Source organism: Sorex araneus, chromosome 2, assembly GCF_027595985.1.
Source record: "Sorex araneus isolate mSorAra2 chromosome 2, mSorAra2.pri, whole genome shotgun sequence".
In the NCBI taxonomy this organism is placed as follows: domain Eukaryota; kingdom Metazoa; phylum Chordata; class Mammalia; order Eulipotyphla; family Soricidae; genus Sorex; species Sorex araneus.
The window spans coordinates 49,420,214-49,564,392 of record NC_073303.1 but is presented as its reverse complement, the minus strand read 5'-3'; the positions used below and the strand labels follow the sequence as shown (position 1 = coordinate 49,564,392).

At 44.5% G+C, this 144,179-nt stretch overlaps 2 protein-coding genes and 2 pseudogenes across 3 annotated transcripts; 1 reads left to right on the top strand and 3 right to left on the bottom strand.

The window, feature by feature from the left end:
* The first annotated feature begins 30,174 nt into the window (after window positions 1-30,174).
* On the top strand, window positions 30,175-36,635 carry LOC101553843 (procathepsin L-like). 2 transcript variants are annotated; one of them, XM_055128346.1, is made up of 8 exons: window positions 30,175-30,301; window positions 31,033-31,168; window positions 31,394-31,516; window positions 31,601-31,750; window positions 32,195-32,419; window positions 32,818-32,983; window positions 34,873-34,990; window positions 36,249-36,635. In XM_055128346.1, the coding sequence occupies exons 2-8, from the start codon at window positions 31,043-31,045 to the stop codon at window positions 36,346-36,348; spliced, it is 1,008 nt and encodes a 335-aa protein (XP_054984321.1). In that variant the 5' UTR covers window positions 30,175-30,301; window positions 31,033-31,042; the 3' UTR covers window positions 36,349-36,635. The 2 variants fall into 2 exon arrangements, with proteins under 2 accessions (XP_054984321.1, XP_054984322.1); XM_055128347.1 differs by lacking the exon at window positions 31,033-31,168 and having other exon boundaries at window positions 30,195-30,301.
* A 709-nt stretch (window positions 36,636-37,344) lies between these two features.
* Window positions 37,345-120,894, bottom strand: LOC101553579 (fructose-1,6-bisphosphatase isozyme 2). Its single transcript, XM_055124410.1, is given in 12 exon segments — window positions 37,345-37,494; window positions 65,390-65,544; window positions 65,547-65,578; window positions 65,580-65,614; window positions 71,074-71,114; window positions 71,117-71,168; window positions 78,155-78,193; window positions 86,091-86,137; window positions 86,140-86,230; window positions 105,285-105,377; window positions 115,254-115,368; window positions 120,809-120,894. Coding segments are annotated over 12 exon segments (936 nt in total).
* On the bottom strand, window positions 85,381-85,479 carry LOC129402864 (U6 spliceosomal RNA; annotated as a pseudogene).
* LOC101558209 (zinc finger and BTB domain-containing protein 14-like) lies at window positions 102,323-103,644 on the bottom strand (annotated as a pseudogene).
* Window positions 120,895-144,179: the final 23,285 nt, after the last annotated feature.

Sequence of the window (144,179 nt, the reverse complement as noted above, 5' to 3'; positions counted from 1 at the left end):
TCTGATATTGGGTTAATATCAAGGATATACAAGGCACTGGTTGAACTCTACAAAAAGAAAACATCCAATCCCATCAGAAAAATGGGGCAATGAAATGAACAGAAGCTTTCTCTAAGAAGAAATTCGAATATCCAAAAGGCACATGAAAAAATGCTGGAAGTTCTATTTTATAGAATATTTACAGAATATTCTATAGATCTATAGAATTTCTATATATAAATATATATCTATATCTATCTACAGATAGATATAGATGTAGAATATTTATAGATATATAGAATATCTATAGAATACTAGGGAAGGGGGGCATTTGCAGATAGCATAAATTCTCAAGATGTGGGGGTACTCTATCAGAGAGTCCCACAGAAAGAGAAAGGAGCAGTGTCCCTTAAGCTACTAAGAAGAGGATGACAATGAGGATGCTGTGGTCTCTGCTGTGCTCCTCAGTCTTCAACCTTGTATTTACTCACCCACTTCCAGTATGTGGTCAGAGCAAGGTTGCTGGGTGAGGTGACCTCCAAGGCACCTTTGAGTCTCTCTCTTGACTGTCAGTCTTGACAGTCAGTCAGGTTGACTCTTGACAGTCAACCCCAGGGGGTTGACTGAGTCAGAATTGGATTTTCACTCTCTTCAGTTGCCAGGCAAATGGATTGGTTTCACACAGAAAAGATGAATTCAAATGGAAATACTTGGAGGAAACTTGCAGCCGTTTCCCTGACTGGGTTTCATCTCAGTGTGGTCCATTTCCAATTCTTCAAAGGTCTTTTGCTGCAAGCTGAGTCTGAATGGCAGGGGAGATTCACCTTTACCAAGTCAAAGATTGAACATATATTAAGCATGCCTCCTACTCTCCCTCATAAACTAGGCTGCTGCCATCAGTAAACCAAGTTTCATTTGAATTACCCCCAGTAGGTATCTTTAAATCAAGCCTACTAGAATTCACTTATTCAGCCACCTATCAAGATCTTGGATCTAACTTCTAGAGAAAGGCAAGTTGCTGAAACATAGTTTTCTCATTTAAAAACAATTTTCACATGTATTGGTAATCTACTAAAAAATTACAGTAACAGGTTAAATTCACTTCTGATAAACATTATCAGTCACTTTGCATATTCAAAATAAGAAATATAAAAAGAAGAAATATCAGATACTTTTTATCTGTAACTAGATTGAGCTTAAATGGCCTCTCTGAGCTCAGGAATAAAACATTTAGAGCATGATAACTTTTCTTGGGGACACCCTGTCATATTCTCCAAACTACAGACCTCAAACCCTTTTGCTTTGGCTTTTCACCACCCCACAGGGTCCTTGTCAGTTGCTTGGTTTTCCCTGAGTCAGAACCTCTCCTGCAGCAGCGTTCTTGACCAGCTTCAGCTGTGTTACTTGGTTTACTTTCGGAGTTGAGGCCAGGATGTACGACATCTGCCCTGGTCCATCCGCATCTTGGCAGAATCAACAATCTGGGGTGTTAGGGATTAAGGCCAATCTCAGGTCCACTGAAGCTTAAGCTTGAATTAATTTGATAAATGCCCAGGGCTTTTATTTACCATTAGGACCCACCTGCAATACTAGCATTTTAGAGTTAATTAGTTCCAATTTATTTATTTACAAAGGCAAAATATTGTCTTCCTGTATCTATGCAGACAGACATTGCCGTGAAGCAGAAAAACACAAAATGCCTAAAGAAAAGAGAAAAGCAAGAATTTTACTTACAATAAGATGCAATCTATCATTGCATAAACTGTTGAATCCTAAAGTATAAATGACGGTTATGGTCCCAAATCAAGTTATTTAAAATTATACATATCTCTAATTGCTTATTCTCATGCAGGAATTCTAATTTTTTGTCAATAAAGCATGAGTCCAGCTTTTCATAAAGTTTACAAATCTTCACAAAATTTCATGTTATTATAAAACAATACTTAATTACCCATTTAATTAAAGTTATTCTAAAAACAATCAGCTTGATACAATCAGCTTCTCCATATAAAGCTCTTTTTTTTTTCAAGATCACAAATCTCTTCACAAATCTCTTCACAAATCTCCTTTCACTGAGACATTTCCTGCTTACAACTTCATTCATTATTCTTCCTTATTCAAAAAAACATATTCCATACATAGACATTTTCCTTTATTCTTCACCCACCCTCTCATTCCCAATTGTTGGCTTTTTGTTTTTTATTTTTTGTTGTTTTGCTTTTGGGGTCACACTTGGCGATGCACAGGGGTTACTCCTGGCTCTGCACTCAGGAATCACTCCTGGTGTTGCTCAGGGAACCATATGGGATGCTGGGAATCGAACCCGGGTCGATTCTTTCTTAACTTAGAGTCAAAGAAATTGACTTAGAGTCAAAGAAGGAAATTCTTCCTTGACTTAGAGTCAAAGAATTCTTTCTTGACTTAGAGTCAAGAAAGAATTGAGAATGAGGGGCTGGAGCAATAGCACAGAGGGTAAGGTGTTTGCCTTGCACACGGCCAACCCGGGTTCTATTTCCAGCATCCCATATCCCTGAGCACTGCCAGGGGTAATTCCTGAGTACAGAGCCAGGAGTAACCCCTGTGCATCACCAGGTGCTACCCAAAAAGAAAAAAAAATTATTCAGTTTGTATTCTTTAAAATGACTTTAACGTCAATTTCTTTCATCTCCAGTACAAAGCTAAGATTGTCAAACAATCTTTATTAATAGTTTAAGTTTGTATATTTAAAGCAACCTTTGAAAATACATAATCCAGAGAAATAGGATGAAATCTTAAGTCCCATTTCACTAGAGAAATGACCAATATTCCTTGAGACAAAACTTATTTACCAAAATTTTTCTTTTTTTAAATCCCTTTTGTCCACAAATACATATTTTGTTTTCTTGATACTCCTTTTATTTTTATTCATAAGGACTTTTTATTCTTAGGACTTTTAACCTTTAAATATCAACTTTCAATCTTCAAAACTGTAACCACTGAAGACAGTGGTGTAGCACCATCCCCAGCTCTCACTGGCTCTGAGGAGAGCAGCAGTTCTGTCTCCAGCTGTGGGTCACTGTTGCAGGCAGTGAGAGAGGGTGGTAGAGGGAGTACTGGTTGATGGCTGCTGAGGTATCACAGAAAAGGTACAAAGACATATGCAGAAGAGAGTAATGCCTTCAAAATTCCCGTAGAACTTCTGTCCTTTATCCTATTTCTTCAGGTTTTACTGCCGGGGACAAGAGTAGTACCATTCCTCCCCTTTTATGCATTAAGTGAAAGTCCTTCTGTTAAGAGTTTGTACTTTTCAATAACATAAAAGTCTGAGCATATATATGGCCTCTCATCTCACTTCCCAGATCTTTGATGAAACAGTTCTGATTGGCTGTTTCACTGGGGCACTCCAGAGGGGGAGGCGGGTGAGAGCCCGCCCCGCCCCAACGGACCCAGCCCAGCAGCCGAAAACCTCTAGAACCCAACCACCACCATGCTCAAGGCCGTTCCCCACAGGCTACAGCCGAGCCTCACCTACCGTATTCCTGGACCACGCAACCGCATTCACGGCCGCATGACGCATCAGAAGACACTCCCTACCCATTTGATGGGGTTCAAATAGTAGGCAACCAATCATAGAGGGAAATACATATATATATATACACATATATATAATTATATGCATATGTACATAGTTTTAGATATATAGGAAAACTCATGTCACTCAACCTTTAACAACACATTAGTGATATTCTAAAGAATGTCTTAATGGCCCCTGCCAAAATAGAACAATCTTCACACTGTTTCCTCTATGGATACTTTTGTAGCATTTAGTGGTTTTTCATAACAGACAATACAAAATATATTATTTCAGTTGTGCCTTGGGACAGGGATTGGGGCTTGGGATGGAAACATCTTAAATTTGGTGGTGGTGGGAGTGGTGTTTGAATATTAACTGTAATCAAATATTGTGAACCACCTTATAAAATTTTTTTAAAGTTCTGATTGTGACATATCTCATCTTAAATTGTGATTGTGAGACATCTCATCTTAAATTCTAAAGCATGCACAGACCAAGCAATGTTGGTGAATCAGAAAAAGCAAAACCGAATTCCAAGCATAACAAAAGCCAAATCTCAAACACAGTTACAAAGTGATCAGAGCAAGTCAGAACCACGTTCTGATACAAACTCAAACAGAGCAGAACTGGTTTCCAAGCAGAAGCACAAACACAAGCTCCAACAAGTGATTAGCTTGGCTTTTTTTTTTTTCTTAGAAATTTCCCATTGTTTATTTCTAAGTAACTCTAGAACTTTAGGTTACCAACAATCTCAGAGTACAGATATTTTAACAGTGTGGTTTACTACTTTGCCTCTCAACCAAGTTAACCTGACTTGAAAATTTTTAGAATGAATAATTTAGGATGCATAGCCGAATCAAAAACCTCCAGAGACCAAGTCAAATTCCCTAACAGATAATATAGGATAGTTCTGATAATTAAACACAGCTAGGAAAAAAAAAAAACTGTGCATACTATTTTATGACTCTGGAGGCCTACATGTTTTAAACTAAATTGTTATTCTTTGAACCACTTTTTACTGCAATTACAAGGCACAAGTTTTTCTAAGCCAGATTTATAATAATCTTATATAGAGGCAGAACAAATGTAAACATTTATACGTAATTATAGAAGGAATCATTTGGGGTTTTTTTTTTTTTTTTTTTGCTTTTTGGGTCACACCCAGCGATGCTCAGGGGTTACTCCTGGCTTTGCACTCAGGAATTACTCCTGGCGGTGCTTGGGGGACCATATGGGATGCCAGGGATCGAACCCGGGTCGGCCGCGTGCAAGGCGAATGCCCTACTCGCTGTGCTATCGCTCCGGCCCCAATCATTTGGGTTTTTACTAAACTTTTAGCACCAGTATTAAATATGAATTGCTAATGTTTATGAGTAACTCTGTTATTTATAAAGCAATCTAATTTCTTATTTAAATTAGTTTAGGCCTGTAAAATAAAATTCTGCTACTGTTTCAAAGTAATCTCCTATCTAACTTTTTAGTATTCAACCAGATTAGCCCATTTAACCTTTTTACTTTGGTCTGTAGTCATTTCTAAACAGCACAGGCCTTAAGGGTGGGGCTTGCACGATACCCTACAGCAAGTAGGGTATTTGTATGTCTAGCATATATCCAATCTGGGTTCAATTCCCAGTATCCCATATGGTCGCCCAGAACCGCCAGAAGTAATCCCTGAGTGCAGAGCCAGGAGCACCAAATGTGACCCCAAAACAGAAACAAATAAAAACAGACTTAAGAGAATCCCAGTTGCTAGAGCACTTTAATAGCTTAGGCATTTTTTTGTGCCTAAATGCTTAGCATTTCTCAGCCTTTTTATTAATTTAGTTAGTTGTTTTGTTTTGTAACCACACCCAGCAATGCTCACAGCTTACTCCTGGCTCTGCACTTAGGAAGTACTCCCGACAATAATCAGGACACCAAAGGGGACCTTCGATCAAACTGTACTATCACTCCGACCCCTGCATGGCTCCTTCACTCTTTCCCAATATGAAATTTAGATTGAAAACTTCTCAATGACTTGTTTAGAAAAATGTTAGCTAAACTGTGGTTCAACAAGTTTAAGGGAAGTAAGTAAAGCAACATGGGCTTTACAGTCAGTAGATTATGTATGAGTCTGTTATTTGGAAAGATACGGCTTACACAGCTGTTGAGTGGCTAGACTAGGTCTATACTTGAAGGTCTGACTTGACAAGGTCTGACCCTAGCCTGTCTTTCATGTCTCAGAGTTCCACACACAGATGAATTGACTATAAACACCAAAACAGCCACAAACACACATGCAAAGTTGCCCACGCAAAGTCAATCAAGCGTTGTTTTGTGGAAAGTGGCAAGAGGGAGCTGGCGGAGATGAAAGAGTAATGTCCCCTGGGCACAGATATCTCTGTTGGCTGATGGGAACTGATTCACTGTTTCTCAACTTTAATATCAAAGAGCCAGCAGCTTCTTTTACGAAAGCAGGTCAGGAAAGCACTCTGTTGGGGCTGGAGTGATAGCACAGCAGCTAGGGCCTTGCACACGGCAGACCCGGCATCTCATATGGTCCCCTGAGCACCACCAGGAGTAATTCCTGAGCGCAGAGCCAGGAGTAAGCCCTGTGCATCGCTAGGTGTGACCCCCCCCCAAAAAAAGCTCTCTGTTGTCTTTAAAAGACAGGATAAATTTCCCATCAAACACTGTGTATAGCTCTCAATAACCCATGCACCTGGTTGCCCTTAGGAAAGTTATGCTTGCTCCTAGTTTGCCAAGGTACTTTGCACATTTTCAATGATGAATTAACATCTCATTTACATTGATTATTCTATGTCTGATCAGTTATATTTTTACTTTCAGAGATTTTTATTGCAATATTTTACTTATTATTTCAGACATTTAATATTTTCTGTTTTAAAACCATTATTCCCTTATTTAGGGTAAAATACTCTGTACTTTCATAGGCCTATTTATATTTCTTCATTAAAGTTTTCTTACTTCTCTGGGGCAGAGCCAGGAGTGGCCCCTGTGCATTGCCAGGTGAGACCCAAAAAAAGCCAAAAAAAAAGTTTTCTTAATTCTCTTCATTATTAGTAAATTTTACATTTGTAGATTTTGTCTATTTCATGGAAACTCTTCATTATTAGTAAATTTTACATTTGTAGATTTTGTCTATTTCATGGAAACTCTAAGATATGTTAGTTCAGAATATTTTAAGAGCTTTGACAGGGAGACATAATTATTGCAATAAAATCCAACCACAGGGGGGCTGGAGCGATAGCACAGCGGGTAGGGCGTTTGCCTTGCACGCGGCGACCCAGGTTCTAATCCCAGCATCCCATATGGTCCCCTGAGCACCGCCAGGGGTAATTCCTGAGTGAAGAGCCAGGAGTAACCCCTGTGCATCTCCGGGTGTGACCCAAAAACCAAAAAAAAAAAAAAAAAATCCAACCACAAATAAAATTTAATGCGTTATATTTTAGACACGACAGTTTAAAACTTTGTTATGTAAATAAGAATAGGAAGTGTACTATATTGTATTAAATATTTTGAGTTTCTTTATTTACATAGATTAAATCATGCAACAATCATCTTGTTGTAGAACTTTTACTGATTTTCAGGTAATTTCAAATTGACTTTTACTGATTTTCAGATAATTTCATTTGCCATTCCTTTCACTTCTGATGAAGCGAGTGATATGAAATAACTTTGTTACATACCTGCAAAGGGGGCAGTCTGAGGGGTGTAAGAAATGTGGGGACACTGGTGGAGGGAAGGGAACAATGGTGGTAGGATTACTGTCCAGACACTATATTCCTGAAACAATTCTGTTATGAAAAACTTTGCAAATCACAGTATCTTAGTAAAAATGAAGGAAAGAAAAGAAGGAAGAAAAAGAGAAAGAAAGAGAGAAAGGAAGGAAGGAGAGAAGGAAGGAGGAAAGGAGGGAAGGAAGGAGAAAAGGAAGGAAGGAGGGAAGGAAGGAGGGAAGAAAGGAGGGAAGGAAGGAAGGAAGGAAGGAAGGAAGGAAGGAAGGAAGGAAGGAAGGAAGGAAGGAAGGAAGGAAGGAAGGAAGGAAGGAAGGAAGGAAGGAAGGAAGGAAGAAGCTATAGTTTTATTTTCTGGCCATTTACTGGAGCATCCATAGAGTTGATCTGATTGAAGAAAAGTGTAATATTTTATGGTCCCCTCTATTAAAAGACAGCTATGAGTACAACTATAACACCCACCCACTCACCATGCTATGCTCTATTGGCTATTGCTCTCCAGTCAGTGTTTGGACCTTGCTCCATTGCAAATGATGAATCTGTCCTTTCCCAGGATCTTGGGTCCAAAGGTTAGCCAAGTTTTATGGAAACACCACAGAGAAGTGTTTCCTAAGGGAGTTTCATTCCTCTTCTATTGAAAGGGGAAATCTCTACATTTTCCCCACAGTGAAAGAAGAAAGCACCTCCTATTTCACTTCTTACCAAATCCTTAGCTTGTGGCATGGGTTTAGAAAAGACCTTGGGGTCTTAGATAAAACCAGGTGACAGAAACCCCAGACTAAGAGATAATATTAGAAATGTAGTAAATTGTCTGAGGGAGAGAAGTGCTGCTCAGAGAGTCACCAAATAGGCCTTGCATCAGTGAATTTGCCAGCAACAAAGGTCCTTACTGGCCAAGGAAAGAGCTGGCCCAGATCCAGTAGGTTCCTTCCGGGGGAAGCTGCTGACTTTTGACTTCCTGGGATGATAGAGAGTATTTTTGATGTGAAGGAGTTGAGTTCCTCCCCTTCCAGGTTTCTCTCCATTTCCAGGCACAAGACCAAGAAGGGAGAGTCTTGTCCTTCTCTCCTAGGGGCCTCTTAGTCATGGTAGGTCCATTAGCCCAGTGCTCTTGGGTTTGCCTGTCCTATGTGAGAATCCCAGGGAACTGCAGATAGAGGCTCATGCAGATTCCATCAAGAAGCCATAGAATCAAACCAAATTGCAAGCAAATCAGGCTACCACTCACTCCTGCACTCAGAAGTTATGCATTCCCATCTCTTCCTCAGTCCAGACTAGCTCTTCCCAGGGCAGGCCAGCTGCAGTGGCACAATGGTCAGAGCAACTGCAATTTCACTGGGTTCTCCAAAGTCAAGACTAGAACCATCTCCATGACACCCAATTGAATTCCATGGCTACATTGTGTTCCCAATCTCAGCTGCCCATCAGCAGCCTCTGCTGCTATCCCATTTAAAATATGGGCAGGCCTTTTGGAAAACAATATGGACGATTCAACAGAACTGAAAACATGAGATCTGAGTGGCAACTACTTAAACTTTCTAATGTGTCTGTCAAGTTGACAGATGCAAGTGGAGTAGGGGTTGGTGTAGGGAGGGAGGAGAGAATCCGGGAACAATAGTGAAGGGTCTGGTTTTGCCTAAAACTCAACTATCAGTAGCTATGTAAATTAAGACTCTATAATAAAATTTTAAAACAAGAAAGAAGAAGAAGAAGAAGAAGAAGAAGAAGAAGAAGAAGAAGAAGAAGAAGAAGAAGAAGAAGAAGAAGAAGAAGAAGAAGAAGAAGAAGAAGAAGAAGAAGAAGGAGGAGGAGGAGGAGGAGGAGGAGGAGGAGGAGGAGGAGAAGAGGAGGAGGAGGAGAAGAGGAGGGAGGAGGAGGAAGAAGAAAGAGGAGGAGGAAGAAGGAGGAGGAGGAAGAAGAAGGAGGAGGAGGAAGAGGAGAAGAAGAAGAAGAAGAAGAAGAAGAAGAAGAAGAAGAAGAAGAAGAAGAAGAAGAAGAAGAAGAAGAAGAAGAAGAAGAAGGAGGAGGAGGAGGAGGAGGAGGAGGAGGAGGAGGAGGAGGAGAAGAAGGAGGAGAAGAAAGAGGAGGAGATGGGGAAGAAGAAGGAGAAGCAGCAGCAGCAAGAACTTAAGTCCTAAGTCCTACTGGCTGTTCAGCCAGGACTGCTTCAGTGTCCCATCAATTGAGCATGTGTCTCTCTTTGTCCTTTGCATCCCATAGCACATTTGGGCAGAGTGCACTGAAGTGTTCTGTAGAGGGAAATGGAACATTTAATCAGAAGTTTTTTCTTTAAATTCATGGAATCTATATCCATAATATATCCATTTTTTTTTTGAGAACAAGGCTACAACACATTCATTGACCCTCTCATCCCACCAGTCTGCACATGCTCTGTCTGGAACTTCTCTGTTCTCTTCCAATACAGGAATGAGATCAGCCATCCCACAGGTCTTTTAAGGCCCGAAAAATCTTGTGACCTGGACCTGGTCCAGGCCATGACAGACACAAACACTTCTCATTGATTGTCTGTTCTCCTTACTGTATGGTCTGCAAGTGATGCTATAAGTAGCTAAATGATCCTTGGCAGAAAAAGATTTTCCTGCCCATGGGAGCTGCCTTTTGTGACAGTGCGGATAAGCTGACTTTCTGGGGCCAGTGGGCATCTTTCAGACTGCTATCTTATGTAGTACAGGCTCTGTGTGTCTCTCTCTCTATTACAATTGACTGACCCCTCCAAATAGCAGTGGAATTTTACCTTGAGGCTATTGAAATAGCTACTTTATTTGCTGTTCATTTTCTTAACTATGGAAGTGGGTCTTTATGAATAAAAACAAGTAATCCTTCAATCTTACTGAAACTTCTTCCAGAGGTAAGAGCCATTGCTCTTACCTGATAGCAGGTAGGGAGGTTGCCTTGCATGCGGCCAACCGAGGTTCAATTCCCAGTATCCCTTATGGTCCTCTGAGCCAGTCAGGAGTGATTCAGCAGAACCAGAAGTAACCCCTGAGCACCACCAGGTGTGGCCCAAAAACAAGATTAAAAACTTCTCCCAACCAAGGCCACAATATTCTCACTTGTTTTAATTTCAAAGGAACACATGGCAAAAATTAATTTCTTGGAATGATAGCAAAATGAATAAAAGGAACATCCCCAATACCCTTTTCTTTAGTAGACAGTTACTACACATTCTTAAAGCAAAGAATTTCTCAGCCTCAGTACAATTGACATTTTAATCATCAATCTTTGGTTGGGTTGCTTGTTGCTTGCTTGCTTGGGTAGTGATTGGTTGGATGGCCAGCTGGTTGCTTGGTTGCTTGGTTGGCTGGCTGGCTGGGGACTGTCCTGTGGAGTTTCTTTTTTTTTATTGAATCACTGTGAATTACAAAGTTAAACTTATTAATGATTTGTTTTCATGTGTATAATGTTCCAACAACCAGGTTTCCAACCACATTCTCTTCTCTCCCCAATGTCTCCAGGTCCCCACTGGGGCCAGTCGGCCTCTACACCACTGTAGTTTTTCCTTTTGCTCTGAAGTTTCTTTTTATAGTTATATTTTTTATGCTTTCTGTCACACTCACATAGAATTCTTTTTTCAGCCATAGTATGTAACTATAACTAAAAATTTCCCTAGTCAGAAACATTTATGCTGTTTCCAACTTCTTTGCTGGGGGTGTTGGAGGAGGGGGCACAAAAAACTGTACTACAAATTACCACAGTAAAAATCTTTTAGAAAGTGAACAAACCATCTTCATTTTCTTAAATTTTTATTTTATTGAAACACCGTGAAAAAAGTTACAAAGCTTTCAGGTTTAAGTTTCAGTCATATAATGATCAAACCCCCATCCCTTCACCAGTGCACATGTTCTCCCACCAAGAACCCCAAAATACCCCCCTCCCACACCCACTCCCCCCCACCTGAGTGGCTAATGATCTTCACTTTATTCTCTATATACTTTGAATACTTTCAATATTTCAACAGAGAACTGATTATTATTATTTGGAATTTCCCCCTGACAATCAAACCTACTGAAAAGGCATCATTTAATAATTTGTTTCCCATTGCTTGAAAATGAAGATTATATGAGCTTGCACGGCTGTAACAGTGGCTGCACAGTTTTGGATTTCTGATATTTTAGCTCAGTTCACAGTCTAGATGCATTTCTATAAGAAGCCGCTGGGTGCCAAAATGGGTTAGTAGACCTCCTGGATCATAGTCTTTAAGGAGCAGAGGGGCTGTTTTCGTGCGCAGCTGCTCCGGATCTCATCTGGGCGGAGAGCATGCTGGTAACACCCCCATCCCATGATATCCTGCGTCATCTTCGTTTTTATATTACTACTTTTGCAGGATGAAATGGATTTTCCTAGGCACTTAAAACTATATGTATTTCCAATTTTCTAGGCAAAAAAAAAATTTACCAATAAATTTTTATTCACAACACTATGGATAACTCTAAATATCTTACATTTTTTCAAAGCTGTTAAATTAAAAACAGGTGTGCTGATTTCATCTCCATAATAGTAAGAAGGCATTACTTCTTCTTCTCATACTGAGAACAAACCAGACCAGAAGAAGGAAACTGTGGGAGTGGCACGTCCCCTCACAACTTCTTGGCTCAATGTTTCTCATCACGCCTTGGGAGATACAGAAGAGATGAAACAACAGAATTCTCCAGGAGAGAGGTGGCAAACTGGAGATTGCTCCAGAGCCCTTCTTACCCCCTGAGCAGGAAAATGCAAATACCTGATGAAATGGACTGATTTGCTGAGGACTTTGGAAACTAGAGGGTGTTGAGATTCTGTAAAGGAAATTAGCACTGTAGCACTGTATCACTGTCCTCCCGTTGCTCATCAATTTGCTTGAGCAGGCACCAGTAACATCTCCATTGTGAGATTTGTTGTTACTGTGTTTGCTATATTGGATATGCCAGGGGTAGCTTGCCAGGCTCTGCCGTGCAGGCGGGATACTCTCCGTAGCTTGCCAGGCTCTCAGAGAGGGACGGAAGAATCAAAGCCTGGTCGGCCACATGCAAGGCAAACGCCCTACCCGCTGTGCTATAAAACTTAAAAACCTTTAAAAATTGTGAAACACAAATTATTGTCTGTCTGTGAATCAGAATGGATTTGCCACTCCTAATCTAAAATGGTAAATAATAAAGATTGCTGATTAATTATCCAAAGTTATTAGGTACTGGCTTTAGCCTTTCATAGAAAAAAACTCCTTATGTTCAAAGCAGTTCTGAATTAAGTCAATTTTTGTATTGAATTGTAAAATGAGCTTTATCTTAACTTTTCTAAAAAATAAAACTGAATTTCTAGGATAAAAACTTCTTTTTAGTAATAACAGCATATATTATCTTATTATTGAGACAGAAATCAGTGCACCTATTTTTAATTTAATAGCTTTACAAAACTGTAAAATACTTAGAGTTAGGGATTGTGTTAAAAGTGAAAAATCAATGGTAAATTAATATAATTTATTTGCCCAGAAAATTGGAAATGCTTATAATTTTAAGGTATGTGTATAAAAATAAAAAGAAAAGGCGCGGGCGAGGGAAGGGACGCCTCACTGCACCGAGCCAGGCACAGGGCCTAGGGCAGCAGCTGTCTCTCCCGCCAACCGAGTTCGGTAGCCTCCGGCCGCTTCCCCCACCCCGGGGAGGTTGATGGCAAAGATGTGGCAGGCGAAGGAAGGAACGGAGCCATGATGGTTGGTCTCACTTGCAGTTTATTCCAGTCTTCCCTCTATACACTCTCCATCCTCTCTATCCTTTCCGCGCCCCCTACCTTCTCTCTGAACCCCCTTTTATTGATCATGGCCCTTCCAAAGGGCGCAATACATTGACGTCACCAAAGCACCAAAAGATCTTACAGGAAGGACATTGAGGCAACATAATTCTCTTGTATCTGCAGGCCGGCTAATCTAGGCCCCCCCCCCCCCCCCCCCCCCCCCCCGGAAAGAAGATACAAAAACAAAACGGAAGCCTTCTTTGTGCTGAAAGCACTGGGATTTACATCCCAAAGACCAGGCTGGGCTGCAGCCTGGAATCTACAATGTCAAATCAAACCTGGCTAGCACCTTAGATCTGCGGGGTCAAAGATCAGCTAGGGTTCTGTGACAAAAGGTTTCTGTGACAAAACTCCAGAAGGCAGCTGGAAAAGGGGAAATATTCCAACAGGTATGTATACTTTACCTGTGCAAATCGATTTTCATCTTGAAAAAATAATAATACAAATGTAAAGATAAGAACAACAATAGCTTTGCCAGTGATTAGAAATTTATTTCTATACTTCAGTATTTATCTATGTTTTATATATATATTATGAAATAAAAGTTTAATGATTTACTAAGTGAAACCACTTAAAATTACTTTTTTTTAAGGTCAAAAATAGTTGAATCTAAGTAATCTCATGGGAATATCAAGATTTTATTTTTTCCCTTTTTCTTTCTAAAAATGTCTATTTCTTTAGTTTATTTTTAAAGATTCTAACCTACAGGAGGGTGTGAACAACAGCACTGAGATGGTAATATTTATATAAATTAGTTTCTATGCTTTTATTGCCTGATTAAAACTTCTTGTTTCATTCTTTTTTTGTTTTGTTTCATTTTGACTGCCAACACATTAGAAAGCCAAGTTTTGGCAGTAGCCTAAGCCAAAGAAAACAAAAAAAACCAGCTTCGAAGGTCTCTTTTGGAGTCTGCCTGTAGGGTCAACGTTTCCCAAAAATTCTAGTCTCTTCAACAAAGCCTTTTTGGCTCTGCCTGAAAATAATGACTAAGCACTGAATGGCAAAGTGTTCTGTGTTGCTCTGAGGTATGAAACATTACCTGTTTGGAGTAGCTACATTACATAACTGCTGTATGTGACCTCTTCCGCCAACTGACTCATTAGTTTCACGGGGCGATTTGTCAACATCATTATCCTGGTCCCCATTAATTAGCACTTGTAGAGCACCTACACAGAGATGACACTGTACCTGGTGCTAGATGGGACACAAGGAAGACAATGAGTACAGTTTATAAAGTAAACTGTTGGAGCTGTGAGCTTAACTATGAAGCATAGAACAAACATACCTGGGAGGCTGAGACTGCCTGGGTCACTCACGCCAGAATGAGCACATTGAAACTCGTCATTGAGCTCTACAATGGGCATTTGTGTTGCAACAGGGAATGCAGCAGATCACCTCCTCCACCAAAGTCTCTGAGAAAGGTCCCAGTTGCCTAAATATTTTTGACCCGTGAAATTAACTTCCCCCAAACAAGTGAGAAATCAGAAAGTGTCTTGAGATATAGAAAATTTAAAGATTCTAAGAAAGATTCTACGGGTGAAAAGAGGGGAGTTTTGGAGCATTTCTTAGAAAAATTCTGAAACTAAGGCACATTTGAAATTATGATTGGAAAATGGTTATATTTTTCAAATTTGTAGTTTTAATCAAAACTGTTATGGGCCTGAGAGACAGTACAGTGGGTAGGGTATTTGCCTTGCACGTGGACAACCCAGGTTTAACCCTCAGCATTCCATATGGTCCCCGGAGCACCAGGAGTAATTCCTGAGCATGAAACCAGGAGTAACCCCTGAATACTTCCGGATGTGGCCAAAAAAACAAACAAACAAAAATTTAATGTTAGGGGTACTGAAATTAAACCATTGTCAGTATTTTTCATTGTTGATATTCTACTTTTACATTCTAAATTACTCCTTGCTTTTCAATTTCTTCTTGTACCACAGAGAAACAAAATAGAAGGAAATAAGTAGAAAATCCATTTATTTCTATCTGAGACTATTCAAGCTTTATATGAAATTTAAACAGTTTGTAAGCAACTAAAATCATTACTTAGCATTGACTATTTGAAAAACAAGGACTATTTTCCCCTAGGAAATGTGTAATTGTTGATAGTAAATTTAGAACAGTTCACTTACATACGGAGAAAAAGGGCTCACATGAAGATATACCTGAAGTGATACGACTAGACTATAACCTCTGTGGCCTACAGATCTTTTTCTAAAGCCAGAAATACTCCAGTCAGGGTGCAATAGAACAAACTTGCTCATTTCTCAGCTGAACAATTTTGGGCAGATGGTGGACTCAGACCTAAGTGTTACCTGAGTGCCACCTGTGAAAGAAAATAAATGGGGATGTCATTTAGGTCATCTCTGGAGCTATACAGGACTGAAGCGATATATCTGTCCCAGTAGACTCCCCTCATCCTCTGTCCTTGCACCCAACAAACTTGCCAGTGCTTTCTTTTCACCTATTTGGAAGTGAACATTGTGGAGAATGCTTTGCCCTGTGAAGATTTTCTGAGTGTTCATGGTCAGTAATGAGATGCAAACATATCAAGTCTTTTGTTATGAAGGTTGCTGGTCTCAGGTCATCAAAGCAGGGATGTACGTTTATGGTTGGGAAACTACCTGCCATAAGCAAGGAGTAGGGATGAAAGTAGGGACTCTGTCTCTGTCTGTCTCTTCTTCCCCTTCCTAAGTCCCTTCGGACACACCTGGCACTGTTTGAATAAACCTAGTATGCTCTCCTGCATATGCTGGGAGCATGTCCGCAGATGACAGAACAGACAATGGATGGGACTTCACAGCCGTCTATTGTTCCAAGTGGAACATTGTGTATAAAGATACTCAAGAAATTTTAGAAAATAAAATAAAATACATAGTGTCTCCAGATGCCACACTCGGCTGAACCTCACTTCTGGGGCAACCCAGAGTGGGGGCGGGCAAGCCCAGCACCAGCCCCAATTGAGCCCTGGCAACCAAAAACCTCCAGAACTCAGTCACTGCCAAGCTTGTGGCTGATCTCCACAGGCTCAGGACAAGCCTCATCCATGAGAATGAATCCACTGAAAACCGCAGTATGCGGCTTTTTGTGACCAGGATCTCCAGCCTCTCACAGAGTCCGGAATGGTGACCTCCCCCGTTTTTCTGTCTTTCCAGGAACCTGGTGGCCACGCCCACAAACTATCTCCATTGTCATTTAAGCTCATTAATGGCCATGATCAGAGACTCACAAGTAAATCTCGGAAGAGAGCAACAAATTGCAAAGATGCCTCCAGACCCAAAGTCATCTCCAGTTGTTGTATCATCCTATTCAAAATTTTTGAATTCCTGGAGCACACAGAAGCATTTGTGGTCATACGAGATTTCATACTCAACTGCACTGATGTACCAAGAGTAGTACATCACAGTTGATGGGGTGTAAGGTAGAAGGTAGCAATCTCAATCAAAAATAAATAAATAGGGTGCTGAGATGTGATCCCAGGGGCCGCATGTGTGTGGCCTCACAGCAGCTGCACGAGCATGATTCCAGAGGCCAGCTAAATTACTTTTGATACCAGCAGCTCCTTGCAGAATGTCTCCAGACTGAGAACTAAGCTGCGGCCCCATGCCTACCCAGGAGGGGAAAGGTTTTTCTCTCTCTTGCCTTTTCTTTGGCGGGGGGATGGGCGTGGCGACCGCTATATTATGAGGACCACTAATGAGAGATACAAGCTTGCAATGATCCAATTTCTGGAAGAAACTTCCCTGGACTTAGTTGCTAAAATACAGAAATCCAAAACCGCACAGCCACAATATCTCTTCACCGCAGGTCTGACTCTAATGGGGAACTTCTAACAATAATAGTGAGTTTTTTGTTGAAATGTTGAATGTAACCAAAGCAAAGAGAAAGTAAAGTGAAATTTATCAGTTACCCAGGTGAGGTAGGGAAGGGATGGGAGGTATACTGGGTTTGTTTTTGTTTTTGTTTTTGTGGTGGAATATGGGCACTGGTGAAGGGATGGTTGTTTCAGCATTGTATAACTGAGACTTAAGCTTGAAAGCATTGTAATTTTCCACATGGTGATTCAATTAAATAAATAAATAAATAAATAAATATCAGCAGCCACACAGACATACACCCCAAAAAAAAGAAAACAAGACAAAACAAACTTCATATATTTCACTTATTTTTTTAATTTTTAATTTTTTTATTAAACACTGGGAGATACAGTTACAAAGCTTTCATGTTTCAGTTTCAGTCATACAATGATCTAACACTCATCCCTCCATCAGTGTACATCTTCCACCACCGATGTCCTCAGTATACCCCCAATCCCACCTCTCCTCCTGCCTCTATGGCAGACAATATCTGTCACTGTCACTGTCATCCCGTTGCTCATCAATTTGTTCGAGTGGGCATCAGTAACGTCTCTCATTGTGAGACTTATTGTTACTGTTTTTGTCATATCCAATACGCCACGGCAGACAATATATTTCACTTTAAATAAGCTTCTTTATAGTTATAATGAAAAGATCCAATGTACCAAAAGGAAGTGTGCAAAATGTTTGGGTTTGGGGGTATTTTTTCTTGTTTTAGGATTTGGGGGTGTTGTTATTTTTTTATTTTTTCCATTATTTTTAAATCACCAGGAGGCATACAATTACAAAGTTTCTCATGATTGAGTTTTCGTCATGCAATGTTCCACAACCATCCCTTCAGCAGTATACATTTCCCACTACCACTGTCCCCAGTTTTTCTCCCACCCACACCCTACCCTTCCCCCAAACTTGACTGTATGGCAGACACTTTTCTTCTTTATCCCTCTCTCTCTGTTTTCTTTTTCAGCACTGCAGTTTGCAATACTGTTATTGAAAGGGTATCATACATATCACTTTACCTCCTTTCGGCACTCAGTTTTGTCTAGAGCTATCATTTCCAACCCTCATGTCACAGAGGTCCCTTCTCTGTCCTAACTGCACTCTACCTCCCCCTTGGTGATAAGCTTCCTACCCTGAACCAGTTCTACTGGCCCCTGTTTCTATCTTCTTTGGGTATTATTCACATACTGTGTGTGTGTGTCATGCAAATGGGTGCAATCATGCTTTGTCTTCCCCTGACTCATATCACCCAGCATGATACTTTTCATGTCCATCCATGTATAAGAAAATTTCATGACTTCATTTTTCCGATGAGTTTTGTTGTTATTGCTGCTGTTTTTCTTGATTTGGGGTCCACAAGGCAGCTGTGTACAAAGCTTAGTCTTGGGTCTGTGTTAGGGATTACTCCTGGTGAGGGTAGGGGGACCATATGTGACCCAGGCCTAAGCCGTATTCAGCCCAGTGCAGGCAAGCACATGACCCACTGTGCTACCTCTCTGGCCCTGATCTGTTGTTGTCGCTGCTGCTTTGATTTGGGGGCAGTACCTGTTGGTGCACCTAGAGCCACACCTCTGCAAGGACTCAGATCGGTGTCATCGCTGCAGCGGCATGCTGGGCAAGCATCTTAACCTAGCTTGATCTTGCCAGGAGTGACCCCTGAGCATGGAACCAGGAGAAATCCCTGAGTAGAGTTGGGTGTGTCCCCAGCCCCTACCCAGAAAGGAAAGACTAAGAGGCAGACAGAGGTCATAGTAAAGTGACCCCCAGGGACTCACTAGGTGAGTCAATAAAGCAGTAAGATGAATACTTGAAGCTTGAGACTGATATGCTGTCACAGTCTAGTGAGTTACAGTAGAGCCAGGGACAGATGACAGGCTCTGTGATGCGGACAGAAGTGCTTGAGTCAGCCAGGTACATGTGGCCCATGAGTGCAGGCATAAGGCAGCATCTTGTCTTTTTCATTTTGTTTTTGTTTTTTGGCTTTTGGGAGATGCACAGGGGTTACTCCTGGCTCTGCACTCAGGAAATATTCCTGGCGGTGCTCGGGGGACCATGTGAGATGCTGGGAATCGAACCCGGGTCAGCCGCGTGCAAAGCAAACGCCCTACCCACTGTGCTATTGCTCCAGCCCCATCAGCAACTTGTCTTAAATGTTCTTTAGAACCAATCATTTCCTAACAAAATCTGAAGAAAAGACTTCTGTACTTTCTGATATTTTGTCTATCATTGAGCTAAAATGAAAATTTTACCACCTGGGGACCCATAAAATGAGATGCTGTTTAGGTCATTTGGTCAATTGGGAAGAAAAAAGCACAATTCTATATATTATTCAAGGAAATATTGAACTCATATCTACTATTTTATTAGATGTCAACTCATGCAACATGGGAAATATCATTTATTCATCACTGATTTCTCAGCAAAGGGCCTAATATAAAATGGACTTATCAAAGAGTTCTAGAATAAATAAAAGACAATGAATCCAGAATTCCAATTCTAGAAGACTCCTCTGTAAAGTCTTTGTTCTAAGTCACTGCCCTTCTCACTTCTCATCCAGTGTCTGCAGGAAACAGAGTGAAGATTATTTTCAAAGAAAGAAATAGTGACAATATTCCCTCTTACAGGCCTCACATCACTTTGTACTCAGGCCTAGCACTGCAGACCAGTGCTGGATGACTTAGGCCTAATTCAAAATTCTTTGTCTCATATTTATAACTTTTCCTCAAGTGAAAAATAAAGCATATTTGACACTACTTTTTTTTAAGTTACATTTTTTCCCAGTTACAAAGTTGTTTTTCATTGGGTTTCAGTCATATAATGTTCCAACAACTATCCCTTCACCCATATACATTTCCCACCACCAATGTTGCAGGGTTCCCTCCCCACCCCCAAACCCCATGCCTACCACTTTTCTTCTCTCCCTCTCCCTCTCCCTCTCCCTCTCCCTCCCCCTCTCTCTCCCTCTGCCCCCCTCTCTTCTTTTGGGCATTATGGTTTGCAATAAAAGTACTGAAAGGGGTTATCATGTATATCCCTTTATCTCCTTTCAGCACTTAGTTCTTGTCCAGAGAGATCATTTTCAATATTTGATATTATTGTAAGTCTATTACCCTTAGAAAACTTTAAAATCCATTCATAGATATGTCCAAGTGAACCAAAGGGGTGACCATCCCAGCACATTCAGGTAAAAATAAGGATGATCTGGGCTGGAGCAATAGCACAGTTGGTAGGGCACTTGCCTTGCATGCAGGCAACCTGGGTTTGATTCTTAGCTCACATATGGCCTCCTGAGCTCCTCAGGAGTGGCACTTCTATGAGGAGACTCTAGATGTTTGTTCTCAAGTTTCTCATGTCCACCTTAGGCCCACTAAACTCTGGGCAAGTAGCAGTATCTCTAGTGAGTTGGAGTGAAATCAGCCATTCTTCCACTCTTAACCCAATAATCCTCATTCTGCAATATTCACTGCACATTATAGTGCACACGCTGGACTAAATACTAAAACAAAGCATTCTCTTCTCAAAACACTTTTGCTTGGAGAGATGAGAAATACAACTTATACTTGTCTTCCTGGTATAACTAAAATACTTTTCTCATATTGTTCAAGTTATTATTTAGTTCCATTTTAGACCAGAGAGATACCACATCGCTTGCCTTGCATGTACCTGGCCCAGATTCAATCCCATCCATCCCATGTTGGTCCCTGAAGCCGCACCAGAAGTGACCCTTAAGCACAGAATCAGGAGTAAGTCCTGAGTGCAATGAAAAAAGAAGTTAAATAAAAACTACAACAAAACTTCAACATGGCTCAACTTTTCCCAAATTCTATTCACTTTCCAGTCATACAAACAATACTAGACACTATTACTGAGCATATGTGTTTTCTATGCAGAGTTCACAAAAAAATTTAAAACGATAAAAGGGTTGAGGTGTAGGATGTTGTGCTGGGTAAATTAGAAGACATAAAAGTTCTATCCACAGTGTAGGTATTAACTTGCCTCAGGACACTTGCTCCATGGTCAGCAAATCTGGGGTGCTGGGCAGAAGTCCTTGGTCAGGACAATCAGACTCTAAGCTTTGTTAATCTAATATTTAGACAAGGCAGATTTGGCAGGGTGGGGAGTTTTGAGTATTTCTTTTTTTCTGAAAAAGAAATTAGGCTAAATTGTTGCAGAATTTCAGCCAGATCAGACTGGGAAAAACCAAACCACTGTGTGCAGTCACCAAGCTTTGAAAGCAGGATTTATTTGCTCTGGTGGACCCAACAGACCTCTTGTTCTTTCAGATTGGGCCCAGAACAAAGCGAAGCAGGGAATACAAAGTTAAGGGCAGAAATGGGGGTGGGGGCAAGAGGGCAAGAGATATGGGATTTGGTGAGAAAGACCAGAGAAGGGAAACAAAAGGCTTGAGGAATGCAGGCAGAGAGTTCTGTCTGCCGAAAAGCACCCAACAGAGACTTTTAGCAATGTCTCAGCCAGGATGCTCTGGTCCATGAGCATCCCTGACCCTGCCACAAAACATGTTTAGGAATCTCTTTTCTGAGCACAGAATGCTGTGACTTATAAGTTAAAGTTGCATCCTTGAACAAGATCGGCATGCTTTATATTGAACTCTTGCATGCAATTTCAGTGGACCACAGCAGCAATGCTGAAGGAAAAATCGGATTCTGTATTTAAAGCATAAGTTGTTTCTCACAAAAACAAAGCTGGGTTCCTCTTAGGGTACTACAGATTTGATGAAAGAGTTTTAATGTCCTTGAGACCATACCTACATGTCTCCTTTGAGGACAGAAACCGAAAGAGGACAGGAACAACCTGAAGTTTTGGAGAACACATAGAATACAAGTAAAAATAAACAAACACCATTGCCAGAGTGGAGCCAGTGACTCAGAATAACAACCCAAAGTTTATATTGAAAAGATATCCTTGGTTTGGGGACAGAGGATTATATAGATAATTATAAGTGCTTGATAATACAGTTCTATTTATTTTCTGTGGTCTCAAGATTTTTAAAGATTGTTTAATGTGTGTTTTTTAAAATGGTAAATGAATGAATCTTACCATTTTAATATCTGAGTGTCTCAAAATCATTGAAGCATTGGCAATAGAGGTAGGTTTAAAAATCTGGCAATTAAAAAAAAAAAGGTCTGGTAATGACTTGATCAAAGGTAAGAAGTAAAGTTTTTATTTCTGAGAAATAATCTGGCAAGAAAACACCCAAGAGGTGCCAGAGTGATAGCACAGCAGGTAGGGTGTTTGCCTTGCACATGGCCAACCTGGGTTCAATCTCTGGCATCCCATACGGTCCCCTGAGCACCTCCAGGAGTAATTCCTGAGTGCAGAGCCAGGAGTACCCATGAGCATTGTTGGGTGTGATACAAAAGGCTTAAAAAAAAAACCACCCAAGAGGCAGAAGGTAAAATGCTCTCCTGGAAGCTGAAGGGGGGGCTGTACAGGAGTCCAGCAACACATCTTCTGTGTGACTCATCCTTTCCTCCTCCCAGCAGGTCATCAGGGAAGCCAGCATCAACATGAAGTCAAGAGTCTGGCCCCAGGCTGCTCGGATGCTTTATCTGACAATGACCTCAGTACTCATGTTTCACTTCTGCTGCCTTCCAACATCCTGAGTCCAGTTTGCCAAGTAAGTGGTGGGGAGAGGGTGAGGGAGGAGCTGCAAAGTCCCCAAAGCACATATTCCTGGTCTATGCCCTTTCTCGCCTGAACACATCTGAGTTATTTCTTCACAGTAGGTAGGAATCAGGCGAACTCCATCACTCCCACACCTTGGTTCTCTGCACTCCTCTGCTGTGTCCTCATTCATACAGTGGAGAATCTAACAGCACTCAGTCCAGAGGAGACAGTTCTCAGAGAGCGTGTCCCTTCAGTGGGAGCATGGGCCTCTCTTGGGAACTTGTTAGAAAATCCAATTTTGGAATCCCATCCCAGGTCAACCGAATCAAAACCTTGAGGAGTGGCAGGCAATAATTTGTTTTTACAGGTCTTCCATGGGACTCTGGTGCACACTCAAGTTTGACGACTACTGTCATGGTTTTTTTTTTTTTTGAAGAGTTATTGAATGGACAGCATTTATTTACCTATTGGTATCATCACTATCATCATGGATTCTTTTTAATAATGCTTTAATTTCTAGGAGTACCCAGTACTCAGAGATGAAGATGTAATTTTGCAAGTGTCTCTCTTAAACTACATAAAAGGTTTCTCTGTTTGATCACTACAACGATGGCATGGGATAGCAAAGCAGGGAAAATGTGAGAACTGTACATTAGTAAGATTATACTTTATTAATGGAAATCATTGCATTAGGATGTCACTCAAAGTCAAACCAGAAATATCTCAGGAAAAGAGGTAGGATAGGAATAATTTTATAAGCAGAGTATGGGATAGGTAGTGATGGAAAAAGCAGGCTCTCATATGTGGGATATGAAGAGACAGGATAAGGGAATAACAAGAAATGAAAAAGAAACTGATTCGCGGTCTTCAGTGAGAAGCTTGTCAAAGAGGGGAGTGGGGAACCCAGGCGGGAGGGGGCACACGGGAACAGCAGGAAGGGAAGATGATGAACCCCTGAGTTCAGAACCAGGAGGAAGCCTTGAGCACAGGCAGGTATGGACCATCACTCAGCCCCCCCCCCCACACACACACACCTGCACTACAAACAATCAGGCCTTGGTGTGGGAGGTAATAAGTGCTGATTGAGAGTCTCAAAAGCTGGACTGGGGGAGAAACTGGTCAAACATTGCACTAATAAGCGAGTCAATGCAGGAAGTGTCTGTGGTCATGCGTGTGAGCAAAGAAGCCACATGTGGGATTTCAGTGCTTAAGATTTATTCAGCAGTCACAGTCATTTCAACCTTTAGAGTAAGCATAAAGTTTTGTCGGTCTAGCCAAGAAACTGATTGTTGCTCGTGTTATGTGTCATAGGCTATATCAAGGCCCTGAGAGATATGAGAGATATCTGGCTTTAATTACTAAAATATGGAAATATTGATTCAGAGAACAAAGACTTTTGCAAATGTAATTAAGTAAAAGATTTTAAGATGAAAAAGAGATTAACTTGATTTCTATGGGTGAGACTTAAATCAAACACAAGTGTCCTTAAGAAGTGTGGAAGAAGGAGCTTAGGCACAGCAGGAGAAAAGACAAGGTGAATAATGAGGTGCAAGATAATGGTGGTCCCAGACTACAGGGAACAAGGGCCTCGGAAGGAGCATAGCCCTGACAACACTTGGCTTTCAGCCCAGCTGATGCTGATTCTGGACTTTTCCATAATTACAAGAGAATAGATTTCTATTGTTTTAAGCCACAATTGTGGGAATTTGTTACAGTAGCTGTAAGAAACGAAAGATTTTTTATCAGATTTGAGGAAGAGATTCTTTAGCATCCAAAGGAGAATTTGAAGAGTACAGTTTAATGGGGGAAAATCCCACAAAATTAACTTCTTTGTTATCTAGTGCACCGTGATGTCTTTTTCAATATCCACTTAAATATACCAGTTATTATCTGTAGTTATAGGCAGTAAAAGCAAGATCACTGTAGTTAATGTCTAAGTTTAATAAATGAAAAAAACTGTTAGTAAAAATTGCATGAATAACATGTCTAAGTAAATGCTTAAACAAGATAGAGGACAACAAACAGAAAGTAGGGTCTGGGGCCAGACAATAGGACAGCAGGGAGGGCATTTGCCTTGCATGCAGCCTACCCAGGTTCAATTACCAGCATCCCAGATGTTCCCCCAGCACTGCCTGGAGTAATTTCTGCAGAGCACAGTTACTCCTGCAGAGCCAGGAGTAACACCTGAGCATCACTGGGTAGGATCCAAAAAGAAAAAAAAAAGAGTCGGAGCTTAATTAACTGTGCATTTTATTTGGGGGGGGGGTCATTTAGTTTGTTTGAGGGGTCCATGGAGGTGCTTAGGGCGTGCTCTTGTCTCTGCACTTAGTGGTCATTTCTGTTTGAGCCCAGGGAACCATATGGGCTGTCAAGGACTGCACCTGGGTCAGACCTGAACAAGACTAGCACCCTACCTGTTGTTCTACTGCTGATTCCCCGAGCTTGTAACCAGTTATCTATTTATTCAGTCAAAATGACAAACTACTTGACCAACCAAGAAAAGCAGAGTTGCAGGAAGTCAAAGAAGTTATTTCATAAGCGACTCGTGAGAGTTTTTACTGGCCCATTTAATTGATACAAATGAAAGAGTGTTACACTGGTGAGAGGTTGTAAGTGGCCTCTGGATCTGGAAAACCATCACACAAAGTTTATTCATTCCTCTTCGGTTTAATACTTGAAGAGATGGAGTAAAGAATTATTTAGATCTTCCTCCACTTACAATTGCGTTATTCCCATTAATGCATCATATAAAGAAAACACTCTTCATACACCTATTAAGCATCACAATTTTATCTTGTGACTGTGAGCCACAGCTAGCTGTCCCTGGCCTACATCAAAGAAGAGCTTCATACCACATATGTCTAGCTTGGAAAAAAAATAGAAATTCTACTGAATGTCTATTGGTTTTGCTCCATCCTAAAATAGAAAATCATAAATCAAACCATTAGAAATTGCAATTTTTTTCTTTTTTTTTGCTTTTTGGGTCACACCTGGCAAGGCAAACACCCTACCCACTATGCTATTGCTCCAGTCCCTAGAAATTGCAATCATTTTTATTCCTAGAAAGCAAAGGAAATTTACAAAGGCATTTTCACAGATACTGCATTTCATTTTATTTTATTTTTTTGCTTTTTGGGTCGCACCCGGCAATGCACAGGGAGTTGCCTCCTAGCTTTGCACTCAGGAATTACTCCTGGCGGTGCTCAGGGGACCATATGGGATGCTGGGAATTGAACCGGGGTTGGTTGCCTGCAAGGCAAAACGCCCTACTCGCTGTGCTATTGCTCCAGCCCCAGATATTGCATTTTAAATAGAAATTGGAAAATTATTCTAACTCCATTTACCAAAGGTAGAGCTAAGGTTTGATAACTTACAAAAATGTGAACATTTTAATAATCATCAGTTATTTTGCAAAGAACTGGAAATAGAATGATCATTAATTTTTCTTCATAATTAATGATCATTAACAATACATCTACAACGTACTCAACCAATTATAAGTAGATGACTGGATTCTTCTGCTTCCCAGGGCCTAGAGGTCAGACACCTGATAGCGACGGATAAGACCATCTCAGGTGCATGTGTAGATCTGCTTCTCCCACATGGCCACCTTGTACACGGGGTCACAGTCAGCCCCAGTGAGCTCAGTGACATAGTCCAGGTCCTGCTGGACAATGAAACAGCTTCCATCACCACACAGCCACACCCTTACCCTGAATGTGGCCCTTGTTAGCTTTCCTTTATAGGTCTTAGTTTTGTCCTCCAAAAACAGAGTGAAAATTTTACTCCGTTTCTAGATGTTAATAACGAAGCAGATGGCAGAGAGTCTCTTGCCCGCATGCCTGGCTGTCTTCCCCGGGGCCCCTCGGAGGGGATGGGCTCCAGCTTCCCTTCCCGCCCCAAGCAGAGATCTTGGCAGCCGAAGACCACCAGAACCTAGCTATAGCCATGCTCAAGGCCCCTCTCCACATGTTCGGACAAGTCTCACTCATGAAGGTACCGGCAGAGGAACCCTGGTGTGTGTAATCCCATCAAAGGCCAACATCCAGAGACTTAAAAGTAAGATCCCAGAAGCGCGCAGCCGCTTTGCAGCTGCATGATATCTTATAACCTACTTCTCCCTCTGGGAGAAACTAGCAAGCTACTGAGAGTTTTCTACCCACATGGGACAGCCTTGCAAGCTTCCCATGCTGTATTCATATGCTAAAGCCAGTAACAAGCTGGATCTCATTCCCCTGACCCTGAAAGAGCCTCCAATGCAACATCCTTGGGAAGGCCCAGTGGAGAGAAGCTCCTAAAATCTCAGGGATAGGACGAATGGAGAGGTTACTGAGCCCGCTCGAGAAATCAACAATCAATGGGATTTCGTGATCGTGATTGTGATAAGTAGATAACATGAATAAAAGCAATTATCTCCTGCTCTCTTGCTTAAATGGCTTTCATCTATAGTTTTACCAAATTTACACACTGCTTGGTTTATTTTTTTATTTTGAGCATATTTGCTATAAAAGAAACTATTTTCCTCCATTGCATTTGTATTGCAATCCAAGAAACACAGTCCATGGCACTGTTTGAAGTAACACCTGTCAGCCAGCCTCTGTTAGACTATTGCTCAAGGCAGAGACATTAGCAGCAGCAGGTTTTTCCACCCTGTGCATGCAATATTGTAGAGCTGTGGCCCAAGGGCAGCTGTAAAACCCACGTGTTAGAATAACTTGGATTTCTTGTGATCACTGAGTAAACAAATTGATTAATGGTCACACATATATGACAATGTGCCTCTGACCCACAAAGGAAAGAGAGAGAAAGAAAGAAAGAAGGAAAGAAAGAAAGAAAGAAAGAAAGAAAGAAAGAAAGAAAGAAAGAAAGAAAGGAAGGAAGGAAGGAAGGAAGGAAGGAAGGAAGGAAGGAAGGAAGGAAGGAAGAAAGAAAGAAAGGAAGAAAGAAGGAAAGAAGGAAAGAAAGAAAGAAGTTTGCAGCAACTAGGCTAGGACCTGGCTGAATAGCTAACTTTCTACTTTGGCCTACAATTTCAACCCCCAAAAAACCCAGTAAATCCAATTAGTAACCCCAAACCAATCATATGTGCCATTTCTTATTTTTCCCACAACAGACTTGGGGATTACTCTTGGCGGTGTGGATTAGCAGAAGCTCCCTCCATTCCCTTCCCTCCTATTTTCCTATTGGACTTTGCCTCACTCCATTTTTGAGTTATCTCCTTTTAGCAAATTGTTCTCAGATAGATTGTGTTCATTTATTTCTATATGTGAGTGATGCCTATGTTGGACACTATGAGTATTTTTATGAGTTTAGTTTTTTGGGGGTTTTTTTGGGGGGAGGGCACCCTGCGGAGCTCAGGATTTATTCCTGGCTCTGGATTCAGGGATCACTTCTGGCTGTGATCCGGGACCACGGGGGATGCCAAAGGTTGAACCTGGGTCAGCGTATGCAAGGTACAAACCCTACCGGCTGTATTCTCCCATACCCAAGAGTAACTTTTCTTTTTTGGGGGGCTTTTTGGGTCATTCCTGGGGATGCTCAGGGCTGACTCCTGGCTCTGCACTCAGGAATCACTCCTGGCGGTGCTCGGGGGACCATATGGGATGCTGGGAATCGAACCCAGGTCAGCTGCGTGCAAGGCAAATGCCCTACCCGCTATACTATCTCTCCAGCCCCCAAGAGTAACTTTTTTGTTGTTGTTTTGATTCGGTTTCTGGGTCACACCAGAGATGCCAGGAATTAACTCCTGGCTCTGCTTTTAGGAAACTCCCAATGGTGCTTGGGGGACCATATAGAATGCAGAGGATCGAACCCAGGTTGGCATCATGCAAGGCAAACGCCCTACCCACTGTACTAGAGCTTCAGGCCCCTATGAGTAATTTTTAAAAATTTATTAATGTATTTTTAATTTGGGATCACACCTGGCTCTGCACTCAGGAATCACTCCTAGGGGTGCTCTGGGGAACAATACGGGATGCCAGAGATTGAACCTCCTTCGGCTCTATGTAAAGCAAGAGCCCTACCCACTGTACTATCCCTCCGGGCCAACCCTCCCTCTCATGAGTAATTTTTAAAGGGAAAAGGGGAAAAGAAAAAAACACAAGGAGCTAGAACGATAGTACAGCGGGTGGAGCCGTGTGCCTTGCACGCATCCTGCCCGGGTTCAATCCCGGGGTCCCGTATGACACCACAGCACCGCCAAGAGTAATCCCTAAGTACCGCCGGGTGTGACGAAGAAAAGGAAAAAAGGAAAAAAACTCCCACAAGGGTTCAGGCACGTGACAATAAGCTTTTGTAACTGCCTGAAAACTTCCTGCTCTGGACATTAAAAATAATAATAATAATAATAATAATAATACATTTATTTGAAGATATGCATTTGTCTGATTATGCTTCTTTCCAAATTATCGATTTAATCTTTGCAAACTGGCATGCACTGGGCCGCCATTTTGTGATCTATTAATTTCTATCGGTTTTCACATAGGCTCTAAAAAGCCGGAAGAATTCCTGCGCCTAGGAGGAGCGGAACTTCCAAACTGCCTGTCTTCAGGAGACCACCGGGCTTTCCTTCCCAGCACTGACCGGAAGCGTGGGAAACGCTTCCCGGCGCTTCTTTGCAGCCCGCAGCCTCCCCGCGGCTCTCCGCAGCATTCCCGCGTCTCTCCGCACCCCGCAGCCTCCCCGCGTCTCTCCGCACCCCGCAGCCTCCCCGCGGCTCTCCGCGCCCCGCAGCCTCCCCGCGGCTCTCCGCGCCCCGCAGCCTCCCCGCGGCTCTCCGCGCCCCGCAGCCTCCCCGCGGCTCTCCGCGCCCCGCAGCCTCCCCGCGGCTCTCCGCGCCCCGCAGCCTCCCCGTGGTTCTCCGTAGCCTACCCACGGCTCTCCGCGCCCCGCAGCCTCCCCGCGGCTCTCCGCACCCCGCAGCCTCCCCGCGGCTCTCCGCAGCCTCCCCGCGGCTCTCCGCGCCCCGCAGCCTCCCCGCGGCTCTCCGCGCCCCGCAGCCTCCCCGCGGCTCTCCGCAGCCTCCCCGCGGCTCTCCGCAGCCTCCCCGCGGCTCTCCGCGCCCCGCAGCCTCCCCGCGGCTCTCCGCGCCCCGCAGCCTCCCCGCGGCTCTCCGCGCCCCGCAGCCTCCCCGCGGCTCTCCGCACCCTGCAGCATCCCCGCGGCTCTCCGCAGCATCCCCGCGGCCCTCCTCCGGTCCATCCTGAGCTAGAGATAACGTGTCAAACTTTGGAAAAATCCGTCTGGACACTGCAGCCAGTAGAGTCACTGTCGAGGCTGCAGAGTGGGCAAGGAGACCGGCGCCCGAGTTCACCTCCGGTGGACAGGAGCCTCCACCAGACCCAAACCGTGCTCCCCCCAGACGTTTCCTGCCCAGCACGAGAACTGTGGGAGAGGATCACACACTCGAGGACAGGCAAAGGCGAGTTTCTTTGAGCCTCCCTCCGGGCGCTGGAGAGCGGGGGTCCCAGGAAGGGCCGGACCTCGTCTCGGCGCCGCCCCCCCAGGTCCCGCCTCTCCCCCCACCGCCGCGGGCACTCGCGGCCCCAGCTCGGGGGCCAGCCCGAATCGGCCGGGGCGGGGCGGGGCAGGAGCGTTGGGCCCCGCCCACGGGCAGCCGCAGCCAATGCGAGCGCGAGCAGCTGCGGGGGCGGGGCCCGACTCGGGCCGCTCGGGCCTTAAGGCCGCGCCGGGCATCTGTGGGCTGCGGGGACCCGTGAGCGAGTGTGATCTGCGCCTGCGCCGCGGGGCTGCGGGCTAACGTGAGTCTGGGGTCTCGTCTCCGGGGTCTCGTCTCCGGTCACCCCGGCAGCGCGACAATCCTGCGGGCGCTGGGGAGAACGGGCTCGCCTGTGCTGCTCTGCGGACCGCGGCGGAGGAGGGTTTGGGGCGCGGGCAGCGGGAGGACGCCCCGGAGTGCGGCTCGAGACCCCAGGGCGCCGGCCGCGCCGGAGCCCCGAGCCCAGTGGGCCGCCGGCTCAGGCTCAGCCGTGGACCCGGCCGCTCGGCCCCGCGAGCCGCCTGGGCCCGGCCCCTGGGCGTCCTGGCCGGTGCAGCAGCTGGGTGCGGGGCCGCGCTGGGCCGGGCCCGGGACGCTGCCCAGCGCGCACGTGACCCCCCCCCCCCCGGACCCGAGCAGACAGGCCCGCGGGTAGTGGGCGCAGCCGTGGACTCGGACAGGCGGGGGGCCCTGGGGAGTGGGGTTTCTGGGTGCTTCTAACGCGCATCCGCGGGTCCGAATTGCTCCGACGGTCCGACTCGGGCAACCCCGGAGACGTGTCTGGGCCGCGATTTTGCAACAGAGCGTCTCGTGCCTCAAGGCCAGTTGTCAGCTGTTTTCCCCCGCTGCCGGCCTTGTTTACCGGCACTGGCCTGTTTTCCTTCCCCCACGGCCCCCGCCTGCGCCTCCGCCCGCGCCAGCGACTCGTGCTGCTGCGTGAACTCGGCGGCCCAGTGGGCTTCCTGACGGATGCGTCCTTTACCCCCTCCCCAGGTTTCCGAGCATGAGTCCCTCCCTCCTTCTGGCTGCCCTTTGCGTGGCAGTAGCCTCAGCCACCCCGAAGCTGGACCAGAGCCTCGATGCGCAGTGGCACCAGTGGAAGGCCACACACAGGCGGCTGTACGCCACGGTGGGTGGCGCCGGGCCCCCTCGGAGCGGCCCTGCGGGGGGTGCGGGTCGGTACAGCCCTGGGGGACAGGCAGCCCGAGTGCCCCTGCCCAGCCCTGCCCCGGGAGCCGGACAGGCGCGCGCACGCGTGCGGCCACCCGTGGTTCTCTTCCTTGTCGCCGACTGGTCGCCCCGACTGCGGGCTGGCGGAGTGGACAGAGATGAGGGCCCGCGTGTTTGTCCCTAGAATGAAGAAGGATGGAGGAGAGCGGTGTGGGAGAAGAACATGAAGGCCATCCAGCTCCACAACCATGAGTACAGCCGAGGGCAGCACAGCTTCAATATGTCCATGAACGCCTTCGGGGACATGGTGAGCTGCAGGGGCCGCATCCCCAATGCCTTCGCCAGGTTTCTTTCTTGCTCTAAAACATATTTCACTTCCTTTTCTTTAAAGACCAATGAGGAATTCAGACAGGTGATGAATGGATTCCAAAGGCACAAGCACAACAAGTCTACGAAAACGTTCCGTGCGCCTATCTTGCATCGCCCCCCCAAGTCCGTGGACTGGCGCGAGAAAGGCTACGTGACTCCTGTGAAGAACCAGGTACTACAGTTTCCAGGCTCAGACGTCCTGTCGGAAAGTACAACTCCAAAAGGAGTTGGCTTCTTGCTGGGGTAGAAAGCAGGGACGTATGTCTTGCTATTGTATTTTATAGTCGTGTCTGTACTTACTGCAGTGCCAGAGATGGAGCAAGTGCTTTTCACCTGCCAGTCCCTGGTCCCCCGTTTTGGACGTAGCCCCTGTCTTCCCATTTTCCTGCCCACCCCCAACACTTTTGAGTTTGCTTCTGGCCTTTACAGTTTTAAAAATGGCTTGTCATTTTCCTCAAGGAAGACATTAGTTTCTTGTTTAATCCTGCTTCTGGAGCACGTCCTGTGTTCAGGAACTGCTCTGGGAAGTACACCATTCCCTGCTGGGTCAAACGCCTGGCTCTGCGGGCGTGCCATTGCAGTTTGCCTTGTAAACTGACAGCCTTTGTATTTTTAGGGTCAGTGTGGTTCTTGCTGGGCCTTCAGTGCAACGGGTTCCCTCGAAGGACAGATGTTCCGGAAGACTGGCAAGCTTGTTTCATTGAGTGAACAGAACCTGGTGGACTGTTCTCGTGCTCAGGGCAATCTTGGCTGCAATGGCGGCCTCATGGACAATGCTTTCCAGTATGTGAAGGACAACGGAGGCCTGGACTCCGAGGAGTCCTATCCATACCTCGGGACGGTAAGTGGAACTTATCTTATTCCAGCTGCTTTTTGAAAGGGGAACACTTTCAGAGATAACAGCAGTCATATTTTACACACAAACAGAACTGACTTGAATTGCCAGCTTTTACCCAGTTCTCTGAGTAGCTGGTCAACATAAGCTGTTATTTTATGGAATGTGGAATATATACATGCCACTCCGCACATAAGGCAAATTTCTCAGTAAGGGGAGAAATTTCTTAACGGATAGACAGAACTTAGGGGGTTCCATTTGAAGTTACTTGCTAATACTTCGATGGGTAACTTAAAAAAATTAAATTTTAGATCATTAAGTTGCACACTCCTGAGTCTCATTCTGGAATCATGTTCGATTCAGTATGTGGATGGTAATAAATCTCTTTCTGGTACTTCTCAAAGGACACAGGTTCATGCAATTACAAGCCTGAGTTTTCTGTTGCCAATGACACTGGCTTCGTGGATGTCCCGAGCAAGGAGAAGGAGCTCATGCTCGCAGTGGCGACTGTAGGGCCCATCTCTGTCGCCATTGATGCCGGCCATTCGTCCTTCCAGTTCTACCACTCAGGTAGGAGTTTGTCTGGCTGCTTCCAGGAATTCCTGGGGACACCGTTGGGGACACCACCCTGGTTCCCTGGGCATATCTGCTTCCTAGGACCTAGAAGGCCTCATGCAGAGTCAGCACAGGTGTTTGCCTTTCATGAATATTGAAATATGGTGGGTTTTAAATTTAATTCTAACTTACATAACTGTACTCCTGTACTGCACCTTTTCTCCAAAAATGTTTTGCTGTAGTGACTGTAGTGTTAGAGAACCTGATGCTCAAGTCATTTATTTATTTTTTTTTAATGTATATGCTGGGTTTTTTTAAGAATTCAATGCTACGGGGCTGGAGCGATAGCACAGTGGATAGGGCGTTTGCCTTGCACACAGCTGACCCAGGTTAAATTCCCAGCATCCCATATGGTCCCCTGAGCACTGCCAGGGGTAATTCCTGAGTGTAGAGCCAGGAGTGACCCCTGTGCATTGCCGGGTGTGACCCAAAAAGCAAAAAAAAGTAAATAAATAAAAGAATTTAATGCTAGGCCAATGATTATTGACTAGTAGATGAACACTTTAGCTTGATACCAATAGATCTTATTTAATCTTTTTTAATTAAAAAAAAACAAATTCTGTTTTGTTTGGGGGCCACACCCCGTGGTACTCAGAGCTTACTCCTGGCACTGCGCCCAGAGACCACTCCTGGCAGAGCTCAGGGAACCATATGGGGTGTCAGGGATTGGAACCTGGGTCTGCCATATGCCAGGTAAGCTTCCAGCCTGATTTACTGTCTCTCTAGCCCAAAACAAAAAATTGAGGAGGTATGTGGGTGTTGGATCACACCCAGCGATGTTCAGGAGTTACTCCTGGCTCTATTCAGTAATCACTCCTGGTGGTACTCGAGGGACCAAATGGGAAGCTAGAGACCAAACCTGGGTCAGATGTGTGCAAGGCTATTGCCCTACCCACCATACTAGCCCTCAGACAAAAAAAAATATTTTTAATTGAATCACTGAGATATAAAGTTACAAAGTAGTACATGATTGACTCTCAGTCACTCAATGTTCCAGCACCTGTGCCTTCACCAATGTACATTTTCTACCACCAATGTCCCAGTTTCTGTCCTGCCCTCTCCCCATTTAAATGAGCATTATGACTTTAAACTCTCCCTCATTCTCCCACTGCGCCCCTCCCCCATTCTTTCTGATTATTTATATTTAAGTCAGTGGTTTCTTTTTGCTTATTCATCAATTTTATTTACTTATTATACACATAAGTGAAATCATCAAGTACTTCTTTTTCTTTCTATTTTGTATTTTCTATTCCCTCATTCTTGACATTTTCTACCAATGGCAAAATTTTGCCTTTTTAACTTTTTTATTGAATCGCTTGAGAATTTTGCCTTTTTTTATTAGCAAAAGGGGGAAAATTAATAGAAAATACCTTGGATTTAGTTGCTTTTCATTGATTTCTGATGAGTTGTTTCACTTTTCCTCTTTTTTCTCTGACATATGTAAAGCAAGTGCACTCCCATTGAGCTGACCTGACTTCCCCTCTTTTACTCAGTTGTTCTTAAATCTTCTGTGAAGTTTATCACATTTCTCTGAATCATGAGGGATGCCTCATTGTTGCTGTGGTGCTGGTGGGCCTGGGGAAGGGGTCACATATAGCCAGCCCCAGGGAGAGTGGCGGGTGGGGGTTGTCTGAATGGCAGCTGGTGCCAGGGCACCATTCAACATGGGGCTGAACCAACCCCGTAGATGGCAGGGATATTCTTTACCACTTGAGTCATATTTCTGGGCCCAAGAGTATTCTTTACCTCTTGAAACCAAGATGCTTCTTTGAATTGGTTTGAGTGTGTTTTTGTCACTTATCTCCTTGAAGCTTCTCACTCCAATGCTGCGTTTATTCCCTCAGGTATCTATCATGACCCAGAGTGCAGCAGTAAAGACCTGGATCACGGCGTGCTGGTTGTCGGCTATGGCTATGAAGGAACAGATGCAAACTCAAATAAATATTGGCTTGTCAAGAACAGGTATAGAGCTCTGTATACTATATTTGAAAATAAGTATTAACTTTCCAGCTTAGAAAAATCTTTCTCCCACTTAGAGTGTGTAGAGATACTGACTTTTTTTTTATGAAGTAAAATAATTTTAAGTAAATTTACATAGAGAGATTGAGGAGAGAGAAAGAGATACATATTCAAGAGAGAGGGGCTGGAGCAATGGCACAGCAGGTAGGGCGTTTATCTTTCACGCAACGGCCGACCCAGATTTGATTCCCAGCATCCAGTAGTAATTCCTGAGTGCAGAGCCAGGAGTAACCCAGTAACCCTTGTGCATCACAGGACGTGACCCAAAAAGGAAAAAAAAAAAACCATGTTCAAGAGAAAACAAGGACTTTCCCAGAGTGGAAAAAGTCAGTAAGAAATACATCTGGGGGCCTTTTTTTACATGTTATCAGCATAAAAAAGGACTCAGACTGGTGTGGGGGGCGGGGGGGGGGTGAGCTCTGGCACCTGCATGGCCAAGGGGCTATCCCTCCTTGATATGCATATTGTCTGCACTCCAAGTGGGCACTTCTGACGCCTCCGCAGTCTCCTATCTGGGGCTGGGAACACTCTAATGGGAAGATCTTAAGTGAAAAATGATGAACCTCTTAGAAAGACATGCATCAGACCCTGGGTTTTCCATCAAGACTTTTGCACTTGTAGATTTCAGGGTGATTGCTTTTTCCTGTCCCCATTATTTCAAAATGGTACAGGCAAGTCTGAACAATTATGCAGGAGTCTGGCCTCTCTGCTTTCTTCCTGTGAACACTCAGTACCCTGCTGTTGTTACTCTATTTTCATCTCTCCCCAGTCTTCAGCATTTTTTTGTTTGTTTTTGTTTTTGTTTTGGGGTCATGTCCGGTGATGCACAGGGGTTACTCCTGGCTCAGGGGACCATATGGGATGCTGGGAATTGAACCCGGGTCAGCCACGTGCAAGGCAAAGGCCCTTCCCGCTGTGCTATCACTCCAACCCCAGTCTTGAGCATTTTTGCAATCAGTTTTCACAGTCTTTGGTTGAGATATAGTATATGTTGACTTGTAGCAGACAGATCACTACATCGAAACCCCAGTCCTACAGTTTCCTGTCAAAAAAAGTTGAGGACGCAGGGGAATAAATATAAATGTATGTAATTGCACATAGAATCATGTCTAATACATGTTAGTCAACTTGAACTCAACTGTATTATAAATGAAATTGTGTATTTGATTCTTTGTTAAAAATGAAAAACTTGCTCTTTCAGCTGGGGGCCAGAATGGGGCTGGAATGGTTATGTGAAAATGGCCAAAGATCAAGACAACCACTGTGGAATCGCGACAGCAGCCAGCTATCCTGAGGTGTGAGGTGGTGGCCAGCCACCACAGAAGACAGGACAGCATGTCTGAGGGGAATTGATTTTAAAACTGACCAAACTCTTAAATGTATAAGATAAAATACTTGAATCATTGAAGATCCAAGTTGTGATTTGAATTCTGTGACATTTTTCTAAGGGTAAAATGTTACCACTATAATTAGATATAAATAGCTAATGTTGAGGACTCATTACTTACTCTAAGACTTTTGAATTATCCTTTTTTAAAAGAATGTATAAGCTTTATCTTTTAAAATAAATTTTAATTCAATATGTAGAGATGTACTTTCTTTCTGACTTTAATACATCAGTTTTCTTGGATAGTTGGGAAACACAGATGGGGAATATGGCTCGGCCACAGAGTATGCATAAGAAAGGAGGATTTCTAGGTCTTCATGTTACAAATGCGCAACTTTGTGTCCAGTGCCTATTGGATGTGTAGAGCTAGTGTGTCTTGAATCTCACAGAATTTGACAGTCTATTGGGCAGAAATAAAAAACAGTCCACTTTTTAGAGAAGTAAATAGACTTTAAGACTAGAAAACTGTGATGCAAGGTGGTAGGTAGCCTTGTAAACGACTATGGCGTGCAGGCCTTGGAACCAGGTCCTCCAGCACATGCTTAAGCTGTTTGCAAGTGGGTTGCTCTGGTCTTTGTCGTTGTTCTGCCAGTTCTCTGACATCATATGACTTGTCTCTTCCAGGAAGTCTCATTTGTAATAGAAAACAATATACCCACATTTAGCAGGCTAAAATAAATGTCTATATTTAGAAATCTCAGATCCCAGAGTCAGGGATGTAGATAGCACAGCAGTAGAGTATTTGCCTGAACACGTGGGGCTCTGGCATAAATCCCCCGGCTCTGCAGACAAAATAGAAAAAACCTGAAACTTATGATGTCAGTCAAATAGGCTAAAGAATAAACTGCTAAAATATTTGATCTAGCTAGCATCCATTGTGAAGAGAATGAGAGATGAAAGCCAAATGGGATCATGCTTCATAAAACCTGTAAAGGGATCTTGAAAGCTTCCGTCTGCCACAATGAAACCAGGTAGCTGCAGCAGCAGCAGCATACTGGCAAGTGCTCTTCATACAGTCCCGGGTCCGCTCCAGACCCTGGAGAAACATGTAGGTGCAGAACTAGAAGTTGAGTTTCAATCATAAAGTTTCAAGTCTGTCAAAGTATAGTTTGACCTAAGACATCAAAATATAATCACTTAAAGTTTGCGTAACTGGGGCTGGAGTGATAGCATAGCGGGTGGGGCATTTGCCTTGCACGCGGCCGACCCGGGTTCAAATCCCAGCATCCCATATGGTCCCCAGAGCACCGCCAGCAGTAATTCCTGAGTGCAGAGCCAGGAGTAACCCCTGTGCATCACCAGGTGTGACCCAAAAACCGGAAAGAAAAAAAAAGTTTGTGTAACTTTCACAAACCTTCAGCTTCAAACTTATGAAAAGTTACAAACCTCATTTATTATCTAAAAGTAGTTTTCAAAAAAATAAAAGAGAAAACAAATTTGATCAATATAAAACTAATGTGAAGCATAAGTATAACCATCCCCACTTCCTGTAAGCCAGATGTTATTTCTTGTTTTTAGATTGCAGAAATAGTTTTGGGGGGGATTTTGGTTTTTTTTTTTATAAAAAAAGAAAATAGAAATAACTCATTGTGACAAAGAGCCTTTCTTGTGTGGTGTGTAGCTCTATCTAACCACTGGGCAGTTTCCTGGCATCTGCAGAATTTGGAAAGCATCCACCTGATTCACTGAGGCCACCTTTGGAGGAACAGTTACATGGGAAACGTGCAGTTTTGCCTATTCACAGCAATCAACATGCATCTCCAGAAATGTCATTAACCTTCTAGTCATGTTCCTTCAAGACCTTGGTCAACCTGTCTCCCAAGGCTGCTGTACCTGCCTGCTTCACATGCAGAAACATCGTAAACCAGAGTCAAGTTTCCCTTAGCTGCCGGATTAGGGGAGGGAAGGCAGGAACGGGAAGCAGGGCCCCTCCACCTGAAGTGCTGCTGTGCAGTGCACATTCACCCGGCAATAATGGACAGTGTAAGCCAGGTGGCCTGTGTTTGGGCACTGGTTTCTACATTGTGATCAACCCACAGGGGGCTGCAGAGCCCCCAAATAGCACTTTTGTCTGCCACTGACACTGTTATTTTGGGGCCATTCGTTCCTGTGCTTGCTTGTCCTGGGACTGCACAAGGAGCATGCAACACCAGCAGCTGCCTGCAAGACACACGTGCTCAGCCCTTTGTACTCTCTCCAGCCCTGCCACTGACACTTATTTTATTTTTTGCTTTTTTGGGTCACACCCAGAGATGCACAAGGGTTACTCCTGGCTCTGCACTCAGGAATTACTCCTGGCAATGCTTGGGGACCATATGGGATGCCAGGGATTGAACCTGGTCAGCGTGTGCAAGGCAAACACCCTACCTGTACTATTACTCTGGCCCCAAGGATGTTATTCAGTAAGTTCAAATGTTACTTAGAATAGCATTGCAAAATGATGAATTCAATTTCTCCCAAAATTCAAATAGACATTGTGACACTTTGATTTTAAAAGGGATCAAATGCAATGACATCTGCATCATCGCACTGTTGCACTGTTGTCCCATTGTTCATCAATTAGGCTTGAGCAGGCACCAGTAATGCCTCAATTGTGAGACTTGTTGTTGTTACTGTTTTTGGCATATTGAATATGCCACAGGTAGCTTGCCAGGCTCTGCCATGTGGGCGGGATACTCTTGGTAGCTTGCCAGGCTCTCCGAAAGGGACAGGGATGGAGGAATCGAACCCGGGTCAGCTGAGTACAAGGCAAACACCTTACCTGCTGTGTTATTGCTCCAGTCATAGAGGATGCAAATATTTTTCTTTCATTCAACATGTCCCACAATACTGAGCATCCTAGAAACTATACTGAGTTGGAAAACTCATAAGTTTTTTTGTGGTTTTGAATAAGATTTTTCTGCCTTCTGACATGCAAATACCTTCTGAAAAAGTCTAGAGTAGTTGTTGATTCTTTTTTTCCCGTTTTTATTGATTCACCATGAGGTACAGTAACAAAGCTTTCATGTTTGAACTTCAATCATACAATCATCAAACACCCATCGCTTCACCAGTGCATGTTTTCCACCACCAAACCCCCCAGTATTCCCCAGTATTCCCCACCTCCCCATTCCACACCTCCTCCTGCCTATGTGGCAGACAATTTGCACAATACTCTCTCTCTACTTTGGTTACATTCATTATTCTGACACCAATCCCACCGTGCTTGTTATGGATAAAATATAATGTTATGCAGCCGCAAGAATTCTAAAATTTTAATAATTAGGATCTGGAGAGATCTCTGTAGCAAGTTGCTCAGTTCTGAGATTCATGTGTGTGTCTCTGGATCATGGCTATGTGGGAGCTTAAGTAGAAGGTGGCTGTGTGTGGGCGTCATCTCAGAGTCCCACTGGGCAAGGGGCGGGAGGGGACGGGGGACAAGAGCCAACTCCCCAGTCCCGTGAGGCCTGGCATTTCCTGCCAATGCCACAACATACCTGGAGCTTTCACTGAGTTCTAGAAGATGTAGGCCGCCGGGAGTCCTAGGGGGCAGGCGAAGGGATGGCACCTACTCCCGTCTGGAGTGACTCGGCGAAAGTGGCCTATTGCAAAGTCCAGAGCCATCTCCGCAGTATGTTGCTCAGGTCCGAGATTTGTGTGTGTGTCCAGTTGTTGATTCTTAACTCACTTGGTTCAGTTAGCATTCTGTCGATGATAATGGACCCGTGTACCTACCATCTTGTGGAAAGAAAAGACAATCATAACACATGAAGACTAAATACACAGTGCTGGAAAGTTGATCTGTCGCTGAGAGTTACTGTTATGGAGGAGTGGGAAAGCACTTGCCAGATCAATACCTATAGCATAGGAGCTAGGGGATGTGTGATTCGATCAAACTAGAACTTCTAGAGCAGCAACTACAGTTGGAGTCACTAAGTGACTAGTTCTAAGATAATTGATATTTCCCTAGAATTATCTTTCATTCACAGACCAAAAAGGTGAACTGAATGGTGGTGTAAGAATCACTGCCCCTGGGCTGATAGAACAGCAGGTAGGGCATTTGCCTTGTACACAGCTGGCCCAGATCAATCCCCAGCATCCATATGTCCCCTTGGTACCACCAAGAGTAATTCCTGAGTTCAAAGCCAGGAGTAACCCACTGAGCATAGTCAGGCAGGACCCAAAAGGCAAGAGAGAGAGAGAGAGAGAGAGAGAGAGAGAGAGAGAGAGAGAGAGAGAGAGAGAGAGAGAGAGATGCCAGGAACTTGTCTCTAAAAACCCCTCCAAGGAATTCAGCATTGCTTTTGACAATTTGGGTTACAATTCCGTTAGGTAGAGGCAGTTCTAATGACTTCTATTTAACCTTTCTATGATAGTTCTCCCACAATCAAGGAATCAATATGGGAATATTGTTGGTGGCTGAATATTTCTATCCTGATTATCATTTCTGTAATTATGGAGATAATTATACTGGCCTCACTATGTGATATACCTGAGCAAAAGCACCTCACCTGACCTTCATAGGTCCCAATTGACCTGGGTATGACAGTGATATCTTGGACTTCTTGGAATTAGTGTCAGTTCAGAACCAATGCCACCTCCTGATTATCTCCTTCTTGACTTCCTTGCTCTGTGCACAGTCACATGGTAAAGGACTATCATTTCCTTTGAAGAAGGCTGGGTGAAAAATTAGTATGCATTTTTAGCAGTGTTGTGGGGACTCCATTTGCCTTTCACTTAAAACTTTTAGATCTTGGGGGCCGGCCGGGTTTTCGGCCCAGGTGCCCATGCCTCTGCAGAGCCGGTGGATGTGGAACGAGCGGTAACCAGAGACAGCTTTAGGAATTGGGGTTCCAGCAAGTGCTTGCACCCATGTATGGAGACTGTGAACTAAGCTTTTGCCCCACGCCGGCTAACGGAGGAAATAACCTTCCTTCTTGGTCTCTCTCCCCTCCGGGAGAAGGCGTGGTGTCCGACATTCCGTGGGTCCGTTGAGAAGGTATGAACTTTTGGCTCGGAAAAAAAAAAAAAAAATGTGTGCTTTGAACTTGAAACAGCCGCGGGATACAGGGCCAGCCCCAGCCGGGGCCGGTGCTCAGCTCCGGCCAGCCAGGTTTTCGGCCCGGGTGCCCATGCCTCTGCAGAGCCGGTGGATGTGGAACGAGCGGGAACCAGAGACAGCTTTAGGAATTGGGGTTCCAGCAAGTGCTTGCACCCATGTATGGAGACTGTGAACTAACTTTGGCTACATGCTGTTCCAGGAAGGGAAATGATTCATTTTCAAACTTAAATCTTCGCGGACTTAATTACTATAATACAGAAATTGTAAACCGCGCGGCCACTACCCCGGCCGCGCAACATTTTATCTCTTCATTCTCATCAGTGGAAAACTTATTATCAAATATTTCCCTGTTAATAGAGCTGTATTCTTAGGGGATAAATTCCAACAAACATAGTGAGTCTGTTTTGAAACTCTAACAACAATAGTGAGTTATGTGTTGAAATCTGAAATGTAATCAAGGTAAAGAGAAAAGGAAGTGAAATTATCACTCACGTACGGGGTGGGTTGGGGGGTGAGGGGTGGGATGTATACTGTTTTTTTTGTTTGTTTGTTTGTTTTGTTTTTGCTTTTGTTTTTGTTTTTATTGGTGGTGGAATATGGGCACTGGTGAAGGGATGGATGTTTGAGCATTGTGTAACTGAGATATAAGCCTGAGAACTTTGTAACTTTCCACTTGGTGATTCAATAAAATAAATTAAAAAAAAAAAACTTTTAGATCTTGGGCTGGAGCAATGGCACAGGGGGTAGAGCATTTGCTTTGCACTCGGTCGACCCAGGTTCGATTCCCAGCATCCCATAGGGTCCCCCAAGCACCACCAGGAGTAATTCCTGAGTGCATGATCCAGAGTAACCTCTGACCATCGCCGGGTGTAACCCAAAAGGCAAAAAAAAAAAAAAAAAAAAAAAAAAAAAAAAACCTTTAGATCTATAAACCGTCTCAGGTCTGGGAATTGACAGAGGTTGTGACTGTTTTGTTTCATTTAAGTTAAACATATTCATTTGACCTAGAGTTCTTCCACGTACACTGAATTATTAGAAGATTGCCTGTCTTCTTGGTACACCATAATCACATTGCTAAAAGTCAGACTATTTTAATTGATTAAAATTGATAGCTCTCTTTGGCAATTAACTACCACCACTTGGTGCCTGCAACATAGGATCCAGTACCTCGATGCATTGATGAATCCAGGTTCAGGGCAAGAAGTTCTTATTTGCAGAGAAGAACTCCGAAGGGATGCTGAGGCTTCATTCACAAATGAGTGTCTCAAAGTCATGGTTGGAAGACTCTTGCCCTAAGTGTTGGGGATTAAGAACTAAGAAGAATTTTCTTAGTTGAAAAATTGAGAACTAAGAAATTGAGGACTAGGGACTGGAGCGATAGCACAGCGGGTAGGAAGTTAGCCTTGCACGTGGCCGACCCGGGTTCGATTCCCAGCATCCCATATGGTGCCCTGAGCACCACCAGGAGTGATTCCTGAGTGCAAAGCCAGGAGTAACCACTGAGCATCGCCGGGTGTGACCCAAAAAAAAGAAAAAGAGAAAATAATTGAGGACTAACTATTCTTAGTTGAGAACTAAGGATAATTTTCTGCAGAGTGGGAAGAAAACAGAACCCTGAGACCCTGAAAACGCACTGATGGAAAAGCATTGAAGCAAGTCCTGGGACTGCTTATCTCTGTTTTCCCCAAGAAGTAATCCCTTTAGACAAGCTCACAACAAGCTTGTCCCAACACACTATGGCGTCCCATATGTTCCCCTTACCTTGCCAGAAGTGATTTCTGAGTCCAGAGCTAGGAGTAATCCCTGAGCACTACTAGGTGTGGCCCAAATACCAAAATAAACAAACACAGAAGCAAAGACTTGTGTGCGGGCTCCTAGGAGTCCAGCTGTGTCTAGCTAAGTGATCCGTGAGACCATTACAGGCTACTTAGGCCCAGCAGGGTGGACATTCTTCTGTGGAGGTGAAGGGCTGCCATGGGCATTCTCACACGGAGGTGAAGGGCTGTTTCCTAGCAAGCTTGTGAAGCCATAAGAGAAGACAGAAAAGTTTAGGCAATGCATTTCACCAGCACCACCAAGGTATGCCCATATATCCCTATTCCAAATTTTCTTCCCAGTCAGTGTCCTCACTTTAACAGCTGCTCAAATCCAGCAAGATTGGAAGTTCAATTTGCTTTGCAGGGTGAGACTTTGGGCCTGGTTTCCAAAAATCTTAGCTTTGTGGCTACAGGTGACAAGAATTCTTTCCAGGCCAGAACGTTCATGTCATTTATATGGCTCTTTAGGAAATTTGAGGCCCTGAGCGTATCCTTTTTCCATTTTGTTCATCACAATTGCAAAGCGAACCACATATTTTGGACCTATAATTTAACAAAAACACCCCATGTTTCTAATGCATGGTCACCTAGAACTTTGTGCCTCATTAGTATTTGAGTATCCAGTTGTGATATTTTGCATCTCATGCCACCTCATGCCATGGATTGTCAGTGGTCTTGTTATAAATGGACAGTTACTAGTGTCCTTAATTAGACTAGAGAGCAACTCTAGAACCCCAGATAGAAGACTCTTCTATGGAGGCCACACCCAGTGGTGCTTTCTGGATCCGGAGCTGCTCTCAGCCATGCCTGGCAGTCTGGACCTGATAGTACCATGCGTGGACATGAAGCTGTGAGGCTGATGCCTGGTGGTTCTCCGGCTACCAGAACCCGACCAGGTGATGTTCAGGGGGCTAAGCATCAACTAAGGATTTTCTATATACTAGGCATGAGACCACCATTTCTTTCTTTTTTTTTTTTTTTTTACTTTTTGGGTCACACCTGGTGATGCACAGAGGTTACTCCTGGCTCTGCACTCAGGAATTACCCCTGGCAGTGCTCAGGGGACCATATGGGATGCTGGGAATCGAACCTGGGTTGACCGCGTGCAAGGCAAACGCCCTACCCACTGTGCTATTGCTCCAGCGCCCCCCCCCCACTTCTTTCTTGCCCTCCACTTTCTCCTTTCTTGCCTGTATCCCCACCTTACAATCTCAAGCAGACACAGACACACACACACACACACACACACACACACACACACTCTCTTAATTTTTTCTTTTTTTGTTTGTTTGTTTGTTTGTTTGGGGGGCACACACAGCAGTGCTAGGTGGGAGGGAAGTCATTCCCAGTTGTGTTGAGGGGTCCATATATATCAAGGATTAAACATGGACTCCCACATGCAAAGAATAAGTTTCAGTCCTTAAACCATCTCCTTGGCCTTGAAAATGTATATTAATACTATAAATTCTGGAGAGGTTAGAAGTATCCATATTTGAGAAGATGATTTTTCTTAAATACTTTTGTGGTTCTCTACTCTGTAATTTTTTTTTTTTTGCTTTTTGGGTCACACCTGGCAATGCACAGGGGTTAATCCTGGCTCTGCACTCAGGAATCACCCCTGGCGGTGCTCAGGGGACCATATGGGATGCTGGGAATCGAACCCGGGTCAGCCGCATGCAAGGCAAACGCCCTACCCGCTGTGCTATCGCTCCAGCCCCTCTACCCTGTAATTTTTAATAGGAAGTCTTTTCAGGACTTCAAGATTTACGATTAGAATCAACTAGTCACCGAACATTTCATGATCTACAGTTTAATTCTCCAACCTAAAATTACTTCTCAAATAAAAATTAAAACAATAACACCTAGCATTCATAGAGGTTAGCAGAGTGCTTTGTGTTTTATCATTTTAGTTGACACCAAACAGTCTTCAACAAAATTCACATTTCAGGGCTTAGATTCACCCTTTCTTATAGCTCTGAGTTGAAATTTTCCACAGCTGTTATAATAAGGATGTTCAAATTTTTCCCTACTTGCTTCACTGTGTATTTCAGTTTTTTCTGCCCATCACTCAAAAAAGAAATAGTTTAGTAATATTTCTCTTACAGATCACTTAAACCATCTTTAAAACCAGGCTTGAAAGTAGAGTTGGGTGTTTTAAAATATTCAAATGTCTGTGAATGGAAAATTATGAACACCTAAGTGGTTTTCCTTGACCAATCAAGCATCTTGCATGAAAACTTACACTTGAGACATTTGGCACAAGCCACATGATTTTTAAAAAAGATATTCCAAAACAGTGCTCTGAGGGAATAAGATAAACCATTTATTCAGAGTCAAGTTTCCTGCCTTAGTGATCTGCACAGGGCAGTATTTAGGAGAGGAGGCAGTGCTCTCTATGTTGACTCTAAATATTGAGTTTATAGAGCAAATTTTGTTTTTGTTTTTGTTTTTGGGCCACACCCAGAAGTATGCCGGGGACACTCCCAGCATGATACTCAAGAGATCATGTGGTGTGAGTGATAGAACGTTGGTACCCTGCAGCCAATCATGCACTCCAGCCCTTTAAATTATCTCCCTAGTGTGACCCCGGGAGTCCTCCACAGCTGCACGAGCATGAATCCAGACCCAGCTAAACCAACTTCAACATGGGCAGCTCCTTGCAGATTGTCTCCAGCCAGAGAACTAAGCCGAGACCCCATGCCCGCCCAGGAGGGGAAAGGCATTTCTCTCTCTCGCCTGTCCCTTCCCGGGGATGAAGGGCGTGGAGACACCATATTATGACGACAACAGATGGGGTTTACAAGCTTGCAATGATCGAATATCCGGAAGAAATCTCCCTGGACTTAGTTGTTAAAGTACAGAAATACGAAACCTCGCGGCCGCTACTGCAGCCGCGCGACCTCATTTCTCTTCAACAACAGGTCTGACTCTAGTGGGGTGCTCCTAATAATAATGGTGAGGTTTGTGTTGAAATATTGAATGTAACCAAAGTAAATAGAAAGTAAAGTGAAATTTATCAGTTACAAGGCGGGGGGTGGGGGGGAGGTGGGGGGGCGGAATGGGAGGTGTACTGTGTTTTGTTTTTTTTTTTGTCTTCGGTGGTGGGATATGGGCACTGGTGAAGGAATGGTTGTTTCACCATTGTATGACTAAGACTTAAGCCTGAAAGCATTGCAATTTTCCACATGGTGATTCAATAAAATAAAATTAAAAAATAAATAAATAAAAAATAAAAAAAACTATCTTTCTAGCCCTTATGGAAAGATTTCATTTTCAAGCTTTAGTTATTGTATTTTTTAGTTAAATTTATTTCTTTCATCCTTTTATTTTTATATCTTTTTCTTGCATATAAATGATATACTCATATACATCATTTATAAAATATATATTTCTGTACATAAATTTTTAAATATAAAGTTTCTTTTATATTTTTATTTATTAGGTTAGTTTGTTTTTCATGCTTGTTTCCAAAATATTTTAATTGTTTATTGACATATTTTTACAATGTCTGTTTTAAGACCCTTGACAGGTCATTCTAGTATTTGATTTATCATGGCATCTTGGTGTCTGTTCATTGTCTCTTCTCATTTCTGTCCTGATTTTTCTGGATATTGACCCAGTAAGTGTGGTACTATTATACCGTAGCTATTTTCTGTCAATGTTGTATTATATTTAATTATATTTGTGTCTAGTGCAAGGCAGGTGGGTGTGTTTGCTCACTCCTGGTTAATTCCTCTGACCATCCTGAGGAAACAGGACACTGACTCACCCTGCTTTGCTGCAGCTGGGTGGGGTGAAAGTTCATTCGTCCTGTCAGCTTCCTGACAAAAGTGGGGCAGTGACTCCTGCCTTGCTGCCTCTCTGCCGGGGACTGTCAGACTAGTACACAGCTTGCCACTGCTGACTCCACAGTGAGGAAAGGGCTGTCTGGCACTGCTTTGTTACCGCCAAGTAGGAAAATGTCAGCTCCTCCTGAGCACCCGGCTGTCGTCCCCTCCAGCTTCCACTCATCTGCTGACGCTGGCTGGGAGTTGAGCCCTGTCAGGGCGAAAGGAATGAAGGCCAGACGGGACCTGACCTGCCTAAAGGCTTGTGCAGGGTGCCACCCACTGACCCTATGCCTGACCATGAGGGTCCCTCAGATCAGTGCCTGCTCTGGGCAGAGGTGGGATCTGTCTCTCGCCCCCTCTTTCTTCCTTTTTGTGCCTGGGGGGCTTTGCTTTCTGAGAGGCCCTGCCTTTACTGTCCTCTCTCATTTTAAACCTTCTCTTTACGCATCTCAGTTAACTGCTTCATTTTGATTTCTTTGCCAGTGATTCCTTATCAGTGTGGGACTCTGTCCTAGAAGGGAACTCAGCCGGTAAAGTAAATTCAGTGGCGCTAACTATTTTGCTCCCTTCAGTTCATCCTAAAACAGGGCCTGAGACTGAAGATGACAAGCTCCCCCTCTTCTGCCATTCTGAAACAGTGCTTTCCTGACTTGCTCCTGCAAAGATGCCTCTGTCTGCTACATGGTTTCCTCCCACACCTTATATTTTGGGAGTGGTGAGGTAACCTGCCACTATTCTGTTGGTTTGGTTTGGAAGCCACACCCAGGGATGCTCAGGGCTTACTTCTGGCTCTGAGTTCAGGGGTCACTCCTGGTGGGGCCTGAGGGCCACATGGGGATCAAACCTGGGTTGGCTACTTCAATGCAAGTGTCCTGCGCACTGTACTATCTCTCCATCCCAACTTTCCATCTTTTAAAATTTTTTAATTGATTCTGTGCTAGTGGTTCTTTTTTAGAATTTAGAGTAATGAAACAAATTTGCTGCTACTACAGTTATTGTCCCCAAATCATCAACTTCTTTCAGCTTCTCACCCACCACAACCCACAAGGCCCTCCAAGGACCATGAGTAGTAATTCTGAATGCAGAGCCAGTAGTAACGCTTGAGCATCACTGGGTGTGTCCCCAAAACAAAAAACAAGAACTTTTCTAAATGTTTCTAAAGGTAAATTCTCTTTTATGATTATGAGGAAGGCAGATTAGCAAAAAAAAAAAGTCACTTCATTTTATCATAATTAGAATTGTTCTGTTTGGGGGCCAGAGAGATAGTACAATGGGTAAAGTGCATGTGTTTGACCAGGGTTTGATCTCTAAGACTCCATTTGCCTCCCAAACCCACCAGTAGTGTTCCCTGAGCATGAAGCCAGGTGTAAGCCCTGAACACAGCTGGGGGTGGCCCCCAAAGAAACAAAAAAATAGTAGCTAGATTTTTTTTTCTTTTTGGGTCACACCCGTCAATGCACAGAGGTTACTATTGGCTCATGCACTCAGGAATTACTCCTGGCAGTGCTCAGGGAACTATATGGGATGCTGGGAATTGAACCCAGGTCAGCCATGTGCAAGGCAAACTCCCTACCCGCTGTGCTATCACTCCAGCCCCAGTAGCTAAATCTTAAGAAAATAAAAAGTAAAGTATGTGATGAAGTGCTTTATATCTGGAGAATATCAATAATATCAACATCAATTTATGTTCTAAATAATATTAATGTCAGTATCTACATTAAGTTATTGCACTGTAGCTTTGTAAGATAATATTATTGAGGAAACTCACGAGATAGCTCTCTATATTTCTTACAATCTATGACTATCTCCAAATTAAAAGCTTAATTAAAAACAATCAAACTTGGGGTCAAAGCAATAGTACAGCAGGTAGGGCATTTGCCTTGCACAGGGTCAACCTGGCTTTGTTCCCAGCCAGGCTTTGGACCCCCAAGCCTTGCCAGGAATGATCCCCAATGGCAGAGCCAGAGAAAACCCTGAACATCACTGGGTGTGTTTCCCACCAAAGGAATTAATTTTAAAAACAACAAACTAAAGATAGAGAAATGATATTTTAAAAATAACTATCTGACAATGAAACTATCAGAATATAATTTTTTTAATTTTAAAAATAAAAAATAACACAAAATCCTAATAAACATAGTACTGTAGTACTGTCATCCCGTTGTTCATTGATTGCTCAAGAGGGCACCAGTAATGTCTCCATTGTGAGACTTGTTGTTACTGTTTTTGGCATATCAAATCCACCATGGGGAGCTTGCCAGGCTCTGTCATGAGGGCAGGATACTCTCGGTAGCTTGCCGACTCTCCAATAACACCAATAGTAACAGAATAAAAGTAAAAGTGGATGAAAATCCATTTTCTCTAGCAAAAGAATAAATGGGACAATAACTCATAAACATTTCATCATTTCTGACAATTTTGGGGGGAACGAACAGTAATGACACTTAGAAAACATGTGGTGCCAGGTATTGAAACTGGTTCTCCCTCATGTGAAGGTTACACTAACCTTTGAGTGTTGCTTCTCCTTTTTGTTTTGGTGTTCCATTGAGGTAAGCTTTGGTACTTTGTATCATTCTAAGTGAAATGAGTCAGCAAGAGAAGGACAGAAATAGAAGGACTGCACTCATTTGTGGAGTATAAAATAACATAACATGAAGCTGACAACCAAGGACAGTAGATACAAGGGCCAGGAGGATTGCCCCATAACTGGAAGACTGCTTCATGAATGGAGGGGAGAAGGCAAATGGAATAGAGAAGGGATCACTAAGAAAAAGATGGCTGGAGGGAAGAATCAGTCGGGATGGGAGATGTGTGCCAGAAGTAGATAAAGGACCAAACATGATAACCTCTCAGTATCTGTATTGCAAACCATCACTTGTATCACTTGTATTACTTGTCTTCCCGTTGATCTTCGATTTTCTCGAGCGGGCGCCAGTAACGTCTCTATCTGTCCCTGTCGCATGTTAGTGTATCCCAATGATATCTGCTCATTCCAGGGACAGGAAGTGCCTCAAACCATTGATTCAGGGTTTTGACCAAGAAGTCTGACCATCTCATTGGGGGGCGGCCATGAGGTCTTTTGACGTCCCATGGAATCCAGTCGGTAACAGGTCTAACTTAAAAAAATTGCAAACCATAATACCCAAAAGAAGAGAGAGAACATGGGGGATATTGTCTGCCATGGAGTCAGGGGGAGGGTGGGAAAGAGGGGATATACCAGGGATATTGGTGGTGGGGAATGTGCACTGGTGGAGGGATGGGTGTTTGATCATTGTGTGATTGTAACCCAAACATGAAAGCTTGTAACTGTATCTCATGATGACTCAATAAAAACAAACAAAAAAAAACTTTGGTACTTTGTTCTTTAGTTAAATATATATATATATGTATATATATATATGTGTGTGTGTGTGTATATACAAACACACGCATATATACATGGCTTGTTAATATCAACATTATCATTAGCTCTTTCTCTTGACTGTCGTGGGAACTGAAACCATGGAGGGTGCGCAGAGCCCTGTTATCCTACTTCTCCTGCGATGTCAGAGAAGCAACTTTTCTCCATCGTGGTAACTAAGAATGGAGTCAGACACTTATTCGAGAGAGGTACCATGAAGGTAGCACTCCATTGTAGTCATGGGCATTATGGGAAAGAATTGGATGTCTGTAGGATAACATGGCCTCAGGTTTATTGGGTTACTCCCGTTACAGTGCTCCCATTCCTCTTTGTTTATTTGTAGCTTCTTTCTTAGTGTTCTGTTGACTTGTAAATATTGTTTTTCTCTTTTCCTTGAGTCCTTTGCATAGTTTATTCAGAGCCATGTCCTTTTGTATGGACACAGGAAGACTTAGCAAATGCTATGCTTTTGTAACCTGGGAGTCATTTGACTCTACATGATATTTTCCTCCTGGGCATCTGTTCTCTCAACCTAAGCCTCAGCTGCCCTTAGCACCCTCAAAAGCAGGGTCCCAACGAGGGACGGGACAGACCCAGGGCAAGCGGTGAGTTGTGTGCTACCCTGGCATCGAGATGGGCCTGGCCAAAGTGCCTAATGCTTAACTATAAGTTAAGAGCTTGAACAGGGACAAAAGCTGTCATGATCCAAACAGTGATAACTAGATTTGGACCCTGCTAGGGTGAGGAATGATTAATCTGGCCTGAGTGCTGTAGTCTGAGTCTGTGGCAAGATGTTCCCAGGAGAGCTGCCTTACCAGCCTCAATATATCTCTTGCTATGTCCATGCAAAAATAGCTAGTATTAAGATGTTAATGAGTGTTTGGACTAAGGAAAGGAGAAAAACACCTTAAGAGTCAGGAAGGGCTTTGGAATGGCCCTCAAAAAGGGCTTTCTTATGTTGATTTTGCTACCTGGCTGTGTGTCGGGGCAAGGGGGAGAGAGAAATGGAGGAGAGAGACAAGAGAAACCAGAGAGGCTGCAGTAGATCCAGAGAGAGGACGGAGCTGGGAGTGCGGGAGATGAGAAAGATGGAAGATTGAATAAAGGGTAACTAATCAGCAACCAGCTTGGTCCTCGTTCTTCCTTCGCCTGTCCTTGGCCAACGGCCGTCCCGATCCAGCCCATACACAGCGGTTCCAGAGCACCGAACGCGGGCAGTGAGACAGCCGCCTGGAGAGCCTGCGAGTGCACACGCCCGTCGGTGTGCCTTAGTGTTTTACAGATGTCCATCCCTTCACTAAATAAACCAGCCCTCTCCACTGCCCAGCTGCACAGATCACGGCAAGAATCATTCCTTCCATCAGTGCAAAGACTGCCAGCACTGTTACCACTCTGCAAGAAAACAAAAGGGAATGGGGGGTGCACCCTCTAATTAGATACTGGGGAGTGCCATACAGAGATTACTGACTCAGAGAAAGGGATTTTTTTAATTTGTGCATGAAGTCCTGGGAAGAAATCTGAGCATTTTATGACCAAACTCACAAGAAATACTATCATAAAAATGTTTGAGCACTGAATATTGGCATGGAATTTTAATCAAATTTCAGATATCTCTGTACTTCACTCGGATTATAGCATTGAGCAATAATCTAATCTAGTAACAGATTAAATTAGTGCTGCAGTGTACTTGAAAACTAAATTTATTTATTTATTTATTTATTATTTATTTATTGCTTTTTGGGTCACACCTGGCAATGCACAGGGGTCATTCCTGGCTCATGCACTCAGGAATTACCCCTGGCGGTGCTCAGAGGACCATATGGGATGCTGGGATTTGAACCCGGGTCGGCCGTGTGCAAGGCAAATGCCCTACCCGCTCCAGCCCCCTAAATTTATTTTTTAATCATAGAACACAGAATCAGACCAGGATTGATTATCCACTATAATGGAAGATTTAAGTGCAAACTAGAATCTTAATTCAAATTTATACATCATGTTGATAAAATTCTCAACTCATGTGAGGAAAGCAAATAATAGAACAATAACATTGACATAAAATAGATGTAACTATCTGATAAAGATTTAAACATAACTATTATAAATGCTACTAAAAGAATTGCAAACTATCTAAAAACAAATGAAAAAATAAAAAAATCTCAGCAAAGGGTGTCCATGCTGTGGGTAGGCATGAATAATGTGTGTGACTGACACAGGTTTGATCCCTGGCACCACATATGGTCCCTGAACCCACTAGGAGTGATTCCTGAGTGCAAAGCCAGGAGTAAATTCTGAGCACCACTGGGTGTAGCAAAAAAAAAAAAAAAAAGATAAATAAATAATTTTAAAAAGAAATTTTTAGGAATGAAATAGAACCTGATTATGTACTAACTTAAGTAAAAATTCACAATGTACAAACTGATTGGCATAATGAGAGACGAACTGGTAAGCTCCAGGAAGTTATCAAGCTAAATGACGAAGAGAAAACAACCTTTAGTATATATTTGAAATAAAATCAAAGGTCTGGCATTTACTTTATCAGATGAGTGCCTCCCATCAGCACTCACTCCCACCAGCAGTGAATAAGGGTTTCTTTTTCACCACATCCCTAACAATGCTGGTCATTTCCAGTCTTTCTGCTGGGTGCATTTCTCACAGGTGTGAGATGACATCTCATTGTCAGAGATCTCATGATACGTGAAGTAAACCAGAAGAAAAAGGGCCAATGTCAAGTGATCGTACTTGTCTGTGGCACATAGAATAACATGACAAGGGAACACAGACACAGGATATCAAGATTGGGCAAAACATTGGCCTTAGGTTAGAAAAGTGAAGAGTCCAGAGAAGGCGAGAAACAGAGAGTAAGAGGATGCAGGTGGGGGACAGCAAGGGCCAGGGCCATTCGGAGGTGAGCGACAGGTAGAGATCTAGACCCAGACTTGTCAGTACTGAAGCATGGGGCCCAAACTACAACAGTAAATCTCAAAAAGTGCCTCTTTTTTTTTTTTTTCTGCTTTTTGGGTCACACCTGGCTATGCACAGGGGTTACTCCTTTTTTTTTTTTTCTTCATCACAGGGGTTACTCCTGGCTCTGCACTCAGGATTACCCCTGGCGGTGCTCAGGGGATCATATGGGATGTTGGGAATTGAACTTGGGTCGGCCGCAGTGCAAGGCAAACACCCTACCCACTGTGCTATCACTCCAGCCCCAAAAAGTGCCTCTTAAGAAGGTTTAGGGGTAGGAAGGAGGGAAACTGGAGTGTTCGGGAAGTTGATAGAGGGTAGTGTAAGTTGTAAGTCACAGTGTCCAACTGAAAAAAAAGATTTGAAAAAAAATAATAATTGGGTTTTTTCCCATAAGTCACTTCAGGTGACTTATGTGAAGTCCAAAGAGAGGGGACAGCCTTGAGAGAGAAGCCCACCACTTCTTTACCGATCTCAGCCACCCAGAGAAGGGCCTGAAGGGTGAAGACAGAAACAATGATGTTTGCTGTAGGCTCTTCCATGGCGTAGACCTGATACCATCTCCCCAGCTCCAGGAGGGAGTAGTCAAATTACACCCAAGTCCCACTTGATCTCCACCTGGCAAGAATCCCAGAGGATTTCTCTGCAAGTCATGGGCTCAGACTGGCACAAGGAATTGTTCTTTGTGGGAGGAAACAGAGAACCAGAGCCCACTTTTATTTCCTCTCTGATGCGTTGCCTACCCTCAGAAAAGAATTTGGGGAAGGACGGGAATAGTGAAGATAAGTTTATTTGGCAAGTATGAGGGAAGAAAAAGAGAATGTCATGCCAGTGAGAGAGGGTGGGCCTCTCCAGAGTAGAAAGGGCCAAGTGCACACCCCCTGTAGAGACGCAGGTGAACCCCCAAGATGGAAAATGCTGGCCATAGAGTAAGAGAAAGGAATAATAACACATCTCCGGCAGAGGCAGACAACCTCGGCTTGGAGGACATGCTTCTGCCGCTGTATGTCTTTGTAAAGAGTCTTTTCATCATTTTCCCAAATATCCCCACTCCCAAATCTGTGCTAAGGCAAAGAGGCAAGCTTGGAGCTGTTGATGGTCTCCCTTGACATTCTCAACCTGACCTTTGTTCACGCACTGCACCCAGTCCCAGGGAGCCCAGGGAGGCCCACGCTATCTTCTGGCCTGGAGTTCAGCCCCTCAGAGGTCTTCCTGGATCCTCCAAAGGGTTCTGCAAAAGGCCTTCACAAATCTATGCTGGTTTGTGTGCCAGGCAGTATCTTTTCCCAGTCTACATTACCAAGGGTCCCTGTCTCTTTACCTGCAGCAACACCTCAGATAAAATGTACTGAAATATGTCACCTCAGTAGTCGGTGATGTAATTAATTGTAGTTAACCTGCCCCAAACTCTCCACACATATTTGTCTTCACTGGAAAAATCTACCAAATAGTTTAAAATAAAAGCATTTTATATTTTGTCGAGTGCAAAGAAGCAGAGATATCTGTCAACTGTACCAAGTTTAGTTAGGCAAGATGAATGCACTCTGGAAATCCAATGTTCAGTGACGAGGAGGGTTGTAATTCTGTACTGATGCTGGTGTGGATAGCCACGTGACTTTTATGCGAAGTGTGGAGAGAGCTGGTAGCCTCAGGAAGATCTACTGTTTTCTCTCTGTCCACCTCTGCCACCCCCAAATGCCTGGGAGACTTTAGGACTGGAGAGAGACTGGGATGGGCCCCGCATGGGGCAGGCCTCACGTCTCCCCAGCCCCACGAGGCAGCTGCTAAGCTGCCTCTCCTTTCGTCCTGCACACAGAGATGAACCTGCCACCCAATTTCCTGGGGAGCCATGGACTCAGGCTGGAGCTAAATTGCCCTTTGCAGGAGAGGAAAGTTGGTGTCAGGCTTTCAGGTTGTTGCAGGTTGGTTGTTAGCATGGAAGTGGATCTTTTTTCCTGTGCTGGTAGGTTCTTGATAATTGTATAAAATATTTGCACACAAAACTCAGAAGGTTAAAAGTTAGAGTTTATTGTACAATTTAAGTGGATGGGCCCAGGTCGCCTCCTTTACCCGTGAACAATGTCACCTGTCCCACCCCCAACGTGTCCTTGTCCAACGACAACCTCCCTGTCTCGCCCCACACAGTCTGCTCGTCTCCGGAGAGTGACGGCCAGGACCCACCATGGCTCCCACTCTATCCCATGGACACTTTCGGCAGTCTCCAGCCGCAGCCACATGTGGATGGGCAAGGTCCCTGTGTTCTGTACCTGTACCCAGGAGCTCCTGTCATCCTCTCCCGGCTCTCCTACTCTCTGGCCACAGCCATATGTGCATGCATGAGAAGCCAGTGCTTAGTATCTGCCCTGCCTGGGCGTCTGGGCCTACCTATATTCTTCCCGTCTGGCCCCGCTTCTGCTTCGTTGTTCAAGTTAGCTTTATAAACACTTCTCCCAATCTGCGCCTCCACCCACAAGTCCTTAGCTAGTGATTGCCAAGAGGAAGTTTCAGGCAGCTGATGGTCTTTTGATATCCCCACCTGGCCTTGTAGTCCAGCTCCAGCCTCTCCACCCAGGGGGTCCAGCCCTGCACCTTTCAGGAAGCCTGTGGCACTTAGCCTGGAATTCTGCAACTCAATAGCTTTCTGGGCTCCTGAGAGGGTCCTTTCATGTAAGACAAAGGCCTCCAAACCTTAGGGCTTATTTGGGTTTTAGGTCTCTGGTTTTCCCCCAAATACCAGGGCCCCTTCACTTCAAGGTCCTGGTATTTGGGAACAGACTTTCTTCTTAGCAAGGCCAGACCCAGGCCCTTTCTTGGTGACAAGAGGAGGGGACAGGAAAGAAGGGGCATGGGCAATGAGACACAACAGAACTCCTGCGGAACACTCCCTCCAACCTGGCAGTAAGGTTGGGGGGCGTCTTCAGACTCTAACCAGAGAGGAGGGGACACTGCAAGTCTTGCAGAGCCAGGCAGGTCTGCTTGGCACCTGGGGCTTTCCTGAGCAGGCAGTCACTTCCTGAAAGCCCCAGAGCATCTAGGAGGCAGCTGAGGTTTGCTCGGCCTGACCAGGTGAGGGTCTGGGCATGGTGCACCCAGGCACGTTCAGACACCTGCAGCCTACACCAGCATTTCCTGAGAAAGCTGCTGAGTTCTACTGGAACATCACGGCTATGTTCCAATAGACTGTACTAATTCTGTGAGTGCATGTGTGTGAGCTGCGTGTGTGCAGTAGGTGGGACATACTCGGTGCTCAGGGGTTACTCCTGGGTTCATGTTGGAAGAGGGGAAGGTGATGCTGATACTGGAAGGCTCACACCAGAGAATCTGAGGAACAGAACCTAGATCCGTTGCGTGCAAAGCACGTAATGCTCTGACCCTTTTAAGTGCTCTCTCGTCCTTGCGCTGACTGAGATCTTTCTCCTCCTCCTGTGTGAGAGCTTGCTGTGTCAGTCCTACTTAACTGGTGGCAGGAACGATAGAACAGCAGGTACAGCGCTTGCATTGCTTGAGACCCTGCCCTGACAGAGTCCCTGAGCCTGCCAGCGGTGATACCTGAGTGCAGAGCAAGGGGTAACCCCTGAGCTGGGTGTGGCCCCAAAACAAAAGACCCAAACAAGCAAAACCCAACTTTTAGCTACTGATCAATAGTTCAGAGACTCCAACTCTAACTCAGCACTGCCCTCCTCCACCATCACGCAGCCCTCCCCTAGCAATGCATTTACAGGTCAACAGGGAGGGAGACTGAATGGAGGGCTTGAATCGTAAAGGGTTTCTGTCATCTCTCCAGATTCCCTTAGGATTAGGTGACTGGCCAAATCCTCTGGACACTCCTGAACTGGGACATTACAAAACCTTATTTTGAGAATTTAAAAAAAAAAAAAAAAGCAAAAAGAATACCAATGCTAATTATTTTTATTGATACTTTTGGTGCTATACACATATATCCCATATATAACCCGGGGGTGCTCAGGGGTTACTCCTGGAATTACTCTTGGCAGTGCACAGGGATCACAGGGATGCTGGGGATAGAACCCAGGCCAGCTGCCTGGAGGCAAGCACCTTACCTGCCACGCTATGACTCCAGCCCTGATGTCACATTTTCACAAAATTTAGATATATAATGCTATTTTTATATATAATAATGTGTAGTCATAAAATGTTTATAATGTTACAGTATTATTGCTGATTTTAGTGTGCATTATATCTCTATTTCTATTTGTTTCTGTTTTTTTTCTATTTCTATTTGTTACATATTTGTACCCTTATTCCACCGATCTATACCTCTACACTAACACCTTCCCTGAGGGCTGGAGCGATAGCACAGTGGGAAGGGCGTTTGCCTTGCACGCGGCTGACCCGGGTTCAATTCCCAGCATTCCATATGGTCTCCTGAGCACAGCCAGGAGTAAGCCAGGAGTAATTCCTGAGTGCAGAGCCAGGAGTAACCCCTGTGCATTGCCGTTTGTGATCCAAAAAGCAAAAAAAAAAAAAAAAAAAAAACAACCCACCTTCTTCCCTGGTAATCACCATTTTATTCTAATTTTTTAAATAGGTGTGATAATACTTATAATCCACATGTGAGCAATATTGTATGGCAGTTGTTTAGACAGACTATCCATGTTTCTGCAAATGGATATATCCTCCTGCTTCATAATTGAGTGATAGTTATTTTTTATCTACATATCTTTCTAAAATAAACCACTTATCCTGGGCTGGAGAGGTTTACAGTGGTTTGGGGTCAGAGCAAGTGTGCAGCGGGTAAGGCATTTGCCTTCCTTGCACCCTAACTGGGTTCGATCCCCAGTATTCCATGTGGTCTTCTAAGCACTTCCAAGAGTAATTCCTGAGGGGCTGGAGCAATAGCACAGTGGGTAGGGCATTTGCCTTGCATGCAGCCGATCCGGGTTCAATTCCCAGCATCCCATATGGTCCCCTGAGCACCGCCAGCGGTAATTCCTCAGTGTAGAGCCAGGAGTAACCCCTGTGCATCACCAGGTGTGACCCAAAAAAAGGGAGAAAAAAAGGAGTAATTCCTGAGTGTGGAGCCTGGAGTAACCCCTGAACATCACCAGGTGTGGACCAAAAACAACAATAAAAGAATCCTATGATAGTTCTATAGTTTCTAGACTGGTTGACAATTTCCATCAAGTTTATGAGGACTTCCTTTTCACCATAATACTGATGAAGGCAGGCAGGTAGGGAAGGCCCCTCCCAAGGCACTGACAGTAAATCTCCTGGGAAGTAACAGCCCTGACCTCTTGGAGAACTGGAGCCAGTCTGTAACAGACCCTGAGGAGGTTGGACCAAGCCCCTCCAACAGAAGCTGAGTTCATCATATTAGGAGTTAATATGCAAATATATGAAGAACCAACAGAAACCAAAGTCAGGAGAGGAATTTCAAAGAAGACCATCACACTCTCAACTCCCTTGGTAACCTCCCTAGAAATGACTTTGACCTAAGTAGAAGCCCCACATGGGGGCAGGTTGGAGAAACCATATAAAGGCCACCTTGAACAAATGAAGGGCACACATATGCTGCCTGAGTCCATATGCTGCCTGTGCCCATGTGACCGAGCACATGTGGTGCCTGAGCACATGTGTCGCCTGCATCTCCCCTCTTGAGATGTGTGCTTTCATGCTTTCCTGTCTAATGCTGGGGTGTGTAGGGGCTTTCTCCACCCCTGGAGAAGCCCGGGTTCTCTCCTGAGCATGTTACTCTCCACTCTCTCCCACTTTCTCTCCCTCCTTCCTTCAAAACCTCCAAATAAAAACTGTAATTTCACTGCTTGTCTTCTCCTGAAATTCCTTTCTGTGAGGAGAGACAAGAACCCAGTGACCCTGGGTCCCGGGTGGCAGAGGCGGATCGGGAGAAGGCGACTCTTGCCCCTCTCACTTCACATGAGCTTCCGTGGGGCCCACCAACATCAGTATCATCATATCTGTGGCCTCTGGTATTCTTGATGGTATTCTAAAAGATATAGTACCGATGTCAGACGACCTCATGGTGGCTCACGTGGGTCGTGAGGAGAGAAAGATGGTCACCTCCCACTCCGCCTCTGCCCCGGGGACCACTGGGAAGCCTGGCACGGTAAAGTCTGCAACGGGCCCTGCTTGGCCTGGGCCTGAGCCCCCAGCCCCACCAGGTGGCCATCAGGCCACATCTGAAGTCCGCCTGGTCTGCCAGGTATGGAAGCTGATTCCAACCGCCTGATTTCTCGGGGAGCCACGGACTCAGACTGGAACGAGCATTTGCGCTTTGCAGAAAAGGAGAGGCCAGGCCCAGGCCTGACCCAGGTCCTCAGGGCTTTTGTCTCGCTCGCAGAAAAGAATTTCAGGAGCAGACGAGCAGCGAAGTAAGACAGATTTGACTTGGAGGGCTTTTGAAGGTGTGGAAGGGAAAAGAGAATGGGGGCGGGTGGGGGGCGGAGTACGCGGTCAAGAGAAAATACAGGCTTCTCCACGGCTTTGGGGCTGGGTTTTATAGGCTCCTCTGGGGTTGTCTTGGTCTGAAACATTCTTGAGTTTTCTCTGGGCTGAATCACTCAAGTTAATTGGATTAAAAGATGCAGATGTGTTTAAGGATATTTGCCTGGCAAGGGGTCAAGTTTCCTCAGGATCTTGTTTCCTTCCCAAAATTCTGTTGACCTAATTTCATTGCCAAGGGCCTTTCCCTGTCTACCTGCCTACATCAATATCTTATTATAGTTTTTAATTTGCATTTCTCTAATGTTTGACTATTTATATGCTGTTAACATCCTCTTTGGAAAGATGATTTTATTTCTGCTCATTTCAAATTTGTATTTTTAAAATTAAGTTGTTGGTTCTTCATATATTTGCATATTAGCTCCTAATATGATAAACAAAACTATTTTTTTCTTTTTTGGGTCACACGTGGCAATGCACAGGGGACCATATGAAAAGCTGGAAATTGAACCCAGGTCAGCCACGTGCAAGGCAAATGTCCTACCCACTGTACTATCGCTTTAGACCCTGAACAAAACTTTTTGCAAAAATTTTCTCCAATTCTTTAGGTTTCCATTTTATTTTTGGATTTTTTTTCTTTTTCCTGTGCAGAAACTTCGAGTCTGGTACAGTCTTATTTGAGAACTTATTTTATTTAACTGTTCAATAGCCCCCATTTCACAATATTGTAAAATGCAAAATTATAGAATTCCTGAAGCTCAAACTCTACACCACTGATATACCAGGACTAGTACACCACATTGCATGGGATGTAAAGTAGACGGTAACTAATCTCGATTAAGAAAATAATAACAGGGACTGGAGTGATAGCACAGCTGGTAGGACGTTTGCCTTGCAAGCGGCTGACCAGGGTTCGATTCCCAGCATCCCATATGTTCCCTGAGCACTGCCAGGAGTAATTCCTGAGTGCATGAGCCAGGAGTAACTTCTGTGCATTGCCGGGTGTGACCCAAAAAGCATAAATAAATAAATAAATAAATAAATAAATAAATAAAATAACATCCAAGGTTTAACCTGTAACAACATGTTAGAAATCTCTTATACAAAGGCTTAGTGGTGAGATACAACAGTCTTCACACACTTTCTTCCAAGGAAATCTTTTTGGATCATTTTTAGTTAATTATTCATGACAAGCAATACAAAATAAATTATTTAGGGCCTGCTATTGGGACAGGCTTGGCTGTTGGTCGGGAAAATTGGGAATAATGGTGGCAGTGACGTCGGCGGGCCCCACGGGTGGCTCATGTGAAGGGGGGAGAAAGACGGTCACATTCTCCCAATCCACCTTGCCACCCGGGACCCAGGGTTACTGGGTTCTTGTCTCCTCACAGAAAGGAATTTCAGGAGAAGACAAGCAGTGAAATCACACAGTTTTTGTTTGGAGGTTTTAAAGGAAAGGAGGGAGAGAAAGTGGGAGAGAGTAACATGCTCAAGAGAGAACCCGAGCTTCTCCACGAGCGGAGAGACCCACACACACCCCAGCAGTAGACTCAAAAGCATGAAAGCACTCATCTCAAGAGAGGATGGGGCTGGAGCGATAGCACAATGGGTAGGGTGCTTGCCTTGCACGCAGTTGACCCAGGTTTGATTCCCAACATACCATATGGTCCCCTGAGCACCACCAGGGGTAATTCCTGAGTGCAGAGCCAGGAGTGACTCCTGTGTATCACCAGGTATGACCCAAAAAGAAAAAAAAAAAAAGAGGGGAGATGTGGGCGACACATGTGCTCAGGCACCACATGTGCTCGGCCACATGGGCACAAGCAGCACATGGGATCAGGCAGCATATGTGTGCCCTTCATTTGTTCAAGGTGGCCTTTATACGGTTTCTCCAACCTGCCCCCATGTGGGGCTTCTACCTAGGTCAAGAGCTTTAGTTTTTTACAAAAGTCATTGCTAGGGAGGTTACCAAGGGAGTTGGGAGTGTGATGGTCTTCTTTGAAATTCCTCTCCTGACTTTGGTTTCTGTTGGTTCTTCATATATTTGCATATTAACTCCTAATATGATGAACTCAGCTTCTGTTGGAGGGGCTTGGTCCAACCTCCTCAGGGTCTGTTACAGACTGGCTCCAGTTCTCCAAGAGGTCAGGGCTGTTACTTCCCAGGAGATTTACTGTCAGTGCCTTGGGAGGGGCCCTCCCTACCTGCCTGCCTGCCTGCCCACATCAGTGGGAAGGTGTAATGGTGGTGGAATTGGTGTTGGAATATTGAATGTAATAAATTGTGAATGACTTTATAAAAATGAAATTAAAATATAACAAAATGAAAATGAAGGACAGCTAACTGAACTGGAGAAAATTTATATTCAACACACCAGATAAAGGGCTGATATCCAGGATATATAAAGTACTCAAAAGAATCAACAACAAAAAGTCCAAAACCATATAAAAAAATGAGAAGAGTAAATGAAAACACTTCTCAGAGGAAAACAGGTAGATGGCCAATAGACACATGAAAAATTGCCATCATTACGTATCATTACATCCAAATCAAGATAACAATGAGATACCATATCACACCAGTAATAATGGCATTTATCAAAGATAGTGGGGCATCTTGAGGGCCTCTACCCTTAAGACATAAAGACATTCATTCAAAAGGGCCCACCATTGTGTGTATGTTTGCCAAATGCACTGAGTTCCTGTTAAATGCAAATTTCTATGACTTACTCTGAGCACTACAAAACTTAACATTATTTTTTATTCAAAATAAGAATATGTGCTTCTCATGGAGACCAAAAAAGAAAAAAAAAAGGAAAAGGACACATTGTTATTCACTGCTGCCTCAGTATAATAGCTAACATATGGAATCAACCACAACAGATGGATTATGAAGATGTGACACACAGACACTCCCACACCACACACACACACACACACACACACACACACGCAATGGAATACAATTCAACTACAAGGAGTGATGAAATCATACAGTTAGTGGCGATCTCACTGGATCTGGAAGATATCATGTTGAGTGAAGCAAGCCAGAAGAAAGACAAAGAGAGGATGATGTCACTTAGCTGAGGTATATAGACTACTGGATGAAGAAATTAATGTAGTAAAGTGCGGAGTGTCAAGACTACCCTTGACCCCAGGACTTAGGGAGGAGAAAGACAGAGAAGGAAAAAAATCGAAGGGGAAAGGAAGAAGATGAGAAAGAAGAGATGGGGCGCTGGTGCAGGGCGCTGGTTAGGCTGGGGCGTGGGAGAGCCGTAGAGCTGTACATCCAAAGCGTGGGTTCAGCAACATGCACACATGATCTAAGCTGCAACTGCGGAACTTCTTCAGAATGTCTCTGCCACGGTAGCAGCAGGGGTGGGGCAGGGGGAAGGGGATGGAGCATGAGAGCACTGGCGGAGGGAAGTTGACACTGGTGGGCAGAATGGTGTTGAAATATTATACGCCTAAAATTCAACTACCAATAATTTCGTAAATCATGTTTCTTTAAGTAAATAAAAAATTATTTTCTAATATGTCCAGGTGAAATTTTAGAATAGTCATGAGATTTCGTAACTCAAAATATATTTAATTAGAAAACTCATCTAATAAATTGCAATCAATTAAATATTTAAATTTTAACTGTCTGTCAAAATATGTGAATTTAAAAAATATAAAGGCACACGCGCGTGGGACGGGACAATGTGATGTGTGTTGTGTTGTTCGCAGGCTCTCAGGGCGGTGCTCTCTCACTCTCTCACTCTCTCTCTCTCTCTCACATTCTCTCTCTCCACTTGCATTCTGTGCTCTTGAGCTGCTGTGTATAGACCAGATCGGAATGGCTCTTTTTTGTGCTCTGCTTCTGTGTGTGCCACTGTGCTCTCTTCTGTCTATCTCCATCTCTGTCTCTGTAGTCTCTCCTCTGCTCTCTTCCAACCTCTGTCTCTGCTTCTGTGTCTTCTCTCTGCTTCTGTGTCTTCTCCTGTGTCTTCTATCTTGCCTCCGTTTCTTCTCTCTGCTTCTGTCTCTTCTCCTTGCTTCTGTCTTACCTCTCCCTTCTGTCTTGCCTCTGTCTTTTCTCCCCTTACAGTCTTAGTTAATATAGCAATTACATAGGGTGGTGACACAAAGGTGGGTTGAACATTAACAAATCAACAAAGAAGGGTAAGACCATTTCTCCAGGAGATTAACAAAATCTCATTTTAGGAGATTACTCCAGATTACTAGGAGATCCACTCAAGGGTGAGATCCAAACAAGGGTGTGTCGCTTTCTTCCTTCCTCAGCTAGTAATCCACTTAAAGAGTTATAGTAAATTTACTTCTAATATTTCTAGCAATGTCATTCTGTATGAGCACAGTAAGAGATATATCAGACTAAAAGTTCGGTTCTTCCTGAGGACATCTCACTATATATTCCAGACCACAGTCCTCAGGTCAGGTTAGTCTTCCTAACCTCAGCAGGGTCCTAGTGTCGTCGTTACTTTTGGATCATGACAGCATTTGTCTATGACCATGCTCTCAACTTACAGTTGAGTATTGTGGCACTTTGGCCTGGCCCATTTCGATGCCAGGGTAGCTCACAGCTTGCCCTGGGTCCATTTCATCCCTCGTCGAGACCCTGCTTTTGGGGTGCTAGGAATTAAGGGCAACTGAGTCAAGGAAGCAGATGCCCAGGAGTAAATATTATTGGAGTCAATCAGCTCCCAAGTTACAAGCACAATATTAACTGTCTTCCTATGTCTATACACAAAGGCCATTGCTCTAAGGTAAACTAAGTTCCCTGCAGCAAGGCTGAAAGGACAAATCCAATGTTATCCTATACATAAATGTAGGATATAAATACATATATATGCTCACATATGTATTCATATACTGTTGTCTGTGCATTTTGCTCACAAATCCAAAACTACTGGCATGTTCGAAACTGCGACCCTGTTTGCTACTGTACATGACAAAAGACAATCAGAGGGGCCTGAGCAAGGTTCAATTCCCAGCATCCCATATTGTCCCTGAGCACCACCAGGAGTAATTCCTGAGTGCATGAGCCAGGAGTAATCCCTGAGCATCGCCAGGTGTTACCCCCCCAAAAAAGGAAAATTTCAAATAATAATAGTGGATTTTCTGTCGAAAATTGAATGTAATCAAAGTAAAGAGAGAGTAAAGTGAAAATCATCTGCCACACAGGCAGGGTGGGGAGTGGGAGGAGGCGTATACTGGGGTTCTTGGTGGTGGAACATGTGCACTTGTGAAGGGGTGGGTTTGATCATTGTATGACTGAGACAAACCTGAAAGCTTTGTAACTGTTCTCATGGTGACTCAACAGTAATAAAAAAAAAGACAGAGATGTTTACTCCCCAGTTTTTTAAATTTCATTTTTTAGTTTCTTACATTGACCCCTTCTGATTACTAAAGATGTTATGAATAGTTTGTTGCAGCTCTTCTGGTGCATTTGCCTTTGCACATAGAGTGCTTACGAAGAGTACTTACGAAGAGACAAGGTCTCTTAGGTTGAAGGTCAAATTTGCTATGTGCCTGACATTTCTGTACACAAGAGAGATATTCCTGCATATCATATGGAGACCCCAGAATGAGGGGGACTCGCTGGTGAGTGGCCTCAGGCTTTATACCCAGAACAGGCTGCAGCCTGTGGTTGCTAATCCTCCTGCCTGCTCAATGATAAGCCACAGGGTTGCACTCACACGAGAGCCAGAGCTGTGAGGCAACAGAATCAGGTTGACAAGCTTCGCAGGCGTCAAAAATCCCAAAGCAATGCCTGTAGAGCTTACTGAGAAGCAGTACAGCAGTGCAAGTCAGGAGAGCAAGTGGCTGCCTGAGATCTTGCCCTCCAGGCAGCTGGATGTGAGGCCCAGAAGCTGTAGAATCAAGCTTGATGGGACTGTGAGGTTACCCCAAAAGGTCTTTCTCAATAACATTGGTTGGTGTCCAGGATAGTGAGAAGAAACTCATCCATATCCCAAGTGCATACCTGGGCACATAGTTTACTGATATTAAATAGTATTTCTTTTGGACCTCTGGGAGAAGTTAACTCACGTTGCTTGCACCTCCATTTTACTTTGCACTCCCCCTTTGCTATCTGCTGCCTTTTCCTTTCAGTTTTTATTTGAAAATCCAGTTTCTAAGTATGTTAAAACCAGTTTGAGAAATAGCTAAAGGGTGCACAGATTTTTTTTTATGTATTTTTTTTTCAAGATGAGAAACAAAATATTTCTGGTCCTGGTTAGATTAATTAAGCACTCAGGAGACAGCAAGTTGGGATTCCAAGAAGAATTTCGGAATTTCTTTACTCCTTGTAACACAGCAAGCAGTGTAAGATGTTCCCATCCTAGACCTCAGTTGGCAGCCTGGCAGAGAACAGAGGAATGCCAGTCATGTGGGCATGCTAAGGTCAGCCAGCTTTGTTATCCAGAGAAGGAACACCAGAGGCCAAGCTGTCCTGGACAAGCTTATGAGGGAGGCTGTGATTTGGGGCTCGAAGAATTTTGCTCTTTCTCCCCTTTTCCATGCTGTCAGGGCTTGAGGGAAGCAACACTTGAGTATCATACAATAAAGTTTCACAGATTTTATCAAATTAGACTTTGTGGGACCTTTGTCGGAAGGAGTTAATTCGTGTTGCTTGCACCTCCATATCACTTTGCATATGTCCATAGGAAAGGAAAGGAGAAACCTTACACAGGCTGACAGAGAACATCACACTTAGCAGAAGCTGGTACTGTTCTGTCTCTCTCTCTGCTATGGACAATACAGAGACTGTGTGAGTTAGAAGAGATTAGGAACCAAAAAAATCTTCAATATGGGTGCTAGTTATAGTGCTATGAAGATAGATCACTTGTAGTCCCGTTGATCTTCAATTTGCTCGAGCGGGCACCAGTAATGTCTCCATTTGTCCGTGTCACGTGCTAGTGCAGCCCAGTGATATCTGCTTGTTCCAGAAATAGGAAGAGCCTCAAATCAATCATTCAGGGATTTGACGAAGAAATCTGACCATCTAGTTGGTGGGCAGCCACGAGGTCTTCTGACGTCCCGTGGAATCCAGACTGTTAAGCTCAAGTCCAGCGGTCGTCTCTGAATTGCATTACATGACCGGCCCATCTGATTTTTGATGCCTTGGCAAATGAGACAGCATCCCTGATTTTTGACCATCAATGGAGGTCAGAACTCCGGATTCCTTCTCTCACTTGAGTGAGACATGATATTCCCAGAATAGCTCTTTCGATTCCTCTTTGGGATACCCTAATATCATTCTCATCCTGTTTGCATAGGGCCCAGGTCTCTGAGGCATATGTTAGTGCAGGAAGAAAAGTGGAATTGAAAAGATGTGCCCGGAGTTGGAGGTTCTTCTTTCTCTTAATCACCTCTTCGATGCTCTTGAATGCATTCCACGCTGCTCTCTTCCTCCTGTGCAGTTCTGGCACCAAGTCATTCCTCATGTTGATTTCTCGACCCAGGTACACATAGCTGCTGCATTCGGAGATGTTCGTTCCATTGAGAGCAAATGGAGCTTCAGGGACCAGTTCGTTTTTCATGAACATCGTCTTGTTGAGATTCAGCTGCAATCCAACCATTCCACACTCGTGGTCGAAGTCGGCCAGCATTTGTGCCACTTGACTAATGTTTGGCATTATGAGAACAATGTCATCAGCTAAGCAGAGGTGGTGTAATTGCCGACCATCTATCTTCAACTCCCATTTCTTCCCATTCCAGTCGTCGCATGATGTTCTCAAGGGCGGCACTGAAGAGTTTCGGTGAAATGGTATCACCCTGCTGAACCCCTCTCTTTACATCAATGATCACTTCCTTGTAGAATGGTGAGATCCTGGTGGTGAATCCACAATACAGCTCGTGGAGGATTTTGATATACTGAGTTTGAATGCCCTGTTTGGCCAGGGCTTTGATGACTGCCTCAGTCTCAACAGAATCAAAGGCCTTCTTTAAGTCGATGAACATTAGACAGAGCGTTCATGGGAGTGCTGGACATGGGAGTCTCCTGGTGGACAGTTTCACAATGAAATTGACCACATCATATTCAATCGAAGGTTTTGCCTGACCGATGTCGCTGTTGTCCCAAAATTCCAAACAGGATCAGACCACCATCTCCTTCATGCGAAATTCTACTTCACAGAGTGGGGAGAAAAGTCTGCAAAATTTAAGTCTAAGAAGGCAACTCCCAGAATGACCACCAACTGGGAGCTCTTTGGCACTATTGCGGCAATGTGGGAAGATGCCATCCTTGACAACATCAACAAGGAATAAGATCGACTGGTTCAGCACCCCCATGTCTGTGCGAAGAATGCCGAGGGTGAGAAAGCCACAGACAGACGCCTGTCTTCGGAAACTCTCGAGCTCATTCGTCAACATGGTTTTGTGTGAGTCTTAGGCAACCACAAGCTAAAGTCTGAGCTCACAAAGCTGTGCAGAGATTCAATAAAGGAAGACCTCAAAGAGAGAAGAGCAGCAGTGTTGGCCACTGCAGCAGAAGCCGGGAAAAGTATTCGAAACGCTCGCCTGTCCTTCGCCAACTACAAGACCAAGATGACTGTCCTCCGACATCCTGATGGATCTATCACATCCTCCAGAAAGGCAATGGAGAAAATTATTCACGACTTCTACTCGGATTTCTTTGACAGCCATGTCCACCTGCCCACAAACCAAATTCCGCAGGATGGATATGTTGTTCCCAACATTCTCCCTTCTGAAATCCGACACGCCATTTCGCTGGTAAAGACGCGTACAGCACCTGGTCTGGACAAGGTCAGACCCAAACACCTGAAGAATCTGCCGCCAGTACTCATCAATACACTGGCTCAACTCTTCATACACTACCTGTCTAAATGCAAGGTTCCATCCCAGTGGAAAACCAGCAGGACCGTTCTATTGTACAAGAAGGGAGACATCCACAACATCGGCAGCTATCACCCAATATGCCTGCTGTCTGTTATCTACAAGTTGTTCACTCGTGTCATCCTGAATAGAATAGGCAGAACACTAGACGAAAGACAACCATGCGAGCAAGCCGGGTTCCAAAGGGGATTCAGCACGATAGACCATATCCACACAGTAACCAAACCTATTGAAGTTTCGCGAGAGTTCAAGATGAAGATAGATATGTTATGGAATTACTCATGTTAGAAAAATTCTTAGTTATCTGTGGTTTTCAGACTCATTTTAAATCATGGTAGTAAGTAGAAATTTACTAGCCAATGCTTTCCCTGTTGTTGCAAAATAGTAGTAAGATTGGTGCTATTAAAGTATTTACCATCTTCTAGTTGATCTTATCTATACCTCTCAATTTCTTTTCTTCAGCACCACTTGTTGGTGCTGAAGTCTTGTTGGGGTGTCTCTCAGTAGCTGGCCTGAGACTTTGACTAAACCCCCTGCCCCTGAAAGCAAGAGCCGGCCCTGTTTACAGGGGCCCAGGGGCCCTGCATTTCACACACTCCAGCATTCCACACACTGGTTGAGGAGACAGTGGGATGAGGGGTGTGACAGATAACATTTACCTGAGCTAGTTAACCCGGCCCTGAGATTGGGGAATACAAATCACTAACTAGCATCTGTACTGAGCTCTGCGAGATAAACGTGATACATGCATGGGATGCCCCCTCCCCAGACTGTGTGCATAAAACCCCCTTGGGTAAGAGTCAATACATGGAGTCTGCTTGACCACCAGGCTCCCCCGCTCTGCTCGGTGACCTTCTCGGTCGGCTAGTTTCTCGGCAGTAGGAATCCTGCGGCGAGCAGACGGCCAGGGCAGAGGCTTCTCCCCTTCCCACTCCCTCTCTCACAGGGAGTAAGTCCGGTGACTTGGGGGCTCATACTCCAGTGTGCCGGGGTCGACTGGCCAGGACCCCGACAAAGTCTTACTTGAGACTTCTAGTTTAACAGAAATAATATGAATATAAACACAACCATGGAGGAAAAAATGCTTGAGGTAAGTATATATGAGCATACACACATCACGTTTATACTCCACAAATATACTTCAATGAAGGCGTGATACAGCAATTTGCATATTAAAATCTGCTCTCATGTGATATTAGATTTCTTGGGCTTAAGAGTCCCTCCTGGCAGAGCTCAGGTGACCAGATGCAATATCAGGGATCAACACTGGTTGGTCATATGCAAGGTTAGCACCTTACCTGCTCTGCTTTCTCTCCAGCCCAGTAAATTTCTGATCATGGATTTGATAGTGGCATTTCAGTAATTCAAATCATCTACCCTGAGAGACCTATACAACAAGTGGCTAATTATTTGTCAGAGAATGCAAAAGGTCTTTAGTTTTATTTGCTAATTTATGATTCCTAAAATTCACTTTAAAGTTGAAAATAGATCCCCCTTCTAAGGAGGATCTATCAAAGATAAATGCATTTGATCATGATCCTTATTTGATAATAAAAAGATGTTTTAAATGATAGATATATTTGGTTTTATATCATAGAAAGGAAATAAAATCTCAAAGTTACCTTTTCCAAAAATATTGAGTGAGGTTAGAGAGCAAAGGTACTTATGTTTGAGGTTGGGAACATTCTAAAGGATTCTTGGGTAGACTTTGGGCATCTGTGCATTCCATGAAAATATTTTTTATATTTATGCTTATGAGCCCTCCATGCCTCTTGGAGAGCCCAGGAAGCTACCGAAAGTATCCCGCCCACACAGCAGAGCCTGGCAAGCTATCCGTGGCATACTCGATATGCCAAAACAGTAACAATGATGCTCCTCATTCCCCTGACCCTGAAAGAGCCACCAAAATGCCATCGGGCTACACTAGCACATGACAGGGATTAATGGAGACATTACTGGCACCTGTTCAAGCAAATCGATGAACAACGGGATGACAGTGATACAGTGATACAATGATGCTTATGAGCATCTCTTTTTAAGAAGTTTCAGTAGATCCTCAAAGAAATCTATTCTCTCAACTCAGCTTCACTTCAGTAGAAGTGGAAAGTCAGACACATATATGGAAATCAGGAACTTCCCACATCTAACTCATGATGGATGATAAGCATGAGGCCAGAAGAAGTAAAGACCAGAAAAAATCCACAATAATACCAACCCTTTTGCAACAACACCAAAAAATGGGTATGAAGGGAATTCCAGCAGGCTCACTGAGGGAGGATAGGAATGAGATGTACTTAAGGAAAAAGAATTACCTTGCCCTTAGAACTTTTCTGGTTTCCTGGGTATAGGAAGATCCTCCATAGAACACAGTGCTCTGCACATCAGCTGGAGTGCTGCCACTACAGGACTGGAACAGAGAGAAAGATGCAGTGGCTTTAGCTGTCATTCAGCAACAACCTAAGTTCGAATACCACATGCAGTCTCTTCCCCGAGCATTTCATCTGTGCAGAACCCCAAATCTCAACAGTGATTGAACTCATTAAATGTAAGATCACTTAAAATCAGACACAATATCCTGTAATCTTGGAAGAACAGAACACAATAAGAAAATACATTCTGAAGAGCAAAAGCTTCCTCCCCCAAATATTCCATTTGGCATATTGACTATTTTGAGTTAAAGTTTCTAGGCGCGGCCACAGCATGACTCCCTGAGTCACCCTCATGGAAGGCATAGCCCCTGCCCATCCAGGAGGACAATAATTCTCAGCAACAGAGAGAGCTGACTTCTTATCAAAGAGAGGAAATTTAGGGAGGGAAAAAATATAAACCTTAGGGCTAGAACAATAGCAGCGGGTAGGGCATTTGCCTTGCATGTGGCTGACCCAGGTTGGATTCCCAACTTCCCATATGGTCCCCTGTGCACTTCCAGGGGTAATTCTTGAGTGCAGAGCCAGGAATAACCCCTGTGCATTGACGGGTGTGACCCAAAAAGAAAAAAAAGAAGTATAAACTTTGCACTGAATTACTATCACAAGCCACTTTGTCTTCTCATTCTTCATAAATTTGACTTACAGGTTTAAAAGATTTCCACTTTTGGTCACTTTTTTGAGTCTCATATTTTAATTTATTAATTTTATTGCAATATAAATGTTGCTTTATTATAATATTTGTTTTATTGTAGTGGGCTGGAACTGATGAGCATTACTCTTCCAAGATGTGCCTGGAGCATTATTTCCGAGAAGGCTCCATTCTGTGGTACCCAGCAGGAAATTGTCCATGGAGTCTCTGTAGCCCAAAGTATCCAACAAACATCTCTGCCGGCAGTGGCCACCCCGACACACTCATGAACAAAGACAGTCTCCTATTCCTAAATGCCCTTTGGAATGGACACAATTAAATTTGCTCTTCTCCTGCTAAAATGACAAGCACTTAATATGGCTTAGAAAATAGAGGTTAAGAGGGAATGAAAGGCTGGGGTCTGGGTGGGGGTTGGGCTAGGTGAAATTAGGGAGTTTGGTCTTTGTCCTCGATGTGGAATCGAGAAAGGTCCCAAAGAAGCTGATCCTGGAGGACTGGGTGAGAGGATTGGGTGTGAATTCATTACTTGCTGCGTTGTTTATTCTTATGAGAGTATGTGCTCCGGGGCAAAGCTTTTTATTCCTCCCTCTGTACAAACAAACAGAAAAATATCTAGAGAAAAGTGGAACCCATATCTGCAGAGGAGAGCGCACATCAGGCCAGGGAGTCAGCGCCAGGCAGGGCATGAGCTGTGGCCTCTGCCAGCCCAGGTCTGTCCCTAGGTAACACCTAGGTAACCCTAGGTAACCCTAGGTAACGAGGGCGCTGGTGCCCAGAGCTGGCACTGACCTGCACATGCCAGACCCAGCTCCTTCCCGCCTAGCAGGCCTCATATGTGGAGTTCTTCCAGGCCCCTGACAGCGGCTCTCATTGCTGTATTTTCTTTACTTACTCTACACAAGCTGGGCTGATACTTAGTTTTACTTTATTTTACATTATAACAAAATACATTCCAGTAGATTAGAGGGTAGATGCACAACCGCCCAAACCCTCCCCAGAACCTGCTCTCTCCTGTGTATGGTCCACTCCAACACTCCCTGGCCTCTAGGGCCCCCACTCCAACACTCCCCTGGCTTCCAGGGCCCCCACTCCAACACTCCCCTGGCTTCCAGGGCCCCCATTCCAACACTCCCCTGGCTTCTAGGGTCCCCCACTCCAACACTCCCCTGGCTTCTAGGGCCCCCACTCCAACACTCCCCTCGCCCCTGGCTTCTAGGGTCCCCACTCCAACACTCCCCTGGCTTCTAGGGCCCCCAGCCTCAAGCTGCTGTTTGATCTTTATTCTGGTCCCTTTCTCCCTCCCACCCATTCTTCTCCTCTCTTCTCTCTTCTCTTCCCCTCCCCCCTCCTCCCACCACCTAAATTTTGTAACCTGAGTGAAGAAAACATTAGACAAGCAAAGTTCTAAGGACATTCTGCAAAATATCAGAATAATGAAGGATAACCATTTGGAGTTAGTTCTTTGTCAGGTGCCTAGATTAGCAAATGAACCAAAGGAATTTTAATATCAAACCTCCAAATACTATTTGCTTAAAACTCCCCACCCTTGGATCAGGGAGATGGGCAAATGGGCTGGAGAGCAAGCTTTGCCTGCTGGAGGCCTGGGTCTTGGTACCTGACACCACATGGTCCCCTGAGCATCACCAGAGACTAGCCCTTTGTACCACCAAATGCAGTTCTCAAACAGACCAAAAAAAAAAAAGTCAGAAGAATAAAGCCATAGACTTAAAAAATATATTTATATCAGGAATGTACTAGTAGAGTACTAGCCTTGTGTGGGGGAGGCATTTGTAGGGAGCCATTTTACCTTACTGATCTTATCCTATCACCATTTGTTTATCACTAGCTAATGCCCATGCCACACCCTGCATTTCTATTAGGGTCCTGACATACATACCACCTCCTCCCAGCAGGGAGGTATAAATACTGTAACTGCCATAGAATAAATGCCTTTTCTCCCTCCTCTGGCTCTGCCTCTGTTCATTTGGCTGTGTCCCCTTCTCAGCCCTAGGAAAGGTTCTCCCTGCTGAACAGGACTAGACCTCCACATTGACCTCCACAGGCATTGGTTCAATTATCAGCACCATAAACAAAAAGACAAAACAGACAAAAAACCTCCCCACTCTAGTTCAGAATTGTAGCTTTGGGCTAAAAGGAGGAGAGTGTTACTTATGGGCATTGTTCTAACCTTCCCCACATATCTGCCTTAAAATACCCCATATCTTTCGCCTTTTCAAGGCACTTGCAACCTTCTCAGAATTGGAGCTATGTAGGAATGAGATTCCAAGGCCTGAGGTTTTTCATAAGTTCCTGTTAGTTGTGAAAGTTCCTCACTGAAACTGTCAGAGTGAAGAAGCCTAACAGTAAGCAACATCACTCTGCCTTCCCAACATACCATCACATGCAAATATATACAAGCATACACATACACCTACATACAAGCACACATACATTTAAATCACACATGCACTCACTATTTTGTTGTCAGTCTTCTGTGTGTTATCCAAAACTAAGAAGCTGCACTGCTACAGTCTTCTCCAATTACCTTGACAAAACTCTAAAGAGCGATCATGTGTGTTCTTCTCTTTGGAGAACATAGGTTGTACCTCTCTCTGCAACTAAGATTGAAGAGTGCAGAGCAGCCTTTAGTTTGGTTGGTACCCCCCAAATGTATCAGCCTTATAAATGTGTTAGTTGACAGAGTAAGGACTTAATCTAGTTTCATTTTTTAATATTTCACTTTATTTTAGGCATGTGTTTTACATGTGTTTGTTATTAGTAATATCTTACACATGAAACATCCCATCGTACATCGTCCACACAGTAACCCTCTCCCAATATCCCTCCCTATGGAAAGTTTCTTACTGAAGACCAGTTCTCAGCTTCTTTTGCCTTTGGGCATATGTTATTCCCCTATTATTCACGAATCACGAAATCCCATTAATCACCAATTTCTCAGGCAGGCTCAGTAACATCTCATTTCATCCTTTCCCTGAGATCTTAGAAGTCCATCTCGACTCGGCCCTCCTAAGGATGTTGCACTGGGGGCTCTTCAGGGTCAGGGGAATGAGATCCAGCTTGTTACTGGATTTTGCATATGAATACACCATGGGAAGCTTGCAAGGCTGTCCCATGTGGGCAGGAAACTCTCAGAAGATTGCCAATTTCTCCCAGAGGGAGAAGACAGCTAAAGATATCTTCTGAGAGCTTGCTTTTAAGTCTCTCTCTGGATGTTGGCCGTTGATAGGATTACACACACTGGGTTCCTCTGCCAGAACCTTCATGCAGGAGGCCTGTCCGAACATGTGGAGAGGGGCCTCCAGTATGGCTGTAGCTAGGTTCTGGTGGTCTTCGGCCGCCGGGAGCTCTGCTCGGGGTTGGGAGGGAAGCTGTCTTCCCCGGGGCCCCTATTATTATGTTTCTTTATATATCACATGAGAGATCATTCTGTGTCTGTCCCTCTCTTTCTAACTCCAACCAGTATGACATTCTCCAGCCTCATTCACATAGCAGAAAATTTCATTTTATTTTTTTATATAGTACAGTAGTATTCCATTGTGTGTTTGTATGTGCCACAGTTTCTTTAATCAGTCATTCTGATCTTAGGCACTTGGATTGTTTCCAGAATTTGACTATAGTGAAAAGTCTTACAATGAACATTGATCTGTAAATGTCTTTTCTAAATTGAGTTTCTGGACCCTTAGGGTAGATGTCCATAAGTGGAATTGCTGGGTCATAAGGAAGCTCAAGTCTTATTATTTGAGGTGTTCATATTGCTATCAAAAGTGGTAAGATCAGTCGACATTCCCACCAGCAGTGAATGAGGGTCCCTCTTTCTCCACATCCACATCAATACTGGTTGCTTTTTTCTTTGAGATGTGTGCCAGTTTCACTGGTGTGAGATGATTTATTATTGTTTTTGTTTGCATTTTCCTGATGATAAGTTATGCAGAGCAACTTTCATACATCTTTTGGTCTTCTTGCAGTAAGTTTCTATTCGTTTCTTCTCGCATATTTAGAAGGGATTTTTTTCCTCTGTAGAGTTCCACCAGTGCTTTATATATCTTGTATATCAATTCTTTATCCAATTTGTGGTGAGCAAATATCCTCTCCCAATCGTTGGGGTGTCTTTTTTTTCTGGCTATAATTTCCTTTGCTATGCAGAAGTTTCTTTTTTTTTCTTCTGCTTTTTGGGTCACACCCAGAAATGCTCAGGGGTTACTCCTGTCCTGCACTCAGGTATTACCATTGGCGGTGCTTGGGAAACCGTATGGGATGCTGGGGATCGAACCCAGGCCTGCCGTGTGCAAGGCAAATGCCCTACCCACTGTACTAACGCTCCGACCCCCTGCTATGCAGAAGCTTCTTAGTTTGATATAATCCCATGTGTTTATCTTCATTTCAGTTTACTTGGCCAATGGTTCTGAATCATTGAAGATACCTTTAGCTTCAATGTCATGAAGGTTGAAGTATATCAATAAATACAAGTATCACTAGATAAAGTATATAATAAATGCAAGAAAGCATTTGAAAGAACCAACACCCATTCATGATAAAAAAAAAATCAATAAAATGGAAGTGAAAGGTAACTTTCCTCAACACAGTTAAAGTCATTTACCATAAGTCCACAGGAAACATCAGACTCAATGGTGAAAAATTGAAAGGTTTTCCTCTAGCTTTATTACTAAATTTTATTTTTCTTTATCTGTGGCCACAGATAGCAGGCATCCAATAGGGTGCCTTCATGACTCATTGCAGTGATGCTAAATCAGGGAATAAACAACACCAGAATTGAAAGGAACACATGCTACCAACAAGTGTAAAAAAGCAAACAGTATTGGCAGGTTCACAGAGTGCCTTCCTACCACTTAGCTCACTGTTCCATGTGTTTATCATACATTTTACAATATTTGCAGCAATTTGTCTTCATTCACACATTTTTCATCCCCGTTATTCCAGTTCTAGGCCACAGGTACCCAGGACCTACTCTGGCAGCTCAGGCGCGAAGACCAGCTCCAGCCCTGTGAGTCCCTTTGACCAAAGGAGCAACTCACATCTCTAAACCCCACTGGGGCGACTGGGACACAAAGCATTGAGCCTCGAGGGCATGTCCTGAGGAGCAGAAGGAAACTGAGCACCTGGAGAAAATGCAGGCAGACCTGGGAAGATGTGCAAACTCCACAGACCATAGCCCTGGCCTAGAACTGATTTTTTCCCCTCATCAACATTATAAAGCAAGGTGAACAAATATTACCTAAGAACCCCTTGTACTGTGTATTTAGTGTTGTACTGTATACATTCATACATAAACACACATATGTATGTAACTCATTTCCTTCACTTACTATTTTGTGATTTTTTTTTTATCAACAATACATAGAAGACTTTCCTTTCTGGGTGTATAAAGGTGTATCATATACTCACTGAGTGGCAGGATAGGGGCGAGGTTGATAACTGGCCTGGCTCAGGTCAGAGTGCCACCTGGCTCTGGCTGGCTCTTAGGTGTGCCTGTGACCCTTTGGCGTAGTTTTGGGAGAGGGTCCTAGAGCCTTGGCTCCTACTTTGTCCTGGTAACAGATGCCTCTTCGTTTCTTTGAAGGACCAAATTTTCATGGTACTTGTCCTGATTGTTTTCATAGTATCAAAATCTGTAGTTTTGTTGTGTTGTAGAGGAAAATAATTTTCTCAACACTCATTACTATTATTGTACTAAATTATTGTGAAGGAGTCCTTGTTTAATAAATGGATATGGATAAAACAATGTGTAACATAATATTTCATTGGAATATTCCAGTGGTACTATACTTATCAATACTTCAGTACTCCATTTGTTTATAACAAAAAGTAATGCTATAGTGACATCCTAATATTTTTGTTGCTAGTGAACCTGTACATACTCTTTATAAATTTTGGTCACTTAGGCATAGAGGAAAAATAGTGTCCTGGGAGTGCCTCCCAAAAAAGCCAGTGTCACTTTTCCACCAAGACAAAGGTCACTAGCAACAAAAATATTAGAGAAGTTCTGGTCTAAAAATGTGGTCTCTGCCTTCTTTAGAAACAATTTCTGCAAACTATGGATTTGTGGGCAGTTTTGTTATAAAAGACATTGTTCACATAACTGACCGGAGACACAGACACCAGGAACAACAAAGTTACCACAAATCAGAAACCCACATAAATGGCAACTTCCGATCTATTGCATCAGACTTTCTTTGCTCACCTCAGGAAATGTCTTTTTCTGCACATATTCTGTGGTGGCAGCATCAAAATACTTGGTATAACCCTCATCGAGACTATAAATCTTTCATTAATTACCTTGACATCTTTTTCCACCAGAACAAATTCACCAAGAGCCTAGGGATATGAGATACCAAGAGGGAGAAAGACATCAGGAGACAGAGGCCAGCAGCATACCATCCAGTAACAAAAGAAAAGTAGACAAAGTATGGCTGCTGGAAAACATACATAGAAAGCACTTCTCTTTTTCCTTTTTTCAGTACTGGGGATTGAACACAGTGCAGATTCAAGGCAAATGCTCCTATGCTGGGTTAAATTCCTGACTCGAGAAAACTCATGATTTAATTAAGGTATTTGCTTAAAAACTGCCCTCTAACCCCCTGCACCACCTCTTTTTTTCTTTTTGGATCACACCCAGCGATGCTCAGGGGTTACCCCTGGCTCTGCACTCAAGAATCACTCCTGGTGGTGCTCAGGGGGACCATATGGGATGTCAGGGACAGAACCCCGGTCGGCAACACGCAAGGCAAATGCCCTGCCTGCTGTACTATCGCTCCAGCCCTCACTTCTTTCCTAAGGAAAACATGTACTTTGCCACTGAACCACATCCCTGGTCTAAAATTTGTAATTTTCAATGTCTTCTAGGCCACACGTACATAAGGAATCCTCCAAGTTCTTATCCCCAGTTAAATCCTGTTTCCCAAGCGGGACGCCTGGGCAGTCTCGGGCCGGGGCCGGTGAGGGCTCAAGCTCCGCCGAGATTCGACCCAGGTGGCCATGCCTTTGCACAGCCGCTTTGCTGCTGAACGACCAGGATCCAGAGCCAGCTATATATATATATATATTTTTGCTTTTTGGGTCACACCCGGCGATGCACAGGGGTCACTCCTGGCTCATGCACTCAGGAATCACCCCTGGCGGTGCTCAGGGGACCATATGGGATGCTGGGATTTGAACCCGGGTCGGCCGCGTGCAAGGCAAACGCCCTACCCGCTGTGCTATCACTCCAGCCCCTAGAGCCAGCTATATTACTTGGGGTGCCAGCGAGTGCTTGCAGCCATGTCTCCAGACTGTGAACTAAGCTTTTGCTCCATGCTGCTCCAGGAAGGGAAATGATTCAATTTCCAACTTAAATCTCCCTGGACTTAATTATAAAATACAGAAATCCTAAACCACGTGGCCGGTTATACTCTTCATTCTCATCAGTGGAAAACTAATTATCAAATGTTTCCTTGTCAATAGGGCCATATTCTTGGGAGATAAACTCCAACAAGAATAGTGAGTTCTGTGTTGAAACTCCAACAACAATAGTGAGTTTTGTATTGAAATATGGAATGTAATCAAGGTGAAGAGAAAAGGAAGTGAAATTTATCAGTTATGCAGGGGGCGTAGGGGGTTGGATGGTGGGGGGGTGGGAGGTATACTGTTTTGTTTTGGTTTTTTTTTTTTGGTGGTGGATAATGGGTACTGGTGAAAGGATGGGTGTTTGAGCATTGTATAACTGAGACATAAGTCTGAGAACTTTGTAACTTTCCACATAGTGATTCAATAAAATAAATTTTTTTTAAAAAATGCTGTTTCCCAAAAGATATAGGCCATCAACAGCAAGAGGAAAGATATTGAATAGAAAAAATTTAAATAAACAAAAGAATGGATATGAGACTTGAAACCATAAAATGCATAAAGAAAGCATAGAGGCGGCTGGAAAGGTAGTACTGGGGATAGAGCTTGTGCTGTATGCACAATTGAACCTGGTTCAATTCCTGACACAGCACATGGTCTCCTGTTGGACACTGACCCTAAGTGTTTTAGGCTTTATTGGAGAATTGCCCCTTTTCCTCCTCCCAGAGAAGCTTACAGTGCTCTTGCAAGCACCCCTAGTCCCCTGAGTTTATCTTTAACCTTTCCTTTGTGTTTTACCTCTCATTGTCAAAATTTTCCAAGTCAGTCTTGGTTACTTATAAGCCAAAACTTTCTGGTAACTCTGGACTTTGTATTTGTAGTGAATTACCTGCTTTTCTATTTCTCCTATAGACTTTTCATATTTTGCCATAGAGCAATGTTCTTTGCTTAAACACAGAAAGACCATCAATGCTGTTTCTAATATTTGGGAGTTGACTGACTATGAAATATATCTATCTACTCCTGGGCCTCCATCATAATTACTTGAGTCAGGCTCCAGTTGCTGTAGTTCCCAACACCCCACAAAGGAAGGTCCTGCTGTGGGACTGGGATGGACCCGGGCCGAATAGTGAAGCCACCCTGGCATCAAAACGGGACAGTCTAGAAAGCATAAAAGTATGGTCTTGATGCAAGCTGTTATGACTTAAGAGACAGGACCTCTATGGGGAAGGACAAGCTGGACCGGCCTGAGGACTTAGTCTGGGATTTACAGTAAAAGCTTTGCTTGCTCTCAGAGCCCAGAGAACTAAGTTTTGGAATCTATATTTCTTACTGTATTCATATGAAAAACTTCAAGTATTAATAAGAAGTAAACTTGATTGTTTAAGATGTACAGCTAAGGGGAAAGAGAAAATCGATATAGAAGTCCCTTGGAGACAGAGCATCTCCTTGAGTTAATCCCCGCAGGAGAATTGCTTCCACCAAAATGCTTTACCTCTGTAAATGATCAATCACACATGCATGCAGTCCTATACCTCGAATCCCTTCAGATGTGCTGTGAGTATGCTAACAGCTCTGCATTGAATGGGTCATGTTGACCATCAGTCTGTGGTCCCCTGTCTCTGTTCCTCTACTGGGGAGGCCAGGGAGGAATTGGAGGTGGCTCTCAACCACCAACCACATGCATCAAGCCCCCTACACTTGGAGAACTAACAGTCTCCTGAGCACCACGAGGGCTCTGAGTACCATGAGGTGTGACCCAAAAAATGAGGGGAAAAACAGAAAATGAAGAGGAAGAAAAAAAGAAAGCAATAACAAAATCTGATCTTTAAAAGAAAAACTTTCTATTGTACTTCCACTGATAAAAACAATAACATCAAAGGTCAATCAAATTTAGGTAAATTAAAATGAAAAAATTGTAAATCCAGTTTCTTAGAGACTACAGTCAAAATATCTAACAATGCTCTGAGTCCTCTGATTATGAGTCAGGCAGCAATATCATTGTAGAAAGTTCTATTAGTCAGTATTACTCTAAAGAAGTATTTCTGTCTGGTTATATAGTGGCATTCTTTGTGTTGTTTTTGTTTTTGGGCCATACCCAGTGATGCTCAGGGTTACTCCTGGTTCTACACTCAGGAATTACCTCTGGCAGTGCTCAGGGACCATACGGATGCTGGGGATTGAACCCACTGAGTCAGTCATGTATAAGATAAGGCAAATGCCCTACCCACTGTGTTTTGGACCACACCAGTATGCTCAGGGTTTTTCTGGTTCTACACTCAGGAATTACCTCTGGCAGTGCTCAGGGACCATATGGATGCTGGGGATCGAACCCACTGAGTCAGTCATGTATAAGATAAGGCAAATGCCCTACCCACTGTACTATTGTTCCAACATTGGCATTGGCATTTTTTTCTGTTTGTATTTTGTTTGTTTGGAGGCCTCACCTGGTGATGCTCAAGGGTTACTCCTGGCTCTGCACTCAGGGGTCATTCCTTGCACGCTCAAGGGACCATTTGGGGTGCTAAGGATTGAACCTGGGTCATTGCGTTCAAGGCAAGTGTTCCACTTGCTGTATTATTCCTCTAGCTTCAGGCATTCTTAAATCATTGTATCCTATAAACCAAATAGGCTTAGTGCATTTTTTTAATTGAATCACCATGAGATCAGTTACAAGCTTTCATGCTTGAGTTACAATTACACAATGATCAAACACCCATCCCTCCACCAGTGCACATTCCCCACCACCAATATCCCCAGTATACTCCCCCCTTTCCCACCCTCCCACTGGCTCCATGGCAGGCAATTTCCCCCATACTCTCTCTCTACTTTTGGGCATTATGGTTTGCAACACATATACAGAGAGGTTATCATGTTTGGTCCTTTATCTACTTTCAGCATACATCTCTCGTCCTGACCAATCCCTCCAACCATCATTTTCTTAGTGATCCCTTCTCTATTTGTGAGACTTCCGTTCGAAGGTATGAAATTTCTGCTCTCATTTCTGCTCTCATTTCTTCCTGTATTTTCTTGGTAGACCGTTCCAGCGCTTGATTCATCTCCTCCCTTAATTTATTGGATGTCTGTTCCATAGTTGCTTGGAGTAGGTCGACTCTCCTCCATATTTCCTCTCTGAATTGTTTATCTGAGAGGTCGTAGATGTTGGGAGACTCTTTTGAGGTTTCTAGTATCTTTTCTTCTCCCTCTCTTCGTGGAGGGGATTTTCGCTGTTTCTTCATATTGTCACGGAAGTGCAGAGTTGGAACCTTGTAGTTATTTATTCCTCTTGCTTTTTGTGGGAAGAAGGGGCTCCGATTGTGCTAAACTTCCCTTATTCACTGATAGCTTTTATACTGTCAGCCTAAGCTAATGGCTATTTTGCGTAAATGTTTGAGATCGCAAAAGTGAGTTTTCAAAGGAATACACAGTACGGATTGAGCTGAGGTAGCAAAGAATAACTGCGGCCGCGTTAGCATTGGCCGATCTGAGAGGAGGCCACGCCCACTTTAGACCACGCCTACTAAGACACAGGCCACGCCCCCAGTGTCTTCCTGTTGATGGGGGGGACGTGCACAGTTACAAGCCGGTTCGGGAGATGGGGTGCACCGGGCAAGCAGGGAGTGACATCAGAAACTCGGGAGACGCAGACGGCAGCGGGAAGTGGGGGAAAGGGAGGGCCTCAGGGAGTTCTTTGAAGGAATGAATTCTATCAATTGTGGCCAAAGGAGACGGCATGGAATGGTAAAAAAAAAAAATAACTGCGGCCGCATTAGTGGCCACCACTCCGGAAAGAGGCCACGCCCACTTTTTAGGCCACGCCCCCTGAGATGAGGACACGCCCCTAAGCAGCAGAGTGGGGATTGGTCAGGATCAGACGGCGGCGGCGGAAAGGTGCCAGGCAGGGGCTTCAGGAGAAGCCCCGAGCCGCGGCGGGCATGGGGCGGGGAGGGCGCTTCTCCGCGCTGAGGCAGGCTCTCCAAGGGATTGCCTGTTTACCTGCAGGATGGAGATTGGTCAGAATCCGACGGCGGCGGCGGAAAGTTGCCAGGCAGGGGCTTCAGGAGAAGCCCTGAGCCTCGGCGGGCAGGGGGCTTGGAGGGGGCTTCTCCGCGCTGAGGCAGGCTCTCCAAGGGATTGCCTGTTTACCTGCAGGATGGAGATTGGTCAGGATCCGATGGCGGCGGCGGAAAGGTGCCAGGCAGGGGCTTCAGGAGAAGCCCCGAGCCGCGGCGGGCAAGGGGCGGGGAGGGGGCTTCTCCGCGCTGAGGCAGGCTCTCCAAGGGATTGCCTGTTTACCTGCAGGATGGAGATTGGTCAGGATCGGACGGCGGCGGCGGAAAGGTGCCAGGCAGGGGCTTCAGGAGAAGCCCCGAGCCGCGGCGGGCAGGGGGCGGGGAGGGGGCTTCTCCGCGCTGAGGCAGGCTCTCCAAGGGATTGCCTGTTTACCTGCAGGATGGAGATTGCTCAGGATCGGACGGCGGCGGCGGAAAGGTGCCAGGCAGGGGCTTCAGGAGAAGCCCCGAGCCTCGGCGGGCTGGGGGCGGGGAGGGGGCTTCTCCGCGCTGAGGCAGGCTCTCCAAGGGATTGCCTGTTTACCTGCAGGATGGAGATTGGTCAGGATCGGACGGCGGCGGCGGAAAGGTGCCAGGCAGGGGCTTCAGGAGAAGCCCCGAGCCGCGGCGGGCAGGGGGCGGGGAGGGGGCTTCTCCGCGCTGAGGCAGGCTCTCCAAGGGATTGCCTGTTTACCTGCAGGATGGAGATTGCTCAGGATCGGACGGCGGCGGCGGAAAGGTGCCAGGCAGGGGCTTCAGGAGAAGCCCCGAGCCTCGGCGGGCTGGGGGCGGGGAGGGGGCTTCTCCGCGCTGAGGCAGGCTCTCCAAGGGATTGCCTGTTTACCTGCAGGATGGAGATTGGTCAGGATCGGACGGCGGCGGCGGAAAGGTGCCAGGCAGGGGCTTCAGGAGAAGCCCCGAGCCTCGGCGGGCAGGGGGCGGGGAGGGGCCTTCTCCGCGCTGAGGCAGGCTCTCCAAGGGATTGCCTGTTTACCTGCAGGATGGAGATTTGTCAGGATCCGACGGCGGCGGCGGAAAGGTGCCAGGCAGGGGCTTCAGGAGAAGCCCTGAGCCTCGGCGGGCAGGGGGCGGGGAGGCGGCTTCTCCGCGCTGAGGCAGGCTCTCCAAGGGATTGCCTGTTTACCTGCAGGATAGAGATTGGTCAGGATCCGACGGAGGCAGCGGAAAGGTGCCAGGCAGGGGCTTCAGGAGAAGCCCCGAGCCGCGGCGGGCAGGGGGCGGGGAGGGGGCTTCTCCGCGCTGAGGCTGGCTCTCCAAGGGATTGCCTGTTTACCTGCAGGATGGAGATTGGTCAGGATCGGACGGCGGCGGCGGAAAGGTGCCAGGCAGGGGCTTCAGGAGAAGCCCTGAGCCTCGGCGGGCAGGGGGCGGGGAGGCGGCTTCTCCGCGCTGAGGCAGGCTCTCCAAGGGATTGCCTGTTTACCTGCAGGATGGAGATTGCTCAGGATCGGACGGCGGCGGCGGAAAGGTGCCAGGCAGGGGCTTCAGGAGAAGCCCCGAGCCTCGGCGGGCAGGGGGCGGGGAGGGGGCTTCTCCGCGCTGAGGCAGGCTCTCCAAGGGATTGCCTGTTTACCTGCAGGATGGAGATTGGTCAGGATCGGACGGCGGCGGCGGCAAGGTGCCAGGCAGGGGCTTCAGGATAAGCCCCCGTGATCCCTTCTCTATTACTGCCTTCTCCCCCAGCTTATGAGGCAGGATTCCAACTATGGAGCAATCTTCCTGGCCCTTGTGTCTACTGTCTTTAGGTGTCAGTCTCATGTTATTTTTTACTCCACAAATGAGTGCAGTCCTATGTCTGTCCCTCTCTTTCTGACTCATTTCACTTAGCATGATACTCTCCATATCTATCCACTTACAAGCAAATTTCATGACTTCATCTCTCCTAATAGCTGCATAGTATTCCATTGTGTAGATGTACCAAAGTTTCTTTAACCGTTGTCTGTTCTCGGGCACTCGGGTTCTAGCTATTGTGAACAGTGCTGCAATGAACATATAAGTACAGATGTCATTTCTACTGTGCTTTTATGCACCCTCAGGATATATGCCCAGAAGTGGTAATGCAGGGTCATATGGAAGCTCAGTTTCTAGTTTTTTAAGGAATTTCCTTATAAAAATATGGAACACTTCTCGGATTTGCATTTCATCCTTGCGTGGGGGCCATGCTAATCTTTTCTGTATCCAATCTGTTCCAATTGTGCTGAAAGCATGAAAGTACACATCTTAAGGGGGGAGATGTAGGCGACACATGTGCTCGAGCACCACATGTGCTCGGCCACGTGGGCGCAAGCAGCACATGGGCTCAGGCAGCATATGCACACCCTTCCTTTGTTCAAGGTGTCTTTTATAGGGTCTCTTCAATCTGCCCCCATGTTGGAATATAGATATTCCAACACATATCCAATATGTGCTGCCGAAGCGAGCACACTTAGTGCATTTTTATATAATGAATTCCTCAAGGACAGTGCACATGGGTTAAAGAAATAGTACAGAGGGTAAAGAGCTTGGTCCCCATTGTCCCATATGGTCCTCTGAGCACTGCCAGGAGTGATTCCTGAGTGCAGAGCCAGGAGTAACCCTGAGCAGAACCAAATGTGGACCCAAAACAAGCAATAATTTTCTTTTAAATGATAGTGCCTGACTTGATGCAACTGCCCTAGTGAATCTCAAATTTATTTTCAAATTGACAAATGTTCATTATGTTTTTGGAGCCCTGTCTCCAAAAGAAAGTATTAGGAAAGACCAGGAAATTATCTCAGGATCTGAGATTCAAACACAGAGGCCACGAAGTTCAATACTGACACCATGCACTGGGTACCTACTGGATCAGGCATGAAGAGGTCCACTCCTTGCTCCATGGAAAGAGTCCCAGAGTTGCACTGCCATAGAGTGCATAGCCTGCAGCCACGATATTATGACCAGGTTGCAGGGCTTCATTTTCAGAAGGTTCATTCTCTGAGGTCTACAGAATAAAGGGGAAACAGCTTTGAGCTCTGATTTTTTACAGAGTCTCATCAACTTACTCAGCAGTTCTTTGAGGAATGTGTCTAGTATTCCCATTGTCTGGACGATCAACTCACTCTGTGTTACTGGATAACTTGCCTTCCCCATGAAGATGGGTCAAACCTAGCCAGCTACACACTCCTCACTATTTCATGCATTGCCCATTGGTGGCCAGTACTTACCCAACCCCAACTCCCATCCCAGGCCCATCCTGTTTATCATTCCTGGACACTTCCTATAAGTCTTTACTTGAGTCATATCAACTATTGTAGTACTGATGTAGGCAGGTAGATAGGGAAAGGCCCTTGGCAATGAAACTTAGATTAACAAAGTCTCTGGGAAGGAGAATCCTGAGACTGACCCACCCTGTGGATACAGAAAACAGACCTGATAAGACTTCAGCAGACTCCGAGGAGGTTGGACCCCTCCCCATGAAGTTCCTGAATTCCCTCGACCTCTCCCTTAATCTGATTAAAATGTGAACCAGCCTAAAGAAGACCATCACCACTCCCAGCCTCCCTGATAACCTCCTTAGCAACGGACTTTTACCTGGAAAGAAGCCCCACATGGGGGCAGGTTGAAGAGACCCTATAAAAGACACCTTGAACAAAGGAAGGGTGCGCATATGCTGCCTGAGCCCATGTGCTGCTTGTGCCCACGTGGCCGAGCACATGTGGTGCTCGAGCACATGTGCCGCCTACATCTCCCCCCTTGAAATGTGTACTTTCATGCTTTCGTGTCCAGTGCTAGGATGTGTGTAGAGCTCTCACCACCCTTGGAGAAGCCCTGCATTCTCTCTTGAGCGCATTCTCTCTCCCACTTATCCCTTCCTCCTCCCCTCAGAAACCTCTAAATAAAATTTGTTTACTTCACTGCTTGTCTACTCCTGAAATCCTTTTCTACGAGCGAAACCAGAACCCAGTAACCCTGGGTCCTGAGTGGTGGATGCAGTTGGGGAGAAAGTGATCTTCTTTCTCCTCCCTGCTTCACATAAGTCACCCATGGGGCCCATCAACATCAGTACTGTTGTCCAGTTGTTTATCGATTTTGCTCAAGCGGGCACTAATAATGTCTCCATTGTGAGACTTGTCATTACTGTTTTTGGCCTATCAAATAGCCACGGGTAGCTTGCCAGGCTCTGCCATGTGGGCAGGATACTCTCGGTAGCTTGCCAGGCTCTCCAAGAGGGATGGAGGAATTGAACCTGGGTCAGCCACATGCAAGGCAAACGCCCTACCCGCTGTGCTATCGCTCCAGTTATATCAACACTAAATATTAATGAGTAGGATCTGAGAGACAATGATGTCGGTGGGCCCCACGGGTGAGTTACGTGAAGCGGTTCTTGTCTCACTCGCAGAAAAGAATTTCAGGATGTTAGGGCACGGATCGAGATCTCCCTATAATGACAAAGAGACTCCAGAGACTGCAAACATCAAGCAGGGTTTATTATAAGACTGGCTAGTCAGGGTCCAGCCGCCTACTCGGACACGCAGGTCCAGCAGGTTGGGCAAAAGACCCCGAGCTTCTCCAAAGGAGATCTTATATAGGCCTTCCCTGGCCGTTACAGCAGAGCCCGCGCATTTCATAGCAATTAGATTTGTAATATTAACTTTCTTAACCAATCCATTTAAAAGGACATCACTCCTTAGCCTATGGTTTTAGAGATCAGTATTCTCGTCAATATTCAGGAATGTCCCGGTTCTGGGGGCAGTCCTGGGTCTTGTGATAAGGGTCTTGTGATAAGGGTCTTGTGATATAGGTCTGATTATCTGGTCTGACCACCACCCTTCTTGCGACCCGGGGTGCCTGTATCCGAATTCCTTGCTCAGGGGCAGAAAATCAAGTTAAGAGTCTTGAGAAAGCTAAATTGATTCCTGTGGTCTGTTCTGGGCCAGTTCCTCACAAGGCGTAGACAAGCAGTGAAGTAAACAGATTTTATTTAGAGGCTTTTTGAGGGAAGGAGGAAGAGATAAGAGAGAAAAGTAAGAGTAACTCGCTCAAGAGAGAAAGCTGGCTTCTCCAAGGGTGGTGAGAGCTCTACACACATCCTAGCACTGGACACGAAAGCATGAAAGTGATGTCGGTGGGCCCCACGGAGGTTGGGAGTGGTGATGGCCTTCTTTGGGGAACCCCCTGGAAAGGGGTCTATTGTCCTCAGAGTCTGTTGAAGGTCTTATCAGGTGCGTTTCCACAGGGTGGGGGGTCTATTATCCTCAAAGTCTGTTGAAGGTCTTATCAGGTGAGTTTCCTGTATCCACAGGGTGGGTCAGTCTCAGGATTCTCCTCCCCGGAGACTTTGATGATCTAAGTTTCATTGCCAGGGGCCTTTCCCTATCTACCTGCCTATATCAAAAGTACACATCTCAAGAAGGGAGATGCAGGCAACACATGTGCTCGGGCGACACATATGCTCAGCCACGTGGGCACAAGCAGCACATGGGCTCAGGCAGCATATGTGTGTGTTTCCTTTGTTCAAGGTGTCTTTTATAGGGTTTCTTCAACCTGCCCCCATGTGGGGCTTCTTTCCAGGAAAAAATCCGTTGCTAAGAAGGTTACCAGAGAGGTTGGGAGTGGTGTTGGCCTTCTCTGGGGAACTTTCTGGGGAGGGGTCCATTATCCTCAGGGTCTGCTGATGGTTTCCTCCGGTCTTTTGTTTTCTTGAATCTGCAAGTCTTAAGATTCTCCTTCCCAGAGACTCTGTTAAATCTAAATTTTCATTGCCAAGGGCCTTTCCCTATCTTCCTGCCTACATCAACAGGACAAAGTGAGAATTCTAAGAAAGGAACAGCAAACCTCAGTGGAAGAACAGAGCCACAAGGGAGACTCAATTTCATAACCAACTATATCCCAGGGCCTACTTCTTCACTGACAACTTGGGCTCTGAAGGCAAGTGAATGATATTTTTGGAACATCTGGAAAATGAAAGCAAACTTCAGACTCTGTTGTAATCTGAATTGGAGGTGGGGAAGGATCCAGAGACATTATCACCAGGCATGAGCAGTAATTTCATGAAATTATTATGTCAGGCACCTTAAAGAATACAGTATTTTGTCTCAGTTATACATTAGAATTGTTGGAGGTGGGTGATTATTATCAAATTGAGCCCAGATGCTCCGGCTTGAAGGCCAATATTTGAGAGATAAGGGTAGGTATAGGTTGGTGCAAGAAAATAAATTTTATTCAGTCACTTGCAACCTGAAAAGATGGCAGACTTACCCCAAAACCATCTTACTGACAGACTGAAGCTTGGGCTCATAAAGGAACTAGTGGAACTAGGCATAGCCAGAAAAGTGCAGTAGGCCAGTGTAGGAAGATGGGTCTAGTCATGTGGTGTCCTGCTAAAGTCAGAGAGTTGGTGAAGTCACTGGGGCAGGATAACGGTGTTGATAAAAGGTAAGATCACTGGCAACATGGACTTTGGTTGTCTAATGAAATCAACAGGGGTAAGAGAGCTTTCTTTCTTGTTTCAACTTGAGATACACAGTCACAAAGTGGTTTATGACTGGGTTTCAGTTATACAATGTTCCAACACCATCCCATCACCAGTGTACATTTCCCACCACAGATGTTCCCAGTTTCCTGCCAGCCCTGACCTCAGCCTGCCTCTGGGGCAGGCCCTTTTCTTCTCTCAGGGATAAGCCAACTATTGCTTGTGCTTCTCTCATTTCTGGTTTACTCACGATTTATCACCAAACACACAGTTAATAGATGTTGGATATTAACCCACAGTGTTCTAGGCTTCCTCTGTGAATTGCCCCTTTTTCTCCTCCCAGAGAAGCTTGTTGTGCCCTTGCCAGCATCCCTAACTTAGTTAAAGTTTATCTTTAACCTTTCCTTTGTATTTTACCTCTCATTGTCTCAGTTCCCCAAGTCAGTCTTGATTACTTATAAGACAGAACTTTCTGGTAATTCTGAACTATGTATCTGTACTGCTTTGTATTTGAAGTGCTGTGTATTTGTATCTGCTTTTCTATTTCCCCTATAGCCTTTTTATATTCTACTATAGAGCAATGTTCTTTGGATAAACACAGAAAGACCATTAATGCTATGCTCCTAATATTTGGGAGTTGATTGACTCTAAAATATATCTACTCCTGGGTATAATTACTTGGTTGTAAATACTTGACTCAGGCTTCAGTTGCTGTAGTTCCTAACACCCCGAAAGGGAGGTCCCATCTTGGGACTGATTGGACCTGGGGCAAATGGCAAAGCTACCTGGCATTGAAATGGGACATTCTAGAAAGCATAAATACATGGTCTTAATGTGAGCTGTTACAACTTAAGAGACAGGACCCCCGTGGGAAAGAACAAACTAAACTGGCCTGAAGACTTAGTCTGGGATTTATGGTAAAAGCCTGCTTGCTCTCAGAACCCAGAGAACTAAGTGTTGGGGTCTTTGTCTCTAACTGTGTTTATCCAAACAACTGCAAGTATTGATAACTTGTACAGCTAAAGGGAAAAATAAAAGCAATGTAGATGTCCCTGGGAGACAGAGTGTCTCCTTGAGTTAATCTCTCCAAGATAATTTCCTCCACCAAATGTTTATCTATGTAAATGACCAATCACACCTTAGTCCTTACCTCAACCCCATTCAGATGTTACTATAAGTATGCTAGCAGCTCTTCATTAAACAGGCCATTTTCACCACCAGGCAGTGGTCCTCCCTGCTTGTCTTTCTGCTGGGGAATCCTGGGGAGAAGGGGAAGCAGCTCTGGGCCAACAAATGCACACATGTCATAGAAACACTTTTTATCTTAACATTAGAAGAAAAGCAGAAGTAGGAGGTGAGAAAAATAATTTAAATTTCTGTGGAGACCAAAATGGGATTTCCAGTGCCCGCTCAGTCATAAGGTAGCCGGCTGAGGAGGAGAGACTTAAGAGTCGAGGCAGTGAAACCAGGGCACACCCTGGGGTCCCCACCTCAGTATGCACCGACCATGGTTTTAGTTGTTTCCTCCATTTTCTGGTGTCTGAGAAAGTTAGAAATAAAAATGATGGTTCAGGTTAAGAAAAAAAAAAAAAAGGTCAGGTAGGTATGTGCCTTTGAGGTATAGCTTAGAAAGACAAAGGGCATGATATTTTTGAGACGATGCGAAAAGACACCAGTTGTGCTTAGGGGTTTTTTTTTGTTTTTTTTTTTTTATAATTTATTTATTTTTAATTAGAGAATCACCGTGAGGGTACAGTTACAGATTTATACACTTTTGTGCTTATACTTCCCTCATACAAAGTTCGGGAACCCATCCCTTCACCAGTGCCCATTCTCCACCACCAGTAAACCCAGCATCCCTCCCACCCTCCCCGATCCCATCTCCCCCCACCCCGCCCTGCCACTGTGGCAGGGCATTCTTAGGGGTTTGTTTTAAACACTGCTTCATCATTATGTCTGCTTGCCTCTGTGTGAGGCAAGCAAACACAGAGGTTCACCTGCAAACACAGAATTCCTGGTCCTAGTTGTATCCCGGAGCTGGAGTGATAGGACAGCAGTAGGGCGTTCACCTTTCACGCCGCCAACCCGTGTTCGATTACTCCGCCCCTCTCGGAGAGCCCAGCAAGCTACCGAGAGTATCGTGCCCACACGGCAGAGCCTGGCAAGCTACCCATGGCATATTGGATATGCCAAAAACAGTAACAATAAGTCTCACAATGAGAGATGTTACTGGTGCCCGCTTGAACAAATCGATGAGCAATGGGATGACAGTGACAGTGACAGTTGTAGCAGTGAGGCAGGTGCAGCTACATCCTCACTTTCTCACTAGCAAGCCTGAAAATATAGCTAAGAGATGCCGTGCAGAGGGAGACCTAAGGTTAGTGTGTTCAGTCCAGAGACATCGTGGGACGAGTCAATCCCCATATAGGGTCCAGACTGCATTTGTGTATGGATGGCCCCTGGTCTACTGACAAGGAACTTTGAATTTTTTTAAGGGAATTATACATCTGAAGACAAGTACTGACATCAAAAGGCAAGAGTTTTAAAATAGCAGACAGATAATCTTCTGCACTTGCTTCTCTTTGCTTCCAGTGGCTTGCACTGATGGGTGAGCATCAGGTTTGGTAGGAACAGGTTCACTGGCAGGCTGTGGACACTTCCCAGGTGAACTTGAACAAACAGGCAGCTAAATATAAGTGAATGCAGACACTCCTGGACACTGGGCCTGCCAAGACTACAGAACTGCTGTATATTACGAGCAAGTGTCACATCCCAAGGGCTACACATTTGGGTTAGTTGACATAGTGACTTTGATAAGATGCTAACAACTGTGAATGATTACTGGCACACAGTCTGCCCTTCCAGAGAAGCAGAAGCACAAGTCCAATAAGCTTGTGACAACAAATTCTAAGTAATAGTTCAGAGCCACACAAACTAGCCCCGGGCTCTGGTAAGAATCTGTGAATATGAACCCCAGATGGTACTGAGAGCTCCCCCAAATGCCAGATCCTCACCCTCAAAGCACACACAGTGAAGAAGCACAGAAATTCATCTGCACAGAGACTAAAGTTTAGCAAGGACCCAAGACTCAGGTACACGAAGTTTGCTAAACATTCGCAGGAAGTCTTACAGTAATATCAGAAAAATGTTCGCTAAATTGAAGAAAATAATACAAGACAGTTCTAATAAGGAAAGGAAAAATAAGAGAAAAATACTAGCAGAAATCACCTAAGTGGAAAGCACAGTAGTAGCACAGGGGCTCAGAAGTGGAGTCACCTAACAGAGCTGAGGAACAAATCCATGTATTCCAGCACAGAATGCATAAGACCATCCAAAAAGAACAGAAGGGGAAAAGATTTAAGAAAAAAGTGAAAATAGCCCAGCCACCCTCCCCAGCAGGGTGCAGACTCACAGTCAACAGGCTGGGAAGCCTGGGACCTTCAACCTTTCCCCTCACATCCTGCCCTAGGCCAGGGGTTCTGTCTCAGCCAATCTATCTTCTAAAGTCAAGTGAGTACTTGTGAGTTTCAAAGAGAAAAAGTGTAGGTGCATGCAGGACTCGAGCATTCGGTGGCTGAGAGCAGCCTCCCCCTTAGTCTCCTGGACCTCAAAGTCCTCTCCCTCATTTTATCCTCTTCCTCGTCTTGTTGTAGTCCCATAATCCCTTCTTTCCTCTTATCATCACCATCATTATCATCCCATTTATCGTCGAATTTCTCGAGCAGTCTCAGTAATGTCTCCATTTGTCCTAGTCATGAGATTTTAGAAACCTCTCTTCACTCGTCCTTCCCAACGATGCCGCATTGGAGGCTCTTTCAGGGTGAGGGGAATGAGACCCAGCATTGTTACTGGTTTTGGCACATGAATACACCATGGGGAGTTTGTAAGGCTCCCCTATGTGGGCAGGAAACTCTCGGTAGCTTGCCAGGTTCTCCCAGAGGGAGAAGTAGGCTATAAGATGTCACACGGCTGCTTTGCAGCCGTGCGCTTCTCTGGATGTTGGCCATTGGTGGGATTACAGGCACCGGGGGCAGTCCCTGGGTGTGACCACCTAGCTACTGGAAATGGGAAATCTGGGTATAAGAGGCCCAGTCCCGATCCGAGCAGGCTTAGAGGTCTCAGCCCCAGGTACCACACACCTGGGTTCTTCTGCCGGTACCTTCATGCCTGAGGCTCATCTGAACGTGTGGAGAGGGGCCTTGAGCATGGCTGTGGCTATGCTCCGGAGGTCTTTGGCTGCAGGAGCTCTGCTCTTATAGCATATTTATATAGCAATCTTGAAGGGTGAGATACACATAGGTGGGGTTGAACATTGTCATAACAACAAACTGATGTAAAGCCACTTCTTTTGGGGAAGTTCTAGGAGATTAACTCAAGGACAAAACCTCATTTGAGGGTTTAGCACTCTAGAGTACTAGGAGATCCACTAGCACCCTATATATCATCTCAGGAATGATCAAAACAGGTATGGAACAAAAAGAAAAAGAAAATAGATACAACAAGTAAAAAATTTTGTTTAACAATTCTTGGGAAAAAGACGATGGGAGGCATCACCCTCCCCAACCTCAAACTTTACTACAAAGCAGTAACAATTAAAACAGCATGGTACTGGAACAAAGGCAGAGCCACAGACCAATGGAACAGGGTGGAATATCCCTATACACAACCCCAAATGTATGACCACCTAATCTTCGATAAGGGAGCAAGAGATGTAAAGTGGAGCAAGGAAAGTCTCTTTAACAAATGGTGCTGGCACAACTGGACAACCACATGCAAAAAAATGGGCTTAGAGTTGACCTGACACCATGCACAAAAGTCAGATCAAAATGAATTAAAGACCTCAACATTAGACCACAAACCATAAGGTACATTGAAGACAAGGTCGGCAAAACTCTCCATGATATTGAAGATAAAGGTATCTTCAAAGGTGGCACAGAACTAAGCAATCTAGTAAAAACAGAGATCAACAAATGGGACTACATTCAACTAAAAAGCTTCTGCACCGCAAAAGATACAGTGACCAGAATACAAAGACTATCCACAGAATGGGAAAGGATATTTACACAATACCCATCAGATAAGGGGTTGATATCAATGGTATATAAAGCACTGGTTGAACTCTACAAGAAGAAAACATCCAACCCCATCAAAAAATGGGGCGAAGAAATGAACAGAAACTTTACCAAGGAAGAAATACGAATGGCCAAAAGGCACACTTTGGCCAAAAGGCACATGAAAAAGTGCTCTACATCACTAATCATCAGAGAGATGCAGATCAAAACAACCACAAGATACCACCTCACACCACAGAGACTAGCACACATCCAAAAGAACAAAAGCAACCGCTGTTGGAGAGAATGTGGGGAGAAAGGGACCCTTCTACACTGCTGGTGGGAATGCTGACTGGTTCAGCCCTTCTGGAAAACAATATGGACGATTCTCAAAAAATTAGATATTGAGCTCCCATTTGACCCAGCAATACCACTGCTGGGAATATATCCCAGAGAGGCAAAAAAGTATAATCGAAATGGCATCTGCACATGTATGTTCATCGCAGCACTGTTTACAATAGCCAGAATCTGGAAAAAACCCGAATGCCCTAGAACGGATGACTGGTTGAGGAAACTTTGGTACATCTATACAATGGAATACTATGCAGCTGTCAGAAAAAAGGAGGTCATGAATTTTGTATTTAAGTGGATCGGCATGAAAAGTTTCATGCTGAGTGAAATGAGTCAGAAAGAGAGAGACAGATATAGAAAGATTGCACTCATCTATGGTATATAGAATAACAGAGTGGGAGACTAACACCCAAGAATTGTAGAAATAAGTACCAGGAGGTTGACTCCATGGCTTGGAGGCTGGCCTCACATTCTGGGGAAAGGGCAACTCAGAGAAGGGATCACCAACTTTAATGCAGTCGAAGGCCATGTGGGGGAAGGGAATTGCGTGCTGAATGAGGGTTAGAGACTGAGCACACTGGCCACTCAACACCTTTATTGCAAAACACAACAGCTAATTAGAGAGAGAGAACAGAAGGGAATGCCCTGCCACAGTGGCAGGGTGGGGTGGGGGGAGATGGGATTGGGGAGGGTGGGAGGGATGCTGGGTTTACTGGTGGTGGAGAATGGACACTGGTGAAGGGATGGGTTCCCGAACTTTGTGTGAGGGAAGCATAAGCACAAAAGTGTATAAATCTGTAACTGTGCCCTCACGGTGATTCACTAATTAAAAATAAAAAAAAATTTTGTTTAAGGGAACCCCATAAAACTCACAGAAGTTCTATCAAACGAACTCTATAGGCGAGATGGAAATGGTGTGCTATAGCCAAGAGGCTTGATGAAACAGGCATCCAGACTTGAATATTGCATATGGGATATAGAGAGGTCATCAAACTCAAAGAAGTGATACAGAGCTTTATAGACAAATAACAGATAGGGAAGTTCATCACTACTAATCTAGGGCACTTGTCTTCTATAAAAGACAAAGAAATCCCTTTCTCAAAGTAGTAACATAAAATGTGGGGGGAAGGAGAAAACGTTGCAGACAGAGAGATAAGGTGGTGGGGGTGGGGGTTGGGGGTGGGGTTCTGATAATGTGGACTGGGAAAAACACTGCCTGGAATCTAAGCCAGCCCAAACGCACAAAGGCCTTTGAAATACGGGACCCTTCTAAGGAGACCTGGACAACTTGAGACACAGAACGTGGCTACACCTCACAGAAGGAAAGACTCCCCAGGTGCAGCACAGGCCGAGGGGTGGGAGGAGACCATCAACAGCTCCAAGCTCTCCGCTACCAACAGACTTTGGGGAACTGCATATAAACTAACTGGGCAGAGACAAACGTGCTCATTTGCCCACATCTTTGCCTAAGATGTGTACTTCATTTATTTTCACTGTGGAGAAGTCCATGGACATATATCTCTCTTTCTTTCCCTCTCCTTATTTTCCAAATAAACTTGTTTTGCTACACTATTTGTCTCCTCCTGGAATTCTTTTCTTTCAGGGAAGGCGATGTTTCTGGGTAGAATTTAGGACTGACTTTCCTTTCCTGCAAAGGGCAGGTCCTCACTCCAGTCCAGGCTTCATGGTTCTCTAAGAAATTGGGTGGTAAAGGGGCTGGAACGATAGCACAGCGGGTAGGGCGTTTGCCTTGCACGCGGCCGACCCGGGTTCTAATCCCAGCATCCAATATGGTCCCCTGAGCACCGCCAGGGGTAATTCCTGAGTGAAGAGCCAGGAGTAACCCCTGTGCATCGCCAGGTGTGACCCAAAAACCAAAAAAAAAAAAAGAAATTGGGTGGTAGGGATCATATCCTACGCCGGGCAGAACCCAGGTGCAGTGTGAAGACTCGAGGGGCTACCTCACGGGGCTGCGGAGGGGTCACCACCATGCAGCTGAGCAGAGCAGACTCTCTCCCCCAGGTTTCCTAGGTGCAGTGTGAAGACTCGAGGACTACCTCGCGGGGCTGGGAGAGGTCGCCACCATGAACAAGTGGAACCCAGGTGCTGTGTGAAGACTCGAGGACTACCTCGCGGGGCTGGGAGAGTTCGCCACCATGCAGCTGAGCAGAGCAGACTCTCAGCGCCAGGCTTCCCAGGCACTTCCTGGTGACTGCGCTGAGGAGGGAAAGAAGCTCCTTCCGGTGTTGCATAAATCAACCAGGTAATCTACTCCTGATGGGACTCACTTACCTCTCCTACCTGCAAAAGTAACGGAATCTGGAATAATATTCTTTAGACTCTTGTGCTTAAACTGAAGAGGGGATATAAAGTCAAAATATCAGGGTACCTCCGCTGCTGAACACCCATGATCCCGGAGGCCAGCTCTCTACTTTCGGCACCAGCAGCTTCCTGCAGAAATGCCTCTAGACTGTGAACTAAGCTATGGCCCCATGCCGTCCCAGGAGGGGAAAGGTTTTCCTCTCTCGGCTTTTCCTTTCCCTGGTGGCGGTGTGGCGAGTGCCATCTTATAAGACCCACTAAAGAGATGTACAAACTTGCAGTGACGGGATGTGCGGAAGATCTCGGGACGGGGGGCATTACCGGCGCCGCTCTCCACCAAAATGTGACCAGAGTGGCCACACATGTGTGGCCCCTCCATTGCTGAACGCCCATGAGCCCGGAGACCACTAAACAGTGGTACGAGCTTGCATTGATGCAATTTCTGGCAGAAATTTCTCTGGACATAGTTACTAAAATACTAAAATACAGAAATCCAAGACCTCATTTGCTCTTCATTCTCAGCAATGGAAAACAAATTATCAAATGCTGCCTTTTCAGCAGGTCTGATTTGGCGGGGGGGGGGGGAATTCCAAATAATAATAGTGAGTTTTCTGTTGAAACATTGAATGTAACCAAAGTAAAGAGAAAGTAAAGTGAAAATCATCAGCCACACAGGCGAGGGGTGGGGATAGGATGGAATGGGAGGTATACGGGGGTTCTTGGTGGTGGAACATGTGCACTGGTGAAGGGATGGGTGTTTGATCATTGTATGACTGAGACTTAAGCCTGAAAGCTTTGTAACTTTTCACATGGTGATTCAATAAAAAATAAAAAATAAATTTAAAAATCAGGGGTAAATGATCTGGTACTATTTGACAAAGATACTCAGAAGGCACAAACAAGTGCAACCTTCCCACAACATAAAAAGCAGGATAAAAGCATAGAAGACCAAAGAAACAAAGACTAAATTCACAAACTCCCAGATATCATGTAAAAATATGGCAATAAATTAATCTATTTTAAATCAGTAAAGAGAAGCCAAACTTTTATTATTGGCAAATGACATGCTATCAATAACTGTGAAAAAATATCCTAGAAACTATAAACCTATAAACTCTAAAGGAACAAATTGCAAAATAAATCTACAGAAATCTGTAGCATCTTTATATGCAAACAATGATGGAGAAGAGAAATAAATCAGAAAAATAATCCCATCTGTGACTGTGTAAACACACACACACACACACACACACACACACAAGGAGAAAGAGCAATCATAAGAAGATGGAGACCATCACATTCCCTGATTCTGAATTATACTACAAATCTATAGTAATCAAAATACTATGGTCCTGGGGAAAAGGTAGACTGTTGGACCAATGGAAAATAACTAAGAAGTCAGAAGTATACCCTCGGATATTTGGACAGTTAATTTACAATAAAGGAGCAAAGAAAGTATCTTCAACAAAGGTGCTGGGAAAATCTGTTAGCACATCATTGTATCACTGTATCACTGTCATCCCATTGTTCATTGTTTGCTCCATTACAGCTAAAAACTGTTAGCACATATAAAAATAAAACTTAAAAAAAAAGAAACTAAACCCTTATCTCTCCATATACAGGTTTTGTTCAAAACAGACCAAAAGTTTTTGTTCTAAAAAATACATAGAGGTGGCTTGAACGATAACACAGCTGGTAGGACATTTGTCTTGCAAGCGGCCAACCCGGGTTCGATTCCCAGCATCAGGGTCCCCTGCCTGAGCACCGCCAGCGGTAATTCCTGAGTGCAAAGCCAGGAGTGACCCCTATGCATTGCCAGGTGTGACCCAAAAAGCAACATATATAATATATATATATATATGTATATATAAAAAATCATAGCAGAACTTTCCATGACATTTCCAGGACAATCAGAGACATCTTCAAGGATCCAATGTCATTGGCAAAGAAAATAGAAGCAAAAACAATTAATGAGACTACATGAAAGTAAAGAGTTTCTACACCGAGAAAAATATAATGGCTAAAATAAGACACTGCACTGGAGTAAATATTCACACCATACATCTGACACAGAGATTGTAGGATAACATAGCCTCAGGTAGTTAAGAGCTTGATCATGGACAAATGCTGACATGATCCAAAAGTAACAATGAAACTAGGACCATGCTAGGGATAGGAAAGGCTAATTTGGCCTGAGCACTGTAGTCTGAGATCGAGATGGCCCCAGGAGAGCAATTATATAAGCTTAATGCATCTCTTATTGTGTCCACACAAAATGATTAATATTGTGAATGCTTATATGTTTGCTGGAGGAGGAGAGAAGAAACACACTCGTGGGACTGGCCCTTGGGTGGGTCGTCCTGCTGAAGGAGAATCTGTCCTAGAAGCAGCATCCCCTAGGGAAAGAACTTTAACCCTATTGATGGTGACCACACCTATGTGTAAGCCCCAACCCCTTCATGCTGGGGGGATTTAACTAGGCTGGAAGAGTGGGCTGGGGGTTGAGAGCCGGGAGAGAAGCAGAGAAACAGGAGTGAATGGAATAAACGGCAACTGATCAATCAACTGGCTTGGCCCTCGTTTCCTCCTCTGTCTGCCCCATGGTCCGGGCCGCTCCGGCTGGGACCAAACCCCAGAAAACCCGGGCGCAGCCGACAGGGAGAGCCGCCGGGAATCTCCCCTGGGTGCACCCCTGGCAGAAGTTTTTTACAAGCGATAATGAGATAATACCCAAGACATGTAAGCAATCACAACAACTTTCTGTAGTACTGTCATCCCATTGTTCATCGATTTGCTCGAGCATGCACCAGTAACATCTCCATTGTGAGACTTGTTGTTACTGTTTTTGGCACATCAAATATGCCACAGGGAGCTTGCCAGGCTCTGCCGTGTGGGTGGAATACTCTCAGTAGCTTGCTAGCTCTCTGAGAGGGACGTAGGAATTGAACCTGGGTTGGTCACGTGCAAGGCAAACGCCCTACCCGCTATGCTATCACTCCAGTCCTCAACAACACCAAAACCATTAAAAAATGAGCAGACTGCCAGACCATAGATCCTGAAGTCTGTGGACTGTGAGGACACACGGGTAATGCCTCCTAATTTCTCAATACTGACATCCAGTAGGAGCACACCAAATTAGATGGGAAAGTAACTAAACTCAACAAGCAAAAACAAAAACACAGAAAGTTCAACTAGCAACAAACAGCTTAGTAAATCTTCAGACAAGGACTGACTCCCATGATGAGATACAGCAATTTTCACATAAAAATGGATTTTTTTATACTTATTGATTTTAATTTTGGAGGTTTGTTATCAACCAATTTCAACTCTAGAACTGTATCAGCAGTTGTGGTTTTTGTCTACTTTGAAATAAATTTTTTAAGAGTGGGGAGACTCTCAGACAGGAGCAGGCATTGTCCCTCCATCTGCCCCAAATGAATCCTGGCAGACTTGAACCTTCAGAACCCAATGAAAAACCCAGATACACAGGAGTAGTGACTGAAAACTCTAGGCCTGAAGGGATTGGAACCAGCTGCTCCTCCCCATCTCCCCACCCCTTCAGGGTCCTGGCTGTCACGGCCACAAACTGCCTTAAGGTGCCATTTAAGGGCACTGATGGCCATGGTCCAGAAACTCACAAATGAATCTTGGAACTAATTAGCTTGCTGCAGAGATGCTTCCAGAACCCAATTATTTAAAATTTTAGAATTCCACCTGCCCCAATCATGAATAATTTGTAAGTCATAATACAAAGTAATCTTTTTTTTTGGTCAGACAATCTTTAGTATTGGTTTAAAAAGTCTGATGTTTGTTGCTGACAGGTTATTTTAATTCAAATGTGCAAAGAAAGTGCAGCTGTCTACTTTTACTTGAAATATATAAGACCAACACTTCTATACTATTTACACATTTAAAGTTTAAAATTTGTTAATGTAAGTAAGGATAGTGCATCTTCTGTTAGATAAATCCTGTGCTACCAAGAGAGCCGCAGCTTGATGGCATTTTGTTAAATTATACAAATGGATCCAAAGTATACCTGTTCTTGTCCCAATTTTGATCCTAAAAAAATGTAATTTCAAAATCAGTTAAGAACTATTTTGATTAGAAATCTTGGAGCTGTTGAAAATGTGAAAGCACCTGCCTTTTACCCCTTTACCTGTCTAGTACTCTCACCACTGGGCTAGCTCACAAACCTCATTTGTTACAAAGTAGTAATGCCCCAAAGAATTTCCACACCGCCAAAACCCCCAGAGGATTTGTTCAGCCTTTGGGACTTGTGACCTCAACTTTTGGTTACAGATATGGACAATAAAAATGAAGAAATACTTCAGCAAAGCAACCATTATTTGTCCACCAGTCAGTGGAAACAAGTGTCATATAAAATAAACAAGGACCATTCTGCATTTCTAGAACTTGTTTTCACATCTGTGCAGTGTTCTTGGTCAGCCACATGGCAGTACTTTCTGCCTCTACATGAAGTCACTTTTATTACATTATTTAAAATGCTATTATGCCCATAAGTCACAAATAATCCTGATGATTAGGAAATCAATTTACTCAATTATCACTCTGTGCAACATGCTCACAAGCACAAGTAGAGAGGAAGTAACAATGGAACAGAAGTCTCTCACTTCTGAACTGGACAGTTTTCAAAATCATACTGGCGACAGTAATACTAAACACCAGATGGGACAATGAAACTCTTTGGTCAGAATCAAGGAACATTATTTCCTTGAAAAGTTTTATAAACATCCAACCAAGCACTGCCATTAGTCCAGTGAGTACAACGTCCCACAAGTTTCCACGAGAATACAGTGACTGGTGTTCACTGATTCTGAACAAACCAAACTCAGTCTCGTGGCTCGCCACGTGGGCCAATGTTCCAGTCCCGTCATTCCTAGCTACAGGCAATCGTTTCCCACAGCTGCTCTGCTTTGGTGGCCATGGCTGCCGCCTGCAACTGCTCAGTCTCACTTGGATGGCACTGGGGGTCACCTGCTTCCTCTTACTGTGCATATTGTTCTCATGCCTTTTCAGATCCGACGCCTTGGCAAAGGCCTTGGTGCAGGAGCCACACGAAAGGCTTTTCTCCTCTGTGTCTCCGCTCGTGATCTTTGAGGTGGGACTTGTGTTTGAAGGCTTTGTCACACATGTGGCACGCGAATGGTCTTTTGTTACTATGAACTCGCTCATGCTTCTTTAAGTCTGGAATTTGAATAAACGATTTTCCACACACCTCACAACTGTAGGGCTTATATCCTGTGTGGATTTTTAGGTGTTCCTTCAGGTGGGCCTGTGTGGTAAAACCTTTTGTACACATCTCACAAAAAAACAGCCTGTCTGCCGTGTGGAGTTTTTCATGCTTCCTCAACTGGACTTCATCGGAAAACGTCTTCCCACAAGCCTGACAGGCAATCTGCTCCTGATGGTGGCCACAGAGCAAGTACTCAAACTTCATGTCGCTGGCGTCTGTTCATCCTTCACCTCGCTCATCCCATCATTAAATGTTAAGGCTTGAGGGGTCTGAGACCCCAAGTCTTTTGATTCTGGGGTTTCCATGGACTCTACTTCCTGGCCATAGCAATTCACCTTTCGCACTTCCTCACTCCCCAACTCCTTCAGGATGGCTTCCTGAACCCTGAGCGTCGTCGTGGGTGACTTGCTGTCCTCCTGACCTCAGGGCATGCCTTCTACTGTGTCATCTGAAGGGCTGTCATTCTTATCTCCAATTTCCTCTACATCGTCATCTTGGGTGTCAGTAGCATCTCCAATAGGGCTATTTATTTTGAGGCAATACTTACTTTTTGACTGGCCATTATTTTCATCAGGGCTAGACACGTCATGCTTCTGAGAACAGAGTTTATCCAAAAATCGAATACCAAGAATTTGGCCTGATGACATCATTAAGTTAACATCTTTTTTCACGGAAATCTTTGCTGTGTGCATGTAGTTCAGGACCTCTTCAAATATATCAGAACGAAGAAAACCTATTTCTATGATTGAAGAACTAGCAACCTCAAGCTTCTTGAAAAGCTTTTTAAAGTGCTGCTGCAGGCTGCGAGAACACATCTGTGTGCTCTGAATTTCACATCTTCAACCACAATAGCGATATCACAAAACTCTCTTTCCAGGCGTTGTTCATTTAGCGTTTTCAAAAACAGTTTTATGATCATCATCATCATATTTAATGGTTTCAGACATACTGATGAAAACCTCCATGAACAACTCAGGCTATTATCTTAATGCTTTAAACACCAAATTCTTCAGATCAGAATAACTCTGATCAGGGGCACACAAGTCCGTACAGTGAGCAAACGAATAAACTTTGGTGTGGAAGGAACAAAGAACTCTCGGCTGTATTGCAAGATTGGAACCTTGGAACCAACATCCCGAAAAGCGCCTAAAGCAAACTGCCTCTGCAGAAGAGCGGGGCTCTGACACCAACAAGCTACCCACGGCATCTAGGTTTGCTTTATTTTCCGATTGCTGTTCAGGGTAGGAACTGGGTTGCAAATCTCTAAGGATGTTTCGCACCGGGAATCCTTACACCTTAAATGCACCCAGGTCTGTGGCCACCTCCAAGAGAAGATAACCCAGATCTTCCGACCCACTGACTTCCTACTCTGGTCAGCAACTCTCCCTGAGGCTTGTGGGACAGAAGTACAGCTGGGTCAGAGAGGAGGGCCCACATCGTAGCCACGGTAACCACCGGGTGCGTAGCATTTTTGTTTTTGATCCCCCTCTCTTGGAGGAACGCTCTATTTTTTCCCTAACAGAATGGTCCAGTATCTAAGTTAAGGTGAGATCCACTGGAGGACGGACAGCAGAAACTCGCTGCCCCTTAGGTAGGGAGATGCAGCCCGGGGCACCGGACCGCTCTGAACAAAGCTGCACCTTCACGAGGTCCTCCGGGCGCGGCCGAGGCCACGAGCCGGGCCGGCGCCTGCAAAGTGCAACTTACATAAGCGGCGGCCACTGCAAGGGGGGGAGCTCGGGGCCGGGAGGCGGCGCGCCCCGGGGCCGCTGCGGGCCTCGCCCCCCACCGAGGCGGCCTGCGCCAGGCCTTCCCCGCCCTCCCGCGGCAGGGGCTAAGTAATATTTTTTAATGGAGAAAGGAACTAAAAAACACCTCCTCAAAGGAAAAACAGTAAAAATAGAAAACATTCTATTAAAAATAGAATGTCCATGTGGTTTTTAGCAAATCTTCTCAGCATCTATCCAAACAGAAAACATTAATTTAAAAAATACGCACTTCTACGTCCATCATAGCACTATTTACAATAATCATGATCTGGAGCACCCAAATGCCCAAGAGGAGATGAATAGGTAAATACATTGTGGTATCCACACACACACACACACACACACACACACACACAATGAAATACTATTCACTTAGAAGAAAAGAGGAAATCTTGCATTCCAATTAACTTAGATGTTACTAGAGAAGTGTTACTATTGAGTCAGGAGGCAAACTCATTCCAGATGATCTCATTCATACACGAAATATAAAGAAGCAAGCTAGGGGATAGACAAAAGACAATGAAAACCAACTCTGAGATACTTCCAACAGAACCAAGATTGCTTGTTGGGAGAAGAGATGTGAGAAGAAAAAGGGACAGTGGTACCTATGCTCAGAACTTATACGACAGTCAGATTTTCAAAGGCACAAACACCCTGTGCATTTACCTTTCGATTAGTGTGATAAAGAACTACCATTCTGATTTTCCAATGAGGAGTTCAAGCTTAATTACTTTTCCCACAGTGGCATGGCAGTAAGTGAAATAATAGAAATCAGAACTCCGGACCAGGAACCTTCCAGAAGAGAGGGGCTTTAATAATCAAAATTGTACACTTACCTTTTTGTAAATGGCAAATATGGTTCTAATGGATACCAGACAGTCAATGTTGGAATATCCATTCAGTGGGTCAAAACAGACTACATATTTACTCTATACGCAGAGGAAAGACTATCTGACCACTAAACCTTACATCAAAAGTGGCTGTGTGCAGCAGATAACACTACAACAAAAAAGCAACTTGAACAAAAGAAAATCCCTATGCAAACACGCAGTTACTCAAGTAGGGCAGCATATCAGCATATTTTATGCAGTACAGGGTTAATTAGCACATAATTAGATCAGTTGGTGTTTACATGAGATGATCCAAGTGTGTCTCAGTATAAAAGACAAGAATATAACTTCCTTCCTCTATTAGTCTGCTGTAGGAGTTAAAGCATTAGCCTTGTATGTGGCTAACCCCAGTTCAATGCATGGCATATTTGGTTCACCAACCACTGTCCTGAGCACAAAGCCAAAGTAAGCCCTTATAATGTCCGGTTTGGCCCCCAAGCCAAAACAACTGCACTGACTCCATCTCCCTTCCCTGACAACTCCAGAGCTCAGAATCCAAGTTTGAAATTGGCATCTTGCAGGTATGTTGTGGAGAATATAAACTGAGCTACCTGCACTCACACCCACAGGAAGGTCAGCTGTTGCTTGCATGGGAATTCTTTTCAAAACTCATCCCAAATAGTATACTTTTCAACTTGGAACAATTTAACCTAGAGTTCAGAAGTCTCAGAAGAGTCTGTCTTGCGAGTACTTCAGAACACAGAAGTGCTCCATCCAAAACTGCTGGTCCAAAGTGACGGCCAGACCTTGCGGAGTCTGGGGACACGTTTCTCACGGCCACCCACTGTTCCACGGGAAGAAACCACCAAATACTTCTCACGGGTTCCAAACAAAGTGCCATGCAAACCTCGGTGACGGGACCAAAATCTCCTGGCTACGCAGTTTCCCCGTTTGGGGGCCACATCTGGCGACGCGCAGAGGTCACTCCTGGCTCTGCCCCCGGGAACTGCTCCCGGCAGCGTTCCTGCGCGGCCGGAATGGACTCGGGCCCAGCCCTGAGCTGGCCCGAGCCCCCGGTGCCAGGCCCGCACGTGTCCCGGGGGCGGGGGTGGTACCGCCGACAGCCCCTGGAGTCCGTCCCGCACGGGGCCCCCGCGGGCTGTGCTCACACCCCGGGAAGGCGTTCGGGGGACCGCTTCTGGCCGCCCTCTCCTCCTGCCTGGGTCCAGCCCCCAGACCCCGGCCGGACCCCGCGCGTGCGCTCCCGGGAGCCGCTCAGCTCCGAGGCCGCCCACCGCGACCCCCACGGGAACACTTGGTGTCGGAGCCGCCTCAAGCCCGGGCAGGCGCGGGCATTCCTCGGGGGCGCCCCTGGCGGACCTCAGTGGTGCAGGAGGGGCCACTCGGGCGTCAGCTCCGAGACCCGCCCCCAGGCACCAGGCCCCGCCCCAGCCCCGCTCCCAGGCCCCGCCCCAGCCCCGCTCCCAGGCCCCGCCCCAGCCTCGCTCCAGGCCCCGCCCCAGCCCCGCTCCCAGGCCCCGCCCAGCCCCGCTCCCAGGCCCCGGCCCAGCCCCGCTCCAGTCCCGCTACTAGGCCCCGCCCCAGCCCCGCTCCCAGGCCCCGCCCCAGGCCCGCCTCTGGACACGCCCCACCCCGCGCTTAAGCCCCACCCCAGACTGCTCCTACGCCCCGCCCCAGCCCCGCCTTATTGTCCCGCTCCAGCGCGCCTAGTCCTGCCCCGCGCCTCCCCCACCCGCCTGGCCTGGAGTGTCGGCCCCGAAAGTCCTCTGAACCCACCACCACCGCGGCTGCACCCTTGACGTCCTTGCGCACGTGCAGCGCCGCACCCCGTGTAGAGGAGGTCCTCTGGGCCGCACAGCCCCCTTTCCTTCAGCATCCCCAGATGACGTTCCTGCCCCTGGGCCCTCTGTGCACCTAAACCAGTAACTGCAACTGTGAACCAGCTCATTCTTGGCAATCGTCCTTTCTACTCGGCTGTGGGGAGTGGTGATAGGGACAGTCGTCCCGGGGAGTGGTGATAGGGACAAAGGGGAAATGGGAGTATGGCCCAGACAGACAAGCAAGCTGGACTATCTTGGACTGATCAAACTCTTTCTTGACCTGCTTCAGTTATAGACTGGGAGCAAAGTGCGAGGGTCGAAACCCACAAGCTGTGTCCCCGTCCAACAACAGGGCTCAGTTTTCCCTGGAAACAGTCCACTCTGCCTCAGCCTGCGGCCCAGAAACCACAAATCTATTGTGTATGTGTGTGTCCAGCTCCATGTGTGTAATTTATCTTGTTCGTCACTGTGTGGAATCCTGAAATGCTCATTCTGGCTTAGGACTGTTGACGACAGAAGAATGGTGCATATCAATAAAATAGTGAGAACCAAAAAGCCCCAAACTAAACAAAACAAAAAGAACTGGGAACAATCTGTGTTGGCCAGGATGTGATGAATAAGGAACTCTCATCCACTGTTCGTGGGAATGTTGTCTGATATTGAATGTGGAAAATAGTAGGGAGAATTCTCAGGGAAAAATTGAGCTGCCACAGGATCCAAAAATTTTACTTTTGGGTACCTACCCCTAGGACAAAATATATTTTTTCAAAAGGTAGTAATGCATTCCACTATTCATTGATATACTTAATACAATAGCTGAGATACAAAATCAACCTAAGTGTTCAGTGATGGATGAGTTGGATCATAAGGATGTGATATATGGGCTGAAGCAATAGCACAGCGGGTAGGGCGTTTGCCTTGCACTCGACCAACACGGATTTGATTCCATATGGTCCCCCCAGCACTGCCAGGAGTGATTTCTGAGTGCAGAGCCAGGAGTAACCCTGAGCATTGCTGGGTGTGACCCAAAAAGAAAAAAATTTAAAAAGATGTGGTATATATACACAATGGAATACTATGCATTTATGTGGAACTGTTATGATAGAAATTTATGAAACATCTTTGGTTTTATAACTGATTTGTAGCATGTACTCTAAAGAGGGACTGGAGTGATAGCACAGCGGGTAGGGCATTTGTCTTGCACGCAGCCAACCCAGGTTCGATTCCTCCATCCCTCTTGGAGAGCCCGGCAAGCTACTGAGAGTATCCCACCTGAACGGCAGAGCCTGGCAAACTACCCATGGTGTATCCGATACACCAAAATCAGTAACAAGTCTCACAATGGAGATGTTATTTGTCTCCACTCAAGCAAATCAATGAGTAATGGGATGACATGCTACAGCAGAGAGGGAGTTTGCCTTGCATGCAGCCGACCTGGGTTCTATTCTCAGCATCCTATACGGTCCCCTGAGCACCACCAGGAGTAATTCCTGAGTGCATGAGCCAGGAGTAACCCCTGTGCATCGCTGGGTATGACCCAAAAAAGAAAAAAAAAAAAAAGAAGAGACGATTTTGCTTGTGAGTGGAAAGTTTTGCTCATCCTGTCTGTCCTTGGGATGAACTTCCCTGTTCCAAGCTAAGAAAATGATGATTTTAGGAAACACCCTGTAACCGTACTGGTAAGATGTCATCATGTATATGCACCTCCACATTGCTTGAACATGAAGCAAAGTAATGATGACTTTGCAGTGATGCCCTATAAAAATAGGCTCTTGGACCACTGAGCTTTGTCTAAGGTTTCAGGGGGTCTAGAGGTACTGGTCTGATCAACTGGTGTAATAAAGACCTCCTTGTCATCCTATGTAGGCTAACATAGCCGCAGGTAGTTTAGGTTTATTGGGTTACTCCCATCACAGTGCTCCCATTCCTCTGTGTTTATTTATAACTTCTTTGCTTCTGTTGACTTGTAAATATTGTTTTTCTCTTCTCCTTGAGTCCTTTGCATAATTTATTCAGAGCCAAATAAACTATGGCTCTTACAAAAGGACTTCCTGTGTCCTTTTGTATGGACACAGGAAGACTTAGCAAATGCTATGCTTTTGTAACCTGGGAGTCATTTGACTCTACATGATATTTTTTTCTTGGGCAGTTCTCTCAACCTAAGCTTCAGCTGCCCTTACTTCCTAGCACCCCAAAAAGCAGGGTCCCAATGACAGACGGGACGGACCCAAGGCAAGCAGTGAGCTATGTGCTACCCTAGCGTTGAGCTGGGCCTGGCCAAAATGCCTAATGCTTAACTGTAAGTTAAGAGATTGGTCATGGACAAATGCTGTCATGATCCAAAAAGTAATAACTAGATTTGGACCCTGCTAGGGTTAGGAATGATTAATCTGGCCTGAGCACTGTAGTCTGAGTCCGTGGCAAGATGTTGCCAGGAGAGCTGCCCCACAAGCCTCAATGTATCTCTTATTGTGTCCGTACAAAAATAACTAGTATTAAGATGTTGATGGAGTTTTTGGACTGAAGAAAAGAGAAAAACACCTTAAGAGGTATTTTGTCTGCGATTAGTCAGGGAGGGCTTTCTTATGTTGATTTTGCTACCAGACTGTGTGTCGCCTAGAGGCTAAGGTGGAGAGAGACAAGTAGGGGGAGAGACTAGTGAAGAGGGAGAAGAATCCAGAGAGGTGGGATGGAGGAGTGAGGAGCTAGGAAGGAAGAGTGCTGAGATGAGAGAGACGAAAGATTGAATAAATGGTAACTAATCAGCAACTAGGTTGGTCCTTGTTCTTCCTTCGCCTGTCCTTGGCCAACAGTTGTTCTGATCCAGCCCATACACAGTGGCTCGAGAGCACCGAACACGGACGGTGAGAGAGAGCCGCCCGGAGAGCCCTTGAACACACACCCTTCAGCATGCGAAGTTTTTTACAATCCTGCCCTAGATTGTCTCCTTGTGCTTGATTAAGCAAACTCCTCTTACAACAGAACAACGAAACCATGTGATTTGCTGCAACATGAGTGGAACTGGAGGATATCATGTTAAATTAAGTAAGTCAGAAGAGAATAAACACACGTGGCATTTAGAATAACTGACAAGGGGATGCAATGTCTTAAAGTGGGGATGCCTAGATCACCCATGACCCCAGTGTATAGGGAGGAGAAGGACAGAAAAGGAAGAAGTTGGGAGTAGGAGGGGGAGCAGGGGAGAGATGAGACAGATGAGAGGCAGTGCAGGGGGCTCAGGAAGTAGGGGACAAGGGCATACCCGCTCTGCTATTGCTCCAGCCCCCCTGTTGAATTCTTTTGTTGTTGTTGTTTTTGTGTTTTGGATCACACTGACAGTGCTGAGGCTGACTCCTGGCTCCGTAATGAGGGGATTATTCCTGGTGGGGCTCAGGTGACCATATGTGGTGCTGGGGAATGAGCCCAGGTTGACTGCGTGTTCCTCCTGAAATTCTTTTCTGAGAGAAAGGCAAAAGGCCTAAAAGGCCTGGTAGGCCTAGGACTGGACTTCCTTTCCTACAAAGAGCAGTGCCTCCTTCCAGCCGGAGCCCACAGCTCCCCAAGAAATCGGGTGGTGGGGGTCAGCCCTGTGCCAAGCAGAACAAGTGGACATCAAGTATGGCTTGACGGCTACCCAGTAGGACTGGTGGGCCATGAGGTCCGTTCCGTGTAGGGCTTACTGCAGACTTTATCAGCGTTGGATATGCAGCCATTCCTGGGTGGCAGAGGTGGATGGGGAGCAGGTGGCAGGTCCCTTCTCAAGGCTGCTGCCTCCCTCCTCTCCCCTTCATGTAAGTCAGCTGGGGACCTGCCAGCATCACATGGAGGCAGGTATAAACCCTGAGCACAAGCATGTGTGGCCCCTAAACCAGAAAGATAAAAAGAGAAACCTGGGGACTGGATGACAGGGATGAGACTCCTGCCCTCCAGGCCACTCCATCTAGTTCACTGTGCTTATCTGATCTTTGTTCCAGTCTGGGGAACTCGACAGGTGGGTTTGATATCTTGGTTAATAGCAGTCCTCTGCTCACAGGTCCCAAGATCTCAACAAATTAGGAGGAACCCCCAAATAAAAAGCTTCTAGTCTTGCTGTGTATGTGTAAAATAAGCAACCAAATGTATTAAAAGCAAACCATTCCATAAACTAGAAGTAAATTTGGAAAGGGAATTGTTTTGGTAATATGGCTCTCTAAAAAAATTGAAACTCTGGGAACAAAACTGAGAGAGACTTCTCAGAGCTAAGTATTATGGAACATTTTTCTGTCTTGGTTGCCGGGTCTTGCCCTTCCTCCATCTCCTGGTGGGTCTCTCTCTGTTATTATTAACAGGTCCGGCCCATCTAGCCTTGTCAGACGTGTTTGCTGCACGAGGCGTGGTAAAGCGGAGAGCAAGGACGCTCAAGAAAAACATCCCCACTGCTCTGCTCAACCCACTTCGGTCACCCAGGGGACTAGTTGGCATGGGTCACATGGGACAAGTGAGCTCTGCGCTAACACAGCATGGATGGCCATGCCCACCATCACATCACGAGGCCTCACCTGAAGCTGCTTCAGACGGGAACTGGGCCCCGTCACCCGAGTTCTCTGGGAGCCGTGGGCTCAGGCTGGAGCAAGTTCCTCCAGGAAAGAAACACTGGTTCTCATCTCAGCACAGGTGTTTAAGGCCCATCACCGTCCCTCGCAGAAAAGGATTTCAGGAGAAGGAAAAATAGTGAAGCAAAATAGTTTTTATTAAAAGAAATTTAGAGAGATATGGGGGGAGGGTGGTCAGAGAAACAGAGAGAACATGTTCAAGAGAGAACACAGGCTTCAAAAAACAAATAGGTTTGAATGGCTCTTTGGAGGAGGTTATATATATATATATATATATACATATATATATATATGTATATATATATATATATATAATTTCTCCACATGGTCTTGGTCTGGACTGGGTCAATCATACAGCAAGTGGGGTGTTTAGGGTGCTTGCCTTGTATGCAGCCGGCCTGGGTTCGAGATAGATCCCTGGCATCCCATAGGTCCACCCCCAGCACCACCAGGAGTAATTCCTGAACATCTCTGGGTGTGACCCCAAAAGCCAAAAAACCAAAAAATTTTAAAAAAAGGAAAAGTTACCTCTGACCTTGTCCCGAGGAAAGCCTGGCATTTAGCTTCTCCTTTTTGGAGGGATCCGCCCTTCTCTGGTGGGGCCTCAGATTTCCTCATCTGTGCAACCTCAGCTCCAAATTTCCAAAGCACTCAAGCTTTGCATTTCAAAAAGATGTGGCCTGTCCTCTTGCCTTTGGGCTGTTTCTGGACTGGGCAGTCTCTCCTTCCTTTTTTATTTCCCCAAAGCTCAGCTATTTCTGCCTGCAACCTGTCTCTTCCAGGCTGGAGGCCCTGACTGCAGACGTGGTTCACATGGATCTCAGGGGCTGAGGGGTGGCATCCCTGGCCTCCTCTTAGGGTCCTGACTGCTCTGGGACTCTCCTGGGTCCCCTTCAGCAGGAAGCACAAAACAGTCAAAACACTCTTGTCTTTGAGAAGGGGGATTGACAGTGACATCTTATATGTCCCCCACACCCTCCAGAAGTGATTCCTGAGAGCCAGGAATAGCCCCTGGACACCCAAACAAGGAGCAAGCAGACATAAAAGTGGGAGCCTGCTTTCCCTCGCTAGCTGTCAAGAGTGTTTCCATTTTAGCTGCCACCATCCTAAATTCTAAACATTGCTGCAATTTCCCAGAGGTCTCCTTAAGATTGTGGAAGATGATACAGAAGTGGGGCAGTGGGTCTTTGTCTTAGTCCATATCCCAGGTTCTTTGATGTTTTCAGAGTTATGAAGATGCTCAGACCCAACTTCTACCTCTCTGCCCAACCTACCTTAGCAACCCGGGAAACTCTAGACATGGGTCAGGCCTGGCAAGTCTGCCATGAGCTCTTAACACTTTGTACACTCTGCCATGAGCACTGAGCAGCATAGATGCTGCATCCAGGAGGCAACAGTCAAACTGCACCTGAGGCTGCTTGCTCTCCCAGGTGCAGGAATGGGTCCCACTACCCAAGTTCTCTGAAAGCCATAGACTCAGGCCAGAGCAAGGAATTGTTGCTCTTCGCAGGTACAGAAGTCAGTCCTCACCTCAACACTTCCAGGTCCATGCCTTCCCAGAAAAAAATTTCAGGAAGAGATAAAATAGTGAAGCAAAAATTAAAAATTTGTGTGTACACACACACACACACACACACACAGAGCCTGGTGCTCTATACATACATACAAATGAAACTGGGAGTTGTCACAAGGAAAGCCATGCACTGTTGAGTGGCTTTCAAATTTGTATCAGCATCTCCGTTACTGAGGCATCTCCGTTACTGAGGGTCCTCCCTTCCCTGGGCGGTACCTGGGTTTCTGCGTTTCCTAAGAGCTCAGGATTTGCATCTCAAAGTGACGTGGCTTGTGGCTAAGCAATTTTCTCTTAGTTGTTTTTTTTCTTTCCAAATAATGGGTACTGGTGCTCCGGAGATAGAACATTGTTTTCCTTTGTAGGGATATTTTCCCTGCAGGCTTGGTTGTTCTATTCTAGATTTTCCGCCCAAGACAACTCTGAAGCAGGAAATGAAAAGACTTCTGAGTCAGCACACTTTGAACAGCTGACAAAAGGTGTCTTTGGCATTAAGAGAAGTGTCTTTGGTGGAGGGGCCACACCAAGCAGTGCTCAGGGCTTAACTCTGTGTCTGCCCTCAGGGATCACAATATGTGGTGCTGGGGATCAAACCTAGGTCGGCAAACTGCAAGGCGAGTGGCTTACCTTGTGCTATATCACTTACCCAAAAGGGAAATCCAGAAACAGCTTTCCCTTTATTTAAATCCCCACAAAAGAGGACAAGTTAATTCAGGAGAAGCCCCCTCCCCACCATACTGACCTGTGCCCCAGTTCCCAGAGGCAGGGAAGAATTGACGGATGGTGAGTGGAAAGGGGAAAGATCAGTATTAGGCATGAACAACTCTCCTTAAAACAAGACCTAAAGATAAGAACCGGCCACCCTCCCGCAAAAGCCCACCCCTTTCCTTTGTTGAGGTTGGTAGATAAGCTTTACCGAGCCCCCAGCACCAGCCAAGGAAGGCGGTTTCTTGTTCTTTATGGCACCCTCGTGCCTGCAGCCCTACCTCTCTTCCCTGTTTTCTTCTATAAAAAAACACTTCTTCCGACTGCAGCACATCCCCGTCATCCAACCTGCAGATCTGCTACCAAAGAGCCTCCTCTCAAGCCTTGGGGAGGGAGTGGAGAGGGAAAAGGATGTGGAATCTGTTTTCCTGGTCTAATAGGCGTGCAGAAACAGTTCTGAAACCACAGCTCCCGGGAACTCCTAGGGAAGTATGTGTACACGTGTGTGTGTTGGGGGTGAGGGGGGCAGGCTGTGAAGACAAGCCGAGAAGCAGAGGGCTGGATCCCCGCTCCTCCCAGGACCCTCTACTTTGTCCTGAACTTGATGCCAGCCAGCACAGTAGGTTCAAATCCCTAAACTCCCTGCGCTCACAGAGGCGTGTCGGTGACTCACTCTTATTTGCTGGACAACACTGGTCTGCGGCGGAGTCTTTTTACGATAAACAAGGGAAAACCCCCAACAGAGGTGGGCTGAGAGCCAGTGCAGCACAGACGGGCAGTGCGGCATGCGGTACAGGCTGGGCGGGGTGCGGGACGGGCAGGGGACACGGGGTGCGGGGTGCGGGGCGCGGGATGCGGGGCGCGGGATGTGGGGTGCGGGGCGCGGGGTGCGGGTGCGGGTGCGGGGCGCCTCTAGCCTGGGGCAGCTCCCATCCTATCCCGGCGGGGAGCAATTGCCCGGAGTAGCCGCCCCTCTCCCCACCCTGGCCCCGCCCGCCGTCTCCCCCAGCGCCAGCACTCGGAGCACCGCCCGGGAGGCCTCCCTCTTCCCGGAGCCGGGAGACCCAGCTCGAGGACGCGGTCCGCAGTCGTTCTCCGAGACCCCCTTGGCGCCCGCAAACCCCGCCAGCCCGGGAAGGCAACGCCCAGCCTTGCCGACTCAGTAGCGGCTCCTACTGGTGACTCGAGGAACTGCGCGCAGGCGCCTCGCTGGCCGGCTTGTCCTTGGTAATAATCGCCAATAATCGCCTTTTCGTTTTCTTCAGACTAGCACGCAGGTGCTGGAGGAGGACTGGAGCATGTTGATCGCCAGGGAACCGGATAACATGTCCAGTTTCTTCACCTCATCCCCTGTCACATTCACACTTCCTGTAACTCCACACCTAAAAGTCAAATTAAACCTCTGAGCCCAGCCACGATGGGACCCCAGCCACGATGCCCAGACAACTGAGACGCCCCTGGGTCCCTCCTGTCCTTTCAGTGGCCATGACAGACCACATACGTCCTGTCTCACAACAATGTCGGTACCAGGCTCTCTGGTTTTTTCCAGAGAAGTTTGCAATCTCACTGAAATCTCTTTGCACTTTGCACCGGGAGGGGAAGAGAGATCATTCATGAAGTGCAGACCATTTTCCAGCATGACGCAGGGAAGGACCAGGGGCTAGCAATACAGTTCAGAAGTAAAACACCTGCATTGCGTGTGTGAGACCTTAGGTTCAAAACCCGGCATCCCAAGAAAAAAGTATATGGCTTCCAGCATGCTTTTGAAACAGCATCCCCTTACTCTGACAGTCATGGGTGGGGGGTGAGAGCTTCGGATCACTGTAAAATTGCCTTGATTTGTTTATAAATTATTGGTCCACAATTAGTGGTACTCGGGCTCAGAGCTCAGGTGAGCGTGTGGCAACAGGATTTCAAACCTGAACTATCTTGCTGGTCCCTCAGCTTGCATTTGTTAAGCTTCTTCCTCAGTCACTGCGGGTGTCTGTTACCAAAGAGCCATCTGAAGTGGTGTAATATGGGACGTTTGGCAGTAGGACCCTGTCAGTCTGTCCTGGAGAAGATGTGGGCGCCCGACCTTCTGTTTCGAGGGATGCAGCTGCCCTCTTGTGGTCAGACTGTACTAGCAGTCAGCAGGCAAATTTTCCCGGGTCTAGGCTGAACCACGGTAAAGAGGTGGCATTTCTCCTAAGGCGGGCACTGTCAAAGTCATCATTACAAGGATGCACTAAGCCTTCAAACAACTTTTTGAGGTAGGGCTATTGAGAGGGTTCCTGTGCCAATCACTGTGTGTGCGTGTGTTCAGCCTATACTCAGTCTTTCCAGCACAAACAAGCAAGTCTGGCATCTGGAGTGCACCTGAGGATTCAACTCAACTTCCTGGAGTTGGCCTCTAGTTCCACAGTAAAGGGTTCCGTCCTTGTTCAGGAATGCATGCACACACATCTCAGGCCCCCGTCACTAATACCTGTAATTCTGACCGACTCCTTTCCAGAACCTCCATCCACAGGTTTTGTTAATCTTTTAGAGCAGCTTATGAAAGTCAGAGAAACATTTTTCCTGTTGCGTCGCTGATTTATTCATAAAGGATACATATGGACCTGCATATGGAAGTGATGCCTAGAACAAGGTATAGGGAGGCGGCACATGTGGCCATGCCCTCTCCCATCACTCTGTCGCAAATTAGCGCGTGTCCTCCAGCCTCCAGTCTGGAAGCTCCCCAAACCCTTTGTGCTTTTATGGAGACATCTCTCATCCTCTAGGAAAGGCAAAGGCTTGAGGAGTTGTCGCTAGCAACCTTGGTCATCTGAATGACCAAATAAATATTGGCTGTATTTTTAGCAATATATTTTTCAATCTGTCACAGTACCACAAGCGTCCTCTCCATTTTACAAATGGAGAAGCTGGGGCCCTGGAGAGAGTAGATTATCACTGCTCCCTGCTCCCATGGTAGGAAAAGTCAAGCCAAATAAGCAATGTAATTATTAAATTCCTGAGTTCATGATGGATACTGAATGGCTGCACAGTCAGAGTTCTGCAAAAAGTACGCTCTGTTCTGCCAAGAGAAACTCACTGAATATCGGTGGATGGTACTGAGACGTTAGCAAGGGATGGGCACCCTGGGAAAGGCAGGAAACACAGCAGGGAAGCCCGGCAGAGAGTGGCAGAATAACTGTAACAGTGCTCAGAATGAATATGAGTCAGTCCACGCTGCTTTCCTCGGCACCACTGTAAGGAAACAACACTGCAACCACGGATTGAAGGCCTGTCTTATCACACCTCATTTTTCTTTCTTTTTTTTTGGCTTTTTGGGTCACAGCCGGAAAGACTCAGGGGTTACTCCTGGCTCTGCACTCAGGAATGACTCCTGGTGGTGCTCAGGGGACCATATGGGATGCTGGGAATCGAACCCGGGTCGGCCGCATGCAAGGCAAACGCCCTACCTGCTGTGGTATCGCTCCAGCCCCTGTTCCAGTGACTTTTTTTTTGTTCCAGTGACTTTTTTAAAGGCTTTATAAATCTTTTTTTTTTTTTTAAGATCCTAAGACACAATCTTCAAGGAGGAGATGAGAAATCCAGATAAAAAAAATCATAGAACACTCATTCAAAAACTCAGGCAGGGCCAGAGATAGCACAGCGAATAGGGCTTTTGCCTTGCACACTGCTGACTGGGGTTTGGTCCTTGCCGTCCCATACGGTCCCCCCAGCCTTCCAGGACTAGTTCCTGAGTGCTCAGCCAGGAGTAACACCTGAGCAGTTGAGTATGGTCCCAAAACGAAAAAACAAAACAGAACCCCAACCAACAAAAAATACACCAAAACTTGGGGGCTATTTCAAGTAAATCTCCTACTGATCTTGACTTGCCAGGGGCTAGAAGATGCAAATTGACAGGTATCTGTGCTGTGGGTCACATAGCAAAGTAGTGGCAACCCTGGGATCTCTTAGCTAGGCTCTTTCATACAAGTTTGAAAATAAGACCTTTTACTTACAAAAAGTGTGGTTAAATGATTAGTGGTAGTAGATACCCAAGTGGAAGAATAGTGCCTAACACCAGTAATTTTACCACTTTACCTAGATTTTACATTTATCACTTGTATCACTTGTCTTCCTGTTGCTCATTGATTTGCTCAAGCGGGCGCCAATAACATCTCCATTTGTCCCTTTATCGTGTTAGTGTAGCCCAATGCTGTCTGCTCGCTCCAGGAACACGAAATGAGGCTTGTTATTGTTACTGTCTTTGACTTTTCGAATACACCACAGGTAGCTTGCCAGCCTCTGCCGTGCAGGCGGGATACTCTTGGTAGCTTGCCAGGGACTCCGAGAGGGAAGGAGTTATGTGTGTTATATGTATAACAACAAAAATAGCTACTTATTGGAAAGAAAACACTACAAAAGTTTATAAAGAAAAATAGAAGTCTCCACTAGCCTATTTACCCACTCATTCCCTTAGAAATGACACAACTGCATTAGGTACAGGCACTCTGTGTGTGTGTGGGGGGGGTGGGTGTGGGTGCTGGGGCAGCGTCAGGATGTGGGGGTTACAGTAGGGCTGGCTAAAGGCATATCTGGATCCAATTCTAATATGTTTGGTAGCTTCTTCTCTACATCAACAAAAAAATCACAGACATAAACACAGTGTTCAAGATTTTGCTTTGATTCTGACACTATCTACCCAGACATTGCAGAATTAAAAAAATCAGCCTTGTAATACCATCATCCATGTCAGACATGCCCAATTTAGATTTTCACTTGTATTTCTGGCTGACTAGGTAAAAATAAAATTATAAATAAGTGATTTTCATAGCTGCCCTTCAAGTTACCAGTCACAAATTCAGTCTTTGACCTGCCTTCTGAATGAGCTTTAAGCCAGAGTTTCCAAGGACCCTCTTCTTGTTTAATTAACTTGCCAGAAAGGCTCAGAGAACTCATAAATAACTGTTTACTTACTAGATCACTATTTTAATACAAAAGATATTAAGGGAAGCAAATCAAGTCAGCTAAAGAACAAGTTTGAACAAGTTTCAAACAAAAGGCCCTTCTGTGCTGGGCCCTGTGGTGGTACACAGAAATGTTCTGGCTGTCAAACCTGGCAGTCCTCTGAAGCCCCTCCTTTGGAGTTTATGTTTGCTGGTTTTTGTTTCTTTTGTGTGTGTGTGGGGGGGGGGGATGCACATCCAGTAGTGCCCAGAGTCCGCTCCCAGCTCTGCGGTGGCTCCCCTCAGAATTATTCAGGGGACCGTGGGGTTCCGGGGGTAACCTGGAGCTCCTGTATGCAAAGCCTGTTTGAGCCATTTCTGTCCTTGAATCTCCTCTTGGGCTTTCCCTGAGGGTTGCCTGAGTCCCAAAGCCCAGAGCAGGCTTACCCAAGGTGGATCACTTTAGCATGTAGATTTCTCTGAGCTAAAGTCAAAGTCCTGCAGTTTCAAGTGAAACTTATGTACTAATCTCTCAATTCCCTGAAAAAAATATTTTCAGGGGGTAACCAGATTTAGGGTTCTTACTAGGAAATGGTCTATTGAGAAACCTATATTTATTGCTAGGCAAACATCTAATCGCAGAGAATCTGGTCCTTTCATCCTCCTCTCATTTAATGTTTTAAACTGCCCTCTCATTTAAAGCTCAAAATATCCCTGTTGAAATCCTATTTACTTTAGAATTTAAATTTCTGTGGATTCTACACACATCTGTAATTTGTTCTTTTCTGATACCAACAGGTCAGGATTAATATGATTGCTTAACTAGCCCAGAAAAGTCCAGGAGAGTAGGGGAAATCATCCTCTCCTCTCTATGCACAGGTTTAAAGAAAAAGCTCTGACAAGGGATGAAGTACCTTCAATTCTTTTCTTTTTCCTTTTTGTTTTAGGGCCACACTTGGTGATGATCAGAGAATACTTCTGCTCTGCACTCAGGGATCACTCAGGGGTCACTCGTGGTGTTCATGGGATCCTGTGGGATTGAACCCAGGTTGGCTGCAAGCAATGCAAATTTCCTACCCACTGTACTATCTTTCTGGCCCAAAATATTTCCCACTCTTCATCAGAGGAGAAGACAACCAACTAAAATCTGAATAATGGACATGCCCTAGTTTACTGTGTCTTTCCTAATGACCTCCCCATCCCCATATCTTATGGGGATGGGGAGGTCATTAGGAATGAAGGTAATGAAGATGTCATTTAAATAGATGATGAGCCATTTTAGTGAAGCACCTCATTTTATTGGGTCTCTCATTTGTTTGAATCACTCATAATTTCTCATGAGTTTGAATATACGTGGGTGTTATTCATGGTTCCATTAGGGGTTTCTCTCTTTTCCTTCATCTTGGTCTGTTGGTTTTTGCTTTCTTGTTTCTATCTCATGAAAATAGAATAATGTCCACAGCACTGTCCATGTATCTCAGAGTGAAGAACAAAGTGAGGTTTTATGTGTGTTTCTTATTCTTTTAATTTTGAGTCATACCCAGCAGTGCTCAGGGGTCACTCTTGGTGGTTTTGGAATACCATGCGATGTTTCAGCCCTCCCTGACCAAACCTTTTGTGTTTCTTTCTTTTTTTTTTCTTTTTGGGTCACACCTGGCGATGCACAGGGGTTACTCCTGGCTCTGCACTCAGGAATTACCCCTGGCCGTGCTCAGGGGACCATATGGGATGCTGGGATTTGAACCCGGGTCGGCCGCGTGCAAGGCAAACGCCCTACCCGCTGTGCTATCTCTCCAGCCCCATTTTGTGTTTCTCTTTAAATTATCATGCAACACTTCTGACACCAAGTAGTTCTCTATTAGCAGCTAGGTGTCCTACCATATAACTAAATTCTGACTTTGTCTACCTGGATACAGTGACAAGTCCCACAACTAAAGGGTCCATCCCAACATACTTCCCTTCCCTTAAGATGCCAATGAAGAAGTGAGTCATCGATTCACCCACAGTGTCTACCCCAGTGACTACAGGTCAAGGACTCACAGAACCTTGGGGTATTTCCTAGCATAACCCCTTAACTCAAGGAAAGAGTTCCAGAAGAGGAAGTGCTATGTCTGAACATTTTAGTATTTTTAAAATTATTTTCCCTGTTGACATTGTTCTTGTTTGTTTGCTTGTTTATTTGGGGGACATACCCAGCGATGCTCAGGGGGTACTCCTGACTCTTCATTCAGAATCACTTTTTTTTTTTTGCTTTTTGGGTCACACCTGGCGATGCACAGGGGTCACTCCTGGCTCTGCACTCAGGAGTCACCCCTGGTGGTGCTCAGGGGACAGTATGTGATGCTGGGAATCAAACCCAGGTTGGCCATGTGTAAGGCAAATGCCCTACCCGCTGTGCTATCGCTTCAGCCCCAGAATCACTTAACAGTGTTTGGGGACCATATGGGATGTCAGGGATTGAAACCTTCTTGGCCACATGCAAGGTAGGCTCCCTACTCACTCTACTATTGCTCTGGCCTCTGTTGCCATTTTTCAGGGGGGGCCCTAGAGGTGCACAGGGGTTACTGCTGGCTCCACACTCAGGAATCACTCCTGGCAGTGCTCAGGGACCATATGCGATGCCAGGGATCAAACCTGGGCCAAATGCATACAAGACAAGCATCCTACCCTCTGTACTATCTCTCCAGTCCTGTTGCCATTGTTCTTGCTACCAGGAGCAAAGGTCACATGCACTTGGGATCAGGCTAGAGATTGTATCCCTTCTGGTCCGAGATGCCAGCACAGTTGCAGGGATCACACTTGGGCATGTGGGTTTGTCACTGACTGTTCTTCTGGCTCAGTGGTTTGCATGGAACGCACTTTTCCTTGCTTTATTTTTGTTTGTTTCTTTGTTTGTTTGGGGAGCCACATCTAGCAATGCTCAGGGATTACTCCTGGCTCTGCACTCAGGGATCACTTCTGGTAGTGCTTGGGGGACCTTATGGGATGCCAGGGATCAAACCTGGGTCAGTTGTGTGCAAGGCAAACAGCTGTTTGTAACTTCCAGAAACCATGAAACACATGGTCTTCCCTGGTGAGTGGAAAAACTGTAATATATGTACAAATGGAAAACTATTCAATAAAAAGGAACAAATTATTGTTGCATGTGGCACTCATAAGGAAGAATTCCAAAGGCATATGTTTGGGCGAAAGGTGCCAGTGTCAAAAGTTCATGATTTGTCAACAGAGAGGGAGGTCAGGAGGGATGGATGAACAGATGCTGATGGAACTGTTTTGCATCCTGTTTATGGCAATGGCAGCTTAGATATTTATATGTTAAAATTCACATAACTGAACATAGAGCTACTTCATTTTTCCATCAGTTTTGAGATTCTAACTGTTTGGGGCATACAATGCTCATTCAGTGTTGTGCTCAAGTCAGCATGATTTGTCTTCAGAGCTTTTTCATCTTCCCAAAGTGAAACTCTGCACTTATTAAACACTAACTTGCCTTTATTTCCCTCTATACACCCAGACCCCGACAACTTCATTTTACTTTCTGTCTCTATTTTATTTACTTCATAAACACATATACGTACTACTCTGTCCCTCTGTGTTTTGCTTATTTTACTTAGTCTTAACATCATGATTTTTTCAACATAACTTAACAAGTGTTTTTCCCATGTTGCAGCCTGAATTTGAATTTCCTTCTTCATTTATTTATTTTTGGTTTTGACCCACACCAGGTGATGCTTCAGGGTTACCCCTGGCTTTGGGTTCAGTAATTACTCCTGGTGAGACTTGGGGGTCCATATGGGCTGCCTAGAATCAAACCTTTGTCAGCTACGTGCAAGGCAAGTGCCCTACCTGCTGTACAATTTCTCCAGTCTCCCCTTTTTTAAAAGATGAATAATATTTTATATTTTGTATTTACCACATTTGTTTATATATTTATTTGTTGACAGCATCAGGTAATTTCTGTTTATTATGAATAATGCCAATATTTTGAATAATAGAATTAATATTGTAAGCATTAATATTATAAATAATAATTCCTGCTAATGTGAACTTGGGTGGGAAAATATTGCTAAATCTCTTCATGAATTTAATTTTTTGTGGGGGGTGTGTTACAGGAACATGTGGCAGTTCTTTTTTTTTTTCTTTTACTTTTTCTTTTTGGGTCACACCCAGCAATGCACAAGGGTCACTCCTAGCTCTGCACTCAGGAATCACCTCTGGCAGTGCTCAGAGGACCATATGGGATGCTGGGAATCTAAACCAGGTCTGCCACGTGCAAGGTAAATGCCCTACCCGCTGTGCTATTGCTTCAGCCCCATCTTTGTGTAACTTCTTGAGGAACAACTATTTCATTTTCGATAGTGGCTGCACCATTTTGCATGGATCCCAAAGTCACAAGAAGTTCACAAAGATCCCAATGTCTTCACAAGCTTGTCAATGCATACTTACTTTTTAAAAACATTGCTGGCATCCTAGTGAGTGTTTATTTGTATGTCACTGTCACTGTCATCCCATTGTTCATCGATTTGCTCGAGCAGGCACCAGCAACGTCTCCATTAATCCCAGCCCTGCGATTTTAGCAGCCTCTCCTTACTCGTCTTTCCCAATGATGACTGGAGGCTCTTTCAGGGTCAAGGGAATGAGACCTGTTATTGTTACTGTATTTGGCATATTGAATACACCGAGGGGAGCTTGCCCGGCTCTTCTGTGTGGGCGGGATACTCTCGGTAGCTTGCTGGACTCTCCGAGAGGGATGAAGAATGTATATCAGAGAATACAAGCAAACATGTTAAAACCAAACACATGTGTGCTGCTTTAGACACATCAGTGGGCTAGACTATCAGAGGTCTTGTGGCTGCGCGCTTCTGAGAGCTTTGTTATATAGTCTCTGGATCTTGGCTGTTGATGGGACTACATGGCACCGGGGGCAGTTTCAGGGTGTGACTGCCAAGCTTCTTGGCTTTTTGGCTAAGATCAAGTGTAGGATCAGTATATTTGTATATAATGTTATATTTGATTGGTATTTCTCTAATTATGGTGACATTTAGCAACTTTTTAATGTATTTATTGGTCTTTCTAGTAATCCTGTAATGTTTTCTAAAAATACCTATTCACAAAAGATTAGAAGTAAAATTAGGACCAGAGAGATAGTACTGTGTGTAGGGTGTTTGCCTTTCGCACAGTTGATTCCGATTCGATCCAATGGCCCCACACATGGTCCCCTGAGTACTGCCAGGAGTGATCCCTGAGTTGAGAGCCAGAAGAAAGCCCTGAGCACTGCTGGGTGTGGCCTCCAAACAAAACAAACAAAAATATTGAAGGTAAAAAATAAAATAAAACCAAGACCTCAACTAGAAAAACACTAACTATGCCATGGAGGCTAGGGATGAGCCGAAGATGAAATGATTTGGAGACTAAGAGGGAGAAATGGCGGTGTCCTCTCTCGGCAGCCAACCTCTTTCCTGTGAAGGGATCTCTTTAGCATTGCCAGCTCAAGCTGCCAGCTTGGAGCAGCAGTAATAAGTGTTAGAAGTTCAAATTACCCAGGATCTATAGGTTATTGTTGATGACATTTTGGAATATAACAAAGTTCTTTCAGGGCACGCCTCAGAGTGAAACTTCCTACAACAGCCTTGGTAAGGACGGAAAGGGAAAGAAGCTATCAGTTCACCTTTATTCCAGTGCTAAGGACACACTGGTGACCACAAAATTATCTGTGGCTTTGCTGTGTCAGCAAACACTGCTCACAGATCTTAGTTTAATAGATAAGGACCATCAACTTCTCTAACCGTTGAGGAAATCTGGGCTTGTGGTGTAGCACCCACCACTAAAAGAGAAAATAATGTAGAATGTGTCACTAAAGCACAAAGTGAGGAGCTATATTTTGCTGCAAAACTCTTAGTTGTTTACACATACTCTCATCTGTGATCCCAGCATATGCTTATTTTTGAAAGTGTTTTCAATTTAGGAGAGACTTCATTATAAAAAATCAGAACAGAGCAAGAAATGTGCAATCACTGTTTATAATAGCCAGAATCTGGAAAAAACCCGACTGCCCTAGAACAGATGACTGGTTGAAGAAACTCTGGTACATCTATACAATGGAATACTATGCAGATGTTAGAAAAAATGAGGTCATGACGTTTGCATATAAGTGGATCAGCATGGAAAGTATCATGCTAAGTGAAATGAGTCAGAAAGAGAGAGACAGACATAGAAAGATTGCACTCATCTGTGGAATATAGAATAATATACTATAAGACTGACACCCAAGATTAGTAGAAATAAGTATCAGGAGGTTGTCTCCATGGCTTGGAGGCTGGTCTCTCATTCTGGGCAACTCAGAGAAGGGAACACCAAGTAAAATGTGGTTGGAGGTCATGCGGGGGAGGGGTGATGCATGCCAAATGTAGACTAGAGACTGAACACAATGGCCACTCAACACCTTTACTGCAAACCACAACACCTAATCAGAGAGAGAGAACAAAAGGGAATACCCTGCGATAGTGGCATTGTGGGGTGGGGGGAGACGGGAATGGGGAGGGTGGGAGAGATGCTGGGTTTACTGGTGGTGGAGAATGGGCACTGGTGAAGGGATGGGTTCTCGAACTTTATATGGGGGAAACATGAGCACAAAAATGTATAAATCTGTAACTGTACCCTCACGTTGATTCACTAATTAAAAATAAATAATTTATTTAAAAAAAAGAAATGTGCAATCATAAACATCTACATGCTTGCACCCATAGGATAACAGCACTTATACACTTCAAACATAAGAGCTTTATTTTTGTTTTTAAAATATTTATTGAGGTACTATGATTCACAATCCTGTTAATCATGGGTTCACACAGGCACTGTTCCAACACCTCACCACCAGAATATCCACTTCCCATCACAGAGGTCCCGAAGGCCCCTCCTATTAACCTCTTCCCCCACCTGCTCCCCGTAAACTCAGTTCTGTGGGCTAATTCTTCAGTTCAGCTGCTCTTGGTGCTCTCTCTGACACAGCAAAGCCACAGATAATTTTGTGGTCACCAATGTATCCTTGGCATTGGAATAAAGGTGGACTAATCCCTCCTTTGTTGCTCTTCCACTGAAAATTTTAAAATCTTACACATGAGCGACATCATTCTGTATCTACACCTTTCCTTTGGACTGACCTCATCAGCACAATAGCCTCTAGTTTCATTTTTGTGTGGCAAATTGCATGATTTTGTTCTTTTACCTAGAGCTGCATAGTATTCCATATAACTCACAACTTCTTGATTCATTCATCCATAGTTGGGCATTTGGGTTGTTTCCATATCGTGTCCATTATAATAAGTGCTAAAATGAATATTGGTTCTTTCATATTAATATTAATGTTTCTGTGTTTGAGGGGTATCAATGTGTGTTTGGAAGTCCCATGGGAGTTCTAGTTCCTGTTTTTGAGAGATCTCTATTCTGCTTCTCATAGAGATCGCACCAGACAACATTCCGGCCAAAAGCAAAGAAGGGTTTCTTTCTCCTCCCAACCCCACCAACACTGGTTAATTCCAGACTTTTTAGTATACACCATCCACACTGATGTAAGATGATATCTTATTATTGTTCTGATTTGAATTTCCCTAGGAGTAAATGATAATGATCGATTCTTAATATGACTATTGGCATCTGTGTATCATGTTTGGGGAAGTGTCTGTTCATCTCCTCTCTTTCGTGTATGGGGGACTTGTTGGTTTTTTTCTTTTAAAACAATTTTTATTTTTATAAAGTCATTCATGATGACTTTTACATTTCATATTCGAACACCAATCCCACCACCATTGCACCTTCTCACCACCATTTTTTTTGGCTTTTTTTTTGGGGGGTCACACCCGGCGACGCACAGGGGTTACTCCTGGCTCTGCACTCAGGAATTATTCCTGGCGGTGCTCAGAGGACCATATGGGATGCTGGGATTTGAACCTGGGTCAGCCGCGTGCAAGGCAAATGCCCTACCCGCTGTGCTATCGCTCCAGCCCCTCAACACCATTATTTTAAATTTTCCCAACCACCACAAAGTTTTCCCTAATAGTAGGCCTTAAATAATTTATTTTATGTTACTTATTATCAATAATTCGCTAAAAATGATCAAAAAGATTTCCTTAGAAGAAAGTGTGTGAAGATTGTTGTATCTCACCCTAGAGCCATTAAACTCTTGTATGAGAGATTACTAAGATGTTGTTACAAGTTAAGCATTATGTATTAATATTTTTTTAATCAAGATTGGTTGCTTTCTACTTCCCTTACAATGTGGTGTGCTACCCCTAGTATATCAGTGCTGTAGAGTTTGAGATGTCACTCGAGGAATTCTAAAATTTTGAATGGGATGATACAGCTGGAGTTAAACTTTTAACTGGATGGTGACTTTGGGATTCAGAAGCATCTTTGCAGCTTGTTGCGCTCTTTTGAGATTTATTTATGAGTCTCTGGATCATGGACAGTTAATGAACTCAGATATGCCAGAGGCAGTTTGTGGGCATGACTGCCAGGCTCCTGGAAGAGCAGGGTGAGAGTGGGAGAACCCCCATCCCTGACTCCATGAGAGCCTGGAGATTTCAGTCACAAAACCTGCATACCTGAGCACAGATTCATTCCTGAATGAGGCTTGTCCTGAGCCTGTGGAGTCTGATTGGAGCCTGGAGGTTTTGGCTGCCAGGGCTCTGTTTGGGCAGTGGTAGCTTATCTACAAACTCCGGGGTGTCCTGGATGAGAGTCAGCCTGGTGTGGGGTCCGGAGGCTTCTCTGCAGCTTGTTGGTCTTTTGCGGGATTTATTTTTTGCAAAAATCTCTCAGTTGGATTTTTTGTTCTTGAGTTTTGTGAGCTTTTTAGATCTTAATCTGAGATATTATGCCTTTTTAATTTTTGCTTTAGTTTCTTTTGTGGTTTAGAAGCTTTTCAATTTGATGTAGTCCCATTTGTTTATTTTTTGTTGTCTTTGTTCCTGTGGTATCCCTGTGGACACCTCTGAGGTTTATTTCCTGGAGAGTTCTGCCAATTATTTATTTTATTTATTTATTTATTTATTTTTTTTGCTTTTTGGGTCACACCTGGTGATGCTCAGAGGTTACTCCTGGCTCTGCACTCAGGAATAACCCCGGGGCGGTACTCAGGGGACCATATGGGATGCTGGGAATTGAACCCGGGTCGGTTGGCCGCGTGCAAGGCAAACGCCCTACCTGCTGTGTTATCACTCCAGCTCCTATTTTTCTTAATAAATTCATTAACTAATTCATGGATTCTGGTATAACCTCATGGTCTTGAATCCACTTTTGGCTCTGCATGCAGGAATTACTCCTGCTCAGGGGCCATAAGGAATGCTGGGGATTGAACTCAGGTCAGCGTTTGCAAGGCAAGTGCTGTATCTTGTTGCACTATCACCCTAACAAGAATGATTCTATTCATTTTTCCAAACCATTTCTCAATACTGTCTTTGCTCCACTTCATATACTTACCTCCTTTGTCAAAGAGCAAATGACTATAAATTTGGGGGTTTAACTCAGGACTTTCAATTCTGTTTCATTGGTCTGTGCATTTATATTTGTTACAGTGTTAAAGTTTCAATTATTATAGATATGTAGTATAACTCAAAGCTGGTTAATGCAATACCTTCATTTAGCAAATTCAGTTCAATAGATTGACCTCTCAGGTTCTATTTTTATTAAAATACTTTTTATTCATTTACTATATTTTTATAGTCTGCATATAAAACTGGTCATTTGGTATTTATCTTTCTTTTGTGATTTCACTTTGCTCATTATGATACCTTCCAGTTCCATCTTAGTTCCAGTGAACTGCAACATTTCATTTTTTTCTTAGAGCTGAGTAACAGTTCATTGTGCCTATCTACCACAATTAATTTTATCCATTTGTTTGATTTTGGACACGGGTTCTTTCCAGATTTTGGCTGTGTGATTAGCATTAAATATGCTAATAATATTCATGTTTAATTAGCTAAGGAGTGTAATATCTTTTCTAATTAATGTCTTGTACCTTGGAGTAGTTGCCAATAAATAGAATCAGTGGGTCCTAAGGAAGCTCATTCTTAATTTTTTTGAAAACTCTCATACCTTTTTTCATAGAAGATGAACTAAATGACATTTTCATTAACAGTGGAAGGAGTTTTCTTTTGCCACATCATTACCAACACTGGTTGTTACTAGTTCTTTTGGTGTATGTCAGTCTCGCTGGCATGAACATCTCATGGTCATTTTGATTTGCATTTCCCTTGATAAGTGGTGCGCTTTTTCACGTACCTATTGGTTAGTTGTATATTTTCTTTGAGGAAGTTTATCTCCTTTTCCTATTTTATGGGGTTGTTTTTGTTTATAAGTTTTGTGAGTGCTTTATAAATATTATCACATAGATGGATATTATCCCTTCATCAGATGTATGATGACCAGATATTTTATCCTTCTTAGTAGGGGTGTCTTTTTTATTTTAATGTAGTTTCTTTCACAGTGCAGAAATTTTTAGTTTGATGTAGTCCTATTTGTTTATTTCTTGCTCCTGTTTTCTTGGACAATTCTGTGAAATCATTGAAGATGACTCTGAAGTCAATGTCATGGAGAGTTCTGCCTATGTTTTCCTTGATGTTTTAAGGATTTGGATCTTATTGAGATCTTTAATCCATTTTGAATTAACTTGTGTATAGAGTGATGTTTGTGTATATATGTATAGAGATGATTGTGTATAAAGTGATGTGTGTATAGAGTATCACGTTTCACTCAAGTGAGAGAAGGAATCCAGAGTTCCAACTTTCATTGACAATCGAGAATCAGGGACATTTGCCAAGGTGTTGAAAATCAGATGGGCTGGACACAATGCGATTTGGAGACTAGAACTGGACTAGAGACATTACCGACTAGATCCCACAGGATGCCAAAAGAACACCTGGCCGCCCACCTACGAGATGGTGAGACTTCTTTGTCAAGACCCTGAACGAATGGTTTGATGCTCTTCGTGTTCCTGGAGTGAGCAGACACCATTGGGCTACACTAGCACGCGACAGGTATAAACGGAGACGTTACTGGAGCCTGCTTGAGCAAATCAATGGGCAACAGAATGACAAGTGACACAGTGATACAAGTGATAGAGTGCTGCAGGAGCCCAGGTTGTTATTATTTTGCATATGGCTAATAGTTTTCCCAACATTTGTTTAAGAGGCTTTCTGGAGAACATTTGTTGCTTCCAGGTATTGGTGATTATGCTATAAATATCTTTTTTTTTTTCTTTTTGGGCCACATCTGGAGATGCACAGGGATTACTCCTGGCTCTGCACTCAGGAATTACTCCTGGTGGTGCTTGGGGGACCATATGGGATGCTGGGAATCGAACCCGGGTCGGCCATGTGCAAGGCAAATGCCCTACCCGCTGCGCTATTGCTCCAGCCCCTATGCTATAAATATCTTTATACAAATTTTTGTAAGTTTTTTGTTTTTAGTTCTTTGTATAAATACAAAAGAACAGGATTTCCGAACAGTATTGTGACATGGTAGATTTAGATTTTTTTATTTTTAAAAAAACTATGGCTGTCTTTCAAGGTGATCATTTTGGAAGAAGGAATTGGAATGGCATATTTAAAGTACTCAATGAGGAAGATTACAGTGGTGTGGGATTAGTGTTGGAATATGAATGCTAGTAACAAATCATCATGAGCAACTTTGTAAACCGTGGTGCTTAAATAAAGTGGGGAGAAATTTTACAAAAATAAAGTACTCAATGAAAGCAACTTTCAATCATTTGTCCTCTTTTCTGCAAGACTATCTTTCAGATCTGAGTGAAAAATAAAAACATTCTCAGATGAGCAGCGGCTGGAGGCATTGTTAATGCAAGTCAGCCTTACAACAAGCATTGGATGGTTTCCTTTTTAAAAATTATCATATAATCCAAATGGTAAAAGGGCATAAGTTCTTGTACATATGGCTTCAAACTCATTAACATCAATAATGGAATGAACTCTTCCATAGAAAGGCACAGAGTGGCTTTATAGATGAAGAAACAAAATTCTATGTTCTACTGCTTTCAAGAAACGCACTTAAAATCACATCATAAACACATGCACAGAGTGGAAAGACGGGAAGCAGTCATAAAGACTCATGGTCAGTCTGAAACGACAGCACAGTGGATGGGCCGTTTGCCTTGGACAGACCCGACCCAGGCTAGCCCTGGGCATGCATACAGTCCCCTGAGCACCACCAGCAGTGATTTCTGAATGCGGAGCTAGAAGTAACCCTTGAACTCTGCAGGGTGTGACCCATAAAAAAGCACCCCTCCCCCAAAAAATTGTTTTAAAAAAAGGATGGTCACTACATACTGATTAAGAGTTCAAGACACCAAGAGGATTTGACTCACATTAACATGTACGTACCAAACAAAGGGGCAGCAAAGTTTATAAAGCACCTGATAACAGACCTAAAAAACAACATTTGTAGAAACATAATAGTAATGGGAGACTTTATTTTTTTAGTGATAGTAATAAATTTTATTGAATCACAGTGAGATACACAGTTACAAAGCTTTCATGATCAGATTTCATTCATACGATGTTACAGCACCCATTCTTTCACCAGTGTACATTTTCCACTACCAATATACTCAGTATCCCTCCTGCCACCCCTGCTCACCCCACCTGCCTCTATGGCATACAGTTTTTCCTCTCTCTCTCTCTCTCTCTCTCTCTCTCTCTCTCTCTCTCTCTCTCTCTTTCTCTCTCTCTCTACTTTTGGGCAAAATGGTTTACAATACATATACAGAGAGGCTATCGTGTTTGGTCCTTTACCCACTTTCAGCCCATATCTAGCAATGAGAGTCTTTAATACCCCACTTTTATCATTGGATGGATCAACCCGATAAAAAAATCAGTAAGGAAACAAGAACCCTAAACAAAGAATTGGGAAAACTGAGATGAGTTGACATATAAAAATGTGTCAATTAAACCACTGAAAAGCTGAATAAAATTCTTCTCTAGTGCACGTAGAACATTCTTCAGGACAGAGCATATTCCAAGTCACTATGCAAGTCTCTATAAGGCTTCAAAAATAGAAATTGTATGGCCGGAGCAATAGCACAGTGGGGAAGTCACTTGCCTTGCATAATGCAACTTTGATCCCCAACACCACATATGATCACCAAGCCTGCAGAGTGTGATTCCTGAGCACAGAGCTAGGAGTAAGGTCTGAGCACTGATACAAAAAGTATTGTATCAAGTATCTTCTCAGACCACAGTGCCATGGTAGTAGAAATTAATTATAAAAAGAAAGTGGGGGTAATCCAAAAATTTTGGGGTTAAATACACTGTTAAATAACTACTAGATCACAGGAAATCAAATAAGAAATCAAATAACTCTTTGAATGAAGACACAAACTATCAGTACCTATGAGACAGAGGAAGAGTGGTATTAAGATGAATGCTCAGAGCAACACAGGCACATAACACAAGAAAAAGCTCAAATTAGTGAAATCAAACAATTCAATGAAATCAATAAAATCAAACACAACTGAAGAAACTAGAAAAAGGACAACAAAGTTATCCTAAAGTCAGTAGAAGAAAGGAAATTGTAAAAATCAGAGCAGAAATTAATGTCATGAAAATCAAGAAAACAATACAAAAGACCAATGTGAACAGGAGCTGGTTCTCCAAAAGAATAAACAAAATTGACAAACCCTTATTTAGACTCATAAGGCAAAAAAGAGAGAGAGCGAACCAAAATAAATAGAATTAGAGAGAAAAGGAGGGAAAAAATCACAACAGATGCCTCAGAAATACAAAAATTCACAAGACATTATTGCAAATAATTCTATGGCTGTGAAGCTGGACAAGATAGATGAAAAGGATGAATTTGGGTCTGGTGAGATAGCACGGAGGGTAAGGAGCTTCTATGACCCAGGTTTGATTCCTAGCAACCATCCAGTCTTCAGAGCCACTAGGACAGATCACTGAGTATAGCACCAGGAGTAATCCTGAGCATTGGGGTCCCACGCCTCAGGCCGTCAGCCCTCCTGCGCGCCGTTTTAGCAGCCTCTCCCTATTGCCAGGTAACTTCGACTCCAGATCGATCGCACTCTCTTCATCCGCCCCTCTGAAAGAACTCTCAAGCCGGCTCCGCCCAGCGTAGGGACTTCGGGCTGGTGGGGGAGTGTCCTCTATGTCAGGGGCGTGGCCTCAAAAGGGGGTGTGGCCTATTTTCAGAGTGGTGGCTGCAGGTATTTTTCTCCCTCTACTATACTGTGCACTTAGGTCACAAATCCCTATGACCTACTTACTTGAAGAACAACCTAACCATCTCAATCACTATATGCCTATAAGCCAGTAACTCATCCTAATTCCAGAAAAAGTGACAGGAATACAACTAGGTACACAAAGGCCTCATAAACAGACCATAGCCTCAAACCTTGATTAGAAGCCCTACATAAACTAGGAAGATCGCAGTAATGTAAAGAACTATTCTAGAAGGGGGAAAAGATTACCATTATCGATTTAGCTCGCCGGACTCGGCTCGGGGCTTCTCCTGAAGCCCCCGCCTGGCACCTTTCCGCCGCCGCCATCGGATCCTGACCAATCTCCATCCTGCAGGTAAACAGGCAATCCCTTGGAGAGCCTGCCTCAGCGCGGAGAAGCCCCCTCCCCGCCCCCTGCCTGCCTCGGCTCGGGGCTTCTCCTGAAGCCCCCGCCTGCCACCTTTCCGCCGCCGCCGTCGGATCCTGACCAATCTCCATCCTGCAGGTAAACAGGCAATCCCTTGGAGAGCCTGCCTCAGCGCGGAGAAGCCCCCTCCCCACCCCCTGCCCGCCTCGGCTTGGGGCTTCTCCTGAAGCCCCCGCCTGGCACCTTTCCCCGCCGGCGTCAGATCCTGACCAATCCCCACTCCGCTGCTTAGGGGCGTGTCCTCATCTTAGGGGGCGTGGCCTAAAAGTGGGCGTTGCCTCTTTCCAGAGCGGCCAGTTATTTTTTTTTTTTTATCATTCCATGCATTGTCCTTTGGCCACAATTGATAGAATTCATTCCTCCGAAGAACTCCCTGATCATCTTAGTTACTATATGTTAATGCTCAACTAACCCACCCTATCCTAACTTCACGAAAACTGTCAATGAACACATCAACTTGCACACAAAAGTCCTTTGTCAAAGGAGCATAGCCCAAAATCTTCAGTTGAGGTTCCTCCCAAGCTAACGAGAGCTCCAGACAGTAAAGCCCATAACAACATGAAGAAACAGAGAAAATCCCCACCACCAGGAGAGAACCAAGAAAACATCTCACTAACCTCAGCAGCGACCTCCCAGAAATACATCCTCCTCTCAGATAAAGAATTCAAAGAGGAAATTGTGAGGATGGTTCACGAACTCAACACAACTATGGAACGAACATCCAATAAATTAAGGGAGGATATGGATGCAGCATTGGAACACTCCACCAAGATAATCCAGGAAGAAATGAGAGCAGAAATTTCAAAGCTACGAACAGAAGTCACACAACTAAAAGAATCAGTAGATGAAATTAAAAACTCCGTAGGAACCCTCAGTAGTAGAATGACAACAGCCGAAGACAGAATCAGTGAGCTTGAAGATGAGCTGCACAAAGCATATCGATTTAGCTCGCCTACAATCCCCTCCTGGAGCAAGAGGAATAGTGATATAGAATCGGGAGGTTGCACCTCTATTGTTCCATAACAACATGAAGAAACATCGAAAAAACCCGCCACAAACAGAAAATGAAGAGATTCCAGAAACCTCAATACAGGTCACCCACAAATACAACCTCCTCTCAGATAAGGAATTCAGAGAAAAAATTGTGAAGATGGTCGAGGAACTCAAAATAATCATGGAATGGACAGCCAATAAACTAAGGGAGGATATGAACACAACCATGGAACGAACAATCAATAAACTAAGGGAGGATATGAACACAGTCTTGGAACAGACCACCAAGAGAATACAGGAAGAAATGAGAGAAGAAATTTCAAAGATATGAACAGAAGTCACACAATTAAAGGAATCGGTAGATGAAATAAAAAGCTCAGTAGTAGCCCTCAACATTAGAATGGTTGCAGCAGAAGACAGAATCAGTGAGCTTGAAGATGACCTGCACAAAGCTTACAAACAACAACAAATAATGCAAAAGACCTCAAGATGGCTCTAGGGCGAATCAGAGTCCTAGGGGATGACCTCAAAAGGAACAACATAAGAATCATGGGAGTACCAGAACCACAGGGAACTAATCCCAATGAAAAAAACACAGTTAAAGACATCATTGCTAAGAAATTCCCAGAGCTGGAGAATGCGGGCATCCAGATCCAAGAAGTCCGAAGGGCACCAACTAAAAGGGACCCCAACAAAAAAACTCCAAGGCATATCATAGTCACAATGATGGATGCCGTAGATAGAGACACAATACTGCAAACAGCAAGGTCAAAGAAGGAAATCACATACAAAGGATCACTCCTTAGATTTACAGCAGACCTATCAGAGGAAACCCTCCAAGCCCGAAGACAATGGTGGGATATAGAGAAAAAACTCAACGAAATGAACGTCTCACCAAGATTAATCTATCCGGCTAATCTCTCACTTAAACTCGAAGGAACCATACACTATTTCTCAGATAAACAACAACTCAAGAACTTCATAGACTCAAAACCAAACGTAAAAGAAGGTCTAAAGGGACTGCTGTAAGACAAAGAAAAACCCTAACAAGAACAACAAACCCTACAGAAAGATGGCACATAATCCCATGACAATAACCTCTCTCAATGTCAATGGGCTAAACGCACCAATCAAGAGACACAGAGTAGCAAAATGGATTCGGAAACTAAACCCAACTTTCTGCTGCCTACAAGAAACACACCTGAACAGTCAGAGCAAACACAGGCTCAAAGTCAAAGGATGGAAAACAATCCTACAAGCAAACAACTCCCTCAAAAAAGCTGGGGTGGCTATACTAGTATCCGACAACATAGATTTCAGGTTGAAAAAGATTAGGAGGGACAATGAAGGTCACTTCCTATTTATCAAGGGATATGTGCAACAGGAAGAAATCACACTCTTAAACGTATACGCACCAAACGAGTGACCAGCTAAATATTTAAAGCAACTCCTAACAAACTTTAAGGAGGATGTCACTAGCACCACAATAGTAGTCGGAGACTTCAGCACCACTTTATCACCTCTGGATAGATCAACAAGAACAAAACTCAGCAAAGAAATGGCCCTGAACGAAGAAATAGAAGAGAGAGGACTTATAGACTTATACAGGGCTTTATACCCCAAAAAGAAAGAATATACATTTTTCTCCAGTGCACACGGAACATTCTCCAAAATAGACCACGTGCTGGGTCACAAAACATACCTCAACAGAATCAGCAAGATAGAAATTGTATCAACCATCTTCTCGGACCATGATGCACTGAAAATAGAAGCTAAGCACACACAGACACGGAGCACCAAATCGAACACCTGGAAATTAAACAATTCCCTGTTAAACAACGAGTGGATCAAAAAGGAAATCAAGGAAGAGATCAAAAGATACCTCAAAACAAATGAGAATGAAGACACAAGCTACCAAAACTATGGGACGTGCCTAAAGCTGTGCTAAGGGGAAAATTTATAGACCTGCAAGCATTCCTCAGGAGGGAGGAAAGGGCCTACATAGAGAGCTTGACTTCACAGCTCAAGATCTTAGAAAAGGACCAGCAAAAGGAACCCAAGCCAGACCGAAGGAAATAAATAATAAAACTTAGAGCAGAAATTAACAATAGGGAAACCCAAAAGACAATCTGAAAGATCAATAAATCAAAAAGCTGGTTCTTTGAGAAAATAAACAAGATTGACAAACCACTAGCAAGACTCACAAAAAAAAGAAAAAGAGAGAACCTTAATAAACCGAATCAGAACTGAAAAGGCGGATATCACAACAGAAACCAATGAAATTCAAAAGATCATCAGAGACTACTTTGAAAATCTCTATGCCATGAAACAAGAGAACCTAAAAGAAAGGACAAATTCCTGGATTCCTACAATCTCCCAAAACTGAATCAAGATGACTTGGAATACCTGAATAGGCCCATTAATATCAAGGAAATTGAAACTGTTATCAAATGTCTTCCCAAAAGCAAAAGCCCAGGCCCGGATGGATTCACTAGCAAATTCTTCCAAATATTTTAAGAGGACCTGTTGCCAGTTCTCTTCAAGTTATTCAAGGAAATTGAAGAAACAGGGACTCTACCAAACAGTTTCTATGAAGTTCATCTCTCCCTAATACCAAAGGAAAACAAATATACCACAAACAAAGAAAACTACAGACCAATATCTCTGATGAACACGGATGCGACGATTCTCAACAAAATACTAGCAAATAGAATCTAACAACTCATTAAAAAAAATCATACATCACGATCGAGTAGGATTCATCCCGGGGATGCAAGGATGGTTTAACATTTGGAAATCAATCAACATAATCCATCACATCAACAAAAGTAAAAATAAAAACTATATAATCATTTCAATAAATGCAGAGAAAGCATTTGACAAGATCCAACACCCATTTATGATGAAAACTCTCATCAAAATAGGCTTAGAAGGAACTTTCTTCAAGATAGTCGAAACCATCTACCACAAACCCATGGCAAGCATTATCCTTAATGGAGAAACACTAAGGGCCTTCCCTCTAAGCTCAGGGACAAGACAAGGATGCCCACTCTCACCACTTCTGTTCAATATAATACTAGAAGTTCATGCAATAGCAATTAGAGAAGAAAAAGACATTAAGGGTATACATATAGGACAGGAAGAAATAAATCTCTCACTATTTGCAGATGACATGATTCTATACCTAGAGAATCCTAAAACCTCCACTAAGAAACTCCTAGAAACAATAGACTTGTACAGCAAAGTTGCAGGCTACAAAATCAATACCCAAAAATCCATGGCCTTCCTATACGCAAATAGCGAGTCAGAGGAAAGTCACATTAAAAAAAAATTCCCATTCACAATCGTGCCCCAGAAGATCAAGTACCTAGGAATAAGCCTAACTAAGGAAGTAAAGGATCTCTACAAGGAAAACTACAAAACACTACTCAATGAAATAAAAGAGGACACGAGGAAATGGAAACATATTCCCTGCTCATGGATAGGAAGAATTAACATTGTGAAAATGGCAATACTCCTCAAAGCACTATACAGATTCAATGTGATCCCTATAAGGATACCCATGAAATTCTTCAAAGAAATGGATCAAACACTCCTGAAATTCATATGGAAAAATAAACGCCCACGAATAGCTAAAGCAATTCTTGGGAAAAAGATGATTGGAAGCACCACCCTCCCCAACTTCAAACTTTACTACAAAGCAGTAACAATTAAAACAGCATAGTACTGGAACAAAGGCAGAGCCGCTGATCAATGGAACAGGGTGGAATATCCCTACATGCAATGCAAAATATATGATCATCTGATCCTTGATAAAGGGGCAAGAAATGTGAAATGGAACAAGGAAAGCCTCTTCAACAAATGGTGCTGGCATAACTGGACAGCCACATGCAAAAAAATGGGTTTAGACATCGACCTAACACCATGCACAAAAGTCAGATCAAAATGGATTAAAGACCTCAACATCAGACCACAATCCATAAGGTACATCGAAGACAAGGTCGGCAAAACCCTTCACGATATTGAAGCTAAAGCTATCTTCAAAGATGACACGGAACTAAGTAATCAAGTAGAAACAGAGATAAACAAATGGGACTATATTAAACTAAAAAGCTTCTGCACCACAAAAGACACAGTGACCAGAATTCCAAGGCAATCTACAGAATGGGAAAGGATATTCACCCAATATCCACCTGATAAAGGGTTGATATCAAGGGTACATAAAGCACTGGTTGACCTCTTCAAAAAGAAAACATCCAGCCCCATCAAAAAATGGGGCGAAGAAATGAACAGAAACTTTCTTAAGGAAGAAATACGAATGGCTAAAAGGCACGTGAAAAATGCTCTTCATCACTAATCATCATGGAAATGCAGATCAAAACAACCATGAGATACCACCTCACACCACAGAGACTGGCTCACATCCAAAAGAACAAAAACAACCGCTGTTGGCATGGATGTGGGGAGAAAGGAAACTTCCTACACTGCTGGTGGGAATGTCGACTGGTTCAGCCCTTTTGGAAAACAATATGGTCGATTCTCAAAAAATTAGAAATTGAGCTTTCATTTGACCCAGCAATACCACTCTTGGAAATATACCCCAGAGAAGCAAAAAAGTATAGTCAAAATGATATCTGCACCTGTATGTTTATCGCAGCACAGTTTACAATAGCCAGAATCTGGGAAAAAACCGAATGCCCAAGAATAGATGACTTGCAAAAAAAATTTTGGTAAATCTACACAATGGAATACTATGCAGCTGTTAGAAAGCATGAAGTCATGAAATTTGCATATAAGTGGATCAACATGGAAAGTATCATGTTGAGTGAAATGAGTCAGAAAGAAAGAGACAGACATAGAAAGATAGCACTTATATGTGGAATATAAAGTAGCAGAGAGGTACGAGCTAGCAATGATGCAACCTCTGACAGAAAGCCCTCTGGACTTAGTCACTAAAATACTAAAATACAGAAATCTAGAACCTCACGGCCACTACTGTGGCCACATGACCTCATATCTCCTCATTCTCAGCAATGGAAAACAAATTATCAAATGCTTCTTTTCCAGCAGGTCTGACTCTGGGGGGAACCTCCAAACAATAATAGTGAGTTTTTTTGTTTGTATGTAATCAAAGTAAAAAGAAAGTAAAGTGAAATTTACCAACTACACAGGCAGGGGTGGGGGCTGGGGGGCGGGGGTTGAGGGGGAGGTTTACTGTGGCTCTTGGTGGTGGAATATATGCACTGGTGAAGGGATGGGTGTTCGAGCATTATGTAACTGAGACTTAAACCTGAAAACTTCGTAACTTTCAATATGGTGATTCAATAAAAATTATAAATTAAAAAAATATTTGGGGTCCGGAGGCATTTCTGTGGCGTGCTGCTCTCTTCCTCTCTTCTGAGATTCATTTGTAAGTCTCTGAATCATGGCCATTAATGGCCGCTTAAATGGCAACCAGAAGAAGTTCTTGGGAGTGACAGCCAGGGTACCAGAAAGGCGGGAAGATGGGGAGAGGTCACCCATCCCTGACCCTGAAGCCTGGAGTTTTCAGTCACCAGTCTTGCATACCTGGGCTTTTCAGCTGATTCACTTTACTGCATGGGAGGCTTGGGACGAGCCTGTGAGGGTCGGCCGTGAACATGGCAGTGATTGGGTTCTGGAGGTTTGTGGCTGCTGGGGTTCATTTGGGTCAGGCGGAGGGACACACCTGCCCCCCTCCAAGGTGCCCTGGTGAAATCAGCCTGGCGAGGGGTGGGGAGGCATCTCTGAGGCATGCTGCTCTCCTCTGAGATTCATTTGTGGGCCTCTGAATCATGGCCATTAATGTGCTTAAGTGAGTTTTATTTATGGGGCTCTGAATAAAGTCCAATAATGAGCATGAATAGCTGAACCGGAGGTGGTCTGTGGGCATGAATCCAACATGCCTAAATTTTGGCTGTTTAATTTCTCAAGAAAGAGGCACAGTGGCAATTTTGGGGTGTCAGGAAGCCTGAAGGCACCCTCAGGCTGTTCATGCACTAGCCCCGAAGGTACAGGCTGATCTGCTGGGCAGCACTCGACCCCTAAGGAGTGATATTTTCTTTTTTTTGCTTTTTGGGTCACACCTGGCGATGCGCAGGGGTTACTCCTGGCTATGCACTCAGGAATTACTCCTGGCAGTGCTCAGGGGACCATATGGGATGCTGGGAATGGAACCAGGGTCGGCCGTATGCAAGGCAAATGCCCTACCCACTGGGCGATCGCTCCAGCCCGGGAGTGATTTTTTTAAGCTAAGAGCCATGAGCAAGCCCTGAGCAAGGCCAAGTGTGGCCCAAAAACAAACAAAAAGAATTAAAATAAAGGGACCCTCTGCGCCTAAAGACTTTGATTCCAAAGATGTAACACATTCGGGCATCCAGCGCAGCACCCGAGAGCGATGCGCTGGGACACCAAACTGGGCTCCAACTCGGTGCTGCTGGGGGTGGATTTTTTTTTTCCTCCCCACCCTGTCTTCCTGCACGGAAAGCGGCGGGCTGGCGGCACCATGTGGCAGGCACCATCTTCTGTGACTCCAGACCCACAGGTATTCGGATTTTACTTTGGGGGCTCCCAGGAACTAATGGGAAGGGGGCGTAACCGGCACGCCCTCGGCCCAGATAAACCCGGAGCCTCTGAGCGCGAATCGGACCCTCTGCGCCTAAAGACTTTGAATTCAGAGACTTCTTACAGCAATGCACTGGGACTGTGAGCTGGGCTATGTAATTTCTGGCAGAATTTTCCCTGGACTTTACACAGAAATCCAAAACCGCGCGGATGCAGCAGCGTCCGCGCGACTTAACATTTATAATTGTCAGCAATGTGAATCGGTTCCATTTGAACAGGTCTGACTTGGGGGGGAAACTCCAAATAATAACAGTAAGTTTTTGTTTAAAATATTGAAGGTTTTTAATGTAGTAGCCACCTCTGGACTGTGAACTAAGCAAAAGCCCCACGCTGGCCGACGTGGCGTGGCGTACACCATACTATGAGGCGCAGGAAGGGGGATGAGGGGGAAAAAGAAAAAAAAAAAAGGGAAAAGGAAAAAGAAAAAAAAGAGAGAGAGAGAGAGAGAGAGTTATGTCAACTATAGTGAGTTTTGGTTGAATTATGGAATGTAATCAAGGTAAAGAAAAAATGAAGTGAAATTCATTAGTTATACAGTAGGGGGTAGGGGGTGGGGGCGGGGGGTATACTGGGGTTTCTGGTGGTGGAATATGGGCACTGGTGAAGGGATGGGTGTTTGAATATTGTATAACTGACATATAAACCTGAGAACTTTGTAACTTTCCACATGGTGATTTAATAAAAATAAAAAAAAAGAATTAAAATAAAAACTACTAAAATTTAGATGTAAACACAAAATCCCATGAATAGCCAAATTCATCCTGAATCCTGAAAACTATTAATTAGAAGATTATTCCTTGACTTTATAACTATAGAATTATCAAAAAAGCATATTATTGGAATATATTTAAGATGATAGCAAAGTGGATCAGAATCAGGATTTCAGTGATTTATCTTCAGACACATGGACAATTAATCTATGGCAAAGAAATTGGATGCATGGATGGATTGGAGCAAGGAAAGTCTTGTCAACAAATGGTGTTGGAAAAAATAAATAACATTTATTAAAAAATGAAACTGGAGAAATACCTCACACCAGACACAAAAATTAATTCAAAGTAGATAAAAATCTAGAGATCAGGTAAAAAAATCATAGTGGAGAAAAACATAAGGCTTTCCAAAACCTAGACCTCAAAGGGGTTTCAATGACCTGATTACAATGGCAAAGATAAAAAAAAAAAAAAGCAAGTGGCGCTGTATGTAATTGAAAAGTTTCTGCATGGCAAAAGAAACTCAGACCAAAATAAAAAGGTGCCCTGAGTACTGCTGGGTGTGGCCTCCCCCCACCCCCATCCCCCCAAGAAAAACCCACAAAATAGAAAGACTGGGAGAAAATTTTCTCACATAACATCAGACAAAAGACTATCACAATTTATAAAGCACTCAACGAAGCTCAGCATTCAAAAAAACCTACAATCACATCAAGAAAATGGGGAAAGGAGATGAATAGATGCTTCCACGAAGATTAAATATAGACAGCCAGTAAGCATATAAAAAAGTGCTCATTATCACTCAGAAAAACAAATCAAAACAAGATATCATCACATAGGGGCTGGAGTGATAGCACAGCAGATAGGGCATTTGCCTTGCACGCGGTCCACCCAGGTTCGATTCCCAACATTCCATAAGGTCCCCTGAGCACCGCCAGAAGTAATTCCTGAGTGCATGAGCCAGGATTAACCCCTGTGCATCGCCGGGTATGACCCAAAAAGCAAGAGAGAGAGAGAGAGAGAGAGTCAGTTAAATGTGTTTTTTAGAGATTGTCCTGAATTTGCAATCTACATTTATAACGAATATAAGTCCACCTTCAAATAACAATATGCCATTTTTTTCGCAATGGTGGATGGTGCATGGGACAATATGCCGTTTATTGTTGCTTACTGCATAATTACAAAGTAATCCTAATTCCATCCTATCTCTTACATCATTTTTATCACTCATTTTACTTATGTAAAAGTATCCAGAAGCACATAAACATGATAAATACATAAGCATAATCAATATATTATTAGCATTATAATTTTGAAAAATTTGTTGGATCAACTAAGACTGGGGGAAATCACTGTATCACTGTCATCCCGTTGTTCGTAGATTTACTCGAGCGGGCACCAGTAATGTCTCTATTACTCAGCCCTGAGATTTTAGCAGCCTCTCCTTACTCGTCTTTCCCAACGATTGGAGGTTCTTTCAGGGTCAGGGGAATGAGACCTATCGTTACTGTTTTTGGCATATGGAATACAGCAGGGGGAGCTTGCCAGACTGGGGAAAATAAAATGTTTTAGTTTACCTTTGCTTTTTCCTTCTTCATTTCTCTTTCTTCGTATAGATCCAAATATCAAGCCTGTATTACTTTCCTGTTTTCTATGGAGTTTTTTTTTTAACGTTTCTTGACAGTCAGCTTTCTGGCAAAAATTCTCCCAATTTTTATTTATCTGAGAAATTTTTTTATTTCTTTTTCCCTATTTTCCCCGGCAGTGGCTTTTGTATACATCCTTCAGACATTACAGATAGGTCTGAGAAATCCTCTGGCACTTGTCATTTCTGCAGCTGCACAACTTAGATTTAGCCATCAGCTCCCTGAGAATTTTCCAGAAATATAGATGCCATCCAAAAATTTCCCAATACACTTTTTAAAAACTTTGTTTCTTGCTGAATTAAAGGAGCTAAACTGGATATTTGACATCATTTCCTTTAAAAATTAAAAGTGCAATTAAAACTCATCTTTCTGAGTTTGATATAGAAATATAGAAACTAGCATTTATCTGAATCTTATGGATATATTTTTTTAATAAGACATTTCATCCAAGACTTTTTTACCCAATCAGTTTCAAGTTTCAACAAGAAATACATTCTCCCGAATGCCTACATTGACAGGGAAGTAAGCACGTGCAGACCTCATCCTGTAGCACCTTATGACAGAAACCTCGTGTAACAACCTGTCATATCCACATGATTATATGGTGTAAAGTCCTC

What these genes read in the sequence shown, in the direction of transcription:
- LOC101553843 (XM_055128346.1), top strand. Translation starts at nt 31,043, where the DNA reads ATGAGTCCCTCCCTCCTTCTGGCTGCCCTTTGCGTGGCAGTAGCCTCA. An exon ending in CTTCCAGTTCTACCACTCAG is followed by an intron (nt 32,984 to 34,872) that starts GTAGGAGTTTGT and finishes TTATTCCCTCAG; the next exon opens with GTATCTATCATGACCCAGAG. An exon ending in TATTGGCTTGTCAAGAACAG is followed by an intron (nt 34,991 to 36,248) that starts GTATAGAGCTCT and finishes TTGCTCTTTCAG; the next exon opens with CTGGGGGCCAGAATGGGGCT.